This window comes from Girardinichthys multiradiatus, chromosome 13 (genome assembly GCF_021462225.1).
Source record: "Girardinichthys multiradiatus isolate DD_20200921_A chromosome 13, DD_fGirMul_XY1, whole genome shotgun sequence".
NCBI lineage: Eukaryota > Metazoa > Chordata > Actinopteri > Cyprinodontiformes > Goodeidae > Girardinichthys > Girardinichthys multiradiatus.
In genome coordinates, this window is record NC_061806.1 from 37,520,923 (window position 1) to 37,662,575 (window position 141,653).

Here is a 141,653-nt window from a genome sequence, read left to right on the forward strand (position 1 = left end):
GAATTGTCTTGCTATAAAAATTTTGCAGTAGGAGGAATAACTTCCGTTCTGGTTTTAAATGAAAGCATTAGATTGTTCTATACCTTATAATTAAACCTCTTCTGTAAACCGAGAGATTCAGTGAAACGGTGGTATTTTTAGTTAAGTCCATGCCTGGCTTCAATATTGCAGTTATTTCTGGTACGTTTCAGCCCCATGAAGGACCTTCCTGCTCGCTTTAAGCAGTTAATGTGGCTGTTTTGTGATGCATCCCATACAAATTGGGAAATGGTCTTCACAGTGGGCCATAGAAAGAGAATAGTAACTGGTGTGACCGATCAAGGGTCAGAGTTCACCGTGTGATGAAGTGGCACAGCCTCTATCATTCTGTCAGTCATTCTGTCACGGCAGTGGTCCCTGAATGCCACTCTGCCACTTAGGCCGCCGCTCTACCTCTGGGAAACGCTCACTCTTCCCCCTTCATGTTTTTTCACTCGCCATTTGATCATTTGTGGCCAGCTTTTATCTCAACTTTACAAACTGCCCCTTTCAGACTATTATTTCCTCACCTCGAACTCTGGTTCTCAGAGAAAGGATTGGGAAAGAGGGAAGCATGCTAAGAGGTGTGGAATTTTTTATCGTTCTTGGCACCAAGGTTCTTTGCCCTTTTTCTTCACACATTTTTTTTGCTCTCAGCCATTTCCCTTTAAGCTTCCTTCTTATACCTTCTCATCAAAAGCCACTTGAGTCTCTTTTTTGGACTCTTCCTTTTCACCTCCATGTTTATATGTGGGTGTCCCCTCTTGAGTCTTTCTGAACCACTGGAACCAGAAATCCACTGAAAATCAAGTATAATGTTTGGTAATAATGTTAGGCTTTGGTTCTGCTTCTGTATGTGTATTTGTGTGTTATTTAGAGATTACAGATAAGATTGGGTTTTCCCATTTGGCGAAGAAAGATGAAGTTTTCAATTCCGAGTAATTTGACCCAGAGTACCTTCCCTGGGAAAAAAAGCATCCAGGTTTTCCACCTCAGTTTCTGATCTGGCCCCATACCCTCCCCCCTTGCTGGTCAGCATTCTCTTCAGAAAATTCCTAAGTCGATCCATCTCTGTCTGCCCCCTCTCCCCCTCCTACTGCTCTTAATCTAGTTTTGTAATCTCTCTGGTAAACTCAATCTGGAGAAAATGCTCAGGGAAGTCGTCAAGTGGACAGTAATCATGTCTTCTGTTGTTCCTCCCTATCCTATTCCAACTCTTTCCTGCAGTGTCAGAGGTAGGAAGGACGAATTTTATTGACTGCACCACATAACTAATCAGGCCAAAGGGTTTAAACTTCCTGCAGGCGTGCTGTCGTGTCGCCACTGCCAGAGTCTGCACGTTGTCTCCTCTGTAGTGCTGAGCTTCCGGTTAATGTGTTTTCCCGGGAAAACTGTGTATCCTGTCTACACAATAAACAATACGTTTCTCACAAACCAACACACGCAACACAAAAGTCTGAATGCAGTTGGTTAAACTTCCCAGGCCTTTTCATGAGAAATGTCTCAAGGGTGAGAGTATTTAGATTAATGAGTTTAATTGTTTTATGTCAGATTTGTTCAACCACAGTGATTATCCTGATTACATTTTAGTTTCGATTCACCTGTGATCCGTAGTCTTACCGCCATAAACCCCTCCACTTGTTTTCTTGCACCCTTTCCTTTCCTGATTCCTCTTCCTTATCTACGCATAAGACTTTCCTTCTTCCTTAACCGCTTTGCATTGATTTTCAAGAATCCTGGAAGAAAAATCTCAGTTACAGCTGCATTTCTTTATGATTCATTTGGAATGAGGAACAGTTTGACAAAAAGAGTCAGATATCAGCGAAACATAACATTGTGTTTGTTTATTAGGTACATAAGGACTATTTTGTAACTTAAGCTTCTGTCTCACATTTATTTGGTCCTGTACAAGGACAGTCATAACCTTACTACAACCGTTACTACAACTGAATGCTGCCTGTAAGATGTAAAAAAATGTAAGACATTTTCTTAAAATTTATAAATACATCAATGAAATCATGGAAAAATATTTTTTCCCCAGTTCTTTAAACCTGTCAATACTGAAAACGTTTAAATGTCTGTAACTAACAAAAAGCATGTTCTGCTTTGGCTCAATTTGCATCACTTCGTACCCGCATATTGACATTTCATCCCAACCTACTTACATGTTGTAAAAACCATTTTGTAAAAATATACTTTACTCTTGCATATCAGTTTATTTCTACATTTGGTGAATTCACCCCTTTGCCATTTTGTATCTTCATTGACATTGTCAACATATGTACTCTGCTTTGCACATAAAACAGACATAATTGAAGAATATTTAAACATTTATTGATTAAAAGTTGTATGTTTATTGTATATAATTGACAAAATGTCTAAGGAAGCCTGTGATTGTAGAAATATAAATTGTAGATGATTATAGAAACATAATTAAAGTGTAATGAAACATTTTGTATTTTATTTTTATAATGTATAATGTGTTTGTTTTTTTTTCATGCTAAATAGTAGGCTAAATGAAAATTTCAGAAGTGGGTATGAATTGAGGTATGGTCACCACAAAATGTCCTGTGGGAGACAGTTTTTTTTTTTTTTCCCCTAGAAAATCTGGGTGCAAAACAAACTAATCTGCTAGATACCAAATTTCATGAATTGTTGAGATTGTTGTAAAATGGTCAAATCTCACCTATAATTTAACTTTATTATATATTATTTTCTAAAGACCTTGAATTACACCATGTTTCCTTTTTCTATTGTTTTGGATGCTCATGGGGCCGCTCTACACTTATGAAATATGACCCCTGATCAAGCCAAAACAACTCTGAGCAACCTCCTGCTGTTACAAATGATTTATAACCACAATTTAATGCACATAATGAGAGATTATGTGCCGGATTTTTGAAAATCACTTTAAATTGTCTGTTGTCAAAGGAGGTACAAAACGTTCCCTTGGGAAGGTACAAATTAGTGTATTGACTGTTTTGAAGCAGTCAAAAAACATAGCAAGAAAGTGGCGAAAGGGTGAAATTACCACGAAATGAGTAAAAAAATCTGATTATGGCAAACTAGCACCTCTATCCAAAAACCTGCTACACTGTCTTTTCTTTGTCAGCATTTAATTGGTGCATTAAAACAACTTTTACACAAATCAGAATCTGCAGATCAAACCTTGAAGGCCAGTAGCAGTTTGATTTGTGCATGTCTAATAAAAGATTCAAGCTGTATCAAGCTACCATCTTAGACTGTTTTTATAAGGAAAAACCTATAGAAAAAGGAAAAGATTTACATTGCAGACATCAATCCAACAATATGGTTGTATGGATATTTGCCTCCTGAGAGATGTTATGTCAGGACTGACCTTTCTGCTCTAGCCTTTTATAAAGTACAAATAGCATTGGGGTCAGATTGAGACAGTTGGAAAGAGCATGTGCATTTGTCTGAGCTGCCTCGGTACCAAAGAAGAGGCCAATCACTTCGAAGCTTTGTCATTTTACTGGGTGGCAAAAAGCAGCCTGGCCTGTTCAGCCAGAAATGCCGTTGGAATGACCAATGATGCAGTCAGCAGACAAAGGTTGAATGGCAGGCAGGCAGGAGAAAGCTGATTGAGATGGATGACAAAAAGTCACACAGGGCCACAAAGAGCAAAAAGATGGAATATTATGTTAAGGGGGAGGAGTTGGAAAAGCTCATTGGACGACATTTAAGCTCGGCATAAACTCTCTTCACACTGCAAACGGTGGGCCGCAGAGCCGCATACTTGGAATACCACCAGGACAGGTTGTGATTGGTTCAGTGGGTTTGAGGTGAGGGGGGGAGGGGACGGGGTTGACATGAGGATCTGGTTTGCTTATTGAGTGATGAAAGACGGACAGAGAGTGGGAGGGGATGGCCGGCAGTGATGGATGAATGGATAGACAAAAGTTACCAAAGGAAATCAAGCAGAAACACCAAACAGTCTGACTTCAATGCTCAATCCTTTTATCAGGCAACATATGGAAATATCCTGATGTGTCCATCTTTATTATTACTTCTGAATCACTGTTTTGCAACACCTAAACATCTTCAGTGTGTTTTCTTTCTGAACTCTGAAACTGTAGTGTATAGGAGTAATGCCTGCTTTCGATGTGAGGACAATAGAAATAGGAAAAAAAAAACTCCAGCCTGCCTGTCTCACACTTTACTTTGTCCCTGATTTGAGCCTCGTTGTCCACTCTAAGCCCCTGTATTAAGCAAAGTTTAGTGCTGATGAATGGACTGCAGCACAGACTCTGCTCCACCCAGTAATCCAGGCCTGGATGAGCCGATCAGACGGTCCCACACATTTCGGTTTACTCATCTCCGTCTTTGTTCAGGGATATCTTCATTCATTTGAACATAACCCTGGAGACCATCGTTTTATGTTCCCTTGTTAAGAGAAAATTTTGGAGTGTTTCCTTATGACTTTCCGTGTTTAAGATAGTTGGGTGCTAATTTGACAACTGTCCAACCTTTGATCCGCATCGTGGCCTCCTCGCCTCAGAGGTCCAGCATTCCAGAGGGTGATAGAGCAAAGAGATGGGAGGGTGATGGATGAATGGATAAAAGGAGGGGATTGAGGTTAGTAGAAAGCAAAAAGGCAGACCTGGGAGATTAAAGAAGAGAGACTCCTGCTCCTGGAGAACCTACCAATAAATCAAGAATTTCATAGCAGGAGAGGAGGAAGAGAGGCCGGATATGGTCTGTAGTGTATTTTTTACCAGATTCTTGACCACTTGACATTCTCTCTCCGCTATCATAGCTGTTCCTTATTGGCATTAATCCTCCACCTTATCGCAGCTGAAATGTACTCCCAGATTCCTTTGAGCTGCACAGAGGCAAAACACACACACACACACACACACACACACACACGCCCTCTCAGACATAAACATTCACACACTTAAATGTATCAGGCTGAGACAGACACGGATGCAAACAATACTTGCTGCATGCCTCAGTTCCACAAATCATCTGTAAAGAGGGAAAGCAGCCGCTCCTCCATGCTGCGACATTTACAGAAGCTCTGACGTGATTAATAGAAAGCATCCTGACTTAAACAATAGGAATGAATCAATACAGCCTATTAACAAAGCAACGGGAAGAGTCTAGAAGAGGAAAATAACAAGGGGCACCCACATTGCGTATGAAAGAAAAATTTCTCAGGTTGGAAAGTAAAGGTGGCAGGATTAGACTTTGTTAGCTTAACTTTTAAACACAGGAGCCAAACCCTTCTTTGAAGGGAGTTACACCAATCAGTTAATTAAGCTGATGATGCGTAAAGTTTCAATGCCGAGGCATTGGACAGGAACAAAAGGCAGTGGGCTAATTAAAACTGTTTGCCATTAATAAAAGACATTAGCCAGCCTCCCCTGGTGTGCATTCAGTCACTGTTCTCCCTGCTAAGTGAGCCGCTGCTGTCAGCGCCGTCAATAGGGGAGCCGCATGAAACGGTCGCATTGATAAAGCAAGAAACAGAAACACTTAGTGATGGGGAAACTTCAAAAGCCATTCCCAACTGGAGCCCTTTGACCCGCCTCGCCCACTCCTATTCATGTTCCCTGTCTCCCCCGCTCAGACTCACCCTAAATGGGCTTAGAAGTGGGGAGCAGGAGGGTATAATTACCCCCCTCCAAGGTGACTTTAATACCCCTTTTTGTGTTTTTAATTGCAGCCCCCTTCGAGCCCCTTTGGCTTTTGATGAACACATCGGGACCATACCACAAGCAGTTGGTAATCAAGGTGTGGGCAGGTTGTTTGTTGTGGGGATGATAACTCTGTCAGGATAATACGACAAACTTTGCTTGTTCAAATGTGTTATCGATTTAGCTGCAATTGAAAGTAACAGCAGGGAGCAAAACACTTAAGCACCGATCTGGTAAACAGAGTGCGGCAGGCAAACTGGAGATAAGCACTGAGCTTTTTGGACCATGGCAAAATTATAATTATTGTTCTCCCTCTCCACAAGTTGGCTGTTGCACATTGTTATCAGCACAGTTTGCTGAAACGTTTCACATTTATACTAAGGAAGCCTTGTATTCAAATGGTCCTGGTGGTTTATCTAGTCATCAGCAGCGATGGAATGCAGTCAGGCAGTGATTGGTAAACTGATTTAGGGGGGAAGGGGGAGCCAAAATGAGAGTTGGGGCCTGGCGCTTGGAGCCATAACGTCTATCCTGTTACCAGGGGGTATCAGGAGGACCTATGGCAACAAACAACCTCACTGACTAATGAGCGACTGGTGGATGTGCATAGGCCTGGGCACTTTGATCGTTAGTCACACATATGGACCCTGTCACAGAAACCCCACCAAATGCTACTTGTTACATCCAAGGGGGTTTATGAGAAAAGGCTGAATGTGCAGAGAAAGATATACCTCAGTTTAACGCCCTGAAGGCTTTTCAGAAGTCATAACCTGTAAGATTTGTAGATTTGCTGTCTTTTTTTCAGCTCTTGAAAACGTGACCCTACATACATTCACCGGCCACTTTATTAGTCTCGCCTGTTGGAGACAACATTCTGAACTTTAAACCGGGCATCAGAATGAGTAAAAAAGGGGATTTAAGTAACTTTGAATGTGTTGATGCCAGATGAGCTGGTCTGAGTATTTCAGAAACTGCTGGCCTGCTTAGGTTATCACACACAACCAGCTTTCTGATTTCTACAGAAGGGTTTGAAAAAGAAAACATATCCAGTGAGCTGCAGTCATGTGAAGAAAAATGCCTGGTTGATGTAAAGGGTCAGAGAAGAATAGTGCTGATTGGTACGAGAAGACCGAAAAGCAGCAGTAGCTTAAATAACAGAATACCATCTTTGAATGCACAACACGTTGAACCTTGAAGCACACGAGCTAAAAACTGAGAAATTCACTCAGCAAAGTTTAACAATAATGGGTTGGAAAAACAATGTCTTTTCCGATTAGCTTCAAATCTTTGCTGAAACATTCAGAACAACATAAAAGCGTGTCTTCATCATATCTATATATGATAGCATCTGCAGCAACTGCATGATGCTATGATCCTAATGTGTATCAAAAAGATTTCAGGAATGTTTTAGACACCTTGTTGCAGCAATGGCATAAAGAATTAAGACAGGTCTAGAAGCAAAAGGGGATCCAACCTGGAACTAGAACTCTGTACCTAAAGAAGTGGATTTCTGGGGAGGTACAGTATTTAAGAAGTCATAACTCAATAGATATATAGATAAAACATTTGGTAATGTAGTTTTTCCGTTTTTGAAAGCCCAAAATATCTATACTTGATGTCTTCATTGCAAAAGAAAGAAAACGCTTTATTCTGCCTAAAAGCTGTTAAAATATTTAGGTCTGTCAAATCCCATCTCTCCTTGGGGATTCCCTTGATACCTCAGAACAGTAAGAGACAACATTTCTGGGGGAATGGGGGAGGTAATCTACCAGAGGAGGAAAAGTGGCTCTGTGTGGGTTTGGTGGGTGTAAATAGTAGGTAGCTACAGCTTTACGTTGTTGATAGATGGGAATTAGTGTGAAGTGTGTGTTACGAGCGATCAGCTACTGCTTCTGGCTGGTGATAGATGGCTTTAGCTGGGAAGAGAGCATTAGCTGTGAGCTGCCCCTGGAGTACTCGCTCAGTCAGGAGACTGTAGTGAAATACCTTTGGTGGCAGTTCCCTGGAGATGAACTTATAATATTTCTGAAGGATGAACTCAATAGGGAGGGACAATCATAGATTATTGAGATAAATTGTACTTAAACTTTTGTGCTCAACTAGACTTTTCTGTATTTTTCCAGTGCGAAGCAGGCTAAACTTAATCTTTTTCTGCAAGGAAAAAAAAAACAGGTTTTGGTGAAGACTATCGTAAAGTGGGTGGAGGACTGAAGGGAGGGATTCATGGAGGGGGAAGAGACAGTCTGACTGTCTCTGTGTTTGTAATGAGAGGGAATGTGATGGAGGACAGTTAAAGCCTATCACCATGTTGCATGTCCGTTCATCTTGACTAATGAATGGGTTAAAACATAAGTTTCTATCTCATATGGTTTTGGTTTTTTACTGTGTTCTACACGTTTAGTCATAATATCAAACTCTAAATATAGTGGGGAAAATACTGAGTGCTACTTGTGTGTGGTGGTGTATCTTAGATATTCGTTGAGTATTCCTAATTTTGTATTGCATAAAAAATAACTACTAGGATTCCTGAGAACTAACCACTAAATCTGAGATGAACAGCATAATTTAGCTGATGCTTTATTTACTTTTTTTATGAAACACGCCTGTTTTATTTGACATATGCTCTCTGCATGCCTCCTAAATACATATTATTACATAAATCTGATTTTACTCATCAGATATATGTAATTTTACTGATGAAAAGCTGTCAATCTTATAGATAGTTTTAAATGGTAAATTTCAATGTATATTTGACATTTATTTTTAAAAATTTTGACAGTTTTAAAAATGATAGCAGTATACACTTTTGTTGCCTAGCCTCTTATCAATTTTAATTATATTGTATCGTACATGCCTATTGTTTACATTTCATCAAAATATGAGATCTGTCCACATTTATGTAGCCTAGCCATTAACTGGTGAGATGTTAGGGCAATTTTTGCTCTTGGGTATTATCAAAAGTATAAAAACCACAATAATGAGCTTTTAACATTAATGGTGGTATGAGTATAAAGTCATCATGCTACCTGCATACCTATTTGTATTCTGTACAATAAAGTTTACAGTGCATGTGAATTTGTACCCTAGCTACTTATCACTGCTCGTTTGTGAGTAATTGATTGGCTTTGGCAATTTCAACAAAACTGAAACTCTATAAATAGCTTTTGTCACTGGTGTTTGCATGCTATCGTAGCACTTGTCTTCTCGTCTTCCGCTTTATCCGGGACCAGGTTGCGGGGGCAGCAGACTTAGCAGAGACACCAAGATGTCCCTCTCCCCAGACACCTCCTCCAGCTCCTCCGGGGAGGAGCCCAAGGCGTTCCCAGGCCAGCCAAGAGACATAGTCCCTCCAGCGTGTCCTGGGCCGTCCCCTGGGCCTCCTCCCGGTGGAACGTGCCTGAAACACCTCCCGAGGAAGGTGTCCGGGAGGCATCTAATATAAATGCCCGAGCCACCTCAACTGGCTCCTCTCGATGTGGAGGAGCAGCGGCTCTACTCCGAGCCCCTCCCGGATGGCCGAGCTCCTCACCCTATCTCTAAGGGAGAGCCGGCCACCCTATGGAGGAAGCTCACTTCAGCCGCTTCTATCCGGGATCTTGTTCTTTGGTCATGACCTAAAGTTCATGGCCATAGGTGAGGGTAGGAACATAGACTGACCGGTAAATCGAGAGCTTCGCTTTTCGGCTCACCTCTCTCTTCACCACAACGGACCGGCACAGAGTCACCATTACTGCGGCAGCCGCACCGATCCGTCTGTCGATCTCCCGATCCATTCTTCTCTCACTCATGAACCAGACCCCGAAATACTTAAACTCCTCCACTTGAGGCAGGAACTCCCCGCCAACCTGAAGAGGACAAGCCACCCTTTTCTGGTCGAGAACCATGGCCTCGGACTTGGAGGAGCTGATCTTCATCCCAGCCGCTTCACACTCGGCTGCGAACCGCCACAGCGCATGCTGTAGGTCTTGGCTAGAGGGGGCCAGCAGGACCACGTCATCTGCAAAAAGAAAAGACAAAATCTACTGGTCCCCCTCCAGCCCTTGGCTCCGCCTAGAAATCCTGTCCATAAAAGTTATGAACAGGACCGATGACAAAAGGCAGCCCTGCCGGAGTCCAATATGCACCAGGAACAGGTCTGACTTGGTGCCGGCAATGTGAACCAAACTCCTGTTCCGCTTGTACAGAGACCGGATGGGCCCTAATAAAGGATAAAGGGCCCCCGATTCCATACTCCTGGAGCACCCCCCACAGGGCATCACGAGGGACACAGTCCCTTCTCCGGGTCCACAACACACATGTGGACCAGTTGGGCAAACTCCCATTAACCCTCGAGTACCCTGTAGAGGGTATAGAGCTGGTCCAGTGTTCCACGGCCGGGACGAAAACCACACTGCTCCTCCTGAAGTCGAGGTTCGACTATCGGCCAGACTCTCCTCTCCAATACTCTGGCATAGGCCTTACCAGGGAGGCTGAGGAGTGTGATCCCCCTGTAGTTGGAACACGCCCTCCGGTCCGGTCACCCTTCTTATGAAGCGGGACCACCACCCCAGTCTGCCAGTCCAGAGGCACTGTCCCCGACCGCATCGCGATGTTGAAGAGGCGTGTCAACCATAACAGCCCTACAACATCCAGAGACTTGAGGTACTCAGGGCGGATCTCATCCACCCCCGAAGCCATGCCACCACTGAGCTTTTTAATCACCTCGGTGATTTCAGCCTGGGTGATAGATTCTAACCCCGAGTCCCCAGCCTGTGTTTCTTCCAGGGAATGTATGATGGCAGGATTGAGAACATCCTCGAAGTACTCCTTCCACTGTCCGATAATGTCCCCAGTCAAGGTCAGCAGCCTCCCACCCCCACTGTAAACAGTGTTGGCGAAGCACAGCTTCCCCCTCCTGAGGTGCCAGACGGTTTGCCAGAATCGCTTCGAGGCCAACTGGGGATTCCACTTTCATCTGCCGCCCAATCCTCTTTGCACCGGTCCTTCCCGGTTCCCCCTGCAGGTGGTGGGCCCACTTGAGGATGGCCTCACGTCTCTCCTTCGGGCTTGGCCCGGTCGGGTCCCGCGAGGAGCAACCCAGCCACCAGGCGTTCTCTGACAGGTCCCGACCCCAGGCCTGACTCCAGGGTGGGACCCCGCCTCCGCGGTACCGGGCGACATCATGTGCCTCGTTTGTGTAGTCCTCATGAGGGTTTCTTGAACCGCTCTTTGCCTGATCCATCACCTAGAGCCTGTTTGCTATGGGAGACCCTACCAGGGGCATTTAAGCCCCAGACAACATAGCCTCTAGGATCATTCGGGGAATCAAACCCCTCCACCACGTTAAGGTGGCAGTTCAAGGAGGGGTATCGTAGCACTAACATGCTAATATAAGCATCAGGCTGCAGTGCATTTTGTTTTGACCGACGTCGAGTACACTATCTTTACCACGCATTTACGGTATGAAGGGATGAATATCTGGTAAATTATTTAGTGAGTGAAAAATTACGGGCGGCATGGTGGCGCAGTTGGTAGCACTGTTGCCTTTTAACAAGAAGGTCCTCAGTTTGACTCCCAGCCAGGGGGTCTTTATATATGGAGTTTGCATGTTCTCCCCGTGCATGCGTGGGTTCTCTCTGGGTACTCCGGCTTCCTCCCACAGTCCAAAAACATGACTGTTAGGTTAATTGGTCTCTCTATAATTGACCTTAGGTATGAATGGGTGTGTGCATGGTTGTTTGTCCTGTGTGTCTCTGTGTTACCCTGCGATGGACTGGTGACCTGTCCATGGTGTACCCCGCCTCCCGCCCATATATCGCTGGAGATAGGCACCAGCTTCCCCTGTGACCCTGTATGGAAGAAGTGGGTATAGAAAATGGATGGATGGGTGAAAAATTACAGTTAGAATTTTAAACAACACTATATAATGGCTTCTTATTTAGTTGACTATATAGTGAATAAGTGGTTTGAACACAGCTATTTTCTGTTTGTGTGCATTTTTCCACTATGCATTCTGATACTCTATCTATGAGGGTTTTTGTGTGTAGCCTTGCTGCTGTCGATACTCATCTCTTGTCTTGATGAGCTAACTGACTGCTAATGTTTCTTTGTAAACATCATTCAACTCCTGGGGGATGTGGGATCGATGTGCACTCTGTGTCAGCTCCTAATACAGCAGCTCACAGTAGCTACCTCACGTTCATCCATATTTATGAACAGGTTCTCAGCAGATTGCTTTTTCTTACTGTGTTTTCCCTTCTAATTCCACTTGAACACACTCATCCTCTCACTCAAACATTCCCTCTTTGTGCCACTCTCCATCTCTCATTCTCAGGCCGCTCAGTCTTTCCTCTGATTTCCCTGTTGTACATCTGGCGTGCAGCTGATCAATATATAATCTTCCTCTCTCTTCCAATTCCCCCCTACAGGTTTCAACGGGACGACTATGCCGTGGAAGTGAAGCTCAATGACTACCTGGACATTGTCTGTCCCCACTACCCTCAGGGCGAGGTGCCGCTGGTGGACGCCGAGCAGTATGTACTGTACATGGTGGAACGTGAAGATTACGAATCCTGCAAGCCCCAGTCGTACGACCAGAAGCGCTGGGAGTGCAGCCATCCGTTTGCCCCTCATGCTCCGGAGAAGTTCTCTGAAAAGTTCCAGCGTTTTACTCCATTCACCTTCGGGAAGGAGTTTCGTCAGGGACAAAGCTACTATTATATTTGTAAGTGTAATGGTTTTTTCATTTTTCTCTTTTTATCCAGAAATATGTTTCATAAGTTTGATTTTAGGCATGAGGTAAAGAAAATTCTTCTTCTCTTATTTCTTTCCCTTAATCTGTAGTAACAAATCATAACTTTTTTAGACATTGGTTTTCCTTGATACCAGTGACTGGCCTGTCACTATTTGGTATGTTACGTCTAAGCACATAGCCTCAGATGTTAAAAATATTGTCAGTTTTTGAAGGACTTGATCATAAATTTTTTATTTCCCCTAAAACTGAGTTATAAACGTACCCAAAACATTTTAAAACCTTCCCGAACTGCCTGCATTTTATTTGAAAGGTTCCTACACTGTCTGGAAAAACAGAGAATTTGATTTAAGCGTTTTCCAACACTGGATATGTAATGAATATTTGAATATATTAAATTTGAAAATATTAAATAAAATGTAGCAAATATTATAGAATATTGAAACATATTTGCATTTGCAGTCTATTCCTTGTCCTATTCTCTAAAATCTGCATCCGTCCATCCAGTCTGAAATTTTGACTAGTCTGCTATTTGTACATCACTGTAAACAGTTTTATCTGAAAACAGATTGTGCTGTATTTATTTTTGCACTGGATCATGTTGTAAATAGTTATAATTTAACCCTAAGGACACCCTAGGCGACTGTGGCTCAGTAGGATAGAGTAGTTGTCTTGCAATCAGAAGGTTGTGGGTTCAATTCCAGCTTCCTCCTGCCATATGTCGATGTGCCCCTGGGCAAGGCACTTAACCTCAAGTTGCCTACCGATCTGCGTATCGGTGTATGAATGTGTGAGCGTTAGTGAGTGCGATTGGGTGAATGTGGCTCTAATGTAAAGCACTTTGAGCGGTGTGTATGACTGGAAAAGCGCTATATAAGTACAGTCCATTTACCTTAAAATAACATATATTCTCATCTTTTTAAAATGTTAACACAAATGCTAATCTCAGGGTTGCTCTGAAAGAGGGTTAAATTAAAGGTAATGTAATTATTCTCAAACCAAAATCTTGCCCTGATAAAAAGCGTGACTGCAACAATCTCTGTGCACCAGCTGGAGTGTAGCGTTCAGCTCTTTGAAGCTTATCGTGTACAGCCTGTTGGCATAGTTAGTGCAGTGTTTGTCCTGCTAGACTGTGCACAGAGCTTGTGCAATTTTGTCACCCTGACCATGGTTGTAATTAGAGGAACGGCGGGACAAAACTCACTTTGCCCGGTCGCAGATGGCCTCCCAAGACTTTGTTGCCAAGATTTTAAACGTGTGTGTACGTGTTTGTATGGTTGCGAGCATGAAGGTGGATTAATCGGGAGGATAAGTGCATTAGTCTAGATGTTAATGCCTGTGTTGTTGTTTCCCCATCTTGCCTTCTCTGCAGCCAAACCTTTGCACCACCATGGCAAAGAGTGTCTCAAGCTCCGGGTAGACGTCATCGCAGCTGATGGTGAGTTCACCTAAATCTCTGATGAAAGGAGAATTGCTGACAGACCCAAGCGGGAGATCTAACTGTGTTTTTCTTTTCACGCAGGCTCCCAGGAGGCCAGAGTAGCCAACAAAGGTACAGCAGGGGATGGAGTTGGAGCAGGGGGTGGTGCTCACAACCCTTCCAACAGACCTGCAGGTACGTTTAGCCATCCTTTGGGATACAGGTTTGGCAACAATATTTTTTCACATTAAGTTAGTTTTCAACACTTTCTATAAATCAAAATCTGAAAAGTGTGGCATGAATTTGTCATCCTGCTAGAAGGTGAACCGCCACACCAGTCTCAAGCCTTTTGCAGCCTCTAACAAAGAAGACACAGATTCTTATCAACTCTGACAACCTCTTTCACCTCTGGTTAGCTTCTGTCCCTGGAGGAAAAACTGTGTCCTTGTTGCATGATGCCGCCAACACCTTGTCCATTTGCAAAGACTTTTTATGGCTTTCTCAGAACAACAAATTTTCTTTTTCCACTCTTTCCCGAAGATTTGTAGAGTATGCAACCAATAGACATTGTCTCAACGCATTCTCCCACCTGAGCTGGAGATCTCTACAGCTCCTTCAGAGATATCTGATAATTGCTTCAGTTTTACAACCTAATCCTGCTTTAAACTTCTCAAAAACGTTTTCCCTGACTTGTCTGCTGTGTTCCTTGGTCTTTATGATGCCGTTTGTTCACTAATGTTCTCCAACAAACCTCAGCTGTATTTATACTAAAATTAAATTAGAGGGTCTAAAAAGGGGATAAATACAAAACACGCCAAACTTTTCAGATTTTTGTGTGCAAATTAGTTTTTGAAAAGCCTTATATCTTTTTTTTATTTTTTCAAAATTATGCATGGCACTGTGTTTGTCTATCACATAAAATCCCAGGAGAATGTATTGAAGTTTGTGGTTGAAACTTGACAAAATGTAATAAAGCTCTAGAGATCTGAAAACACTTTAAACTCACTCTAATTCAGGCCAAATTTGATAATGAGGTGTAACTTAATGTCTTTTCTTTGTTCTCTATCTTCCAGCAGATGATCCAGTTGCAGTCCTGCCGAATGTCCAAAGCGTACACTCTGCAGCTGCAGCAACATTCATCTCAGTCCTCTCATTGCTAGTCCCTCTATTAATATTGTTACACTGAAAGAAAGTGAAAGAACTTACTTTTTTTCAGGGACTACAGTGAAGACAGTCCGTGGGGTTGGAAACCACTGACTTAAAATAAAAATATTATACCCAGTGCTGGCCACTGGAAGATACTTTCAGAACTTGTAAAGTGCAGATGGACCCTCATTAAGCATTTGAGACAAAGTTTTTGTGCTTTGTCTTATTTTCCAGACAATTACTGGGTTTGTTTTGCAAAACAAAGCCCTCGTTTAGTTGTATTTGTCTAGAGGGCTCTACAATAAAACTTTTTGGAGGATATCTTCCTTCTGAACTATGAAGACGAAGAAGAAGATATCATTGTGGATGAAGAACAATCAAGAGCACAAACACTAACTTGACCATCTAGGGATTGGATATCTGAACTCGAGCGAAAGATCAACCCTCTCTACAACTTGTACACTATTCCACTCTTGAGTATTGTGTACTGATATGTCATGTAATCGTTACTGAGTGATGTTAATGTCTCAAGTAATTACTTTTCTCTAAATGTAGCATTCACACACCCAGGAGCTGTTCTCGTCACCACCATCCCTTAGCGGACTCGTGCTTACACACTGTAGCACTAAAAAACATACATTCAGTGGCTCTTAGAAGGCTTCACACCACCTTTTTTAGGGCAAATCATTTTTCAAAACTTTTTCCATACAAGCTATGAGCTCACTCTTATACTAAAATGTTGTTGAAGCACCTTTTTCTTGAATTTCAGCATTTAGTGTTTTTTGATAGGAGTCTGTCAGGATGCCACATCTCGACTTGGAAAATATCCTGACTACCCCGTAAGGTTCCCCAGACCTATCAGATTGTGAAGACATCTTCTGTCCTCAGTCCTCTTCAGGTGACCTGCCCATATTTTCTGTTAAGTTTTGTTCTGGACTATGGCTAGGCCATTCCAAAACCTTAATTTTCATCCCATGAAGCCTGTCTTTTGTTGATTTGGATATAAGATTGAACTAACTGTAATACTAAAAGATAAAATCCAACATCACCGTCTGATTGCTAGCAGACCCCTGAATCTATTCATACCTCATCCACCTTGACAAAATCCCTTAGTCCAATTTCAAGAAAAGTACCAGCATTTTCAGTATGGCTATGGTGTACTTTTGATGATGCTGTGTATGTTTTTGTACGAAACATACCTTTTAGGATTGTGCCCCAAAAGTTGAAGTTTGGTTTTATCAGTTTATAAAAACTAACATTTTTCCCAAATAGGAGATTTTAACCAGACCTGGTTGTTTAATTTGGAAGAAAAAATGTCACACAACCCTATTCTTTAGTCCAGACATATGTAGAACCTAGGAGATTGTTGTCACATGTGGAAACCAACCAGTACTTGTTGGAAAGAACTGCAGCTCCTTCAGTGTTGCTACGGGCCTCCCTGACCAGTTTGTCTGTTTTGTTTTAAATAATTTTGTAGAACTTTTTAGTTTTTGTAATGTTCCTGTTGACTGCCTTCGCTGTTACATGGCGAATATATAATGCACCTGATTTATGTCTTTGTTCAAAAATATTCTTTTGATCCTTTTTACAAACTATGACTTTATCTAAATGACGTAAATGATCAAATGTCAAGAAAAATTCACTATTTTGTATCCAGATATTTGCGGCTATTATTAGAGTTTTCCACGAATCATGCAGGGTAAATGCCAGATTATTTGTGGAAAAAGTTTTACATGATTTATCCTGGTCTCATTTTAACAGCTGGTGGGTAGACCTTTTGAGAGCCACTGTAGTTTGAACACTGACGCACACTGCCACCTGATGCTGTGTGAACACACTCCGTTACACACTACATCATTTTACATGTACATCCTGTGAAAATAATTTATGACATGTTTTTGCAGTTCAGAAGTTTTACTGTACATACCTTGTGCTCACTAAATGTAATGTTTACTGATGGCAATGAGTACTGGAGGCGGTATTTGTGCGAAAGGGAATGTGTGTGTGTGTGTGTGTGTGTGTGTGCGTGTGTGTGTGTGTGTGTGTGTTGAACTGAAGAAAGGAGAATGTACTTAAGCTGTGGGGAGTTTTGATTTGAGTGTTGAGACAAAATGTTTCTTCTGCCAATAGCAAAAACACTGAGATGATGATGTCTATCGAGGAGAGGCTGGACTTCTCCGTTAGTTGGGTTAATCCACTGTACTGGTTAAACTCTCTAACAGGAAGGGCTGGTTGAAAATCTAACTAGGTGTTCAGTTTTCAATCACTTATTAGTCACCAGTTCCCAGCAGAACAGGACACAGCATCGAACAGAGTTGCTAAGCTCATCTTCACCTGACCAGAAACGACAAAGCACAACAGTGTATGACTACCATCTCTCTCGTTATTTTTTACCTAAACTCTTGTTGCCTAATTTTGTACATGTGTAAGTAAGAGAAGTGTATAAAATGTCCATATGTGTATATAAGTATAGATTATATAAAACACCAGTTTGTAAAAATGTGAAAGATTTTCATGTGAAATAAAAAAATATATTTTTGGAAAACCAGACACGTTGTTCTTGTGGTTGTCATGGCAATGCTGCTTCAGAGATTTGTCTGGATTACTTGATTCCTTTACAGCTATTAATTATTAATTAATTATGTCACCAAATTATTTTATAAGCACAGAGACAGTAACCACATACTTTATAGTTTTAATCCATCTAGTGGATCTCATTTAATTAGAACATTGAAAATTTAAAATATTTTGACAGCTGAAACTCATGTATCACCCTGATTCATTACTCAATGTGGCTTACAGCTAATCGAAATCCAGTTTGTGAAATAGAATAATAAATAAGACTAATTCTTACTAATTCTGAAATTTTGCACTACTGAAAACTGCCCATATGCAGTACGGTATATGCAGTAAGTACTTGGTCAGGGCTCCTTTTGCATGGATTACTGCATCAGTGCAGTCAGTCTGTGGTCCTGCTGAAATGTTAGGAAAGCCTAGGTTGCTTGAATAGTGGCTTTCAGCAACTTCTCTGGTGTCTCATCTTCTTTGTGACAAAAAACATATTCTCTATGGGGTTAAGGTCAGGGGAGTTTGCTTGCAAACATGCACAGTGATACCAGGGTAATTAAAGCAGGTATTGGAACGTTTGGCTCTTTCAACAGGTGACAAACTCTGCTGGAAAATTAAATTAGTATTTAAATGAAGTCTGTCTGCAGAGGAAAGCCTGAAGTGCTTTCTAATGTCCTGATAAATGGTTTGATAAAACACAGTGGGCCATTTCTTTTTAACCTCCACCAAACTAATGAACTTTGTTTTACAATTCTCTCAAGGCTTTTCTGTCAGTGTTTCCTTCCACTCAACTTTTCATTAATATGTTTCGATGTAAGATTCAATGAACAGGTCTTTTAGCATTGGCCTTTAGAGGCTTCTCCTGTTTCAATTCAATTCAGTTTATTTACATAGTGCCAATTCACAACACATGTCTCAAGGCACTTCACAAAGTCAGGTACAAACATTCCAATTAATCGTAACCATTGAACAGTGCAGTCAGATTCAGTTATTCATTCAAATTGGATAAAAGGTTTTTCTGTCTAAGGAAACCCAGCAGATTGCATCCAATCAGTGACTTGCAGCATTCACTCCTCCTGGATGAGCATGAAGAGACAGTGGACAGTCACTGGCGTTGACTTTGCAGCAATCCTTCATACTGAACATGCATGTAGCAACAGTGGAGAGGAAAACTTCCTTTTAACAGGAATTCAATTCAGTTCAATTCAATTTATTTATATAGCGCCAATTCACAACACATGTTGTCTCAAGGCACTTCACAAAAGTCAGGTACATTTATTCCAATTAATCCTAATCAGTGAACAGTGCAATCAGATTCAGTTATTTATTAAAATTGGATAAAAAGTTTTTCTCTCTAAGGAAACCCAGCAGATTGCATCGAGGAAGAAACCTCCAGCAGAACCAGGCTCAGTGTGAGCGGCCATCTGCCACGACTGACTGGGAGTTTTAGAGAACAGAGCAGAGACACAAAAAGAACACAGAAGCACTGATCCAGGAGTACTTTCTATGGGAAGGAAAAGTAAATGCTAATGGATGTAGCTCATTTAGGCATTTCATCTAGAAAGAAGGAACAGATAAACTCTGACCCAGTTTTCAAGGTCAGAGTCTGAAAGAGAGCACATAGAGTTAGTCACAGTAAAAGCTCAGTCAGTAGCTATGTCTAGGAGAGAGAAAGGGTTAAACACTGAAAGACAGGGCCAAGTGCATCATCTGTAGAGGGTGAGCATTAAGTTGTTGCCAGAAGAAGCTTGGACGATGCCCCTCTCCAGAAAGGTGTCACAGGTAGACACAAAGTCAGGCCAGGTGTAGCTTCTAGGAAGAGAAAAGAGAGAAAACCTAAAGTTAGAAGCCGAAACAACAGTAAATAATGCAAAATTGGAGAGTAGTGTGAGAATGTAGCAAAGAAGGTGAAAGTGGTCATTATGTCCTCCAGCAGCCTAAGCCTATAGCAGCATAACTACAGAGATAGCTCAGGATAACCTAAGCCACTGTAACTACAAGCTTTATCAAAAAGGAAAGTTTTAAGCCTAGACTTAAAAGTAGACAGGGTGTCTGCCTCACGGACTAAAACTGGGAGCTGATTCCACAGGAGAGGAGCCTGATAACTAAAGGATCTGCCTCCCATTCTACTTCTAGAGACTCTAGGAACCACCAGTAAACCTGCAATCTGAGAACGAAGTGCTCTGTTAGGAACATATGGACCAATCAGATCTCTGATGTATGATGGAGCTAGATCATTAAGGGCTTTATATGTGAGGAGGAGAATTTTAAATGCTATTCTGGATTTAACAGGGAGCCAATGAAGGGAAGCTAAAGTAGGAGAAATATGATCTCTCTTTCTGATTTTCATCAGAACTTTTGCTGCAGAATTTTGAATCAGCTGAAGGCTTTTAACTGCATTTTGTGAACATCCTGATAGTAAAGAATTACAATAGTCCAGCCTTGAAGTAACCAATGCATGAACTAGTTTTTCAACGTCACTCCTGGATAGGATATTTCTAATTTTGGCAATGTTCCAGAGGTGAAAGAAGGAAATCCTAGAAACCTGTTTAATATGGGATTTAAATGACATGTCCTGGTCAAAACACCAAGGTTTTTTACTTTATTACCGGAGGTCAATTTAATGCCTTCCAGGTTAAGTGATTGACTGAGCAGTTTCTTTTTTAAAGACTCCGGTCCAAAGACGACAACTTCTGTCTTGTCTGAATTTAGAAGCAAAAAATTTAAAGTCATCCAAGTTTTTATATCTTCAAGACATGCTTGTAGTCTATCTAACTGGTTGGGTTCATCAGGATTTATGGATAAGTAAAGCTGAGTATCATCAGCGTAACAGTGAAAATTTATCCTATGCTGCCTGATAATTTGACCTATTGGAAGCATATATATAGTAAAGAGAATTGGCCCAAGTACTGAACCCTGTGGTACTCCACAGTTAACCCTGGAGTTTAAAGATGATTTATCATTCATACGTGAACAAACTGGAATCTGTCAGACAGATAAGATTTAAACCAGCCTAGCGCTGTTCCCCTGATCCCTACAGCAAATTCCAGCCTTTTTAAGAGAATATTATGGTCGACTGTATCAAATGCAGCACTGAGATCTAACAGAACCAGAACAGACACAAGTCCATTATCTGAGGCCATAAGAATATCATTAGTGACTTTCAGCAGAGCTGTTTCAGTGCTATGATGAGCTCTGAAGCCTGACTGAAACTCTTCAAACAGGTCATTGCTGTGTAAATGTTCACACATTTGATTAGCAACTATTTTCTCAAGAATTTTAGATATGAATGGAAGATTGGATGTAGGTCTGTAATTTGTTAAGTCATCTCGATCAAGCAAAGGTTTCTTAAGTAAAGGTTTAATTACAGCTACCTTAAAAGCTTGTGGTACATATCCATTCTCTAAGTGTCAGGATGTAACATTTTGGACTTTGTTTGTGGTTCTGTTTTGCTAGATGTTTCTTGTTTTGAGGTTTTGTATTCATATTTATTGCTTTCTGTTTTCTGACAGTTCTGGTTTCATTTTGCCCCCCAATGTGTTCTCCTCTCGCCCTTGGTTCCCTTGATGTTTCTTTCCTATTTATGTACTTAGAATGGTTTCATTTGTATTATTATTATTATTATTATAGTCCTCTGGTTTCTTAGCTTTGCTCTCGTTTTAGGTTCATGGTTTGTATTGGTTCCTTTGTACTCTCCTATTTATTAGTTTCTTTTCTGTTACTCCTCTCGTCATTAGTTTTTTCTCTTTTAGTTATTAATTTCTCGGTTTTAGTCACCTTTACATTCATTGTCCCTCTTAGCTTTGTTTCCTCTAGTTTATCTTTATTCTCCAGTCCCTCCTTTATAGGTTAGCTTTAGTTATTGTTTACTTTTATTCTTGTCCTCGTTGCCTCTGCTTTATTCTCAGTTTGTTCTATCAGTGTTGATTTAGGTTTGTTTACTTTTGTAGTCAGGGTTTCCTTATGGTTTCTATTTTGCTAAGTTCTTAGGTTGTTGTGTTCCCTTCAGTTCAAGACTATTCTTGATTCTTATGCTTTAATTTATCTTGGTCTATAGTTTTATTTAGGTCTGCTCACTGCCTTTTCATTTAGTCCCTTTCCTCATGCTTTAGTTTAATTAGGTTCACCTGTTCCTTCTGCCTCTTGTCACACCTGTTCCCTGTTCCTTTGATTACCTGTCCTTTGTATATTAGTTAGTCTGGTTCATGCGTTCTTTGCTGGTTCCTTTGTTCACTACCCTTGTCCATGCCTTGAGTTCCGCATGTTCCTGCAGTGTCTCTGTAAGTTGTAGATCGCTACTCTGGTCAGTACCTGCAGTGTTTTTTGTTACGCTTTGAACCCTTTTTGAATAAAGCTGAAGACTGCTCTGAATGCTGCTGTCTAGCTCTTGTCTGCGCTTCGGTCCACCCCAAAACCACACCATGACACTAAGGATAGATTAATCATATCTAAAATGGGGCTGGTAATCAGAGGGAACACTTCCTTAAATAATTTGGTTGGGATTGGGTCTAACATACAAGTTGAAGGTTTAGATGAAGCTAACATTTCTGATAACTCAGGAAGCTCCTCAGGATCAAAACAGTCCAAACACAGATCAGGTTCTACAGTTATTTCCAATGTTGTCTCACTTGCTGAGGATGAAGTAATCATCTTTGGGAGTATGTCTAAGATTTTATTTTTAATAGAAATAAATTTTGTTTAAGAAGAATCCCATAAAGTCATGACTACTGAGAGCTAAGGGAATGGATGGCTCAACAGAGCTATGATTCTGTGTAGGTTTAGCAACTGTACTAAAGAGCAACCTAGGATTATTCTTGTTCCCTTCTATTAATGATGAGAAATAAGCTGTTCTAGCTTGGCGACGTGTCTTTTTATACAACAGTAGGCTATATTTCCATATTAAGTAGGAATTCTCTAAGTGTGTAGAGCGCCATTTTCTCTCCAATTTTTCAACATTGTGCTTTAAAGTATGCAGCTCTGAATTAAACCAGGGAGCTAACCTCCTATTAATGATTATCTTCTTTTTCAAGGGGGCTGCATTGTCTAATGCACCACGCAATGATGAAGTAACAATTTGTGAAGGGTAAGAAACAAAATTATTGCCCTCCACTGTGCTTTTCTGTGATAATGAGGAAATAAAAAGTGTAACAGATTCTTTAAAGGTTGTTACAACATCGCCTGATAATGATCTACTGTAATGAAATTTTTTTTCAGGTGTGGAGTACTCGGTTAAATTAAACTCAAAGGTTATTAAAAAATGGTCAGACAGGACTGGTTATGAGAGAATATTGTTATGTCTTTACACTCAGTGCCATATGTCAGCACAAGGTCCAGAGAATGAAGACAAAGGTGGGTAGGTTTGTTAATGTTTTGAACAAAGCCAATTGAGTCTAAGATAGCATTAAACGCTATATTTAAGCTATCACTTTCAGTGTCAACATGAATGTTGAAATCCCCAACAATAATAACCTTATCTGTACTCAACACTAAATCAGATAAAAGGTCTGAAAACTGATCTAGAAATTGAGAGTAAGGGCCTGGTGGACGGTACAAAACAACAAACAGAAGTGGTTTTAGAGCTTTGCAATTTGGATGAGGAAAACTAAGGATTAAATATTCAAAGAATGAAAAAACTAATTTAAAAGTAACGAACTTGGCTGAAAGTGTGTGGAAAGCAGCCAAAGTGAAATAAAAAACAAACTGAAAAACATTAAGAAAGTATGAGTGCATGCCTAAATCTGAGGTGATAGACAGCATGATTTTGATATTTGTGGGTGAAGGCACATCATAATCATTGTCTGTCTTCACAACACAAGAAAATGTGGGTTCTGGAAAACAAAATATAAAGAAATCAGCATTGACTGAAGAACTTGATAGTGTAATCCATACTGTGTAATGGAGTCCCCAAGCAACTAGTTGCTGAATAAGCATTAACCTCAGGATTTAATCTCTTTTGATGGAGAGGTAAAGCCTTTAGATGCAGATGAAGTGATCAAAATACACCTGTTTACCTTATGTACTACCGCAGGTATACAAAAAATTGATCCTCAAAGTCTACACACTGCTGTTAAAATGTCAGGTTTAGGAGATTTGGAAAGTCATTTGGAAACTTTTTCCACCTAGAATATTTTGGGGGAAAATAAAAAAAATGTAAAAGGTACTATTACCTGAATGCGTAAGTGTGCACAGCCTTTAAGTATTCCTAAAGCATATTTTGATTCACACATAGTGAATCATGGCAGTGGCAGCATCATGTTGTGAGGCTGTTTTTTCTTCAGATGAACTGGGGTTTTGGTTAAGGTGAAGGAAGTTACCTATAGTTTCAAATACCAGTCAAGTGTCTGCTAGAGCTAAAGGTAAAGAGTGATTTAATTAAGCATCTCAATAAATCCATGCATACTTCCAAACTTCCAGAATTTACCTGAAGAAATAACATTTTTGAATAGCCTAGCCACAGTCCAGCACTAAATCGGACAGAGGGTTCCGTGGATAAGAGATATCCTCACAGTCTGACAAATTTGGAGAACATCTGCAAGGTAGAGTGGGGCAAATATTCAATTAATGATGCTGATAGACTCCTTCCAAAGAAACCTGACACAGAGACTGAATCAAAACGTGGTTCAATAAAATAGTAGGTTAGGAGTATACACATGTATTCAAACAGGTTATTAAATTGTTGTAATCTTTGAACATTTTCCTTCAACTGATTTGTCTGTTGTTCAGTTCAATTGTACAGGATATACTGTATATCATTTTAAACGTGATTTATCAGTTTCATATTTTAGATCACAGTTTATTGGTCACTGAAACTTTTTTTCACACACAAAATAAGAAGTGTTATGCCACTTGTAACAATGTGGTATTTCAGCATTTACTTGTTCTTACACTGTATATATGTGGATATAGATATGGGGCATTTAAATGCAATAAATTGTACACGTCACAGTCAGGAAAATAAGTGAGGCACACCTGTGCATGCAGAATGGCTGGGGACAGCATATCAATATAACCTCTGTTAGAAAAGCCTTAAAAGACTCGTGAGATTACATCAAGGAGCAAAAGGAGAACAGCCAAGTGTGTGGGAACTTCTCAGACTGAAGTTATGTCTTCCATCTGTGCATGAGAAAAGGCTGGAATGATGTAAAGCAAGCTTTGGTGTTTATCTCAAAGCAAAGCCTTCCTAGTGCCGAAAACATGGCTTTAGACTCTTAGGGCAACACTTGAAAACACAGGAACAAATTTGAGAAAGCGGTAGTGACACTTAGTTTTCTCCTTGGCTGAGTCCTTCTCGCAGTGTTATTGGAGCACTTGACCTTTTCCGATAACTTTACAAAACCGTGAGGAGCAAATGGATTACCATGCTTCTGTAGCATCGGTATAATAGGGCCGTGCAGGATTACAGTGCCTTGTAGAGCACATTTTTATCAACATCCAGCCATGGCACATCGCCCTTGGTTAAACTCCTAATGGCTAGTGGAGTAAATATTCATGACAAGGAAGAAAAACCTAAACTTCTCGGCTTCATCCTAAATCAAATAAAATCTAATTTTCTTTAAGACTGAGCTGATTTTGGGTTAAAAAGCTTTCAGGAAACCAAACCCATTCTTCCTTCTGATTAGAGAGGAAAGATTTCCAGAGGAGCCAACATCAGAGATAATGGCTCCAACAAACTGAAGTGACAGGAGGCAAATAGGATGAAGGCTAATGCCGGCTGAGACAGGAAAAGCTACAGAAATAGGATGAAACTGAGAGATCCAACATGTAAATGCACAGATGCAATCCCTCTTCACTTCTCTCCAAACATGCTTCGCCTTTAGGGGCCAAACACTTTGCTTTTTCTGTGAGCTACGTGTAAAATCATTGTTCTCCTCCCCTTCCCAAGGGAGCTTTATGGCCATGACAGTAAAACCAGCTGTAGCACCAAAAAACACCAGTGCCACAGTTTAACAACTCCCCCATGTTTTCAAAGAGGTGCCTATAAATTGTGACAGTCGGACAGGCCTCCTTAACTGCCCGACCCCTAGAGGAAGCTCTGCTCAGTAGACGATCATCAGGAGGTAGCCACTCTTTTTATTTACGTCCTCGGTTGGTCTGTGTAAATGTGGACAGCAAGTGTGAAATCTTTTAACACTGCAGTACATTTTAGGAGGCTGTTGGGATCAGAACATGAGCAAACGTAGGAGACGAGAAGCTATATCATTTAAAAAGGAAGAACCAAGACTTGTTTGTATGTTGAGAATATTAACAAAAGTTTGGGAATGGCTAGAACAAAGAAAGTACACCCTTTTCAATTTTACAGGTTTACTTTTTAGCATTTCTGAGTATTGGGACTGTGTATTTATTACACAAGGAAACTATAATGGAGAAGCTTTGTGTGAAAAAACTAAGTACACCCTTGTTGCTTTCATAGGATTTATTAGGGAAAGTAGCAACTGAACAACTGATCACCCGTGGAAAAGCAGAGGTTTGGGTAGAGTGCTCATCTGGACCATACTGGTGTGTGTTTACAAAATGCCAATGCCAAGAGAGGGCTGTTACCTTTCTCCAATGGTCATTGGCAAGATCTAGGGTGCACCATAAACATGTTGAGATACGCAGGACAAACAACCAGGCACACACACATTTTTCTCCGAATTTTCTGTATCAAACCCTTTTTTCCATTATTGTATTTATTTCGGTAAGGTTTGACCTGATCGTTCATTTCTTGTGGCTCGTGACTGATTTTCACCTTTTGGGGAAGCCTCTGTATTTTTTCCTCTTGTCTTCTCCTCATGGTTGGACAATAATGTATCAGTCTCTCGATAAATGCCCTTCACACAGCTAGATGTTCAGAAGGTGTTTTCCTTTGCATCAGACAGGATCCTGCAACTATCCATCGCCAGTTGTCTGCTGTGGATGTTTAAGCCTCTTTTTTTGTTCCTTTTGTTCTCATGAAAAAACTGTTGGTTTGGCTTCTTCAGCCATACTCAAGCACAACACTTTACTTGAAGCTCTGTCTTGTTCCCACAGAGCCTACAGTGAAGCCTAAGTATGTAAACTTTTACATTCTGAGCCCTTATATATTATTATTATTATTATTATTATTATTATTATTATTATGCAGCTGCTTTAGACAAAAATGACTGAAATAGAATTCAAATATGCATATAAAGGATTTTGAATTTTTATATTGAAATATTGCAATGCAATGTGTAAGCTTCACATCTGAGTTACATCCCAGCGTTACCACGGTGGTGGTAGCATCATGCTGGGGGATGCTGATTGGGCTTGTGGTATTTTGCAAAAAAATATTAGTAAACATTCCAGTCTCTAGATGTATAAAGCTGACAGAGACAAAAGACTTGCAGCTTTTTAGATTTTTATTTGTAAAACGCTATTGCAAACCACATATCTTATTTCTTCCATTTTACAACTGGACCACTTTGTTGGTCTGTTACATAAAATCCAAACCAAACATGTATTTTGTTTTGTATTTTATGTAAGAGACCAAAAAAGTGGTCCAAAGTTGGTGGTTGTATCAGGACATGATGTGAAAAAGTTCCAGCGATATGAACACCTTTGCAAGGACCTGTAAGAGTTGAGATTAATTCAAGCACACTACAGCTGCAGATAAAGGTTTCTACTTGTATTTACACCTTTAATGCAATAACTGACAGAGAAAAAAACTAACCAGATTCCTCTGTGTATCGTTTAGGTTGTAACAGAGCCAGAGTTGTGAGCCAGGGGTGTGTGTGACACAAAAACCTGGGAGGCAGCCATCGAAGTTACGTTTTCCAAAACCAGCTGGTCCACCTCTGCCTCTCTGAGCTGAGTCAAATCCCCTATCAGCAGGACACATGACAAGCGGTCCCTGTCCGCCTGCCAGTGAAGGGTTGATCTCACAAAAGCAAAGGTCCGTCTGCCTCAGAGGACCTCTGACAGGTCATCTAATGCCTTTGTAACTTTTTGGAGCATTTATAAGCAGCCATGCTGGCCTGAACAGAAACCCAGCATCATGTAAGTATCACAGCAGCTGTTCACAATAGCCTGACCCTGAGGTGACTTTTTTTCAGCCTCGTTTGCGTTGTTTTTATGTGCTGATGATGTTCTGCTCGTTAGGATTAAAGAATAAAAGTGCCTCTCTACCCTTTCTGTCGCAGCATGTTAAAGCGTTGGATGACGGCAGGGTCAGATGAGGCTGCTGGGAAACGGAGCACACTGGTTTTTGCAGAATAAGCTGGAACCTTTGGGCTAGTGAGGGCAAATGTTGGCCCACTGCCACATTTTGGGTGTGGTCTTCCCTTCCCGAAAAAAGTCCTGTCACACACTGTCCCCACAGCCAAGGTCATCTGTGTCACTTAGACTCATAGTATGGTTTCCTGTCTGTCTTAGTCACTTGCCCTGTTTTTTTTAATACTATTTTCTGTGCACTTCACCTCATCTGTGTCTAAATCATGGAAATATCTTGTCATGCTCAGTTTCTGTAGCAAATAAATCAAAATTTTGATCTCTTTCAGCTCAAGGCCTTGATTACTGACTTTTCCTGCCCTGCCGTCCTGTCCTTCTCGAGATGGGTTTGAGGTTTTGCTGTGAAATGTGTGGGTGGGGAAAAGGAGTCTTTTCAGAGGACAAAAATGATAACCTATCATTTTTTAGTCATGTTGAGATGAATTTGCTCCCTGGCGCTGTCACTGAGTGTCTCTAGGACTGCTTTTTAAGGTCTCAGAGGGGCCATGCAGCGGGCATCAACCAAAGTGCTTCTGCTCTCACCGTCAAAATCCCCTTTAGGTTTGGGTGGAGGTTGACGACCGGTATGTTTTTGCCTTTTTCTGCCAGCTATATAAACTACAAATCAAATCTAGATGAAGAATGATGAGCCATCTTATCACCTACACAAAACATCAATAAGTTAAACTTTATCACATAAGCACAATAAACCTTAGAAATCTCAAATAATGTTGCAGCTTTATCAGCTAAATGTTGTAGAACAAGGCTGTATTGTCGGCATTATCATCAGTTCTATGATTTATTTTTAAGAAACACTAAATACTGAGAAACTTGTCTTGATCAACTAATAAAATAAATCTAAATAATCAAACTAATGCATATTTACACATATATACTGAATATAAATAATGAAGTAATGAAGCAAACTAAGAACAAATATAAAAATCCTCCTGACAGTTTTGGGACATCTGGATCGTCCAGAGAAGCAAAGATGAGTACTGCGATGAGTCCTGGGTAGCGCCCTCAGTAGGGCGGCCCAGTCACACGAAATGTTGTTGTTCCTCATCTGAGGGAGTGGGAATACTCCCAATTCTGCTCAACAACGCCACCATGAATAAAGAGTGGAATAAAAACATCCTCCCAGGAGTAACTTCTTCCAACAATCCAGGCACACTTTAGTGATGATCGATAGATTTTCCAGCCTGTGTCACAAGTAAAAATGATTACAAAGTGGCTTAGAGATCAGGACATTGAAATTTGCCTCTGATCCAGATTGGATGGATAAGCAGAAGTCAACAAACTGTGGTCAACTCCAAGGAGTTAAAAAGACAGGACTAAGTCACCAGCAAACAGAATTTGGATCACAATTCAACAACTACAAAAGCCAGATTTCTTTCCTTGAAATCTTTTACATAATATTCCATAATAACAAAGGGAAAAATATTTGTGTGAACGTTTTGCTGATTTATTACAAACAAAAAAATGACACGAACAATAATATTTACAGCACTGTGGTATTAATCACAAGTCTTCTTGGGTATGCCTCTACAAGCCTGTCATACCTTTTATTCTGGTGTTCCTTCCTATTTTACTTTTCTGCAGATCCCATCAAGCTCAATCAGGTTTGATGGGTGAGAACAGGACTTGATGTTTCACAAAATCCTTTCATTTCCATAGTATTTTTTACTATGCTGTCATATATGGCTAAATATGAATATTGTGGCTGTGGCTTTAAGAAGAAAATTAAACTAAAGGGGCAGGTTTCAGATGCTTTCGAGCAGATTTCTCTCACAAAGAGCAAACCTCTCACCTCCAGGTAACAGGTGTTTCCTCTTTTTTAAATGTTGTAACTTATGGGTGAGGGAGGTCACTTCATGTTTGCCGCAGATCAAACACCCTGAAATTTATGGGAAAAGGCTGCAACTTCTGAGGTCATTTCGTGTGGCTTTAACAAATGTTTCTGTATCCGATTCCATCTACTTCGACCTGATGTTATGAAAATGCTAAATCTGGTTTATGTCTTATTGGTTTCTAACAATGGAACAAAAGGAAAAGGCACCAAAATGCCATTTTAAGCGGTATGCTCTGAATATGACGACTGTAAAATGTTTAGTCAAAAATCATAAATCCTTTTACATTTAAAGGGAGAATGAGGACAATGTAAAGTGACCTACAACTTTATACGTAGCTACAAGTGAGAACATATCTGACTAACAAGAGAACCCTTCAGTGCATTTGCCAGATTAGAAGATTTTCCAGTTCGTAACTGGTTGCCTTTCATCCAGTCTGCTCAAGCAACAGCTTGCACAGATTCATGGGGGGATGAGAGAACATTACGAGGCATGATGGGGCTGCAGCCAAACAGCACAACAGGCAGAGCTGCCAATTCTTTTGCATTTGTTCTGAAGTTATTGGCTCTTTTGAAGCTCCGTAATGATGCCTTTAGACAAGCGAAGCTTTGTTTTTACACAGCAGGGACTCAGTAAAAATGAGCAAAAGCAGCCTGTTAGGGCTCACAACATCGATTACTTCCCGAGTTTCATACTTGGATTCAGTAAACTATGTGATCTCTATTTGAAAATGGGATAGAGGACATCCGCCCTCAGAGGAGTTAAAGCCTTAAGACTAAATGAATTATCTTATAAGAAAACTTTTGTATTCCCCACACATGCAGTGCCTTGCAAACGTACTGATGTCCTTTCAACATTTCCACATTTCAACACATAACCAAATACCTCACCGTACACTGTTGGGATTTTATGTAATAAATTAACAGTAGCACATACAACAGGAAATAAAATTGTCAAACAGTAGCAAAAAGTGTGCCCAATTTAGCAAAACAAAGCAGTGGTTTATCCAGTCCTGCCCCTAAAACTGACACTGCACATCACCCTGAACTATAGAACATGACAGTGGTAGCATCATGCTGAAGGGATAATTTTCTCCAGTAGGGCAGGAAAGGCTGGTCAAAGTTGATGGAAACATGGATGGAGTTAAAAACAGGGCAATCTTTGAGAAAAAAACTGTAAAAGGCTGCAAAAGACTTGAGACTGGGGCAGCGGGTCATTTTCAAGCAGGTCAACGACAATAAACACACAGTCAGGCCTGCAATGAAGATACAAAAGACTTGCAGCTGTAATTGCAGCGACAGGCGGTTCTAAAAGAATTTAGTTTGGACAGCTGAATACAAACATATGATATACTTTTCATCGGAACCATAAGTCCTCTTCCTTTCACTTCACAATTATGTGCCTCTTGGTGTTGGTCTTGAACATAAAAACCTAATAAAATACACTGAAAATTGTGGTTGTAACATAATAAAATGTGGAAAAGTTCAAGGGGCGTTCATGCTTTGGCTAGGCACAGTTAACACAGAACAAACTACCAGATACCAGAACCCACAAAGAGACACCAACTGAGAAAATAAACTTCCATTTAATGCACAGCAACATCTCAAGGGCACATTTCTGATACTGAATAGAGGAATGTACACATGTACAGGTAATATCTAAGTCCATTTGCTCTGACAAGCACTCAGCTCTTAAATACAGAGAAAAACTAAATTCCACCTTTAAATAGGACGGTTTAATTTAATTAAAAATAAATTTGATTACCGGAATTTCAGTAATATGTTAGAAGTTTTAAATGATGTATTTCGTATACGGGCAACAAGACCCAAACAAAAGTATCCTTAAGAAGATATGAACAACAATCACATTATTAATATATGCAATATCGCAATAGCAACACAGAAATCTATTCATTAAATGTATCAAAACTAAGAGCATGCTGTGGGTTGGGTCGTCTCTAAGCTTACCCAGCAGCATGTGCGTTAAATTTCTTATTTGGTTTTAGTCCATAAAAAAAAAAAATCTCATTAACATCAGGGACATAAGCTTCGATGTGTAAATGGAGGTACCATGTAGTTCCTTTGCCTTAAAAACTCTTACACACTCTTTATGTTTAAAGTCCTCAGAAAGAAAGAACTGACTAGTATATGGTGCTCTTTTAAAGTTCTAAAAAAGTACAAAAAAGGAAAAGAATATATTTTTTCTCTTTTAAGTGTTTAAGTCTACAAAAATAAAGTAAATAACCAAATCTGATCAGAATGTTTCTCTTTTGTGAGAAAGAGTAAATCAGACCACAGTGTACATTTTCTTTTTGATTATTATTATAGAAAACATTAACCAAAACATTGTTTTTGTTTCCACTTATGTGTTATAATTTGTAAGGGGAAACAAAAGGGGAAAAAATAGGTCAGGAAAACACTAATCAGTGCATCTCTAAAACGGACATATTCAAAAGAACCCTGATTGGTTTCTTTATGCCTTATGTGATGTCATCAGAAGCAAGTGTGCAGGGTCACTTGTTCTCAGGAGGATAGGTTTTACCTTAATAAAATAAATATTTAAAACCATACAGATGCAAAAAATTACCATGACATGTCATAAAATAGGCGACAAACAATATTGAAAGGGAATTTGATTTTACAGAAAGGTCTTGCTTTAATTTGACTGTATTTATGGATCTCTATTCAACACAAAATACTCGTTTGGTCACTTTAAGCCAACGTTCTGGCAGGAAAAACCTGACAATGACCAGAACCGGTTACAGTCTGTAATTTATGTTCAGATCGCACCTGCTGACTACAAAGAAGCTCCAAGATCATCCAAAAGCAACAGATTTTATATACATCCCGCTTTGTAACTGTTGTCTCTCAGAGAAAAAAAAACAACAAAAAAACGCTTCAGTCTCCACAGTTTCTACAGTTCCTTATAATTATCTTACATCCTTAACCCCTTTTTCTTCAGGTCATCTTTGGCTTCCTTGATCTGCTCCTGCAGTTCTCTGGCCGCCTCGTCGCAGTCGTTGAAGGTGGCCACCCGGTAGCCCACCGTGGCCAGGGAGTAGCAGCCGAACGAAACCAGCAGGTAGAGAGGCATGGGCCAGGCCACCTCCCTGTAGGTCCGGGGGAGGCCGAGCTCCAGCAGGTCGAAAGCGACCACAGTCCATATAGCGCCTAGTAGCGAGACCCCGAGCAGCCACTGCAGAAGTTTAGTCATGATGGAAGTCTCAACAACGAAGAGACCTGACGGAGAGACAAACTGTTAGCACCGTAACGTAGCAATGGGTCCGCTTATGGAGATAAAATACGTTTTTAAGACGAGTGGGCACTTAAAACATGCTCAGCAAAGAAATAAACGCAATGAAATAAAGTTAGAGTTTCAATATCACTTCCATTCATTTATGTTTTAAACAAAAAGTCCTGTGTGTTTACCTCCCAACAAATGCCACCTCAGCTCTGCGCAGAATAATGACGTCGCCTTCCGCGACGTCTTATGGGAAATGTGGTGACAGATGCGTTGTTCTAAACGGAGCGCAAATGGTGTAAGATTTTTTAATGTAATAAAAAAATTATTTTAAATATTATATCATCATAAAATTATAATATAAGTAATAATATAGTAATAAAATATTAGATTATATATTAGAATAGATTTGATATATTTACACATTAATTTTCCTATTTGAGTCACGTCTTATGAGACTCCTTTGGTTTAATTATAATTCTTTTATATGCAAATTAGACTGGATTGAAACTTTTTGCTGTTGACGTGTCTATAGACTCCTGGGAGAACTTTTGTTGGTGCATTATAAGGAAATTGTATTAGATTATTTCTTGATGTATTAAATTTATAATACATTTTTTTAAACCCTTTTCTTGTATAATAACCATCAGAGATACCTTAAGAGTAGATGTCAGACAGATCTTGCAGCTGCGTGTAATTTTAGTACTGATGTAGCATCAACAGCCACATACAGCCAGCTGTGAGGGAGACGACAGCTTATTTTGACCGTGTCTTTAGCAAGGCTCCCCACGTAAGACCTTTATCTCATTCTCAGCATCATCTTCTTCATTTACAAAATTAGGTACTATTACCAAATTGTAAAAGCTCTCTGTGAAGGCTAATGTTTTGTTCCAAAGAGAGGAATCCAAATACAATTTAATTAGGGGTCTGCAGGAGGCTCTCTGCACTTTGATCTGAGTCTCTGCCTGTTTATTCAGGGTGGTGAACTGTCCAGGTGCAGAGGGCACAGATTTCTCCAGGGTGGAATTAGGACATGGAGGAGATATAAACATCATTCAGTGAGCCGGGCAGAGCGACACGCTTAGCAGCCACTGAGAAATAAACATCATTCTCTGGGGAGAAAATGGAGAGTTATTCTTAGGACTGGGGTGTTTATGTTTTTCTGCATTAATGTTAATAGTGTGAGGGACATTCTGAGCCTCTGCAAGAAGGGTAGAGCCTATTTCTTCTGTTTACTCAGACTCTATAGGCTAGACTAAAAAAACAGGCTATAGTACTGCATAAAATCTCTAAAAACACATAAGTTGACATTACTAAGAATTTATTATTTGTGTGTGTCAGAATTCAACAAAACTAATACAATATGAAATTACCCTGTTTAATGATTTATAGGCCTTTAATTAAACTAATCAGATTTGTAGCAGTCAAAAGAAATTTTTAAAAATAAAGCAAAAAAAATCCCAAAACACAAGAAACAATTAATAAAAGACACATGACATAAAGCAAAGGGAAAAGAAACACAAAAGCAAAGTGAAAACAAAGTGCAACATTAACACACATATAATCAAATGCAAATAAGAATGATGGATTTTCTTGAATTTAAATTGGTATGAGCAAAAACTAATTTCCTAAAAAACTGCTGCAACACCTTGATCAGCAATTCCTGTCCAACAGCCTGCTTTCTGTTTCCATGGTAACTGACTGCTATGTGGGCCAATGAGAGGATGTATCCATTACATCTATGGGTACTTTGGGTTTTAAATCAGATGTGAACCACAGCATCTAGATGTAGGTTTTGCACTTCTCCCCAGTGTCCAAGATGTAACACCACAGGTCTGATGAACTGGTTGAAAAATCGATCATCCATCTTTGGCCCTAGTTGGCCCGACACCGAGTACACTTATGGACCATCTAATGCTCGAACCTGGTGTTTGTTATTGACAAGCCATGTCTACCACAGAAGTCCAATAGCAAAATCAATTGGATTTTGCTATTCTGAAAATAATCTGAAAATAACTGTCCTACTATAATATATTTTACGGTTTGGGGGTTTTACAAGGCTGTGCTACGGACTAAAATTATTATGCCTAATTTTTGAAGTGGGAATACCTAAAGACATTATCAGGCTTTATTATTGGAGCTACAGGCAGATGCAATGTTGTGAGTCATCATGCACAAACCAAAGTAAAGACATAAGTTAGAGCCCCACAGCCTCGACAATCCTGTGGCTCCAAATCTCTTTACCCAGAGATATCTGACAACCTCACAGAGAAAATTAGGCCCTGCTTTAAGAATGCAGACAAGTTACTTTAAAGGAATCAGCAGTTGGTGATTTTTTACATTCCCAAACAATAATTTCATTGAGAAGTTTGAAACTCAATTTTATTGTTGAATAAGAACAGAAATAAAGTTTGGGATTATCAACGTGCACTCTGATGCACTCCAGTAGGATAAAGTTTTCAGTTTCAGACTCCAGTACTTAGTGAGAATATAGAAATGCCTGTAACTTGATGTCGCAGACAGATCGATGTCGGACTCCAGTAAACCACCTGCATGAACATTTTTCCTTCATTCTCTAGCTTAGGAAAATCACAATGATGTCCTTTGCAGTTAAGAAACTGAGCCCTAGCTATTTCACTTAAGTCAATTTAAATAGAATCTAAACTATTCAGAGAGTTTTAATATGTATGGAATGTTTTTTGTTTGGTTATTCCTTTAATTGTTTTACATTAATAATATTAATACCCAATTTTGCAACTGAAGTGGGACAAGATGGAAAATTGATGTGTTGTTACACAATGTTACACAATTGCTCTATCTAATTAGATGAGATATGGCACATATCACACTGTCAAGGTTAGCCTCCTCTGCTGCCCTGACAAGATAAATTGGATCCAGGTGGGATCACCCATGACACACAGCATCATCACACCCATCACTATATCTGCTGGGTCCAGCTCGGGCGGCGCCGATATGAACAGCAGCCTGAGCGTGTGTGACGCTCAGTGGGAACGGCCGAGCTGGCTTTTCTCAGTGTGTCTCCCTGCCAGCTCCTGTTCCGTTACAGTACTCAGGAAACCTTCGCTCCGGCCGAGAAGGCCTGGCAGACACAACACGACAGCCTGCAAGCAGGAGGGGCCCGAAACTGAGAAAATGAGACAAAGAGAGAGACAATGAGACACGGAGAGGGAGGCATACAGGAGTAAAACAAAACAGGAGGGAATGGGGGTGGAGTTGTAGAATAAAGAGGCTGATGCAGTGGCAGCTGATATTTTATTATTAAAACATAGAAAGCAGAAACAGGAGGGGAGGGAGGAAAGGTTTATGGCTGACAGGACAAGAGAGGGAAAGCTGAGAAGAGCAGGAATGAAAAGAAAGGGTGACTGAGTACATGGACGTAAGAGGAGAGGGCAGCGGAGCAGACAGAGGAGAAGGTTAGATATGGGGGGTGAAATCAGGGAATTTGCAGATGCAGCCTGAACAACAGATGACCTTAATGGTGCATTAATCCAGCTGTTGCTTACCCAGACTTCAATCCCATCCAACACCTTTAGCAGCACCGCAGTGTGCACGTTCCACCTTTGGTCCCCACAGAAATAGCTGAATCTGAAAAAAAAAAATGAAATGGCAGGAGGTCCACTACCTCTATCATCCAAACGCTTTGGGGTCCGAACATTTTGAATCAACTGACAAAAATATTTTCTTTAAATCTCTATTTAACACTTAATTAACACTAGAGTTTTTGTTTTTTAACTACTGATCAATTATTCATATGCCCATGAAATTATATGTTGAACAGAAAAGTGCCATCCAATTTAAGTAACAATATTAAACGCACTTTGAATGGCACAGTTGAGCTGGGTCTGTATATCTTGGTATTACAGTTCTGCTCTTCTTGTGCTTGTGGTAGGCATGGCAATTTGCTTAACCTTTTCCTTAAGCTGTTGTCCTTCACCATTTTAAAGAGTTTCTGCTACTGCTTCCATGCACTCTTCACTTGTCAGTGAAAGGCTTTTTGTGTTCTCCGAAAATCCTCAGTACTCGCAGTGAACACTCGTATGATCGCTGTTGTGCCGTAAGAGACTGTGTCATCAGCCGTGTTTCTCGCTCATATTGTCCTATCAGTTCATTTATTGTACTTGTCCTACCGTCAGACCCAGGCTGATAGCTTTGGTTGAAGCTATGTTTGGTTTCATAATGTCTCTTTAGGTTTTCACTCTTTATAAGTCCAACTGATTCAGAACATATAAGGCAGACTGGCCTTACAGCCGACAGAGGTTAAAAATGCATAACTTCCTCTTTGTCATTTTCTGGTGGTTGGCATACAAAGTGCATTACCACCACCAGCTGGCTTGGAGTGTGGACCAGAATGTCACTGATCCACATAGCTGCCCATTGCGCCTGTTCAAAACGCAGACGTGGCAGCCGGTGGGAATAAGATGTCTATATCTACATAGTAAATGAGAAAATGCTTTGCTGTAGGGACAAAATTCTCCCTGGGCAAGGATTTGGACCCAAGTCCGGGGTTTGGGGACCCCTGGTCTATATAATGTGTTTTATTAAGTGAATTGAGTATATATACAGGTCCTTCTCAAAATATTAGCATATTGTGATAAAGTTCTTTATTTTCCATAATGTCATGATGAAAATTTAACATTCATATATTTTAGATTCATTGCACACCAACTGAAATATTTCAGGTCTTTTATTGTCTTAATACGGATGATTTTGGCATACAGCTCATAAAAACCCAACATTCCTATCTCACAAAATTAGCATATCATTAAAAGGGTCTCTAAACGAGCTATGAACCTAATCATCTGAATCAACGAGTTAACTCTAAACACCTGCAAAAGATTCCTGAGGCCTTTAAAACTCCCAGCCTGGTTCATCACTCAAAACCCCAATCATGGGTAAGACTGCCGACCTGACTGCTGTCCAGAAGGCCACTATTGACACCCTCAAGCAAGAGGGTAAGACACAAAAAGAAATTTCTGAACGAATAGGCTGTTCCCAGAGTGCTGTATCAAGGCACCTCAGTGGGAAGTCTGTGGGAAGGAAAAAATGTGGCAGAAAACGCTGCACAACGAGAAGAGGTGACCGGACCCTGAGGAAGATTGTGGAGAAGGGCCGATTCCAGACCTTGGGGGACCTGCTGAAGCAGTGGACTGAGTCTGGACTAGAAACATCCAGAGCCACCGTGCACAGGCGTGTGCAGGAAATGGGCTACAGGTGCCGCATTCCCCAAGTCAAGCCACTTTTGAACCAGAAACAGCGGCAGAAGCGCCTGACCTGGGCTACATAGAAGCAGCACTGGACTGTTGCTCAGTGGTCCAAAGTACTTTTTTCGGATGAAAGCAAATTCTGCATGTCATTCGGAAATCAAGGTGCCAGAGACTGCAGGAAGACTGGGGAGAAGGAAATGCCAAAATGCCAGAAGTCCAGTGTCAAGTACCCACAGTCAGTGATGGTCTGGGGTGCCGTGTCAGCTGCTGGTGTTGGTCCACTGTGTTTTATCAAGGGCAGGGTCAATGCAGCTAGCTATCAGGAGATTTTGGAGCACTTCATGCTTCCATCTGCTGAAAAGCTTTATGGAGATGAAGATTTCATTTTTCAGCACGACCTGGCACCTGCTCACAATGCCAAAACCACTGGTAAATGGTTTACTGACCATGGTATCACTGTGCTCGATTGGCCTGCCAACTCTCCTGACCTGAACCCCATAGAGAATCTGTGGGATATTGTGAAGAGAACGTTGAGAGACTCAAGACCCAACACTCTGGATGAGCTAAAGGCCGCTATCGAAGCATCCTGGGCCTCCATAAGACCTCAGCAGTGCCACAGGCTGATTGCCTCCATGCCACGCCGCATTGAAGCAGTCATTTCTGCAAAAGGATTCCCGACCAAATATTGAGTGCATAACTGTACATGATTATTTGAAGGTTGACGTTTTTTGTATTAAAAACACTTTTCTTTTATTGGTCGGATAAAATATGCTAATTTTGTGAGATAGGAATTTTGGGTTTTCATGAGCTGTATGCCAAAATCATCCGTATTAAGACAATAAAAGACCTGAAATATTTCAGTTAGTGTGCAATGAATCTAAAATATATGAATGTTAAATTTTCATCATTACATTATGGAAAATAATGAACTTTATCACAATATGCTAATATTTTGAGAAGGACCTGTATATACACACATATATATGGTTATGAAGTCAAATTATATATATATATATATATATATATTGTTAGGAATTAAAATTATGTTTTGTGTGAACACATGGTGATAATAAAGGATTCTTCTTGAGGTGATTTATGATTCCTATGAGCAGAAATAGAGTAGACAGAGTGTTTCCATGCAGAGAAAACAGATAAGAACAGGAAAAACAGGAAAAGTGCTCATGGAGACTTCTGTTGACTTTATTTCTCTAGATTTGTCAATATTAGGAAAGTGAAAGATCTCGATAAGAAGGTGGTTCTTAGGGATCAAGATGTGAGTAAACAATAACTGTTTAATACGTGAAATGTATGAAGCGAGAACTGGTGAGGCACAAAAAGAGAGCGAGAGCTTACTGTGCTGTTTAGGATAACAATAGAGCTTGGACTGAAAAACAGGAACCCTCTGTTTCCTGAGCTGGAAACCAAAGCTGTGTGTTGTCATTGGATCTGAGATAAAGGGATCGAGTGTGTTTTTTCTACTTCTTTTAAAGAGCCAAGAATCAGTGAAACTCTGAATGAAAATGCCATTTCAGAGGCTTTTGTAGATTTAAGTGTAAATCTAAGTTTAAAACATGAGTAAATAATGAAGTTGAAACGGTTGCCAGTTCTACTGCTTGGCGCAGGAACCTTGTTGTCCATCGTCTCATCAAGGCCTGTAAAAGCCCTCACACAGCTGATAAATATCCTCAGCCCGGGATCGTTTAGTGACAGTCAGAGTCAGTATTAAGTTGCTGTGATAATAGCTGTGGGACACATTTGCTACTTAGGACCTACTTATCAAAATCTTGGGTTATTCAAAGGTCAGAATGTGGTCAAGTGTGACCAGCCTAGACCACATTAGAACAGCACTTGTGTTCCTCCTGTTGCCCTCTTTAAAGAAACACACCTGTTTCGGTTGGGAAACAGTGAAGGAATTTGTCCCCTCATCCTCTTCCAGTCAGCTCCTGCTGCTGTCCTAATGAATCTCATCACATAGCCTGTGTTTTCACCCACTGTTTTGTTTGTTGACCTTTATAAGACGTCATTACTCATTATCGTCACAGGCCATGCAGTTTTGCCCCATGACACAAACCCTTCAACGACAATCTTGGCCCACAATAAGTGTACATCTGTGTCTGATCAAATCCTTTTTGTCAGTGTAACGGCCTTTAACAATGAGGCATACACTTCACCATGTCTCTGTCCTTCCTCTATCTGTTCTCTCCTCTCACCCCGAAACACAATGTCCTTCAGCATTACTGTTATTGACAGTGAAATTAATTGGTGCTTGGACATGAAAGTTTCCCCCTGGAGCATTTTAAAGTGGACTGCACAATTTCCTCCAACATCTAAATATGCATTCAAGACCAGAAGACATATTGATTATAAATGTATTAATATGGGTCATTGCAGATTGCACAACACGGGGCGGATGATGAAGGGCTACATGTCTAGACTTAATAAATTGACCTCATCACCGGTTTGCATAATGTGTGATAATAGGACAAAGGAGGGAAATCTGGTTAGCAGTCAGAAATGCTCATCAAAACAATGGAAATGATTCACAATATTCTTACAGATACGAGTGAATTAAATGTGAAGTAAATGTCACGATTCCCCTGTGTTTGGTGTGTGAGTTTGAGTTTATTTTGTGATCTGTTTCCTCCGTGTTGTTTATGTTCTTCAGTTGCTGTTATTTTAGTTTTATTCATCGTAGTTTAGGTTCATGATTCATTCTTGTTTCTAGATGTTTCAGTAACTTCCCTGGACTCCCTGCTCATCTGTGTTAATTAGCCTCCCTTCTTCAGTTGCCCTGCATTCTCCCTGTCACCAGCTGCTCCATATTTCTCCTGAGTAACCCCTCTAGTTCATTAGTCTATTCTCCACCCTCTGTATTTAAACTTTCTGACTTTCATTTTCCAGCACTGGATCATGCAGTTTTTCATTTCCAGCCGAATTACCGCCTGCTCCATGTTTGCAGTCCTGTCTGTGTCACTACCTATAAGTTTCCAGTTTTTGTTATTATTAAAAGATACTCTGCTACTCACCATGCAGCTCCCTCGCTCCTGTTCGCATGATGGTTCTTCTAAACTCCAGCATTGTATGATAGAAAATGTTCCAGACCAACAAAGCTAACTAAATTATTATTGGTTATGATTACTGAATAATTATTGATACAGACAGAATTAAACTGTTTTTTAAGACACCCAGTACATGTTTAAAATAAGGCTTGCTTATAGCCTGTTTTATGGTATTGGCACATAGAGTAAACTCTGCTCTAAAGGTGCCGTTTCGTAGCTTGCCAAGAATACTGGGGTATTGAAAAAAAGCATTTTAATTGGGTCTAAAAATGAGGGAAATAAGCTAATTTTTTGAAACATCAAGTCCTATCATCTTTTTGAAGGACATGTGTTGCTTTTGGTTCACATCTATTCTGAATATTTCTGCGACTGGATTTGGTATGTAACTTTTCATGCGACAAAAGTAACTCACCTATTACATTTCAGTACCCCAAGTGGTTAGATGAATTATTGCTGAATTTATCAAAATAGGTCAGTAGCTTCTGTTTAAGATTACTGCATGTTGAGGTAAGTGATTCTTCATCAGCGCAGACTGAGGGTTTCCATAGTGTTGCTTGAGATTTAGTAATGTTCTTATGTGGTCAGAACTGTAATATTGAGTATCATTTGTAGAAATGCAGTACCAGTGCCATACATATAACACACATAGGGTGGCACCAATGCGGTAAAATTGTTTGACACATGCTGTCGAAAGCTGTCAGTCTGGCTTTTCTGATGAATAAATGATGTTTTCTACAGCTTTAGTAAGATGAAATCGGGGCATTATTTACCAAAAGCACCATTTCTGTCATTGAAATCCAGATTTTTGAAATGCAAAGATCTGAAATCAAAATGACATATCAGAATGTATCATCTTTATCATTATTAGAGGCAACTAAAAAATATCATCAGTTGTATCTTGAATGCCTTGAATGCTAGTTGTGACAGAATGCTACTACCAACAATCCTAACACCAACTACATGATTAAAAACCGGTCTGTTGTGGATTTATTATGCAGACTAAACACTGAGTTACTTCACATTATATTATTATAAAAAAATGTATATGACCTTCATTGGATTGATTCTCATGTGTTAAAGGCAAAGGATTCAAGGATTATGGATTTTTGGTGGCAAGTAGGTAATGCCATAAAAGCAGATTTTGGCCAACCCAGACAGCCGTTCATTGCTGTGATGATCAGGTTGGATTTATGATGTGTGGTCCTGTCTGTGTGGATGCTAAGCATACTGCATCTACATTAGGCTTGCTCCACCCAAACACAGCAACTGCTCTACATCTTAGTAATTTGACTCTGTGGTTTTTTTGCTGGCTTTTTGAGGCACCTGGTGACCTTTCACCTCTTTACAGGGAGAGCATCTGGAAGGTGAGGAAGGACAGATGAAGCAGCCATGGTGAGCTGCTGAGAGCTATTGACATGGTAACAGATCCACTTATCGAATCAGTAGACTTTAGAAACACCATCCAACTTTCTTTTCAACCTCCCATCCACCACTTTATGTGCAACACACAGTGCCTCTCAAATATGTTCACAAGCATGGGCAGTTTTCATTTTCTGCTACGTCACAGCCACAAATTTTATAGCTTTTGTAGTGCATAATTGTGAAGTGAAAGAAAAAGGATATAAACATTTTTAAAATATTTTTTCATATCAAAATATGAATGCGTTTGCATTAAACTCCTCTGAGTCAATACTTTGTAAAACCACCTTTCACTGCAATTACAGCTGCGAGTGTTTTGTGGTAACCCTCTTCTATCTTTTTACATCTAGAGTCTGGCTTTTTTCCATATTCTTCTTTACAAAATAGCTCAGGCTTAGTCAGATTGGGTGGAGATCATCTGTGAACATAAATGTTAGAGTTTTGCTATGGATTCTCAATTGCATTTAGGTCAGGAATTTGACTGGACCATTCTAGCCCATTAATATGCTTTCATCTAAACCATTCCATTGTATGTCTGACTGTATGTTCAGGGCTGCAGTCCGCTTGGAAGGTGAACCTTTGCCCAGTTTTAACTCTTTTGCAGCCTCTAACAGGTTTTCTTCTAGAATCACTTTGTATTTAGCTCAACCCATCATCCCATCAACTCTGACCAGCTTCATTGTTCTTGTCTCTGCAGAAGAAAAGTGTTACCACAGCATGATGCAACCACAACCATGCTTCACTGTAGGGATGTCTTCAGGATGATGTTACAGTTTGGGTGGATGACCGTGTTTTGGAGGGTTGGAACTTTTGATGGTGGGTTAAACAGTGCTCCATAAGATGTTTAAAGCTTGGGATGTTGCATTTAAACTAGCCCTACTTTAACATTCTCCATAACTTTATCCCTGACCTGTCTTTGTGAGATGGTGTGGGGAGAATCAATTGCAGCTAAATGTGGAGAAGACCAAGGAAATGGTGGTCAATTTCAGGGGCGGATGTGGAGCGAGTAACATCAAACAAATATCTCGGTGTTACCCTCAATGGTAAGCTGCAGCAGACCACAAACACTGAGGTACTGTACAAAAAGGGCATGCGCAGACTCTATTTTCTCTGCAGGCTCAGGTCCATTAATATCTGCAGTAGGATGCTCCATGTATGTTTTATCAATCCTCGGTGGCTAGTGCCATCTTCTTTGCGGTGGGGTGCCGAGGTGCCGGAATAAAGGTGACGGACTCAAAAACAATAAATAAACTCATAAAAAAGGCTGAGTCAATTGTTGGGTCCAGGCTGGCTCAATTGGATGAGGTGGTTAGAGACAGAATGTTGAGGAAGATTAGAGCCATTATGAACAATGTGTCTCACCCTCCTTACAGCACAGTAGGAGTAGCCACAGCCAAAGATCACTGCAGCCCCAATGTGTTGAGGAGCACTACAACCGTCTTTTCTGCCTGAGGCTGTCAGACTTTTTAACCTACAGGTAGCATCCAGAACTGTATGTCCTGGATAACTGCAATTTTATTTACGTGTATGTCTTTAAGACTTCTATTGATTTAAATTGTTGTGTTTTATGCTAGGACAAATGAATTTCCCTATTGGGGATTAATAAAGTCAAAGTCAAGTCAAGTCTACTGTGTTCCTTGCTAATCATGATGCTGTTTGTTCAATAAATGTTCTCTTAAAAACCTCTGAGGTTGCTTACAGAACTGCTGGTATTTAGATACTAAATTACACACATGGACTCTACTTACTAATTAGGTGACTCCTGAAGGCAACTTGTGGCACTGGGTTTTATTTAAAGATATCCAGACAAAACAGGCTGATTTTCAGATTAAAAAAATAAAATTTTATTTCATTTTAGAATTATGCAAGACTTTGTAATGCAATCCAAATAAAATACACTAAACATTGTGACAAAATGTGAAAAAGGTCATATGGTATGAATACTTTACCACATCTCTGTGTCTTTGTGTTCCCACTGTCTTCACCAGTGCACACACATCATTCAGCTTTTGATGTATGCACAGCTGGTCTGGACAGAGCTCTCCAGGAAACCTGTGGTTTAAAGATCCCTTAATGACACAAAGATTTGACTTTTCTTGTTACTTACAGAGGATTTTAACCGTGAAATGGAATATTGAGGTTCAACTCAGCGTGTTTGACCAGAGTGGGAAATCGCTCAACATGTGGTCCATCCTGACAGACTGAATGGATGTGTCATTTAGTACATGAAGCCCAATACAGAATTATAGTTTCTAATCATTGCAGGCAATGGCCCCCACACCTGCTCTCACCATTTGTCACAAAGAATTTTAGGTTGTTAGTCTTCCTAAAATGCTTTTCCACACCTCGGTTTTATGGGAACCATTCCATTGAACACGAAGTCACCGAGCAGACATGTCTGTGGTGTTAAAACTTCAGGACCAAAAGGCATTTAGCTCGGCCCACCTCAAACACGGTTGAGACAAAAACATAGGGACTTATAATGCAAACAGGCGGACAGTTGTTAAAGTCATCTGTATTTTGAGTTATTGAACAATGCTGCACACATTCTCCAACTCAGCCATCAAACCAAATCAGAATTACGTTAAATAATTTTCCAGCTGCATGCTTTGAGACTCATAGGAAAGCAGTACCTCATGTTAATGTGGAAACCATATAATCACATTGATTACTTCAATTAAAATGGTGGTTATGTCCACAAACTTCCAGCCTCAAAAAGACAAGTTGCACCTACCTATCCTCCCGCCCTGCCAAACCCCACACCTTAGGTAGTTTAAGTGATTGGCTTTAGTGCAAACAAGTGCACTCTGTGCTTAGATTCATTAGATTAAAAAATGTATGCATGGAAATTTAAGGGACAAAAAACATTTAAACACACAAAGAAACAAAAACTGAAAAATAAATGGGCGAAAAAGAAAACTGCTGTCATCCTGGGCTTATGTTGTAATTTTAAAGATCATAGTGATGCTTAAAATGAGGATCTGTAAGTAACCAAGCAACAAGGTAGTGAAAAGTTGGAAACTTAACACAAACCGAGTGTGAGATCACACCCGAACATTATTTTTAATTCCTCATTTCCTTGTACTCAGATTTTACTTTATATTATTTATTGTTTCACTCACTGTTTGCTCTGATTTAGCCACCATAGTTGCTCAACTGGAGCAAGACAAGACCTGAAACTACTTTATTATGTTTAGGAAAATCAACATTGTACCACGTCAGGGAATATGTCCAGTGCATTAGATTGTGAGTTATTCTGTGAATAAAAATTTATGACTTTTTCTACTCGACATATGGAAAACTGTTGGAAAACCGTATCTCATTTCATTCAGTTGCTACATGAAGATGATCTAATAAGACAAAAGATATGTCACCTCTAGATATGTTAGATCTGAATCATAAATAGAGGCCAAGAGTACAAAGTGTCAAATAATCAGAAACAACCACTGAATAATCTCCCAACATGAAGAAGGGATTAGGATAAGAAATGTCTTGTTTGTGGTTTGTAATGGATCCAAGTGCAGAGACAGAATGTGGAAAACAGAGTTCTTTAATGATGAACAGAGGATAACTTACAGGGGGAATGAAAAGAAGAGTAGGTCACAGAGAACAGGCAGGAATAACGGAGAGAATAACAGAGAGAGTAAAGGGCAGTCTAATGTAAGAATCTAGCAATGAACAATGAAAAAACAGGTGTTTAAATACTGAGGCATGGGTGGAAAATGATTTAGTAACAAGAAGAGCAAATCAGATAAAAGGTGTAAGAGTTGTGGCAGAATGAAGGCAGGGAAGCTGAGGGAGGGACACTAATTGACGCAGCGGGGGCTAAATTAAGACACAGAAAAACTACTAACCAAGGGCAAAGGACTAACACTAATTTAAGGGAAATAAACTAACTTTTGGCAAGACTTTTTAGACACAAATGAACACAAAGGAATGAACTAAATACGGCAAGACCCCATAGAGCTTAAACAACAAGGAAAGAGCAAAACAAAAAAACATCTAAGGATCGTAACAAGGAATACTTAACAGAGCCCATGCACATTATGTGATTGCTTACATCTTACAATTGAATTGTTGCTAGGGGCCGCGCAAAATCAATTCAGGGGCCACAAATGGCCACCAGGCTGCAGCTTAAACACCCCTTCATTAGACTGTACTTTATGATTCAGCAAAAAAACAAAGCTGTCTTTTCACATATTTTGAAAAAACAAGAGAGAGGTGAACCCAAGAAATCCTTCCAGCTCATAAAGAAAGCTTTTATGTAAAACTGAGTGAACAATTCTTTGTTCTGTTAGTTTATAGACTGTTTTGAAATATTTTTTTTTATCTATAAACAGACTCTGTATTAACACTAATTTATACTCTATGCAACTGCTGCATTTTTGGTCACAGATTTTTTCTCTGCTATAAACATCAGTTGATTTGTTTTCCTTAACATTCAATTGGCATGTTCTTCGATTAAGACCTAAAAGGCAATTAACTTTACTTTTTTTTTTATTTTGTGGCACAAGTGACCTTTCAGAGTATCAGACAGGAAAAACACAGAGAAAAAGGGGGAAGACATGTAGCAAAGGTCAGGAAACAGATCCTGAATGGCTGTTGAGGAGTAATAGCCTCTGAATATGGGGTGCAGGCTACCCACTGCTCCAGAAACTTGACTTTTACCAGTTGCTTTATATCCACTCTCAAATATTTTATCTTAATGTGGATATTAACTAACTAGCCACTTTATTAGGTGCACATTTCTAGTACCAGGTTGGACCCCCTTTTTGCCTTCTTAATAGCCTTACATCTTTGTGGGCAAGATTCAACAAGGTGTCAGAAGTATTACTCAAAGGGTTTGGTCCATATCGGCATAACATCAAACTATTGCTGCAGAGTCAACTGCATATATGTTCACAGTCGACTGCACATCTCCAGAATATGGGTACACTGTGTTTATAAAGGCGTAGTGTTGGTCAGCAGCAATACCTAGGGTAGGCTGTGGCATTGAAACAATGTTTCTTGCTTAATTCGTACTTCGGTTCCTGAAGTGTGGCAAGAAAATATCCCATAAACCAAAACACCACCAGCAGCCTGAACCATTGATACAAGGCAAGCAGTTGCAACTTTAGCAAGTCATCTTTACCACATCTGTGCCTAAGGGGATTGAGATGGTGCCATGTAATTGGTTAATTCGCTATTTGAGCTGATGACTTGTCAAATAGATATGCCTACTAAAGTAGCTGGTGAGTGTACAATTGATGACTTCATCCATGCACAAATTATCAGGAGGGAAAAGACAGTTTGTACTAACCTACTGATTTACAACCAGACTGTTCACTCCGGTTCTTGCTACCTGAGATTTCTTGATTCATCTTGCTTGATTTTAAAGGCAGCCATGCAGGCTTTAAAATGTCTTCAGATGTTGTTTTATAATTTTTTGGTCCAGATGCAAGGCAGATACAAATATCTGGAAACAATGATTTCTGATCTTGGAGTCCATAGTCCAAATATTTTTAGTGGATTGCAAGTATCTCCATTGACATCAATAACCTGTAATTTCTTGTGCAATTAGTTTGTTATACTTTACATCTACTAATTTCCAGTAGAAGCCATGTTGAAAGCTCTGCCACTGCAGGGAGCATTTATAGAAATTGTGTGACCCCTTATATTCAGGCAAATATACAGTAAGGGAGGAGGCTGGGGCGCAATCACTGATGTCAGGGTGGATGCTTTTATTCAACTAATACTTTTTTAAGGCATGGTGCAGGGCAAAAAAATTATTTAGTGATATTATATTTATGCAGAGTAATGCTCCATCACATGCACACTTAACTGCTCGGAATAGCTGCAAAGACCTCAAAAATGAAAACCCGATGACCTGACCTGAAGGAAATCCTATTAAAACTGGGATGTTTGTTATTAAATGTAAAATTAACAGTGCAAGAAAAAAAAAAAAAGTATTTGAACTGCATTTACAAGACCTTATGCTGTCTATTCAGCAACTGGTAATTGTTAGCATTTGAAAAAACTGGCAGATTAAATGGATGGAAAGCAAGCCCTAAAATATGCCTGGATGTATTGGGGACTCACTGGTTTAAAAGAAAAGATGAAAATGTTGTGTTCTGGTTTAGATGTTGGTCACGCAGACGTACAGCTTTCTAGTGTGGTAGAATCTGGTATAACTATTCTTCTGAGTGAAAAATATTATTTTATGTCTTACCTTTACACAGGTGTCAAATGTTTGCATGTAGACCTTATTACTGTGGAGCTATACTTGATTTATTTCAGGTATGTAATTTCTGGTGGAAATTGCTTCTAAAACCCTTAGGGCTTAACAGGTTCATTTCTGCCAGACTTGTAGAATCAAAATATCTCTTAAATAGAACTTGTCTGACAACATGAAGTAGGGTAAAACATTTCTAACGCAATAATCAAGAGCTGATGAGAAACAACCTATCATCCTACCAAAATCGCTTTTGGTAAGATGGGCATCAGTGGCTCATATAGCTTTGGAGGGAAATTACTTTTTCACATAGGGCCAAGTGGGTTTAAATAGATTTTTTCTCAGTCATCATTTGAAAACTGCTTTTTTATTTTCTTAGTTAATCTAGGCAGATAAGGGGGGCAAATAATTTTTCATGGCACTTAGCACCATCAGGTTGAATTCTAGATGGGTCAGCTCCTTGCAGATCTTTCTAATGTCCACATCCAAATTGGAACATCGCTTCTGGTGGAGTTTCTTTTAATTTAACTATCATCAAACAAACAACAGTCCTAGATGTGCTTACTCCAGATAACATTAGCTCTAGACCTGGTGAGCTACACTACTTTAAAAGACAAACATGTCAGTGGTACCAATCTATTATACAACGCTTTATTTGAAAACCTTTAGCAGACCCACTAGATGTTCTTACAAAATATTATTGCATAACATATGTTGCATCATTAAATGGAGAAAATAAAATGCACAAATCCAACACAGTAGGCAACACCACTGACGAGTAAATGTTGCACTCAGTCTGGTTTGAGTCCTTACACTCTACTGCAGAGCACTTTGTTACACTGTGTGTCCATATGGGCACTGACGCAGATTATTGTCACCCCTCATTTATTACAGCGAGGGAAGATGGCCACCATTCTGCCACTCAAATCCTCTTGGCCACCATTTAGCTGATTGATTTTTCCCTTTGTACTTCCATTCAGATTATCAATGGGATAAAAGCAGGAGCTTGTAAAATATTGATTTCTCCAGGGTTAAAGGATGGCAGAGAAAAAGACACATAAAAGTTTATAGCATCTAGAAGAAGAAAATCCGGATAATATTGTATAGTGAGGCGAACCAAACCACTGAAAGAAATGTATGTGCATACATGGATTGATATTTCATTTGCAGTGCTGTGAGAAAGTATTTGACTTTACAAGTTTATTCAGTGTTTTTGTCTCACCTATATGTTTCAGATAATCAAACAAATTTTAATATCAGACAAAGACAGCCAGTTTTAAAATGATGATTTTGTTTATTAGCAGAAAAGGCTTTGGCTGTTCAACCCCATCCCAAAAAGCTTCATGACCGGTTGTGCCCCCAATTGGCAGCAATACCTGCCAACAGGTATTTGTGATTGATGGCCAAGTTTTTTTCACATCTCTGTGAGAAATATTGGACAACTTTATTTTGCAAAAATGTATTAAAAACATGTGTTTTCAATTTTGTTTTTGCCATGGACTTGCTGGTGTGCTTTGGATTATAATAATAATAATAATTTATTTGTATAGCCATTTACAATAACTGCTAGGTTGACCAAATTGCTTTACATTGAGTAAAATAAAATAAAACACATAAAACTCAAGCAATAAAACAGCATTAAGATAAAATAAAGAGACAAAAACATACAAAACACTAGAAAAATAGATGTAAAAAGTGTCACACTACCAGGTATTAAAAGCCTTCTTAAATAGAAATGTCTTAAGTCTTGAAGAGACCCAGGTCAGAGATAGGTCTTAATTCAGTCTGGAGATTATTACAAGGTCTAGGAGGCTTCATTGCCCCAGTGCTTATATTTATTTTCAACAGGCGCTGATTTGAGGCCCTTAAGACTCGGCCATGCCCTCAAACAGTTAAATATCACACAAATACAATTGAGCCAAACCATTTAGAGCTTTAAAAACAAGCATTAAAGCTTTAAAATCAGTCCTAAACCTAATGGGGAGCCAGTGAAGAGATTTAAATATCGATGTGGTGTGATCGGGTGGTGAGACAGGCAGCAGCATTCTGTATGGTTTGGAGGCAACTAAATACAGACTGCTTTATACCAAACTACAAGGAGTTACAGTAGTCACTGTCATAAGAGTGCTTAAGCTTCAGGTCACAAATTGATGGTCATAAATTCTCCTTCAGGATTTTCTGCTAGCAGAGCAGAATTTGTGGTTCATCAGTCATGGCAACTTAGGAAGGTCCTGAAAAGCAAAGGAGCCCACACCATCACGATACTTTGATATGCTGTGTTAGTTTTACACAACATGATAATGTTTCAAAATGTTCCAGTTTCCTCCAAACGTCTTGGGGATCATCAAGATGTTTCATGGGAAATGTAAAGAGAGCCTTCATCTTGCTAGCAGTGGTTTCAGGATTCAAACTCCCATGTTGCTGCGGTTTTTGCCCAGTCTCTTTCTTATTATTAAATCATGAACTCTGACCTTAACTGAGGCAAGTAAAGCCTGCAGCACTTTAGATTTGTTCTAGGTTCTTTTGTGAACTCCTGTATGAGTTGTTGATTCACTCATGGAGTGATTTTGGTTGCCTGGCATCTCCTGGGAAGGTTCACCCCCGTTCTATGTTTCCTCAGTATGTAGATAATACCTCTCTCTATGATTTGCTGTAGTTAGGTCTGCAGAGAGGCTCATCGGGACTCACCTTTCCTCCATCCAGAACTTGTACAGGTCTAGGGTCAGGAAAAAGGCAGTTTACATTTCTGCAGACACTACACATCCTGGACCTGAACATATAAGACCTGCCTTCAGGTCAGTGCTACAGAGCGCTATTTACAAAAACAGGTCATCACAGAGGCAATTTCTTTCCCAAAGCTGCTTCTCTCATAAACACAATGAACACCTTACAGCCCAAGTAGTCAGCTACTCTGTCATGAAACAAAATTATCATATTTCATATGAATCCCTACCTTCTTTTTTTCTTTCCTTCACATGCAAAATGGTTTTCATCCTCATTTTTATTTCCTCCAAAGTTTATGTATTATCTGTATACCATGAGTGCTTGAAGCTTAAGTCAGATTCCTTGTTTATGCACACAATCTTGGTCAATAAAGCTGATTCTGGTTCCGTATCTCCAAGGCTTACAAATTGTGTTGTAAGCCTTTCCAGACTGATGGATTTAAATGACTTTGTTTCTCATCTGTTCTTAATCACTTTATATTGGGGTATGATGACTTGCTTTTTGACATCTTTTAGCCTACTTCATGTTGTCAGACAGGCTGTATTAAGGTCATTTCTTATCACTTAAATAAAGCAAATAGAGAAATAGCAGAACTTTAAAATAAGTGGTTAAACAGTAATTTATTTGATCTTAAATATTAAAGATGAACAGAAATTCCAAAACAGAATAAATCTATAGGGGTGGGGGTATATTGTTCTGTCGACACTACTATTTACACGAAAATAGAAGTTAAGGCAGCGTCTGTCAAACCAAGCTTGCCTCACAAGCATGCAGTAATAACTTCTTCTTTTTAGTTCACTGACTGTTTATACTCCAGGCCTTTTATCACAGAGATCCATGATGATGGTTTTGAGTCAGCACAACCCCCCATAAACAATGTATTCCACGTAGAGGCTATAGAAACCGCATACTTCATTCAGCAACCAGATCAGGTCTTTGGAACATGTGGTTTAGCTTTATGTTGTTTAAGACAGTTGGGTTAGCAGATTCCATCGGTTTGCCCTGTGTGTTCACCAGATGGCACTGCTCACTGTCCTGCACAGTTTCCTACAAGCTTCAGATGAATCCCCCCAAGCCCCTTCAAATGACTACTTTAAAAAATAAACGAAATGATGATCATGGAGATTATGTGTTGGTAGATACTGAAAGGTCTTTAAAGGAATGCTCACGCTGTGAGCTTTAATACCCAGCAGAGGGGATTATGGAGACCCCTACATGTGGTGTTGTGGCTGCATACCTCCAGTCAGACTAAACCCAATCTGTTACACATTTGGACTAAAGAAAAGAGGTGCAGCAATCGCATGGGGTGTGGATGGGAGGGTTTATGCGGTACAGTATTCATGCCTTATAGTACATTCCAGTTCTTCTATATCATAGGGGATCCGAGTTGAGACCCCCTTTTGCAAACTGTATTTTTATCTGTGTGTGTAAGAACATTAAAGACGAACCTTGGCTTGTGTTGAGGCTTGCTTTATATTTTTTCTCATAGTTTTTATCCTCCCTTTGTGGGTCAGGCAAACCCCAATTCCCCCTGCAGCTTTCTCCTGAATGTGGGTCCAATTAGGGACACATGTGCATTTTCATATTGAAGCTCATAAAAGGTAAACTCCTGCGATTTACAATACATTTACATAAGGAATGCTAAGTGCATGCATATGTGAGGAGTGCTAATATCTCTATCGAAAGCAGATTGACCTTCACTCTTCATCACTCTTCACTGAGGTTGTTTCATTCAGCAACAGTCTCATTCATGGGATTGTTGTTTTTTGATATCTGGAGAATTCCTTTCATTTCCCGTCAGGAGAGACCAAACATTTCAACATTTGAAGGAATCTGAAGTATGTTTAAATTCTTTGCTCTGTTTTATACCAGTGAATAGCCAAAAAGGGACATGCTTTGAACCTGAAACTAAGATCAAACAGTTCTAGTTCTGTTAGGTTAGAGTTTTACAAGTTTTAGATGTGTTACTGCTCAAACTGCATGAGCCTTCTAATTACACGTTCATTTGAATCAAGTATTTTACAGCTAAATCATCTGTATCATTCAGGAAATTGTGTTGTTCAGTGAATCGGAGGCCTTGTCAGACCAAATAGTTGAGTTCTCGTCACCTCATTTCTTTATTTTTTGCTGTCAAGCAGCCAGACTAGATCTTTTACAATTTTCCTTTCAAACGTTTACTCAGGGCTTTGGCTCTCATCTTATACACTCATTAGTACCTTTATGAAAAACATCAATTCAACTGCTTGTTAACAGCGATGGCAACCCATTCAACCACACTACACCAAAGGCATTTAGAAGTGGAGAACTAGCTGATGTTCAAATAGAGCATCAGAATGAGGAAGAAAGGGGATGTAACCTGACAGACTGGTCTGAGTGTTTTAGAAACTGTTGATCTACTGGATTTTTCACAAAAATGTTTTATACTGAAACAGGGGAACTATGCAGTGAGAAGCAGTTGTGTGAATAAAATGATTTTTTTTATTGCGACAGGTCAGCGGAAAAGAGACCAATTGTGTAACATAGGTACTGTATATGGAAAACCACCTAGAACAGCAGAAGACCACAAAAGTGTCACTCCTGTCAGCCAAACTAAAGCTGGAATTTACACTGGCTCACCAAAATTGGACAATAACAGATTGGAAAAAAGTTGTTTGGTCCAATGAGTCTTGATTTCAGTTGCATCATTTAGATGGTCAGGTCAAACTTTGGTGCAAACCACATGAAAGCATGGATCCATCATGTCTTGTATGAAAGGTTCAGGCTAGTGGTTGTATTATGGTGTAGGGAATATTTTGTTGGCATACTTTGGTCCACTTAGTTCTGATTAAGCTTAAATGTCACAGCCTACCTCTGTATTGTTGCTAACCATACCCATCTGTCATAGGACGCTGGGGTCTTACAGGACCAAAGTACAAACAGGAGCTTGTAAGACACATGGTGAGTAGAACAACATTTAATGACAACCAAACTTGTAAACTACATGGAGACATTATTAGGACACGGAACATGAGCAGATTTATTGGCATGGAGCAGGCAGGCACATAATCCAGAGACAAACAATAAAAACCAAACAGCTTATAAACAGAGACAGGGCAGAGAAATGACCACTGAACCAGAACACCAAATCAGATTAAATGTGGAGCAGCTGTGGCAAGGACAATGCAGAGCAACTGAATGAGGGAGGCTGTGTGCAGCCAACATATCTACTGCATCTGGGTGTTAAATTCATGTCAAATAGAACAACATCTCTGAAGAATGTTTTAGACATCTTGTTAAAAGTGTACCACAACAAATTAAGGTAATTCTGAAGGGAGAAGGAGGCCCAACCCAGTATCAGGTAGGAACAAGGTACTGTGCTCCCAATAAGGTTGTTGGTGAGTATATTTCTTCAAACCAATTAGTAATCTAACTTTTGTACATGACAAATAACACAGCTTGCTGTTACTACAAAGTTTAAACACACAAAAGGAAGGAGAAGGCTGGTGAAAAATTAAAGCAAATCCAACATGTGGCTTTAATACTGAAACAGCACAAGTTGCCAGAATAGACTAATGTCTTGGCATTCACTCTACAAATCTCAGGCTCTCTGCTTCCTTAAAATATGCCCTAATTTGGTTCCTTGGTTCTCTGTCTAACAAGCTGGTTCAAACCTGCAGTTGCTGTTCATGGCATTTGGAATTTTTTATTTACAAGTCCATTCAGTTGCACCGTCATTTTTCTGGAAAAAAACAGGTCTTCTCAGGACAGAAAGTGTTGCATAACAGAATAAAGATGATCATTTAGATGAGGTTCATAGATTTACTGTGAGGACACCAGCTACGGCCTACCTAAAGCACTTTGTCCCCTCAGCGCATGGTTCAGTGGTTTAGGAGTGGATTGCTCGCTTGTCACAAATACTGAGAAAATATCGAGGGATGACTGATCTGAACATATTGTGTAGACTAATGGCTTTTGTATTTTCCATCACTGATGTGCCTAATGTGTCATCGCCTGCCTTTGTAGCTAAGGCTCAGGTACTGCAGCCATGCATACTTTTGTCATTGAACTGTTCACATTTAAACAGCCAGATGACAGTGGAAGGCACTCCAGAAAATGAAATTAGAATCAGTATCAAATGTATTTGTCAAGTTCCTGCGCACAAACAAGGTATATGACTTCGGTTTCACTTTGCTCTCAATTAAGACTATTTAAAATATAAATGTATAAAAAAGGATGACAATGATTTTTCTTTCTTATAAATATGTATATATATATATATATATACAGAGTATTAACAATAGGGGAAAACAAAGTTAAATTAGTGAAAGTATTCATGGTATTGATCTGCGCACTCTGACTGTTAAGTGTTCATCAGAGCGATGCCTCGGGAGAGAAACTTTCCTGTGCTAACTGGTTTTTACAAACAGAGCAAATACAAGCAGCCATTTTCCTGACCCTAGACCTGTACAAATCCTGGATGAAGGAAAAGTCAGCCCTGATGATCCTCTCTGCAGACCTAATTGTTTGTTGTCCATTGTCATTTCCTTGAGCAGGTTGAGCTCCAGGTAGTACTGACCACACCAATGGACCAGCTGACCTACCTCCTGTCCGTATTTAGGCTTGTCATTGTCCTGGATCAGACCGATAACAGGGGTGTCATCTGCTAACTTCACGAGTTTCACAGAGGGGTCTGCTGAGGCGCAGTCATTTGTGTACAAAGAGAAGGGAGTGGAGAGAGAACCCACCGTTGGGGGATGCCAGTGCTGAGGCTTCTTGTGCTTGAGAAAATGTGCTCCAGCCTCATATGCTGCTGCAGGTCAGTTAGAAAGCTGGTCATGCACTGATAGGTGGAGGTTAGCTCTTGTCCTAAAACATTTTATGAGGTTTAAGTATATAAAGAGAGGGATCATTGACCTTTCGTCTTTGCAAAATCTTCCCAGAACGCCCAGAGTCCTGGATTTGATGTTATGCTCTCATCTCTTTAGCTTACTCTGAGTTTTCTTTGTCTATTTTTGTCTTTAAACCTGGGAACTGATATAGCCATTGAAGAAGGTTGATATGTTGTATGTTGAACTATTTCTGTCTTGATTTGACCACAAATGTTCAATCATTATCCTTCTGAAAGACACAGTGACGATCCATTTCATAATTTCAAGTTAGCGTCCACCATGTTTTTATCCATAATTTCTGGTATTTCAGAGATCATGTCATGAATTCTAAGATGATTCCATGTCACTTTTGCTGCTGTTCTCCAACAGTAATTTCCGCAGATTCCTTAACGTCCTAAACCTTTTGTGAAAACGTGATAAACCTGTCTTCTGTTTCTGTTGTTTTAAACCTTGAATTATTAGTCTGACTGTTAATCTGGGCGAGTTTAGGCAAGCAGATTTTTTTCTTGTAGCCATTCTTTATTTTGAAGGTGCCCTACTGGACTGGTAGGTGATGTTGCTTTCCCAATTTTGAAGACCTCAAGGTTCGGTTTTCATATCCAAAAAACTGAAACTACAATATGTTTTTTCAGCACAGAGCATTACAGGTATGTAAGTGAGGGTGAACCTTTTCTGTACCTAAATCACAGAACGTGAAGCAGTTCTTCATCTCTAGGCTTATTATGTTGGAAGGCGAGCCTTAAAACAATTGTGCTGCATTTTGTTCTGACACAGACCTATCCTACTGGGTGCACTAAGAAATCAAGATACAGTCATCCCAGAAAGGTGGAGTTGGTTTTGCTGTGAGATGACATCATCACCATGCAATACAGATCTTGTTTACTCTGTAGCTTGGCATATACATTTCTCTCCATCTTAAGGTTATTAAAGTTGCAGCTTTTTTCCCTAATTCATCAGAAATAAGTTTACCTTAAAATATTAAACCAAGACACACAAACAAAACTTAATTGCCTTGTTGATATCTTATGGAATATTTTTCTGATGATGAGCATGGCTGTCAAATATTATCACACCATGTTTATGTTTTTGCAAGTATAATAAAAATATTTCCCCAGATCTGAATGCAGAATGTTGCCTCCAATTGAACCCCCATTCAGTGAAGAGGATTCAGATTATACTCGGCTGGATTTGATAGGTATTTTTATAGAACTCATAGAGAACAACTGATGTTAAAGGCTTCCCTGCACAGTCTATTGCACCTTTGTGTAGCTTTTGCATTTATTTTACTTAAATTCATTTATTCAGGATTTTGTTTCAGTTTGAATTGATTGATTGAAGGAGAAAATCTGGAACATGCTCTGCTGGATTTGAATAATGCTTGTCAAAAATTTTGTTTGCCAAATACTCATTTCCAATTATCAATCTTTCCAAATATGAATCCTTTTACCATCCATTTAGGTGCAGGCCATATTGGCATGTATTTCTCGCTGGTGCTTTGCTGGCCCCCAGTGGTGAAATGCTTGCACATTCTCACGTTAAAGAAGTTGATTGTAATCCGTTAAGAAAACACACACACACAAACAAGAGGAAACAAAGTATAATTTAAACAATTTCACTTTATTCCGTGTTAATTTCTTTCGTTATACTTTAGCAAACACTCTCCCAGCAGGTGAAAATTCCTCTTAGTTAATCTGCTACTCTTTTAATCACAAGTGTTGCTCATTCATTTACAATCAAGCAAAAAAAGGTTTACTTGTCAGCCTATTGTTTTTGTTATCTGTGAAACCAGACTCTTCTACACACACACTCTAACATCAGACAGATGTGTTTGAAATACGAAACAGCAATGCACAAACAAAACTTTGAAAACTAGTGATTAGCTGTGCTGCAGAGGTATAATTTGAGCCTCTAATTGGCACAGTGCATTATTGTTACGCTGCACCTCTAATTTAACACATTTACATCCCATAAAACAATAACTTTGGCTGAGATCATAATGGCTAACAGTAGCTGTGGTGAAAAACAGATATACTTATAGAAGCAATAAAATATTTTAGGCTTTTTCTGTAATGCACTTACACAGCCCCTCTCACATTCAGTGTCATCTCTGACAGATATGAGTAAAAAGCCTTAAAATAAATTCATCTTTTGTCTCAGAAACATAATCTCACACTGAACATTTCAGAAAAATCCAGCCTTTAATTCGAGCACATTAATCCAATAGGGGAATAAAATCATATTAAGAGAGTTTTTACTGGTGTCAGCAATTACTATGAAATAAATTCATGCTGAAAGCTATACTTGACATGATTTGTTTTTGGCTAAGCAAGCAGAGTGCCTCGATCCAGACATCCCACCTCATATGCTGTTAAGTATGGTGGAGGACCTATTATGATGTGGGAGTGTTTCTCTCCTAAAGGCATTAGAATGTATAGCATTGTGAACGCCTTGAAATACCAGGAGATTTTAGATAAATAAATCTGAGGAACACTATCAAAAAGTAAAAAATGGGTCATTGGGTCTTTCAACAGAATAGTGATTCAAAACATGCGAGCAAATCAACAGAGAAATTTTTCAGCAGACCTAAATATTAGAAAATCAGACACATTCTGTTGGGTTAGCTGAAAAGAAGTGAGCATAAGATGGGGCCCAAGACTCTGGATGATCTAGTGAGTTTGTGCAATGAGGAAAGAGGAAAGGTCAAAGATCCTTCTTTGCCACGAATAGCATCCTAAGTGACCTCCTCCTTCTGCCATCCTATAATCAGTCAAATGCAGGAAATCATCCAAAGTCTGGTGCGGGATAAAATGCAGTACAGTGCATAAAGCACATAAAATAGTGCCTACCTTCAGCAGCAACTGCCCATTAACTGAACATACAAAGAAGCAAAAGAAAACTTACAGTGCAAATCAACTCCCTCCTTTCAATGCCACCCTGGGCAACTGCCCATATGTACCATGTTAAAAGCCAACACTGACAAAGTTCTGTCCAAATACCAAAAGGGTGTTGCAGACAGTATTGACTGCATTGTTTCCAGTAATTGGACTAGTGCTGACATGTTAAGAATAGATAAGCTCAAACTAAAGTTTGGATTTTTAAATATTTTTCATTCTGAGGTTATGCTCAAAAGTTGAACATATTTGACTTTTCATGCAACTTTCCCAGGGGTGTCAATAAACGTGGAGGGTCCTGAATACGTAACAAAGGCAGACATTAAGGACATAGATGACAAAAGCCTATACATTATAGAGAAAACTGTGTTGCGCTTTTTTTTATATAAGCTTTATAGATGTATATGCAACATAGGCTGGCTACAAGTGCAAGCACTGAATATATAATTACATACTGAGTGCTGGATTTACCAGACACTACTTAAGCAATAACTGTTGCAAAACTGCATGTAACAAACTGTAAGAAACATAATTACATTGCATATTTGTTGCTATAGAAACATCTTGTTTTTTTAAATAAAATGAAATACAAAACAAAGAAATCGCTGAGATGTCTACCTTTTTGCTGTAGCTGAGTAAATACTTGCCAAATACATTCCAGATTACCGTTAGCATGTCTGATCCGGGATCAGTTGTTGTTGTTGTTGTTTAAATTAGAGACACGGGGTTGGATGGTTACCCTCCTGACCGGTGTCTGATCTGCATTGCGATTGGCCACCAGCTCCTGCAGCTGCAGGGCGCCTCCACCGATGAAACAGAAAGCAGGGCAAACAGGCCCGGAGCAATCGACATGACCCTCCCAGAGGGGCCGCAGGGAGTGGGCGTCGTAGAACGTGACACGCCCTTTCTCAAAGTCAAGGCACACGCCAAGTCTGGGTGGCAGCGGGTAGGTGAGGCCCGTGGGTGAAGAGGGGACGTTGTTGTTGGTGAGGGGGTCTCGATTGTTATTACCGTGGTTGTTGTGGTGATGGTAGCTGTGCTGGGGCAGGTATATCTTACCCATGCCCATAGTGAGGAAGCAGAAGGGTGGAGCAGCATCTAGCGCATCCTCTGCTCCACTGTCGTGGCCGCTGTCTGGGTCATAGCTTTAAAATAAAAACACAATGATGAATATTTTTGTATCTGCATTACTCAGCCACATCTGCAGTGCCATGAAAAAGAAACTGCCCCCTAAACCTACAAACTGGTTGTGCCACCCTTGGCAGCAACAACTGCCATCAAACCTTTGTGATAACTGACAGGGAGTTTTTTTGCATCACTGTGGAGGAATTTTGGCCTACTCTTCTTTACAGAATTGTTTCAATTCAGCCACACCGGAGGATTCTCAAGCACGAACGGCCGGTTTTAGGTCATGGCACAGTATCTCAATTGGATTTAAGTCCAGACTTTGACACGTTGGATATGGCCACTCCAAAGTAATTTTTTTTTTTTTTAATAAGCCACGTACGAGGGAATTGCGGGTGTCCTTTGGATCACAATCCTCTTGTATAACTCAGGTGTATTTGATCTTAAGGTCATGAATCGATGGCCCGACCTTCTCCTTCTGGATTTACTGGTACAGAGCAGAATTTACCATTCCATCAATTAAATCAAATTCCTCAGGTACTGATGAAGCAAAGTAGCTCCCTACCATCACATTATCACCACCAAGTTGGATGGATTTATTGGGTGGATATAATGCTTTTTTCTGTAATGCTATTTGTTTTTAGGCCAATGTCTTCGGGATCATCAATATGATTTTTTGGTGGTTGATAGAAACGTTTGCTTTCTAGGAGCAGGTTTACCAGTAGATTCAGGTCAGTGAAATGTGTTTTAAAATATAAAGAGATTAAAAACTTTAGGCAGTTTTTCTATATACTTGCATCTACATGAGAATTCCTTGACAGAATGATATTAATGACACTGGGAATCTTTTTTGAGTAGTTTAGAGCAAATTATTTAGACTTTCTGTCCATGCAAATGCAGAGATTGTAGGTTTTGTGGTTTGATACAAAGTCTATTTAGTTGGAGCAAAGGCAGAAGTGACTCTTTGGGTTTTAAATGTTAGTGACCCCTGGTTTAGGTTGTGAAATATTCTGTAGAAAAACACTCGGTGTCACACATGAGCAGCAGCTACTCAGCTTAAAACATCTTTCTATCCATCGTCTACATTATAATTGCCCCCTGCAACTCTACCTTGCAGGGTTGCAGGGGGCTGGTTCCTATGTGCAGCCAGGGTACACCTTGGACAGCTCATCAGTCTATCACAGGACAACACAGAGACACTGTGGACAAACAACTATGCACACACACCCTAAACATTAAGAAAAAATTAGACTGATCAATCTTGCATACATGTTTTTGGTTTTCGGGAGGAAGCAGGAGTAGCTTAAAACATACCAAACTAAAACTAAAAGATACATATAAAAGTTAGCTCTTTAATCACCCTATCATTCTCAAATCAAAGGATGTAAAATACCTACATTGGCTTGTTTATGCCCTACTGAGGTTTAAAATATCTGTGTTGAAATCACAAAGGGTCAACCCAATCATTCCTCCTCACAGCAACACTCCCAAATATGTTTTACTCAGACCAGAAAAAATAAATTAGGTCCGGCCCTGGGGTTTCCTCCCACTTTGATGTGGAAAGGCTTTAACTGCATCTGATTGGTTGGTCTCGATGTGCCTGAAAACTCTGAGTTACCCCCAAATGGCCAAGCAACTCAAATTATATTATTGTGTATTTATACCCCTTAAACTCAAATTCCTTATGTTACAACCATAGACGTAAGTGTATTTAATTAAGCCCCATAAAATACATACAAATTATGCTTCACTTGATCTATTGGAGACCAAAGAATACTTGGGTTTCAATAAACTTCATTCAGTCAACCTAAGACAATACTTTCAAGAATAAACTCTTTTAAGGTACATCTCTACAAAATTTGCACATCTACAGACTGACATTTCTGCCAATTCTCTGCAATCTAGCTCAAGCTCAGTCGTATTGGAAAGTGTCTTTAGCATCTCCATCCAGTCTGAGCTTCTTCCTATTAACCCTGACCAGCCTTACTGTTCCTACCAAAACAACAAAGAAAAACCACAGCATGATGCTGCCACGCCTATGTTTCATAGTCTAGATGGTGAGTTTGCTTTACTCACCGCGGACTGGCCATGTCCTGTGGGAGGTGAAACCACTCCTGCAGTTTGGATTCCAACCCAACTCCTACCTGTTTACCAAAAACAAAATGCAACAAATGAGACATAACCAATCAGCCTGCTTCCTGCACCTCATGAGAGGTTGAGCCACCAATCATTTCAGAAGCAATCTAAAAAAAGAATTTTAAAAATGCAACGTTTACTTATTTCTATATTTATTTTTGCTGAATGTTACTGATGTGACTAAATATATATAGAAAATCTCTGTCTTTCCTTGGAAACAGTTTTCCCTCCAACAAAAACAGAACAGTTTCATTCAATCTAAGCAAGGCAGGAAGGACAAATTAATGAAAGAGAGGATAGACCAACTTTCTGCACTTTAATCTTATCTAATCTTTATTTTTAAAGGTAGCTGCTGTTTACCACAGGCTATAATATCACTTAAAGGCAGTAACAGTTCTTCAATGGTCTTATAAGCTTTAACTGATGCAACAAAGAGTACAACTAGAATAAACTCGCCTTTACAAGGTAGGATCCAGGCTCAACTGAGCATGCCCAGTAGTGCCTTCCTTGTGTAATGGCTACATCTCCCACCAGGAGGTCAGACGTTAGGTGGCAAGAAGTGAGGGCGTGGTCGGCGGCCTGCAGCAGGGAGAGACCGGGGACGCTTCGAGCCCCACGCTGCTCTTTGCTGACCACCAGCCGGTCAGCATGGAGACCCCAACGAGAGTCAAGGTAGAAGTTAAGCACTAATAGAGAGGAAAAGGCAGAGAAAGGAGGAAGACATGGAGGGATCAGACCAAGAGGCATGAATGAAAACAGGAAGAAACATAAGATTTAGGTTTAGAAAGTGACAGGAGATGTTTGTGGGATAACAGAAGCAAAGTTGTGCAGATTTACTGCCAGAAAGCAGCAAGAAGAAGAGAGTAGACATGCACCTCCTCCCATCAGCACTGCAAGAGAAAAACTCATTGATCTTTACACTGATGACTCAGGAAGCCAAATAAACAACAGTTACAACCACGCAGCTGTCACACAAGGAAGCCTCGTTGTTGGAAGGATAGCGGGAAAGGAAAACAGCCAACAGGGGGCACAGGGAATTCACCAGGCAGACAAATCTACCCTTATAAAGCCCCGGATCTGAATCCGATCCATTTTGTTAAGCCTCAGGTCTTAACAAAGTGCAAAACTCATCAGCGTTCGGATAGATCTTGGTATGGGAGTTAAAATGGGATAGTCTTGTGACAGAGGATGGTATGAGGGTGCAGAGAGGAGGAACAGCAATGAATGCACTTCTTACGTTCTGTGGAAGGCATGTAGGCTGGCAGCGTGGATGTAGCACAGCTCAAGATGACAAGTACAAAGCTGTGAAATGGAAATAAGTGAGGAAATAAAGAGCAAGACAGTGAGGATGTGTCGGTAGTGAGAAGATCATTGCAGAAAAAAGAGGGTTGAAATGGATAAAGAAAACAAATGACAATGATTTTGTTTGTATTTCACATTTTACTGCTGTCTTAACTGTAAATGCACGTCGTTGTGGCATAATAAGTTGCAATAAATAAAAAATACTGTTATGATATTAATAAAATTAAAATTTTAACCCCCTAATCTCACACTGAGGCTTTAACAAGAAGGGACACATATAAAGTTGAAGCCACATATTTACATACACTGTAAATAAATGCTAAATGGCTGAATAATGACATTTTTTAAACTCAAAAGTTTATTATAAAGTGTTATTATCCACAGTGAAATGAGCCATGTATCGACATGGGCTGAAAGAAGTCATTACTCCAGAAGCAACTTAAAAAGCCACAGTTTGCTAATACAGAAAGGGACAAAGACCTTCATTTGGGAGAGATGTCCTGAGTTCTTCAGAAAGTAAAACTAAAGTTTGGCCATAATGATCATTGGTACATTTGGAAGAAATGGGGTACGCTTCCAAGCCTGAGAACAGCCTGGTGGTATTTTACCGCAGGAGGGGTTTAAAGTTAAAGCAAGAGCACAAGCATATTACCAAATTATTTAGAAAGAGGCTTAAGGAAAACAGTCATTGTTTTAAAGTAGGCATCATAAAGCCCTAGAAAATCTGTAGTCAGAGCAGAAAAGGTGTGTGTGAGCAATGGGGCTGACATATTTTTCATGAACATCTCTGCATCTCTGCAGAATAAGCCAATAGGAGGTGCAGACATAAGCGTTTTCCCACCTGGGGCAGGCGGGGTGTGCAGGTACACCTCCTCACTGTACTCCCCGTAACCTGCCTTGTTGCAGCCCCTCACGCGCAGCACGTACACGCTGTCCATCTCCAACCTGTCGATCACAGCGCTGGTTCCGCTCACTTCATCTAGCCGCTGCCAGCCCCATCTGGCAGCAGCGAGCCCCCCTCTGATCCCACCTCTGGAAGCTCCGCCGGGCACCACGCCTCGGCGGCGATACTCCACAGAAAAGTGCCAGGCGGGCGCAGACTCCTGAGGCAGCCGCCAGCACAGGAAGAGCTGGTCGTACGCCATAGAGCGCTGGGTGTCGATCACAGGAGCCAGAGGAGCTGCAACAAGAGCATGTTCAGTGTCCAGTTTTGTTCATTTTCACTCAAACTCTTTGTCTCCTTTATTTTCCTATCCATTCATCTTCACCCTCATCCTCTCACATCTCCTCTCCTCACCCTGGATGAAGTTCAGCTCTGTCAAGAGTTTGAGCTCTTTGGAGACATCCAGCTGGAAGTGTCTGAAGGATGGATCAGCAGCCAAAGTGAAATGCTGGAGATTCTCAATTGCTTTGCTCAGCCTGGTTCAGTTAAAAAGGAAAAAAAAAAAACAATGTAAGAGGAGGAACCATGTTTATACAATGCTTTCAACAGGAGAGATTAAAGGGAGACACACAATGTGGGAGAGATGTTTGGAGAAGATTTAATAAATGACAAGGCCAGGGCCAGTCTAGATTTTTACTACTCCTATCAAACATGGTAACCAGAGCCAAAAATAACAGCTCATTAGTTCCCTGCTGGGTTGGTGCAACCTACGAGTTCATTCATTCATGCTGAAGACAAACGTGGTCTTCTGGTCACAAATAGTCCATTAGATCACTGAGCTATATTTATAAGAACGTATGACTCAACCTTAGATGAAATAAATATTATGAAACATTTAGAGTTGGAGATTTATGCAGATTTTACTCAGCAATAAACATCTGTAGCTTGTTTATAAAGAGGAAACACATCACTTACGGCAACAGTGAATTTTAATCAATCATACCTGCAAGTAAACACTTATATCAAATGAAATAAAAACAAAAAAATGTATACAAATAGAAAGAACATAACTCTTTTTTCTAAATAGAAGTAAGAAAAAAGCCACATTTAAAAATAAAATACCACAGCAATCTTTGTCCTAGAAATTTACTTTGCTCTTTTTTGTTTGTGTCTAAGCCACAGGATTATTAAGTCAAATCCATAGAAATTACAAAAAACAATGCCACTGAAAAAGAGTGTGTGCTTTAGAGGAACATGAATTATTCATAACCCTGGTGGATTTAGATCTTAGAAGTTTATATCTGAAAGGAAATGAGAGAAGCATCCCTCAAAAGATAAATAAAATAATGTCAAATGATTATCAATTTTGAAATAAATTATTTGTTTTTATTTACATTTTTAACGAAAACTGGTTTATACCCTTCTCAATAATCAGAGAGGTTGCAGCAATCAAACTCTTTTTATAACTGCTGATCAGTTTTTTCCATGTATCCGGTGTCATTTCAGGGATTTATGTTCTGGTCATGAGCTCCAAGTCTTGAGGTGGATAGCCTCCTTGCCATCTCCCTAATCTTTAGCTCCCTTCACAGATTCAAAGATTACATAATTATGGCCTTATGGTGTTTTATGTATTGTATGTCACTTTTTGACTTAAAACCACTATCACAAATGTTTTAATGAGCCCTTCAAAGCAAAAACAATCAACCAATTACTCTTCTCATTTTATGCTCTTTACTTTTCACTTTACTTTTCATCTAAACAGTAAAAGTGTTGAGGTCTTAACTCTCGCCGGCACAAATAAGCTGTTTAAAAGTGTTAAAAGATTTTTCTTGTGCCTGATAGTGATACGAATGACTTAAAATTAGGCATTTGTCAATACTAACAGCAGCAGATTTCTTACCCTAACCTCAGTTTCAGGTTTTAATGTGATACCTAAAACATTAGCTTTCCCATTTATTCCAGTAGATATACAGGTCCTTCTAAAAAAATTAGCATATTGTGATAAAGTTCATTATTTTCCATAATGTCATGATGAAAATTTAACATTCATATATTTTAGATTCATTGCACACTAACTGAAATATTTCAGGTCTTTTATTGTCTTAATACGGATGATTTTGGCATACAGCTCATGAAAACCCAAAATTCCTATCTCACAAAATTAGCATATCATTAAAAGGGTCTCTAAACGAGCTATGAACCTAATCATCTGAATCAACAAGTTAACTCTAAACACCTGAAAAAGATTCCTGAGGCCTTTAAAACTCCCAGCCTGGTTCATCACTCAAAACCCCAATCATGGGTAAGACTGCCGACCTGACTGCTGTCCAGAAGGCCACTATTGACACCCTCAAGCAAGAGGGTAAGACACAGAAAGACATTTCAGAACGAATAGGCTGTTCCCAGAGTGCTGTATCAAGGCACCTCAGTGGGAAGTCTGTAGGAAGGAAAAAGTGTGGCAGAAAACGCTGCACAACGAGAAGAGGTGACCGGACCCTGAGGAAGATTGTGGAGAAGGGCCGATTCCAGACCTTGGGGGACCTGCGGAAGCAGTGGACTGAGTCTGGAGTAGAAACATCCAGAGCCACCGTGCACAGGCGTGTGCAGGAAATGGGCTACAGGTGCCGCATTCCACAGACCTGGGCTACAGAGAAGCAGCACTGGACTGTTGCTCAGTGGTCCAAAGTACTTTTTTCGGATGAAAGCAAATTCTGCATGTCATTCGGAAATCAAGGTGCCAGAGTCTGGAGGAAGACTGGGGAGAAGAAAATGCCAAAATGCCAGAAGTCCAGTGTCAAGTACCCACAGTCAGTGATGGTCTGGGGTGCCGTGTCAGCTGCTGGTGTTGGTCCACTGTGTTTTATCAAGGGCAGGGTCAATGCAGCTAGCTATCAGGAGATTTTGGAGCACTTCATGCTTCCATCTGCTGAAAAGCTTTATGGAGATGAAGATTTCATTTTTCAGCACGACCTGGCACCTGCTCACAGTGCCAAAACCACTGGTAAATGGTTTACTGACCATGGTATCACTGTGCTCAATTGGCCTGCCAACTCTCCTGACCTGAACCCCATAGAGAATCTGTGGGATATTGTGAAGAGAACGTTGAGAGACTCAAGACCCAACACTCTGGATGAGCTAAAGGCCGCTATCGAAGCATCCTGGGCCTCCATAAGATCTCAGCAGTGCCACAGGCTGATTGCCTCCATGCCACGCCGCATTGAAGCAGTCATTTCTGCCTAAGGATTCCCGACCAAGTATTGAGTGCATAACTGTACATGATTATTTGAAGGTTGACGTTTTTTGTATTAAAAACACTTTTCTTTTATTGGTCGGATGAAATATGCTAATTTTGTGAGATAGGAATTTTGGGTTTTCATGAGCTGTATGCCACAATCATCCGTATTAAGACAATAAAAGACCTGGAATATTTCAGTTAGTGTGCAATGAATCTAAAATATATGAATGTTAAATTTTCATCATTACATTATGGAAAATAATGAACTTTATCACAATATGCTAATATTTTGAGAAGGACCTGTATATGAGCCAACACATACAGCCTTCTATGAACTCTCACCATGCCCCAGTGATGATGTTTGTATATGGTGCAGCTTGCTGAAGTGCTAGGCTAACGTTAGCGTATTTTCTCTCAGTTTTTTATATATTTTACTTTCATAACATATTTTAGTGTGGTTCCAGTTAATTTTGTGTGGATGAAACTTACAGAAAACGTTTTCCAGTTTTATAAATGCTGCAACATAGTCAAATTTAATGGAAATAAGAAAGGGATCATTAAAAAATTGGCCACATGAAAGATGCCAGGGGACAGCTGACATAAAATCACAGACAGTGGACCAACAACGGGTATCAGAAGTTGAGTTTAGTTGTGGAATTTGACACTTATTATGTAAAAATGCGTTGATGAGGAACCTGGTCCAAAATCAGTTAAAACATCACTAGTTTGCACTGTTTTTGGTTTTCTCCAGGTTTTATTCTGTCTGTTAAGGCTAAATCTCTTTATTTTAGTCTCATCTGCCCAAAGAACATTGTTCCAGAAGTCCTACGGTTCATTTAGATGTAACTTTGTAATCCTTTTTCTTGAGATGAGACTTTCTCCTGACATGCCTCCAAAATAAGTCACACATGTTCAGTTTTTTCCCACTGTTCTGTCTCAGACTTTAACATTTACCATGCTAGCAGAGATCTGTCGCGTCTGAGATGAATCTGTTAGGTTTTTGTCATTCTTCTGGCACTGCATGGTCTGGTCTTAAAAAGATCCTGCTGGGATTCATTCCTGAAAAGCTGGGCAGCTGTCGTAATTATTTAGAGTAACCCATTTTTACTCTGAAATGATGTGATCCAAATAATTTAGCAATAGTCTTTTAACACTTCTGAGATTGATGGTAAGCAATAGATACACTTTGTAGCAAATTTCTGATGTCTTTCCAGCTTGACATTGGGGTATAATATTTTTGCTCATGTGACACTGTATTTACTCTAAATGAAGACAAAAAGACCAGATGAATTTTTAAACATCAGGAAAGCCAAGACCCATCTGAATATATTTATATATATATATATATATATATATATATATATATATATATATATATATATATATGTATATATACAACCAGGGTTGGAGCAAAATATGCTGCTATTCAAACTGTCTCCAAAACCGATTTAACTGCTGTAATGACCTAGAAAATGTGAACTCAGATATGTTTAATAACGTCAGAAATTAACACCAAAGGTAAAGAAAAGAGAAAACCTGTTGTGAGTTTGGCGAGCGGCCTGCACGAAGCAGGGCTGGTCTGTTTCTTTCAGCAGCTCCTGGGTGAAAGCCATGAGCCCCGCGTGTTCCATGAGGCCGCGTCTCTCTGCCACCTGAGCGGACAGCGCCTCGCCTCGTTTTTGCCGTGCCGCTTCCAGAGCCTGGGTGAGCGAGGCGTGACGCTCGGCAAGAGCAGCCGTCAGATCCCTGATGCTCTGGGCCAGCTGCTCCCTGGCTGAAACGCTGTTAACCTGGTTATAGAAACCATAGAGGAGTTAAATGATCTAAAGCGGCTCTTCTCTTCTTCCATTAGAAATGTGCTTAAAAACAGAAGTTTAAATATAAACAAATTGATTAAATTACTTTTAAAGAGACTGGATGCAACACAGGTAATGGAAAGAATATTTTAAAACATAATTAACAAATTGATCTGAATAACAATAGGACTAGGTAGACAACAGCATTACATCGAATGGTTTTTTACGAAGGCTTTGTCTGCAAAGACAAAACATTGAACGGTTTCAGATTTATATAGCGACAGTTGAAATGACAAGTCTTAAAATATAGCAATTAAACTTGAAGTTCATTGTTCAGGTGAACTGAGATTTTCCCTCGTTCCCCTTGTAAACGCTCACAAATATTTCATGCTTCTGGCCCCCCAGATCTCTCCTCATATATCCATCAACTCAAATAAAATTGAGAACAACTTAATGTTTTTTGCAATGAAAACATTTATTTGATCAAAATTAATTTCTGATTTAACAAAATGTGTTTTCCAATAGGGGCAGGATGGTTTGGGTAGCATTTTTCCCTAATTAAACAAAATTATCATTTATTCTAAATTTCATTGGATAATCTGAAAAGACAAACAGAAAATCCTTGAGGAGGCAAATACATTTTTACTGAACCATAGCTTAATATCTTATATTTCTGCTGTAGAACTCATAAGAAGAAATGAAGTGACTGATGCTTTTGCTGCCTGACTGTCTGCACCAGAAAAATACTTGTACTGTTACACCCCCATAGAATAAAAACATGGTGTCACTAATTTAAAGAGGAATATAATATTAGAAGGCAGCAAAATAACAAGCTGGATAACACAGAAAACCCATATAAACAGTTCAAAAAGATAAAAGTAGCTGATAATCAGAATCAGAATCAGAATCAGAAAAGCTTTATTGCCAAGTACATTTTTGGACATACAAGGAATTTGTTTTGGCGTAGTCGGTGCAATACAGTACAAATTAAACAGTATAAACATATCTACAATATAATATAAATATATGTGCACAGTTTTAAGTGAGTGAGAGTAAGTATAGAGCAGTATAAGATGCAAGAGCAATACAACAGTGCAGATGAACATTGTGCAAGTATGGCAGTGCAAGTAAAGCAGGAGTCCAAGCTGAGCGTTAATGTAACGCATAGAGTTGCAGGTTACAAGTGTCCTGTCAGCAAAAAAAAGGGGGGGAAGGGAGAGTGTCAGGGTGGTTTCCGGGCTTTGTTAACCAGGCTGGTGGCAGATGGGAAAAAACTGTTCTTGTGGCGTGAGGTTTTGGTCCGGATGGACCGCAGCCTCCTGCCAGAGGGGAGAGTCTCAAAGAGTCTGTGACCAGGGTGGGAGGGATCAGCCAGAATCTTCCCTGCCCGCTTCAGGGTCCTGGAGGTGTATAGTTCCTGGAGCGACAGTAGACTGCAGCCAATCACCTTCTCAGCAGACCGAATGACACGCTGCAGCCTGCCCTTATCCTTGGCTGTAGCAGCGGCGTACCAGATGGTGATGGAGGAGGTGAGGATGGACTCAATGATGGCTGTGTAGAAGTGCACCATCATAGTCTTTGGCAGGTTGAATTTCTTCAGCTGCCGCAGGAAGAACATCCTCTGTTGGGCTTTCTTGATGAGGGAGCTGATGTTTGGCTCCCACTTGAGATCCTGGGAGATGATGGTTCCCAGGAAGCGGAAAGATTCCACAGTGTCAATTGTGGAGTCACAGAGGGTGATGGGGGCAGGTGTGGCTGGGTTCTGCCTGAAGTCCACAACCATCTCCACTGTCTTTAGAGCGTTGAGCTCAAGGTTGTTCTGGCTGCACCAGTCCAACAGATGGTCCACCTCCCATCTGTACGCAGACTCGTCACCATCAGAGATGAGTCCGATCAGGGTGGTGTCGTCCGCAAACTTCAGAAGCTTGACAGACTGGTGACTGGAGGTGCAGCTGTTGGTGTACAGGGAGAAAAGCAGAGGAGAGAGAACACAGCCTTGGGGGGAACCGGTGCTGATGGTCAGGGACTCAGAGACGTGCTTCCCCAGCCTCACGCGCTGCTTCCTGTCAGACAGGATGTCAGTGATCCACCTGCAGGTGGAGTCAGGCACACTCAGCTGGGAGAGTTTCTCCTGGAGCAGAGCTGGGACGATGGTGTTGAAGGCAGAGCTGAAATCCACAAACAGGATCCTGGCGTAGGTTCCTGTGGAGTCTAGGTGCCTGAGGATGAAGTGAAGGGCTAGGTTGACTGCATCATCTACAGACCTGTTGGCTCTATAGGCAAATTGCAGGGGGTCCAGGAGGGGGTCGGTGATGTCTTTTAGGTGTGAACACAAGGCGCTCAAAGGACTTCATCACCACAGAGGTCAGGGCGACGGGTCTGAAGTCATTAAGCCCTGTGGTCCTTGGCTTCTTGGGAACAGGGATGATGATGGAGGACTTGAAGCAGGCTGGCACATGACATGTCTCCAGTGAGGTGTTAAAAATGTCTGTGAAGACTGGAGACAGCTGATCAGCGCAGTGCTTCAGGCTGGCTGGTGAGACAGAATCCAGTCCAGCAGCTTTCCGGGGGTTCTGTCTCCTGAAGAGTTTGTTGACGTCCCTCTCCTGGATGGAAAGAGCCGTCCTCGGCGTGGGTAGTGGGCTGGTGGGGGGGAACTTCAGGGTGGGGGTTGGAGGTGCCAAGGCCCCTCTTGAGGTTGGGGAGGTGGATTGTGGCTGCAACTGTTGGGGGGTGTCGTGGGGGATGGTTGCAGGACTGTCCCTTTGTCTTTCAAAGCGGCAGTAGAACTCGTTCAGGTCGTTGGCGAGGCGTCGGTCGTTGATGGAGTGGGGGGCTTTCGGCTTGTAGTTGGTGATTTGCTTGAGCCCTTTCCAGACAGACGCAGAGTCGTTGGCTGAGAACTGGTTTTGGAGCTTCTCAGAGTACAGTCGTTTGGCCTCTTTCACTGCCTTGCCAAACTTGTACTTGGCCTCTCTGTATATGTCTTTGTCCCCACTCCTGAAGGCCTTTTCCTTATCCAGTCTTAACCTTCTGAGTTTAGCTGTGAACCAGGGTTTGTCGTTGTTGTAACTCACCCTGGTGCATGATGGTACACAGCTGTCCTCACAGAAGCTGATGTAGGATGTCACAGCCTCTGTGTACTCGTCCAGACTGATATATATAATGACCTATATATGGTGTGTCTTGGAAATGTGTAATAATATAGCGCCAGAGCAACATTGAATACAGCTTTATCAGCTCAGTGACAATAGAAAAGGGAGATATTTAAGTTCATTTAGTCAACTTTATGACAACTGATGTCTACATTATATAAACCTCAAAGTTAAACCAAAATATGTCACGAGAGAAAAACACAGCGGATTTAGCAATTCAATGTGTTTAACTGTTATGTGTTTTAATTACCTCAGTCTGAGTGATGGCGCTCTCCAGCTGGGTGATCTGAGCCAGAACTGTGTCCTGGCTGGACAGGATGTAGTTCATCTCTTTAGTTATCTTCTCCTTTAGACATAAACAAGGAACACAACACACACACACATTAGGTTACAGTTAAATGCATGTGTTTGATTCTGTTTGTCTTTAAGATACCAAACTTACTCTCATGTAAACCTAGGGCTCTATTTATATTTAACAATTATACACTTATCCAGACCAAAGGCTGGCAGACTTGTCTGTCCTTTTCAGTCATTTTAGAGAAAATACAAACATTCACTGTGAATTTATGGCAGATAGGTGTACAGTAGGTAGGATTTCATTTGGTACCAGCAAAAAACAAAAACTGAAAGGATGGGACACAAGGAAGCAATAAAGGTAGGATACAAGAAAATAAGGAAGTTCAGATGGAGGAGAGGACAGGAAGGACACAAGGAAGCAAATATGGAATGACAAAAGAAAGGAGGGAGCCAAAAAAGAAAAGAGCTAGAACACAAGGAAAAGAGGACAGACTGAATGGAAGAAGAAAGAACCCAAGAAGAAATAGAAGAACAAGACACAGAGCGAATAGAGAACTGACGAAATTGAAGAAGGAAGACAACAAAGACAGAAGAAACGGATACAAGTATGCAAGATTACAAGGAATGAAAGACATAATGAAGGGAAGGAGGAAAGACAGAAGGAAGGAAGGATGATATAAGGGCAGAGTGGAAGCAGGACCAGAGGAATATAGGAAGGGAGAAAGGACACAAGAAAGAAGGAAGGAAGCACACAAGGAGGGAGGAAGTGAAGGAAGGAATTTAGGGAGGCAGAAAATAAGGACATAACTAAGGAAAGAAGAAAGGACATAAGGTAGGGAGGAGGGATGGTGGAAAGAAGGGTGGACACAAACAAGAAGAAAATACTAAAATGGAAGGGCTTAACTTTTATACAATGGAAAAGGGAATCATATAAAAGACGTTAATGGAAGTACAAGCTTGAATAATAGAAAGATAACTTCCTTGTTTGTAATCTTTTAAAGTGGTTGTGATCAATAGGTCAGCTATCCTTTTGAAGGCCTTAAAAAAGTTTTATGCTGATCTTCTGACATTGAATTTTTATTATTTTTTTTTAGTCTAGTTCCCTGTATGTAGTAATCAAGACCACTTTACAAAATCAAAAGAAAGTCTGTCTCATTGGAAGCAAAATATAAATAAAATGAGCTGCAGTCAAAGTTTTCACTAAGTGTTGTATATTGGCACAAAACCTTGAGAGCTTGGTAAGCCTGTGCCACCGGGAGGATTTTGTGTCCAGTGTGGATGCGCCGTAGTTTGCAGAGCGGGCAGAGCAGCCGCTGGCAGGACCTGCAATAAAACTGCAGCTTCTCCTGCTCGTGCTCCGTGCAGGTCAGGACCTGAGGAAAAAACACCAAATAAATCTGGTCTAATACCAGTTTATACAACTATACAGTCATAAATTAAATGTTATTTTATATTTTACTTCTATTTTCTTCTCTCACTGTTATTATAATGTTTATAAGCCACAGTTTTGTGTTTACACAAAGTATTTTTACTTTTCTTTCTTATGCTACTTAATGTTCTGAAAAGTTCTGTGCCTCACTGATTCTGTCTGCAGTTCAAGAATGAACACACGTTTAAAGGAAACGATGCACATTTTTGTATTTTGAAATGCATATAAGAAATATTTATTACATTATAAAATAGGGCCTACACGGTATATCTTTGGATGTTTTACAAAAAAAGGTGACTATGCATGCATTCTTTATTATATTGTTATAAAGTTGTTATACTGTTTAACTATGCAGGTTAAAAAATATATATTGTGCTTTACAAAAGTGTTCCTACTTTTGGGAGGAGCTCATTAAATGGGAATCCTGAAAGAAACCAAGTTAAGAGACTGCAAAACACTTGAAACTTTAGTTTCCAAGACACAGTATGCAGTTAAGCATCACTGATAACCGTGTCTGACCTTTGGTCTGAAGTTGAGCGTTGGCTGGATGTGCTCATGTTGTGCTCGTGGTGTTCCCCATGGGTGGTACAGCTTAAAACACTCGTTGCAGAAATTAGAACGGCAGTCAGCACAGCCCTTCGTGGCCTCCAGAGTTTGAGGAGGCTTACAGAACTGGCACATCACAGCAACACTGCCCAGGCTCACTGTGTGTCTGTATCTGGGGGAAGAGTGAAAAGAACGCAATACATAAAATAGGAGGATTTTGTAAGCCTCTCATTAATGTGTGACTGTACCCCTCGATCAACTGAGATAAATTATGTAACTCTTATAAAACAAAACAGCTTAATCAGAGAATGCTACATGGCTGTTAAAAAGGTGTAGGGACAAAGAATAAAACCAGCAGCACCAATCATGGGAGAAAGTGAACAGTAAGCTGCTAGACTGTGGAAAGACACAGTCATTAAGTGTAGCGACTGTACAGTATGTTGTAGTGCACACTGTGCAGGATTTTTCACAGTTCAGCTGCAGCTGAACAATTAGATCTGGACATGATCTCGCACCTCCACGTCATTTCATGCACACTTAGTAGTAAACCATGTAGGGAATAAAATCGGTATCATTTTGAGAATTTGCTCGTTTTCCAAACTCACATTTTCACAGCTTTCAATGACTTATTTTCCAGTTTTGGACAAACAGATGGATGGATTCCATACAGTGTTTTCTTTTTTCACACCTATCTTGACCTGGAAAGGAAATTTCAGACTTTTCCAGACTGTGTAGGACCCCTGTGAAAACTACCTTTCCACGATACGTTCCAATGTGAGGTTGCGGAGGCAATCAGTCAGCCCCTTCTCCCCCAGCTCAACATCCTGGCCGCAGGGGATGCAAGGGAACATCATCACCAGAGGAGGACCCTCCTTACGGCGTCGCCCTGGATATGTCCCATGTCCAGGAGAACGAGGCATGGATGGTGAAGGCGGATGGGGACCTCAAGCCAAGACAGAGAACCAGTAATCACTACTTAAGCAAAAGTAGAAAATTAAAGCAAGTATTTTTCTTGAAATGGAAGTGTGCTACCTGATCGTAGCACGCGGTCAATGGGCCGCTGCTCATGTTTGGGAGTGGGCCTACGTGCTTGTCGAGGAGAGCGAGTGTTGGGTGTAGAGGCTGGAGAATTTGGCTCCGGGGGGAGCTCAGGGGGAGGGTAGCCGTTAGCCACCAAGACCTCAGAGGCACACATCAGGCAAACGCTGTGCTGGCACGGCAGGACCACAGGCTGCTTGACAATCTCCTTACACACATGGCAATGCAACTCGTGCTCCAAACTCTTCATGTTAGACTGCAGGGAGAGAACAGAAGTTAACGGGATATTTAAAAATCCAAGAGACAAAATGAGAAACTTGCACAGTGGAAAAAAAGGAAATATTTCGAACATCCTTTAAACTTAGTGCTTTCACCTCAATAGTCAGATTAAGATCTAACCAATAAGTATTAAGGTTAGAGAATGAAACAGATGTGTAAAGATGTCCTAGACAGGTGACAGAGGCCACCCATCTTAATTATGGATAAAGACCAAACATAAAATATTCATCCTTTGCATTCCTTATTAAGCAGCAGCCTGCATGGACATGACCTGCTTAGCCAAAAGTCAGAATATGCTTAATAACACTGTGAAATGAGCCTTATATTTATATTGCTATATATGTAAATGTGGTGCATTAATTACACCAAGATGCTGCTAATGCAGGATGCTGGGAGTTTAAATTGTTCAGAAGTATGAACTGCAGCTGCACAATTGCAGCAATGTGCTGTAAATCCCTATGCAGGACACAGATAGAGTGGGCCTTTGTTCTTGAACCAACATGTTCGGTCTATGAAATCAAGGTGATAGGAGCTCTGGAGCGAGAATGCACCTCTGCTGAAGTACAGGAGTTTGACAAAAATGGGCTAAATGAATTGACTTAGGCTAAAAAGCAGGGCCCCGCCTCAAAGACACTTCAAATTACCCAGCGGTCCAGTCATATTTAGCTCAGCTGTCCAGAACTGTTACTGATGTTCTTTCATCCTCCAACCTTCATCCCTACCTTCCTCATCTATCATCGCTACTTCCCTCATCCTTCATCCCTAATCCTTAATCTCTCGTCCCTATTCTCCCTTATTCTCTTCTTTTCATCTCTTCTCCTTCATCCCTACCTCCCTCAACCCTCCATCTCTCATTCTTCATCTCTTATTCCTAAATCCTTCATTCCTCATCCTTATATGCCTCATTATTCATTCCTCTGGACCCAACTCCTTTTTCCCTTCTCCCTACTTTTCTTGTCCCCCATCCCTCAACCCTACCTTCTTAATTCCTTTTCTCTAGCTCCCTCATTTCATTTGTCTCCCTCACTTTACATGTTTGTTTCTGACCTATCACTATGACCTACCTCATGACTATTTCCATCTTCCTTCATTTTTCATCCCGATCCTTCATCTCTACCTCTCTCATCCTTCATTCCTCATCTCTACCTCCATCATCCCCCCAAATTTATTTATTTCATCCCCTTCATTCCCTCCCCTCTCCTATCACCCCTTAGCCCTAACTCATTGTCACCCTCACCACTGCTTCCTTCATCTCTTATCGCTCACCTCACCTTCATCATTCCTTATCCCTAAATCCTTCATTCGTAATCTCGTATCACTATCTCCTTCATCTTCATCATGCATTAATACCTCCCTCCTCCCTACCTGCATCACTCTCCTCACCATCACATCTGTTTAACTTGTTTCATAATGACCTTTCACTTCCTAGCTTACCTCATTCCTACAGGTATCATTAAGACCTTCCTCTTCATTATCCCAAATCTGTTCATCCTAAATTCCTATATTCCTAACTCATTCATCCCTTTTCCCCACCTACTTCACCCTTCATCCTCACATCCATTTGACCTTTTAGTTCTCTCCTGGTTAGCATCTCTGGGGTCTTTATCTGGCTCAGAGAACCGATGGTCTGAGACAGAACCCCCAGTCTGAGTCTCAGTCCAAGACACCTTCATTTCTCTTCAATAAATGATCGAAACTGTCATTGTCGATTTTGTGGTCCTGAAATCATGACTTCACACTTGCAGCGTTTATCCTATTGCTGGAGATTGTTCAGGATTACTTTCAGTCAGCAGTTGTCGGACACTATAACATGTTTTTTCATCTTTCTGCATGTCAGAGAGACCATCTTTCTCTCTCTAACATGCTTCATTGGATGCCCTTGACACACAACCTCAACCCAAAAGCAAAACTGTTGCAGGTCTCGCTGCAGCCATCTCACTCAATATGAATTAACTTCAAGCAGAGGACAAGACTGTCTGCATGTGCTGCACAGGGGAATTTGGTAATTTTGTCACTGCTGTATGACGTGATGGGGAAAAGCAGGACAGCTCATCTCAGCACACAGAACTGGTCATAGGAAGCAATGCACAATATACGAGGGCAGCAAAAACTAGCCGTGCATGCGGCCTGATGAAACCAGCATCTTTCTAGAAATAAAATAATAGAGCTGCAGACATATTGGTTGAGACTGAATTAGCCTCTGCACCTGCAATGGAAACAATTAAGCTAAACACATACATTAAAACACAGTTGGAATCAATAAAGGAATTGGAATAACCAACTTTATCCTCCAGCCATTATTGTTTGCCATTATCCAATGTCAACTCCAGCCTGTCTGTCACATGCTCCAGCATACACATTTCAGGCCACTGCCATGTTTTCCTGCAGGCTACAGAAACCATCGCAAGCTGGTACCTCTCTGCGTCTTTCTCAAAATGGTCAGTGCGCATTGCTGCTGTGAGGGCGTTCAAAAGCAGGCGCATCCTTACCTTCAAGTGAAATCTGGGCGCCATGACGGCAGGACTATACGTGCATATAGTCAGTGCATCTCCCCGCAAGAAGAGAGCGATGCCTCTCTTGGAGAGGAGGGGAGGGGTCTGAGGCGTTACATTGCCAGGGAGGAGGTGTGAAAAAGCACCATGCAATCACATAAATTCAGGTCTGCCTGATCTATTTCTATTTTTCGCTCTGACCATCGCTGCTGAACCTGGCCGCTTCTGGGAAAAGCCTCCCAGCACACCGTTCGCAGTAGTCCTGCATCCCGTCTCCATGGAAACAAACATTCAAGGAGCCCCCAAAAAACAAACGTGTGGTCTCAGTCACCGTTTGAAATGTGCAAATTTTTGAAAATATTTATCTGATCTCCATTAATCATGCACTTCCAGAAAACGCTTTGGAAATAAGCTCGGATTGCAAAACAGGCATTGATCCTCGATTGCAAATGAATTGTTACTCTAAAATCCTTCAATCTATCCCATTGAAGCAGTTCTCACCTTGCAATCACTATGAAAAAACAAAAACAAAATCCGATTCCCAATGTACACCCAGGGACAAATCCAAGTAAGACCTTAAAGATACTCACGCTGATCCGAGCCAAGGCTTCCATCGCTGATGAAGCTGTTTTCCCATCCATCTCTGCAACATGAAGAAAATAGCTGCCCCCTGCTTTCATCATCTGGATACAATTCGACACGTATCCAAACCGCAGATCTTATAGTGCATGTTAATAACACGAATATATTTTAAAATTATTCCTTCAGAGAGAAGAAGCAGCTAATCAACCCTTCCTAAAAGACAATCTTGCGTGTTATATCTTTTTACCAGACACTCGATGTAGATGCGCATATATAAAAATAAGCATGACATAACGTCACAACATGATGCGTTTAGACGAAAATAAAAATATATATATATATTTACTGTCAATGTAATATATCCACGCTGAGTATTAGCAGATGCCTGTAGCTTTATTCCTCACCCAGACAACCCGCCCTCATCCGACCCCTCCCGCACCGGATGCCTTCAAATGATGTGCCACACAGCGGGGAGAGAGCTTGTTGTTACTGGAAGAGTGAAAAATGCCCTGGTTCGTTAATTTGGCTCTTACGCATGTGGTTTATATCCCCACTGGTATAGGGGTTTTTTTCTTGACTACTGAAGCGCTAATAATAATAACCATTTTATTTCAGTTGTTGGTGAATATCTGACCTGAAGAAGTGAAGGTTACATTAATAACCTTTAAAGTTGTCAGCCTTGGAAACTCTCTGTGGAATAGAAGTGTAAAAAAAGGGAAAGGACCAACATTGGCAGGAAATAGGTTGAATTATCTCCCCCCAAAAGTTCAGGGTTGTTGTCCTACATGGGGGTCAACCTCCACTCCAAGCTGAGGTCTTTTGCAGCCTTCAATAGGGTTTATGTCAAACACTCGCTCAAAAGCACAGTCAATGGCTAGTTTCAGGATTTAATGGAAGCCAAGTATACAAGTGATGATTGCTGCTGTATCTAATGTAAGATGAATTGGTTGCAGCTGGGCTTGAGAGTAGGCAGAACTGGATCTAAAGACAGAGAACACTTGATGGGTAAAGCAACTTTAGATTTTCACTGAGTCAGAAGATGTGGATGTAAAAACTGGGCATTCATGGAGATGTTGTGATTGGAGGCAGCTGCTTCGTGGCCCAGCCCATCAGATGGTGCATCTGTAGTCAGGGAAGACACTGCCAAGCCAGTTTCTTCCTGTATTATCTTGTATTTTGCTCTGTCCATCTTTTCATCATCTCTGACAAGCTTCACTGTACCTGATAAAGGAAAAAAAACACAGCATGGTGTTGCCACCACCATGTTTTTTCCATGGAGATGATGTGTTAATGGTGGTGTGCCAATGTTAGTTGTCCTCCAAACGTAGCCTCTTGCATTTGACCAGAGCACCTTGCACACGTTTGCTGTGTCTCCTTCATGGTTCTGCAACTGTTCTGTAAACAGGATCTCCCACATGAGATTTCTCTGCAGCTCGTTGAGAGTTTCCACGGGCCACTTAGCTGTACCTCAGTAAAAATGTACTTGATCATCAGAAAAATATTACTTATTTACTTTTAGAAATAAAACAAACACAAAAAAAACTAATACAAGTATCACCGGGGCAATTAAGGCTTTTTACATAATAATGGTCAGGTAGCTCAGATAAAGAACCAACTACAGAGCAAGCGCTAAATCTAGGCTGCCCCATTACCTTTCCATGTAAAAAATATAATGGGGCGCTGTGGGATGGCGAATAAGCCACATGTAAATCAGAGTCATAGGTTGCAGAGCCTGGGTTTAAGTGGATGACCATGTCTTGGTAGGATATGCAGCTGTGCATTACTTTTCAGATGTTCTTCATAGATTGTTGCATAACAATGCTTGGTGGTCTTCATGATGCAGTTCTTCACTAATGTTCTGAAAAAAAAACCCAGAGGGCTACACCGAACACCTGGATTTACCAATTGGGTGACTCCTGAATGCAAGTGGTTGCTCCATTTTTTATTTAGTGGTATCAGAGTAAAGAGGGTTAAATACAAATGAATGTCAGAGTTATAGCCCACCCATTTAATGGATATGCCTGTCAAATAAAATCCCTAAAAAATACATTAAGTTCAAGGGATACGAATACTTCTGCAAGGCACTGTATTTTCAATTATTAACCTCTGTTTTGAGTTGGTGTCACTGATTGTGAGTTCTTAAATGAGCGTCAGAAATAACTTGTTATACAATACATGTGGAAAAGGGTTTGTTGCAGTTGAGACCCAGCTAAGACCTGAATATAGCAACTGCAAGCCCACACCCATTTATTACCCATCCAGCCTGTTAAGAATCCATGTAGGGCCAACACACACATTCTGGTTGGAGATACAGTATACCTACACACACTACCCGTCATATTGTAGACAACCTTCGTTATTCAGTGGCTTTTCTTTATTTATATTACTTCCTACATTCTAGATACATACTGAAGATATCATCAAAACTATGAAGCAAATTATATGAATGTATGTAGCAGACAGAAAATTGTGAAATAACTCAAAATATTATTTTATTTTATATTTCTCAAAATAGCCCCCCTTTGCTTTGATCACTGCTTTGCACACACTTGGTATCCTGTCATTGTATTTCATATATATACTGTATATGTATGTATATTTTACATTGATTTATTCTCTTTATGCTCTAATTAATATTTTCATGAAGGATTGGAACAAATGGAACAAAATCCTATTTCAGCAACATATTTATTATATTATTTTATTGAAGCTATATGACATAAGTCCAGGTTATTTGATGATATACTGAGCTTGGACAATGAAACTGAAACACCTGGTTTTAGACCACAATAATTTATTAGTATGGTGTAGGGCCTCCTTTTGCGGCCAATACAGCATCAATTCGTCTTGGGAATGACATATACAAGTCCTGCACAGTGGTCAGAGGGATTTTAAGCCATTCTTCTTGCAGGATAGTGGCCAGGTCACTACGTGATACTGGTGGAGGAAAACGTTTCCTGACTCGCTCCTCCAAAACAACCCAAAGTGTTTCAATAATATTTAGATCTGGTGACTGTGCAGGCCATGGGAGATGTTCAACTTCACTTTCATGTTCATCAAATCAATCTTTCACCAGTCTTGCTGTGTGTATTGGTGCATTGTCATCCTGATACACGGCACTGCCTTCAGGAAACAATGTTTGAACCATTGGATGCACATGGTCCTCAAGAATGGTTCGGTAGTCCTTGGCAGTGACGCCCCCATCTAGCACAAGTATTGGGCCAAGGGAATGCCATGATATGGCAGCCCAAACCATCACTGATCCACCCCCATGCTTCACTCTGGGCATGCAACAGTCTGGGTGGTACGCTTCTTTGGGGCTTCTCCACACCGTAACTCTCCCGGATGTGGGGAAAACAGTAAAGGTGGACTCATCAGAGAACAATACACATTGTCCACAGCCCAAGATTTGCGCTCCTTGCACCATTGAAACCGACGTTTGGCATTGGCATGAGTGACCAAAGGTTTGGCTATAGCAGCCCGGCCGTGTATATTGACCCCGTGGAGCTCCCGACGGACAGTTCTGGTGGAAACAGGAGAGTTGAGGTGCACATTTAATTCTGCAGTGATTTGGGCAGCTGTGGTTTTATGTTTTTTGGATACAATCCAGGTTAGCACCCGAACATCCCTTTCAGACAGCTTCCTCTTGCGTCCACAGTTAATCTTGTTGGATGTGGTTCGTCCTTCTTGGTGGTACGCTGACATTACCCTGGATACCGTGACTCTTGATACATCACAAAGACTTGCTGTCTTGGTCACAGATGCGCCAGCAAGACATGCACCAACAATTTGTCCTCTTTTGAACTCTGGTATGTCACCCATAATGTTGTGTGCATTTCAATATTTTGAACAAAACTGTGCTCTTACCCTGCTAATTGAACCTTCACACTCTGTTCTTACTGGTGCAATGTGCAATCAATGAAGACTGGCTACCAGGCTGGTCCAATTTAGCCATGAAACCTCCCACACTAAAATGACAGGTGTTTCAGTTTCATTGTCCAACCTCTGTAAGTTCAGGTTGTATTTATTTCTGCCATTTTGAATCACCAACCCTAAACATGCAAACTGAGCTACAATGGGATGGTTGATGTGTTAAAATTGTTCAGTCCTGTTAAACAACCTGTTAAACAGGACATGTTGAAAAAGGTTTGTTGCAGGTAAGGTGGTTGTACCACTCGCTCTATTTAAACCCTCCCAAACAGCCCTGAGATCTCACTGTAGGCTCACCTCTGAATCCAGGTAAGATCAGGATAAAATGCTGTATTTTATGTTGTTACCAGTAGTTTCTGCAATTTTGCTTAACAAATAACACATGTGGCTGGATTCCAATAATTTTGCCTAATGGACATTAATTGTATGCTTCCAAATTTTTTTAGAAACTTGCTCTACTTTTTGTTAAGTATGTAAAAAAAAAAACTGGAGGCAGTTATAATGTTATTCTGACTGCTGTGTTTTGTGTCCAAATCTGTATCCTGCCTAAAAATGAACCAGGACCTGAGCGGTTTGGAGATTGCACTGGGTTCCATGTTTGGCGTTTACATGTCGAAGCAAGGGGAGGATGGAAAGCTGAGCAAACAGGCCTTTTTGGAGCTGCTTAATGAGCCGCTGCCCTCATTCAAGAAGGTGAGGCACACCCGTGCACAGCGTCATTGTAAAATAATTACCAAATCTGTCCATATATATATATATATATATATATATATGGACAGATTTGGTAATTGGAATATATATATATATGACCAAATCTGTCTATATATATATATATATATATATATATATATATATATATATATATATATATATATATATATATATATATATATATATATATATATATATATATATATATATATATATGTGAAATATTGACAAATTTAATTTCTTATGTGAAGGGGGATGGCAGAAACATTGGAGAGGAAATATTCCAAGGTGTAGACCTGAACCAGGATGGATCCATCGAATTCAAAGAGTTTGCTCTGATAATTGCCGGATACGCGGCTGGGAGCTATGAAACCCTTCAAAAACTCATGAAGGAATGGACAAATAAGACTGAGCAGCTTACAAGCCATTACCAAATTGAAATACTTGGTTTGACATCAAATAAATAAAAACATTTGCTGCCAAATGTTTTTGCATGTCTGTTATTTTTGTTATAGGAGTCATAGAAAAACTGAAAATGCAAGTAAAACTAGTTAGGTGGATGTTTAGTAAGCATGCCTCCTGTAAGAACCCACTAAAATGACTAATTCACCTTGCATTCAGCCAACTCAGAGTGAAAATATGCAGCATTTTCAGACTATTTCATTTTGCATAAAATATGCTTTACATTAGCATTAGGCCACTAAATGAAAAATTGAAGCTACGTGCTGCCAGAAAACAGTAACTGCAACACAGCCTAAATGGAGAATATGCTAACAAATTAAGCCATTTGCAGGTGCATTTTCATTGCATTTAATTTTTGTTGCAAAGATGATGTTACAGATACTACTAATGTTCAGCAAGAAATAAATATAAACCCTAATATGGTAGAAAGGATTACTAAAAGAAAAAGCAGTCTCAGAAATTTGCCAATTAAAAATGTACACAATGGCAAGAAGGGGACTTCAATTAATGTTCTTTAAATGTGAATAAACCTTCATAATTTAACATGTATGACATTGTGCTGAGGAAAATAAAATAAAATGATTGTGTCATGACAGAAGTGGCTCCTTTTGTGGTTAAACTGGCTGAGTAGGAAGCCAGTTTGTGTGCTGTCTTGATCTGCACTCCCCACCAGTTGGAGGCAGCACTGCACCATCACGTTGTTACACAATTTTCACCCTGGAAGCTCAAAGCCATGTGTATGCTTCAAGACCAAAACTGTGTTGGATAATGTCTAATACTATAAAATCTGGGCCGTGTGATCAAAAAGTACCTGAGTGTACCCTTTAACTCATGTTAGTTGTAGCATTTGTGTTCTTATTTATTCTACAGATGTCTGTTAAGACATAGTTTGTAATATGGTATTTAAACTGTATTTACTGAACTAAAACACTCATCTAAGCTACTTTGTGTTCATATTGGATTGAACAGGGAAAACCCAATTTTTAAAGAGAAACTGGGAACCATTCTTACTGGAAGATATCTGTGTGGTAGTCAATTCTCCACTCTGTGTTGCATTGGAAGTTTGCAGTACCTTACCTTTGCCACAAGATGGCGCTAATTGAACAATGCAATGAAACAGAATAGGACAGGGACATGCACTTTAAAAGGTCAGCAAAAAATCCTCAAGCCTTCTTTTAATATTTGTTTTTACTAAAACCTAATTTAATTGTTTTCCAGTTTTGTATTTTTACTTGTGCACACTATTTTAAAATCTGTTGAAGACCTCATTGTTTTAGATGCTCTACGTTCTCTCACGAATTTTTCTTTTCCCTACATTTGACTTTATAGCAAATCACCTGATGTTGCTGAAGTCATCAGTGCAACCTTTCCAACATTTCTGCGTCCAAATGTGGGGGCAAACGCATAACAGAAATCCAGATCTGCTCATGCAAGGCTCTCGCTAATGTGACAAAATAAATAAAAGAGGTAAAGGTTCTCACCAAAATATAAAACATACAGTCCCTTGCAAAAGTACTTGCTCATGTTATTTAAAGGTGTATAATTTTTATGGGTTGTCAAAAGTGTAACCATACTAACTGGAGGGAATGAGTATTCCAAAATTCAGCTAGAGGCAGCTGCATAGGTTTAACTCTATATATATGTTTTCCCTTATATTAATTTAATTTGTGGCAAACATAAAATAAAATAATAATATTTACCAAAAATTACAATTTACATGCTATAGGATGTAATGAACCAGCAGACTGGTTTGCTCTTTAGGGAATTTAGATCCTCAAAGTAAAAAAAAAAACAAATTTTCCAAAGGCACACACTCTATAGGTAATTATTACTAATATTCCAATCCTTTACCTTTAAGAGATGTCGCAGAAATGCTACATGTAATACCATATTTTCGACAAAAGGGTCCACTGAACTCAGATTTTGATTTTACTCAATAGAATTGCAGAGATTGTTTTCTCATGATTGTGGTTTGGGCATACATGTTGTCAAAGTGGGTGAATAGATGAGTTATTTTGTACTTTTTTATTCCTGAATGTCTTTGCTTCATATTTATTCATCAACTTGGTGGTGTCAGTTTATCCATGCAGAACCAAGTCACAATAATGTCAATCTTAGACACTTTACAAAACAAACTGTTCATATTCAAATACAATATGAATCTACACAATTTATTGCAGTCCAATTCACTTATATAGTTTGACCAAAATCCTGTTAGACAGTGTGCCCATCTACTGATTGTTATTTCCATTAGAATATTGCACCATGTCACAAACAGTGGGAGTTCTTGCATGAATGACTTCTTAGGCGATTACCTCCTTCTGTCATTGCCACAATCAAATTGCATGAAATCATCTAAATTCTTCGGTGAGATAAAATGCAGTGTAGTTTCTCACAAAGCCCTTAAAATAAGTTCCAAGTCCCTATTGCATAAAAGTAAAGATACTTTGTTCAAGGCACACCTGACAATTAAGTTGTATCTTTTTCTCTGGTGCTTGAGCCATCCTTCTTTCCTGCAGCCCTGGTCAAGTGCCCAAATTGACCATATTAGAAAACCACCACTGGTCATCTCGAACTGCTTTCTTGGACCTGTCAATGACCTTCAAAGTCACCAAATCTCAATCCATTAGAGCATCTTGGGGATGTTGCAGACCTTGAGACTTGCATCATTAATGTACAGCCAACAAATCAGTAAAAATAATTATTAGAATACAGGTCCTTCTCAAAATATTAGCATATTGTGATAAAGTTCATTATTTTCCATAATGTCATGATGAAAATTTAACATTCATATATTTTAGATTCATTGCACACTAACTGAAATATTTCAGGTCTTTTATTGTCTTAATACGGATGATTTTGGCATACAGCTCATGAAAACCCAAAATTCCTATCTCACAAAATTAGCATATTTCATCCGACCAATAAAAGAAAAGTGTTTTTAATACAAAAAACGTCAACCTTCAAATAATCATGTACAGTTATGCACTCAATACTTGGTCGGGAATCCTTTTGCAGAAATGACTGCTTCAATGCGGCGTGGCATGGAGGCAATCAGCCTGTGGCACTGCTGAGGTCTTATGGAGGCCCAGGATGCTTCGATAGCGGCCTTTAGCTCATCCAGAGTGTTGGGTCTTGAGTCTCTCAACGTTCTCTTCACAATATCCCACAGATTCTCTATGGGGTTCAGGTCAGGAGAGTTGGCAGGCCAATTGAGCACAGTGATACCATGGTCAGTAAACCATTTACCAGTGGTTTTGACACTGTGAGCAGGTGCCAGGTTGTGCTGAAAAATGAAATCTTCATCTCCATAAAGCTTTTCAGCAGATGGAAGCATGAAGTGCTCCAAAATCTCCTGATAGCTAGCTGCATTGACCCTGCCCTTGATAAAACACAGTGGACCAACACCAGCAGCTGACACGGCACCCCGGACCATCACTGACTGTGGGTACTTGACACTGGACTTCTGGCATTTTGGCATTTCCTTCTCCCCAGTCTTCCTCCAGACTCTGGCACATTGATTTCCGAATGACATGCAGAATTTGCTTTCATCCGAAAAAAGTACTTTGGACCACTGAGCAACAGTCCAGTGCTGCTTCTCTGTAGCCCAGGTCAGGCGCTTCTGCTGCTGTTTCTGGTTCAAAAGTGGCTTGACCTGGGGAATGTGGCACCTGTAGACCATTTCCTGCACACGCCTGTGCACGGTGGCTCTGGATGTTTCTACTCCAGACTCAGTCCACTGCTTCCGCAGGTCCCCCAAGGTCTGGAATCGGCCCTTCTCCACAATCTTCCTCAGGGTCCGGTCACCTCTTCTCGTTGTGCAGCGTTTTCTGCCAGACTTTTTCCTTCCCACAGACTTCCCACTGAGGTGCCTTGATACAGCACTCTGGGAACAGCCTATCCGTTCAGAAATTTCTTTCTGTGTCTTACCCTCTTGCTTGAGGGTGTCAATAGTGGCCTTCTGGACAGCAGTCAGGTCGGCAGTCTTACCCATGATTGGGGTTTTGAGTGATGAACCAGGCTGGGAGTTTTAAAGGCCTCAGGAATCTTTTGCAGGTGTTTAGAGTTAACTCGTTGATTCAGATGATTAGGTTCATAGCTCGTTTAGAGACCCTTCTAATGATATGCTAATTTTGTGAGATAAGAATTTTGGGTTTTCATGAGCTGTATGCCAAAATCATCCGTATTAAGACAATAAAAGACCTGAAATATTTCAGTTAGTGTGCAATGAATCTAAAATATATGAATGTTAAATTTTCATCATGACATTATGGAAAATAATGAACTTTATCACAATATGCTAATATTTTGAGAAGGACCTGTATATTGATACAAGGAACCTTCAGGCTTTACTGTAAAAGGTTTTAGGAAAACAAAAAGATAAAACTGAACCTTTAGGCAGATAAAGTTCACATAGTAGATTTTGCAGATTTTTCTTACTGTCAGATTTAACACAAAGTGCTTTAACATTAAATCACTGGGCAACCACACAATGAAATGATCAAAATGATCAAATCAAGTAATCATGTAGATTAAATAAATAACTATTGATAATAACGCAATGAAGATTCAATATAATGAAATCATTAATCGATCATTAACTGGTGAATGAAGTAGGAGGTATCAGTCAATAGAACCCAGACCCAAAGACAATGATTAAAGGATCTATGGGTTACTGCTGAACTACAGACTGTATGGTTCCCGCCCATTTGCAGTCCAATACGGTTACAGTGGACAGAAGAGTCTGACTCACAGCAGGCTGGGTGGTGCCTGAGTATAAAACCTCTGCTGCGTTTCTTAAAGTCCCCTGCACATTTTCTGCCCTCTCCACTGCCGGAGCCTCCTCATACTTTCCACGGTAAGACCAAACTGACCTACTAACAATGTTGCCTTCTTACAGGTGGGACCCTGCCAGCGTTGTCAGGGGATTAATAATACTTTTTTATTTGTGTATGGATGTCTTTCAGCGCGAAATCTAAAATATTCTAGTTTATAGAAATAATCTGGGCTCCTCTCAACTTTTAACAACTTTTTTACACAACTTTTGGAACTTTAGGCTTATAAAATAAACCCTTAGGGAGTTTTTTGTGTTGCCTGTAAAGGTGCATTGTTGGGTAAAATAAGGGTGTGGTTGTGACCGTTGGAATGTTGCTACAGTGTCCTCTCTCATTACTTGAATTCTACCAGTCCTCTCATATGTGATCTAAGTCAACTTTTCCACTCAGCCTCCTACGCCAATGACTTCCCCTTTTTTTTCAAACTGTTGCTACAACAAAGCATCTTCAGGTTTTATTATGAAGTGTTTTTTTCTGTCAAAATGAGGCAGTAGATCCTATCTAGCTGACTAACAACTTAATAACACACCGTGCATAATAACTGCTGGTGAACTTTACTCATTTCTTTATTGAGTGCAGGGAGACACATCCTCTTAAAATCCATTAGAGCAATTATTTTAGGACAAGCGTTTAGATTTAAAGTGATCAAATCAGTTTCTGGGTATTTTACTTCTCTTTACCAAATAAAAAATGCAGTTCAGATCTGTATGGAGTTTGTTCTGGTCAGAGATTCTCTTGATGAGGTTTGCTTTGAGTAAGACTGATTTTCCACTGTGCTGTCTGTATCTTCCAGTCCGCACACATTCAGAGCAGCTATGCCTTCCGACTTGGAAACAGCGATGGAGATGCTCATCTTGGTGTTCCACCGTTATGCCTCTAAGGACGGCCTCCCTGGGACTCTGAGCCGGCGAGAGCTCAGAGAGCTGATGGAGAACGAGCTGGCTAACTTCCTCAAGGTGCGGGATAGAGTTTAGAAAATCTTTAGTACTTCTAATGAAGTGCAAAAATCTTACAGATTTTCACCTTTGATTTCTTTGTGTGTGTCTGCACAGTCTCAGAAGGACCCTGGTGCCATTGATAAGATCATGAAGGACCTGGACGCCAACGGGGATGGCCAGGTGGACTTTGAGGAGTTTGTTTCCCTGGTTGTTGGACTGTCTGTTGCCTGTGAGCAGTGCTATAAGATGCACAAAGGGTTGAAGACAGGAAAAAAATAAAAGAGAGAAATAAAAAAAAAGTTTAATGGACCAAAACACATTTTTTGTAAAGATTGCTTAATCAAATAAATACACTGAATGATTTTAAACTCCCAGAGTCTACTCCTTGCTCCAAACATGTGTAATGTGATTATCTCCTGTAAACTATGAGTATTTTTCTTTTTTTTTTTTTTTACATAATTTCATTCATTTGCTTTTTTAAAGCACTGGTAATACCATTATGTTACACATCAAAATGTTTTATGCTATATTGGAGTGCCAGTCTTTCCTTTTACAGCGATGCACTCGACATTCAAACACTTTTATCAGACAGACATATATAATCATAGAGGAATGAATAAAAATATCAGGAAATATTGATTATGATGTGGTGGCATGTCACTCATACTCATATGTTTCTAAGATTCTTTCTCATTGAGTCTCCAGACTGAGCACACTCAGCTGTTGGGGTGGGAGACATCAAAAGAGGCTGATCACCCAATCAGAGGCGGATCTGAAGAAATGACAAAGATAAAAGCCAATAAGATTAATACTCTTTGTTTTTCTAAACTACATTCTTTAGGCTAAGAGAGACCAAAATGTCAACAATTGATGACCCTAAATTTAATACTACCTATTTCTTGAATAAGGTTTTTTTTTTCCATTAAAGACACACACATTTCAGGTTTACCATTAACAAACAAAATCTATTGTTACAACAAATCATAGATATCTTTAAATACTTTCTACATTTCTAGCTTAATGAAATAATACCATTTCTGTAACAAAACCAAATCGTACCAATCTAATATAAACAATAACTATGAGGAAGGTAAGAAATTCAACATATATCACCTGCAGGAGTCAGAGGTTATATTTGCCAGACCCATGGTCCAGCAACATGGATGTTTTAAATGACCTGGGGCAAAGCAGTTATTTCAGTTGAAAGGTCAAATCTGAGGGGTTTGTATGTAGTGCATCTGTAATCCGCTCAAACTGCCTTTAAGTTTTTAACTTCAATAGAAATCAAATTCAAAAAGTAATTTTTACACCTTTTACTTCCTTGTAAAACTCATTATGTTCATCACTTTCTTGGCAAAAGCACCATTGAAAGTAGGTGTGATAATGTGATTCCCACCTGTATTTTATGCCTCCCTGAGTCTGAGAGAAGAGGCGAACTTTGCCTCCTCCTTTCATAAAGTCGTGCTTATCATTGCCCAGAGGAATGTGCAGAATGTTCCAGGCACAGCACACCCTGTTGTGAAGTAAGCCCGTTCAGTGGATGTTGCAACTTTCAACATGATGATGCAAAGGACGGACATAAGTTAACTGGGAAAGTGGGTTGCTTTGATTAATATCGAGGAAACCTTTAGGCAGAGTGTAGAACTGCAGAGGGATAGAGTCACATGCATTTAATCCAGTAAAGAAGTGTTTTCATTGTGACTCATATCTGGTGAAAGAGAGGAAAAGGGCAGCTATTCCATTCCCCTCCCCTTTCTGGTTCACTCTTGAACAATCAGCCATCCAGCACTTCTTTTAAGGCATAATTCATCAATAAAATTGTTACCCCACAGAATTGTACAATTTCATGTTAAATAACAAGTTACAGGACTTATGGTAGGGAATTTGCTCCAGTGTTGAAAGTGGAACCTCATCTCCCTGCCTACAAGATTAAACCCAGGGGAAAATATCCATAGCCTCATGGGAAGGGCCTCCAGGTTTTGCAGTCTTCATGGTAACGGGGCAAACACTGCAGTTGCTATATTACAGTTTCTGACTGTGCATGTCTGTATGCGCATGTGTTTAGAGAAGCACCACACCCACGTTACCCAGAGCTTAGTTTAGAGTCGGGATTTCCAGCTTTGTTCACTGTTTTTACACCAATCTGTGCTGCCGTGTGGAGGTCTTTTACTATCTTTCATGAAGTTCCCATAGGTTTTGGCATTAACAGATTGTAGTGGTGCTGAATTCAGACGTACAGACTTTGTTCAATTCAAATTCAAATTCAAAAATACTTTATTCATCCCAAAGGGAAATTAAATGTTGTTGTAGCTCATATTATGAAGGTTTCTTCAAAGAGTCGTTGTAGATGCTGATGTCTGTGGGCAGGAAGGATCTCCTGTAGCGCTCCGTCTTACAGCAGATCTGAAGAAGCCTCTGACTGAAGACACTCTGTTGTTGTAGGACAGTCTCATGAAGAGAATGCTCAGGGTTCTCCATAATGTTCTTCATTTTATGAAGAATCCGTCTTTTGCCTTAACATAGACAACCTTTCTCCACCTGCTTTGTACCTTTTATGGGATACTATATATTGTCTAAAAAGTGTGTCAAGGACTTAATATAATGCGAGCACTGCACCAATTACTCATGTTGTTTTATGCTCCTGTGCATTGCCTGTTGTATTTTATTGCAAAGTCCTAAAACAAAGCAAAAGCGAAACAGCTCTGTAAGTAAAGTAAGACATCAACAGAAGATTAAAAATAAGCCTAAAAGTTACCTGATCAACCAAAAGTGTTTGAGAAAATAATTAAATGCTTTGTTTTGTATTTATGAGTTTTAGTATTTACAAAATAATATTGCTTCTTTCATATTTAATCTTTCAAATATCTCAATGATAACAGTAAAATATATGATTAAATAATAAAACATGTTTTATCAACATATTGTATTAATTAATTAATACAATTACAAAAGGTACAAATTAATAAGAAACAAATAATAATAATAATTACATCAATTAGTATTGAAACGTAAAACAAATACAATTGATCCTATTAAACGTTTACAAAGAAATATTTGAATGCTGGTAAAAGTTTTATTAAACTAAAGAATTTTAGAATATTTTTTTATTATATTTATTTATTATAATATTTTTAATGCTATTATTTTTGGTTACCAAATAATTTTTACATTTTATAAACCCATATTTAAATTCTATTCATTATTCAGTTTTATTTATATAGCGCCAATTCACAACACATGTCTTCTCAAGGCACTTCACAAAGGGTTTGGAATGGTGCAGGGTTGTTGGGGAGGTTAGATTAAACTACTGAGTATTAGAGTTTGGCCATTTTAGAATAGGCTATGTGTAGGGGTACTAAGTAAAATAATAAACTGATGAAGTTTGTCCATCTAGAGCCCACTGATGGTCATTGTTATACTAAAAACCACAAGTATTGGGATACCTCTCTCTGTCAGACTGATTATAACCATTGGAAAAGAGAAGGAGTCGCACAGGTAGCAGAAATGGAGGGTGTGTTTGCACCTCAACCATAACTGAACAGGTTTAGGCTAAACCTGACTCACCCTTACTCCATCCAATAGGGAGGGAGGAAGGCAGAGGTAAAAATAATTGGCAAGTGTTGTTTTCTGTTGCATTGTGTGAAAGGTGGGTAACTTTAAAATGGACTAAGTCAATTCAATCAAATCATACAGATTTCAAGTCGGGTACATACATTCCAATTAGTCCTAACCATTGAACAGTTCAGTCAGATTCAGTTATTTATTCAAATTGGATACAAAGTTTTTCTATCTAAGGAAACCCAGCAGATTGCATCCAGTCAGTGACTTGCAGCATTCACTCCTCCTGGATGAGCATGTAGAGACAGTGGACAGTGACTGGCGTTGACTTTACAAGGGTTTACGAGCAGAGAAGGAAAAAGAACACAAAAGCACTGATGCAGGAGTACTTTCTATGGGAAGGAAAAGTAAATGTTAATGGATGTAGCTCCTTTAGTCGTTTCATCTAGAAAGAAAGAACAGATAAACTCTGAGCCAGTTTTCAAGGTTAGAGTCTGAAAGAGAGCACATAGAGTTTGTTACAGTAGAAGCTCAGTCAATTGCCATGTCTAGGAGAGAGAAAGGGTTAAACACTGAAAGACAGGGCCATGTGGATCATCAGTAGAGGGTAAATTGTTGCCAGCAGAAGCTCGGACGATGCCCCTCTCCAGAAAGGTGTCACAGGTAGACACAGAGTCAGGCCAGGTGTAGCTTCTAGGAAGAGAAAAGAGAGAAAACATAAAGTTAAAAGCTGAAATAACAGCAAATAATGCCAAATTGGAGAGTAGTATGAGAATGTATGAAAGTGGTCATTAAGTCCTCCAGCAGCCTAAGCCTATAGCAGCATAACTACACAGATAGCTCAGGATAAACTAAGCCACTCTAACTATAAGCTTTATCAAAAAGGAAAGTTTTAAGCCTAGCCTTAAAAGTAGACAGGGTGTCTGCCTCACGGACTAAAACTGGGAGCTGGTTCCACAGGAGAGGAGCCTGATAACTAAAGGATCTGCCTCCCATTCTACTTCTAGAGACTCTAGGAACCACCAGTAAACCTGCAGTCTGAGAACGAAGTGCTCTGTTAGGAACATATGGACCAATCAGATCTCTGATGTATGATGGAGCTAGATCATTAAGGGCTTTATATGTGAGGAGGAGAATTTTTAATTCTATTCTGCATTTAACAGGGAGCCAATGAAGGGAAGCTAAAATAGGAGAAATATGATCTCTCTTTTTAATTTTCATCAGAACTCTTGCTGCAGCATTTTGAACTCATAATCATTAAATCATATGAACTATAAATAAATAAACTGTTATTTAACAACAACAAATAAAGACATAACTAGAAAATTGGTAATATTTTGATGATAGGGAACTTTAATTAAAATTAACTATAAATCAGAAGGAATTTGTTCAAATAAATGTATTAAAAGTTAGAAGAAATGCACTTGTTTAATCATTGTTTTCATATTTTTAAATAAATTGCTGCTAAAAATATAAGTTATGGGGCTACCTCTCTGTGACATAAGCAGTTAATATTTTGAATAAATATTGACATCCTGAAGTGAATTAACTTTGGCTTTTTAATGAATGACCTGATGCTGCAAGATTATTTTTCTAAAGTACATGTTTCAGCCACTAGATGGCAGACTTCAGTTACTGGATACACAGGAAGCCATTTATACAGGTCCTTCTCAAAATATTAGCATATTGTGATAAAGTTCATTATTTTCCATAATGTCATGATGAAAATTTAACATTCATATATTTTAGATTCATTGCACACTAACTGAAATATTTCAGGTATTTTATTGTCTTAATACGGATGATTGTGGCATACAGCTCATGAAAACCCAAAATTCCTATCTCACAAAATTAGCATATCATTAAAAGGGTCTCTAAACGAGCTATGAACCTAATCATCTGAATCAACGAGTTAACTCTAAACACCTGCAAAAGATTCCTGAGGCCTTTAAAACTCCCAGCCTGGTTCATCACTCAAAACCCCAATCATGGGTAAGACTGCCGACCTGACTGCTGTCCAGAAGGCCACTATTGGCACCCTCAACCAAAAGACATTTCTGAACGAATAGGCTGTTCCCAGAGTGCTGTATCAAGGCACCTCAGTGGGAAGTCTGTGGGAAGGAAAAAGTGTGGCAGAAAACGCTGCACAACGAGAAGAGATGACCGGACCCTGAGGAAGATTGTGGAGAAGGGCCGATTCCAGACCTTGGGGGACCTGCGGAAGCAGTGGACTGAGTCTGGAGTAGAAACATCCAGAGCTACCGTGCACAGGCGTGTGCAGGAAATGGGCTACAGGTGCCGCATTCCCCAGGTCAAGCCACGTTTGGACCAGAAACAGCGGCAGAAGCGCCTGACCTGGGCTACAGAGAAGCAGCACTGGACTGTTGCTCAGTGGTCCAAAGTACTTTTTTCGGATGAAAGCAAATTCTGCATGTCATTCGGAAATTAAGGTGCCAGAGTCTGGAGGAAGACTGGGGAGAAGGAAATGCCAAAATGCCAGAAGTCCAGTGTCAAGTACCCACAGTCAGTGATGGTCTGGGGTGCCGTGTCAGCTGCTGGTGTTGATCCACTGTGTTTTATCAAGGGCAGGGTCAATGCAGCTAGCTATCAGGAGATTTTGGAGCACTTCATGCTTCCATCTGCTGAAAAGCTTTATGGAGATGAAGATTTCATTTTTCAGCACGACCTGGCACCTGCTCACAGTGCCAAAACCACTGGTAAATGGTTTACTGACCATGGTATCACTGTGCTCAATTGGCCTGCCAACTCTCCTGACCTGAACCCCATAGAGAATCTGTGGGATATTGTGAAGAGAACGTTGAGAGACTCAAGACCCAACACTCTGGATGAGCTAAAGGCCGCTATCGAAGCATCCTGGGCCTCCATAAGACCTCAGCAGTGCCACAGGCTGATTGCCTCCATGCCACGCCGCATTGAAGCAGTCATTTCTGCAAAAGGATTCCCAACCAAGTATTGAGTGCATAACTGTACATGATTATTTGAAGGTTGACGTTTTTTGTATTAAAAACACTTTTCTTTTATTGGTCGGATGAAATATGCTAATTTTGTGAGATAGGAATTTTGGGTTTTCATGAGCTGTATGCCACAATCATCCATATTAAGACAATAAAAGACCTGAAATATTTCAGTTAGTGTGCAATGAATCTAAAATATATGAATGTTAAATTTTCATCATGACATTATGGAAAATAATGAACTTTATCACAATATGCTAATATTTTGAGAAGGACCTGTATGTTCTCACAAATATGTTTATGGGGATGAAATGTGTTTGTAATACATATTTCAGTGTCTATGGATGCTCCTTTCCAACTCTGGTAAATTAAAGCCAGTAAAACAAAAACAGATGAAGATAAAGCTTTTATTATTTCTGCATGGAAAAGATATTGGAGCATTAACTGATGATTTAAACTTATATTCTGTTTTTAACTGGAATTTATAAAAAACAAAAGTGGTCACAAGGGCAAGCTTACTCTAATGAACGATGCAAAATGAAAACAGAGCACACACACACACACACACACAGTGTGCAAACAGAGTTGCTACGGTGTTGATTTGTTTATTTCTTTTTTGCCTCTCCGGTTTGAGCTTTTGAGACATGACTGTGAGTCCCAACCTCACTAATTTGTAAAGAAGAGTGGAGCCCCATGGAACCTGAACAGTCAGCTTACAGTGAGTCAATGTGCCCAGTGTTTTCAGTTTAGAGTCACGCGCCTCTACAAACCAGCAAATAAAATCAGAAACAGCCTTCTGCTCACACAGAACACCAGGAACGATCTGTTACCATTCACAGTTAAAGTGTTATTATGTGACAGTGCTATGCACAAGTATTTATTCCCCCTGAACGTTTTTACATTTTGTCACATCACAACCACAAACATCAGTATATTGTATTGGGACTTTATGTGCAGACTGGAAAGGTCCGGAAAAGTCTGGAATTCAGTTTCAGTGTTTTCTAGGTCTAGATTGGTCTGGAAAAAAAACAAAATAAGAGTTTGGGAAATTCTTTGTATGTCCAGACTTTATTCACTATTCCTTTGTTTAAATGTTGTGTCCTTCTGTCATTTCCTACTTTGACTCCACCGTTGCCTTCTTTCTTTTCTTCCTCGTATTCTTGCTTCCTTGTTTTTCTTCTGTGCTTCCCATTTCTTTCCTTCTTTTTGTCCTTCCTTACTTCCATGTGCCATTTCTTTTATTGTTTCTTTCATTCAGCTGTGGCTAAGGCTGAATGTTCAGGGTTATGTCCTGCTGGAAAGTGAACCTCACCCAAGTCTCAAGTCCTCTGTAGCTTCTAAATGGTTTTCTGTCAGTATTGCCATATACAGTATTTAGCTCCATCCATCTTCCCATCAACTTTGACCAACTTTCCTATCCATGCTGAAGAAAAGCATCCCCACAGCATAATGCTACCACCACCGATTTTCAGTTACAGTACACATTTTAGATTTTTATTTGTAGAAAAAGAATTAATTTCAGAACTACGCAACAGTTTTGTCGGTCTCTTACATACAATCCCAATGAAATCTACTTAGTGAAGTTTGTGGTTGTAGCATGAAAAACTGTAAAACACCAGGGATTTGAATTTTTTTTTGCCAGGCAACGTATCCAAAAGCAGATAAGGGAAAACCATATATGGAGTTTAACGGATCATCAAAATTCTTTGACACATAATGTTTACCATGAAAGTTATTGCAAGTCCTCAAAATTGGTGATAATCTTGCAAAACCGCTATTGTATCGGTTATGCTGTATTTAATTAGAGAACAGGAACATCATTAGCAAATCCTAATATGATGTTGTGATTTATTATGCACAGAAAATAATTTCTAATGGGGAAAGAATTTTATTTAAGGATTAAAATTAAAATTTTTATGAGAGTTGTGTTTTTAGATGACTTCAAAAATAGGCCGCAAATCCTGAATTTTCTTACAGAAAAGTGGACTCCAGTAGAAGGAGCTGCATTTAATTCTACTTTAAATACTTTTATCCCTCCTCGATAAACTTACATGCAGAGTATACACTAATAGAGTCATATTACATTGTTTTTCTGAACTTGCATTCCTTATTTAGGAGGAGAGAAGGAGAGAAGGAGGAGTGGCTGGAAAGGAGGGAGTGTTCACACAGGCAAGGGTTCAGGGTGTGGTGATGTATAAAGCATCATTCAGAGTCGTTTCCTCATCCTCTCAGCTCTTCAAACACAGACTGTCACCTTCAGATCTCCTAACATCTCAACCTGGGTGAGTAGAAAGACAAGCTAAAATATTGGGGGGTTTTTTATTGTGAAATTTAACATTATACAATTTCCCAGATTGCTGCAGTTTTTTTTTTAGGTTGGGTTAGAAATGGTATTGACACAGTCTAATCTGTAAGATTTGTGCTATATCTTCCTTTTTTCCCCAAATTCGAATAAAACTAAAAATTGCATGCCATCAAAAAACTGAGATCTTTAGTCTTGTTTATGCTCTACAAGCTGCATTTATCATATTATGCAACCATTACGGGAAAACTTTTATTTTTTTGTTCCATATGTTCACAGATAACAGACAAAAGGTGGGGGGAAATGGAAACATCTGAGCTGCTTTTGTGTTCTTTTCCTTCACAATTCCCATCTGCTTACAAACCCTCTGATGGCAGAGTTTTCTCTAACCATGCTCCAGGGAGGAGTCACAGTGCTACCACTACTGGTCCTGCAAACCTTTACTGACCTGCCGTGGTACACAAATTAAGCATTAAAAACATGTTCTTAAAACATGAATGATATGTAAGGATCTTGATTTTGAGATCATGTTCAGGTGAGGTTTTCTGCAGCATTAGAGCTGTTACCATAACAACGACCCATGTCACTCCGTTGTGTTAGAGACCAGAGTGACATAAGAGCAAAGGGGCCCAGGTGGAATCCCAGGGTGTATTTTTATCCAACTCCATGGAAAGCAAAAAGGAAAAACACAGGAAGTGAAGAACATAATATTATCCAGCACCAGCTCAGCTGCTAATGAATGAATATCACAGTATGTGAATTTCATTATTTTACAGATGATATAGATTTTTGCCTTGTGATCTAAAAAGATGCAGTGCTTATTCCTTTTACTCCCTTTTGTAATGACTACCAACTTGTGATTATTAATAACGTTCTTGTTATGATCCCAAATTTGTTCAAATGATTAATCTGCACCAGTTCATTTTACCAGAGTTAAATAAGATCCTAACAAAACATCATTGTTTGATCAACACATCCTGCATTATTTTTCTATGTCTTTATATTCTCTCCTGTCTTTTATCGTAAACTAGCTGCCATCATGTCTGACATCCAGAAGGCTATGGCCCTCCTCATCACAACCTTCACTAAATACGCCAGCAAGGAGGGAGACAAGGACACCCTGAATAAGGACGAGCTGAAGGAGCTCCTGCAGAATGAATTTGGAGACCTGCTGTGTGTAAGTGACCTCAGAGCTATCCATCCACAATGATGCTCAGTGCCTTGAAAAAATATTTATACCTTTTGAACGTTTCCATATTTCGTCACTTTATAATCACAACTTCAGTGTATTTTATGTACTTAGGGTAAGGGTAGCTGGACAGAGTTGATGCGAAGATGGATGGAGATAAATTCAGGCTTCTGGCTGTAAACCTACAGCTAGATGTACAATGGCATGGGTTTAGATCAAAGCATAGTCATATTCATGCAAAATGTTTAGTGGATTTTTATAGAGGCTCTTTATCAAATCTCACTGAGCCTGAGCAATGAATGACTAAATGAACTTTATTTGTCATTTTTATGCATCACATAAAAACAACACCACTAAACGGTCAATGCATAATAAAATGTAGAGAACAGGCAAAACGTCAGTTTAAAGATGTGCAAAGCTAATATACCAAAAAAGACGTGAGGATCTAACTGTAGTAAAAGGTGGTTCTATAAACTATTGATTCAGGAAGAGATGAATGCAGATTTCTGTTTAGCCAACAATTGATTTTCTTCAGCTTCACAATTATGCACTACCATGTTTTGGCCTGTCACAGAAAATTACAAAAAATACACTGAAGTTTGTGATTTTCACCTCACAAAGTCTGTAAAGGTTTGGAGTGTGTGCAAACTTTAGAACATTCGATTATTACAAGAGATTTTGTATTCTGAAAAAAACTCACACTTTTTGTTTTTTGGCTGCAGAAAGCCAATGACCAGACAGCAGTCGACCGCATCTTCAAGGACTTGGACACAAACCAGAGCAACAGTGTGGACTTCAGTGAGTTTGTCAACCTGGTCAGCTGCCTCACTCAGATGTGCCATGAGCACTTCATTGGGAAAAAAATAGGAACCCAAGCGCCCCCTTGAGGGTGACTAAAAGATCCGCCATTTGGAAAAAAAAAGACTACACCCTGAATTCACATGATTTTGTCATGCAAACATAAATAAAGATTTTTTTTTCCCCTGTCAAACAATGTATCTGGTTATTTTGCACTTTAAGCCATAACTATGAGAACTGCAGTGGTATTTGTGCCATTGTATTTCTGTTTAATCTGGAGTACTTCTGCATGGACTGAGGGAGTAAGTCGGAGTATGCACTCATGCAGAACATGCAAGATCATGCAAGCATGCAGAAAGACCTTCTTGTTGCAAGTTAACAGCACTAACAGCTGCTCCACTGTGCAGCTTACTGCTTGATTCACAGGCAATAATACAGGACAGTTTGGAATTGGTTATAGTTGCTAAAAGCAATTTTAATTATCCAGAATTCTGTAATCCCACATTAAAATGAGGAATAAGATAGTCTGCTGTAAAGAGAAGATTTATTTTAGTTTAATGGAAAAAAATGCATAAAATACAAATACAAATACAAATTTGGGACTACAGTGGCTTATTAAAGGCTATGTTTCCAGTAAAAAGCTCCAAGGGTTAACTCAGAGCTCTTGGTTCTTTTCCAGTGGATGCCCTTAGATTTCCTTTAAGATATAATATAGCTTGTAATTTTTGCTGTTTGCAAAATAATTCATGTATTTTTGTAAGTATTTAATGTCAACTCACTTAAAAGTACTAAATACTGATAATTTGGCAAACTGGATTAAGTTGAAGGAAGCACAGCGATCAATAATTCATATGAAGCAATTACCTTTACCAGAAAGACAACAGAATACAGTAAAATCATCAGAGATTCTGTTGCTTCATTAACTTTAAACACAGGACTCTCACAGTTTAAAATGGTACGATGTAATTTGATACTGAACCCTATTATGGCTTTATTCTTTAGGCCTAATTGTGATATTAATAAAATAGATGGAAATGTGCTGTTCGAACAAAGTCAAGTCGATTTTAACAATAAAGAAACTGCTCAAGTTGGAAATCTAAGTTAAAAAGTCTGAGATTTTTCTTCAACCCCATCATCAAATACAACATGGCTGTCATCCATTATAAAGGTTGCGATAGCAGCAGCTTTAACTTCTTTATGTGTTCATTCGATCAGGTAATAATGTAGAACCTTCACTAGTGCTGCAGTGTTTGTGTATTTTTATTGTCCAAATGAGGTAAGATCTTTCCATGTAATCCATGCAACATTTATTAACTGCTCACAGTTAAATCCATGAAAAGTGAAAATAGGTATCTTTTTGTGTAATCCATGCAACGATTATTAAATACACAGTTGAAGCAATAAAGAGTGAAACAAGCATATTCTCACATTCTGGAACTGAGAGACTGGAGAGGCCTGTGTGGAGTCACATATTAACTGTCTTATCTTTTGCAGAAGTATAAACTACAAGTGTAACCAAAGAAATGATGTATGATGATGTTCTATTTACACAAAAAAGATACCTATTTTTACTTTTTATTGCTGAAATATTGATATTGGCTTGTTATGCAAATGCTAGTTTGCCTGTTGACTGAGTCCAAAAACCATGCATTTCAGATTATTTTGTTTATCCAAATTACCATTTGGAGTGAGTGTGAATGGTTGTTTGCCCCATGTGTCTCTGTGTTAGTGTACAGTAACACTGTACAGTGTCTATTTTATATTTAGTAATATTGCTTATGGATCTGAGTGCGTTCCATTTTACACCCACTTTGCTGCTGATACACTTGAATGTGCTTATTGAGGGACAAATCAAGGATTATTCTACTCTATTCCCTTGTTCTGCTTTTAGAAATTGAGAGGTATAGAGGTGGTGCTGGTTAACATGTCAGATGTTAGGCTATATTTGACAAACCACAGTTACAGATTAAATTATTTTATGGGGCAAAAACAAACCAAAAAAAATACGGGTTTTGCACAAAATGGATTCAGTATTTAAGAGTTTTTATTTCATCAGTTTATATATTTCATGAACCAACATATTTCAATAATATATATTTTTTATTTAGACATTTTTTTTGAAATATAAAAAATATATGTAATGATTTATTTAGGTTTTGGATGGTAGAAGGTTTTAAATCCCTTGTTTTATATTCTCGCAGATCTTCCAACTCGCACAGAAAAGAGGAGCGCGGCATGCAAGGACGCTTCCGGTCGGTCACGTGTCGCTGTGTGACTCGTGACGTCGCTGAGGGGCGTGTCCACACCAACAGAGTCGGTCTGTTTGGAGCTCATGTAACTGAGGGGGACAGAGCTCAAGTGTTGTTTTGGAAATCACCGACTGCAAAAAGAGAGGAGATTTCAGCACCCGTTAAAGAAGAAGATGGCGGATGTTGGAGGCGATGAAATTCACCCCACCGCGTCCCGCTACAACGGTCCAGTCGTCGGTTCGTCCGCGGGCCAGAACGCAGCAACGGTAACGTCTGGTCCTCGGATAGTGCGGATCGTCAAGTCGGAGTCTGGCTACGGTTTCAATGTTCGCGGTCAGGTTAGCGAAGGAGGGCAGCTCCGGAGCATCAACGGGGAACTGTACGCTCCCCTTCAGCACGTCAGCGCTGTTCTACCCGGAGGTGCAGCAGACCGAGCGGGGATAGCGAAGGGGGACAGGATCCTTGAGGTGTAAGTCAGCGTCAATCCTTCCAGTAAAAGCTACTGAGGCTAGCTCCTCAGCGTAGCCTGTTTGGATCCAGCATGTTTAACATTTTTATTCGGTTATACTTGTAGCCATGCAACAAAACCGGCGAGATATCCGCTAATTGGGGATTCGAGTTAAACATGTTGTGAAGAAGTTCAAATGACCTAGCTGGAGAGTAAAACAGAAAGCTAACCAGCTTACATAAGTTGGACAACAGCCTGTGCATGTTGATTAGCTGGAGCTAACTAGCAAGCCAGGTAGCTTCTGTTCTTAGCTGAACTGGCTGTTCACTGGCTGTTCCAGCGGGTTAGGAGGGTTTTAATTAAAACAACAACCCTGTTGATTTAATATTTACCTGAATGATGGAAGGATTGTGTTTGGAAGCCAGTGTTGTTCATCATCATCGTGGTTTAGAGGTTAGCTTCTGACATTACGAGAAACCTTCAACAGCCGTGTTTACATCTTTGGACAGTTGAAATGTAACCTGCTAGTTTCAGTTTTCACTTTTAGGAATCTTGGGGTACAGTTAGACTCCAAAATATTCATTCCCCTGGGAGATACAGGTTTAAAGTTATTTTCATTTAACTTAGAGGTTTATTTTAGAGTGGAGATGGCGGAAGACAATAAGACTGCGCTTAAGAGGCTTCATTTTGGAGATACATTTGTTTTTTACATTTAAACAAAATGTGGCATGGCAAAAATTGTTTGTACCGTTATCAATAATCGTTTAATCAATACAGTCTTAGCACTGCATTAATTAAAGGCTTCTTATCATTGCTGCTAAGCTTTTTCTATGTCTCCACTGGTATTTGTCACTTTTCATCGAAGTTTGAAGTACTTCTTGCCAATTTTTAGTTCCCTCCAAAGTATTAAAATGATTTTCAGTGAGATGAAGGATGTTAAATTAAAAGATAACTTTAAATCTAAATCATTTTCAGCCTAACCTTAGTGTTTACCTCAATAGCTGGACTCATTGATTAAAGATGAAAATCAAAGTGTAAACCAGTATTAGTAATTTCTTTTCTTCTCCAAAACCTTAAAGAAATTAAGTAAAGTACTTATCTAATTTTATTTTTTTACAATTGTAATTAAAAATAGTTTTTTTTTGTCTTTTATAAGGCTTAAGAAATATAAACACTTTGTAACATTATTTTGTGATTACTTTGCAAAGTTTTATTAAAATTTAACCATATTTCTTTTGAAGTAGTAAGTATTACAAGTTGATATTTACTATGAGTTGGGCTCTGCATGTGTAGCTCTGCAGTTGGCACCTGAACAGACACGTTGCTTTTAGCTCGCTAACCTAAGCAAGTAAAAAACTACGGATGGTGCTGCTTTAGTTTGCATACATGACATGTCTATGTTTTTTTGCTGCTGGAAATATCTCCAGACAGCTGAATGTGTCTTTCTTGTAAGTGGGGGGAAAAGTGTAAAAGACCTCTTTCAGTCAGCTGAATGGCAGTGTGCAGCAACAGGTCAGGGCTTTATGCTCCTTACAGCCGGAGAAAACTCCAGTCATCAATCCACTTTCTCTGGGATCACAATAAAATCACAGTAAACATTGGGAATGATATAACGTAACATTTTTGTGGTTTTGAAACAGATTTTTTTCTTTAACTTTTCTAAATCTTTATACTGGCGTCCAAGCCTGTTGACAGGGAGACCCATAATTTTGCGAGATTCAAAAACAGAAGAACAGAAAACAAGGAACACTGGCCTGCTTCAACTTGCTGAGACATCAGTTTGGTTTTTAACATAGCCTTTCTGTTTTCTTTCGTCCATTTAATCACTGAATGTCTCAGGTCACATGACAGGACCAATACTTATCATGTGATATGTTAACCAGTTGGACCGTTTTGGAAATCTGACAAGGATCAGCTGATTAGGAATGACTAATGACAGCATTGTTAACAAACAAGGAAACAAACTAACCTTCAGAAACATTGTGCAGTTTTTTTCTGCTTGAGTGTGACTTTGCTTTCCTCCTGGCTTTGTAGAAGTAAAAATGGCCATACTTTCTCTGCATGTTATGTGAAGATCCTGATGAAAAGCAACTACTGTATAAATTATCTATTAATCTCAGAGTGTTACTTGTTTAGTTATTGTTGTTTCTTTCTTTTTAAAGTATTTTCATGACCTTAAAGATCTTGCGAACAAGCATAACAATGCAGTGGATAAACTTGTACAATCTAAGCTTATACTGAGCTTAAAATTAGCTGCACTCCACCACAGGATGTGTGAACTATATGTAGAAAAACGAACAAACCCATGCCATGATTTCCAGGACTCCTTGTTCATCTTTACACTGAAGATTTAATGACCTTGGCTGGATGATTGGGGTTGTTGTCCTGCTGCTGATAAAAATTTAACCTGATGGTATTGCATGGTGGAAAATATTGCATGTTTGTATTTTTTTTTTTACTATGAGGACACCATTAAACCTGACCATATCGCCACCCCCATTTGCAGAAATGAAACCCCAAAGTTGCAATGAACCTCCACCGTGTTTCACGGTGCCTGCAGACACTCATTATTGTACTTCTCTCCAGCTCTTCGGCAAACAAACTGCCTGCTGCCATTTTTCTGCAACCCAGTTCTACGTTTCCGTGCATAGTTATGTTGCTTGGCCTTGTTTCCATGCCACAGTTGTGGCTTTTCGGCTGCAACCTTTGCATGAAGAACACTGATGGCCAGACTTCTCCAGACAGTAGATGGGTGTATCTGGGTCCTCAACATTGCCCCTTTCTTTGTGCTTTTTCTAAAGAGCTTAAGCAGCACATCTTGAAACATCACTGCTCTGAAATACTGGTCTGGCAGAGACCTGGCTGATGCAGTATAACTACCTTTTGTCGTGCCATTAGTGTGCATAAAAACTTCCACAACTTCACCTTGACGGCTGTTTCTGTTCCAGTTAATGACTGTTTCACCCTGCATGTCACCCTGATGGATATTAGCACCTGTTTGGTATAACTGGTTGATCATACACTAGATTGCAGTCCTACAAAATCCCTGAAAGAAATCCTATTTTTAAATTGTACCAATAAGAATTGAGGCTGGTTTGAAGGCAAAGCGTGGTACCACCAGACATTGATGTGATTTAGATTTTCCTTTTTGTTTTCTCACTTAGCATTGTGTAAATTGATGAAAAAAAATAAACAGTGTTTATTTATATTTCTGAAAGCATTCTTAGTTTACAGATTATTTTCACAACTTATGTTATACTTATGTTATGTTATACTTGTGTAATATACAATATTTGCTACAGGAAATAGTTTTGCTGACTTATCCTTTACTTCATATTACTTCATATATTGTTTTCTTTGTTAAATTGTTAAAAATATAAAAAATTCAGTTTTTTTCTAGGCTGAAAACTTCAGTGAGACATCCCTAATAGCTTTAATCTTGCTAAATATCATTTAAAACGTCATTTATGTTTTTGAATTAGTCTTTGAGACCCTGCCTATTATATATCATTGCCTTTTGTGTTTGAGTAAATGGTTGGTGGGGCTAGAAAAGAAGTAACACCAAATTAATCACGATTGTTAATTTCATGTTGAGAGCATCATCATTTATCACTAATGGGTTGCTGGGAGGGAACTAGTAAATATTTGTTGTGTCATAATGTTCTTGAATTCTCAGTTGATCCCTCGCTGATTATTAGAAACAGATATGTAATAAATGTTTTGATAAAAACTAAAACTATTCATTTTTATTTAACATTTCTTTGAACCTTAGACCAGGTTATATCTAAAAATCATTTTAAAGCTGAATGTGAAGATAGTCAGCACACAGGCTCATCTGCAGAAACCTTGTTGCATCTTTTTTTCTCCTCTGGATCAGTTTAGTTGAGCAACGTCTCTTTGTGGGTTTTTTTTTTTTGCCACAAACTAAATAAACGTTTATCAGTTTAGTTGGGGTGTGAAGTCTTTCTGTAGGCTCTCATAATGTGGGATTTGAAAGTGTTGATAAATGGCATGAATAAATCATCAGGGTTTTTGGCTTTGTTGCATCTAATTGTAGATTTACAGACGCAATCATTGCTCCAAGAATAAAACACTATCTTATCCCCAGTTAGAATGTGTCAATTGTTACACACTGACCAGTATTACCATTTGATAGTTCCTGTTCAGTCCTGAAAAGTCTTTAAGAGCATTTAAATGTTTTCCACGTCTCGATTAGTAGACATTGTAGAAATTGTAATAAGAAATATTTCTGCTTCCAGGTTGCATTTCCTGTCCCACTCTTTATGAGAAACATCTGGGTTTTTTTTTTTTCAACGAAGTCCCTTCAACTAGTGCATTTTTATAGATTATTTTTGCAATAAAGGATGCACATATAAGTCTTTTATTCATCCGTCTATCAATCAGTCCACAGAACAACAGCCATGAATTCACTCCACTGCAGGTTACATGTAGGCCTGTGCAATTAATGGAGCATGTGTTTCAACTTCAGCTCAAAAATAATGAATAAATAATCTAATTGACAAAAAAAAACTATTATTATAGAATATTATTTTCTCTTGTTCCAGTCTGTACGTATATTTTGTTCTTTAAAAATCATAAATGCAATATGCTTTGAAAGATTTGATCTAAATTGGATCAGAAATCAAGATAATTCCAGTTAGAGAGTCAGAAATCAGTATAAACCCTTGCAGGTTTGAAATCTATTCATTTAATATCGTCCTGTTATCTGCACAAAGAGACCAACTGTGTCCAGTTCTATTAGATGGATGAAACCCTACATCGTGGTAACAGATGCCCCGAATTGGTTGGTTGTCAGTTGTGGTTAATGGTTGACCAGTATGTTAGTCAGCCATTACTTCATCGTTAATATAACTGTATTTTCTCTCCCATTGATGTAATTCTTGTGGCTTCTGAGTCCATCAGTCCGACACAATGAAACGTGTTTAAACGGTAACAGAAGCCTGCTGTGAAAGATCGGTGCACATGCCTTTGCCATTTTTTGGTTTTTATTCCCTCCCTGTATGTGTCCTGCTGTTTCTTACTGGAAGATTAACAGAGACACCTGATGCTGTCGCCATCTGGTCTCATCAAAGCCCAGAAGAGGGAGGCGTCTTTCAGTACCAAAGGAAAGGGAAACAATAGCGCTGACCTGGTTCGCTCCCATCTCTGTGTTAACCAGTGAAAGACAATGCCCTGATATTACCCCAAAATGTAACTGTACAATGTCCAGGAAGCATATTCACAGTGCTCCCATGCATATTTATTAATTGTGCTTTTTTCAGCCAAAAATAGACTTGAGTGGGATCATCAATATATTCATACATGCAGAGTTTCACCAATAATGCAGAGAATATCGGCTGTAGCATGTGATCTTATTTAGTTGCATTACTTCTCTCAAACTGAGCCACATTCAGGCTTCAGGTCACATGAATAAAACTCTGGGTTTGTCTGAAATGTATGGGAAACGTCAGCCATCATCAGTTTGATGTATTATGGTCTGTATCATGGCACAAATGGGTGTTTTCTCCTTATTTTCATTTGTCTTTCTCTTGCTTTCCTCCAGGAATGGGGTGAACGTGGAAGGTGCGACCCATAAGCAGGTGGTGGACCTGATCCGTGCAGCGGAGAAGGAGCTGGTTCTGGCCGTGCTGTCTGTTCCACCTCAGGAAGCTGATGGATTAGAAGGAGGGGAGGATGTTCAGCCTAACTATGACTACAGCGACAAGCAGGCTGTGCCCATTTCCATTCCCACGTACAAACATGTGGAGCAGCACTCGGAGAGGTTTGTGGTGAGTAGTTCTGACCCGTTATCTCAATTGTTACCTAAAACATACAAATAAAGGAACGATCATTTTAGAAAACGCCTACCCTTTGAATGTTTTCTCTGATGCTAGTTTGCCTGTGTTTCAATGTCCGACAGGTGTACAACGTGTACATGTCGGGCAAACAGCTGTGCTCGAAGCGCTATCGAGAGTTTTCCATCCTGCACCAGAACCTAAAGAGGGAATTCTCCAACTTCAACTTCCCAAAGCTTCCTGGTAAATGGCCCTTCTCTCTCTCCGAACAGCAGCTGGATGCTCGGCGTAGAGGTCTGGAGGAGTATCTGGAGCGAGGTAGGAACATATGAAGTTGACTAAATGTTTGATCTGTTTTCACTGTCTATGTTGGGTTCAGTTTTAAAGCTTTTGATCAAAAGATTAAGAACACCATGTAGTTGATATTTACCTGCTTTAGAGTCATTTGCTTCACGCTGATCCTTTTCCCTCTGGTTTTGTGTCTAGTGTGTTCTGTGCGGGTGATAGGGGAGAGTGACATCATGCAGGAGTTTCTCTCTGAATCAGACGAGGTAGGCATTGTATTTATTAGCATTCATCTTAAATCATCGGTATTCTATCTTCTTTTAAAATTGGCTTTATTTTCACAATTATTTGACTTAGTCAAATGTAAAAACTGCAAAGAAATGCACGTATGGTGGTCACTTTCAATGATTTCATTTTCATTGTCAACAGTTATATAGACATCAGTCAGACGTGTCTACAGCTGACGTTTTCAGAACAAAGCTCATTAAATCCCACAAATAGAGGAAAACATTTCTTCTTGCATTTATGCTTCACATGGGTTTTAATGCAGTCTTGAACTAAAAGCCTGGAACTTTTTGTTATCATTTTCCAGCTCTGAATGTAAGGTGGGAAGAAAACAAAATCACCTCCATTTCTACAAATCTATGGCTTATTTTCCTTTGATTTGTATTTAAATGACATCATTGATCTTTTAATTTGCTAGTCACAAGTTGACTTTAACATTTGAGCCATCGGTGTGGGTTTCCAGCTGAGACCCCACACATATGCTCTCATTTAAAAATCAAAGAGGAAGCCTTTCAGTGTGTTATTAGCTGTGTCTACCTACCTTTACTTTTTATCTTGCCCACTTTAAATCACAGGTTAAACTGAACCTGTGGTTTCCAAACTGCCCACAATCAAAGGTGGTTCAGATGCCAGACAAAGCATTAAAGCAGCTATGATTTTCACACACACAGAATAAACGTATCAAAGTTCTCAAACTGCTTGTTAAAGAATCCATCCTGACTCAGGAAGTACGAGCATCATAAACTTCAAGTAAAACTGATCTCAAACAAACAATCCAAAACTAAACAGGGAAACAGCCCTTTTAAGACGCTGTCAGTAACAAGAAAACGTCAGTCTCATCTTATTCCAGGAATATTTTGTACTAAAATATCCAGAGAGTCAAATCTTGAAATGTGGGTCAGGAAAAGAATGCGATTTCTAAACTAAGGATGTGTCGGATCCCTTCTATCGGCCACTGAATTAAAAAATGTTAAACAGCAGCCATGTTTTTGTCGTACTGTAACATACAAACTTTGGTTCCACGTTGTTTGTGCTTCTGTGTGCAGAACTACAATGGAGTCACAGATGTGGAGCTGCGGATAGTGCTGCCCGACAAAACCACCATCTCTGTCAGAGTGCGTAAAAACAGCACAACGGACACAGTGTACCAGGTAAGACCTGGTGTCCAGAGGTTGGGCTGCTGTGTTTTACTGGTGTACCTTCTGCACCAGGCTGTGCAGTCCATGCTTAAAATAAATGATGTGTTGGACACTGTCTGCTGGCTACTAACTGGGTTCATATTGCTTATTTTTAGGCGTTAGTCCTCAAGGTTGGAATGGACAGTATTATGGCAAGCTACTTTGCTCTTTTTGAAGTCATCAACCATTCTTTTGGTGAGAAACTTCTGTTTATTGTAAAGCTTTCTCAGTCAGTTCATTACATGCATGCCAGACGGCTGTAGAAGTGTTACCAGAGGGCATGTGTGTAATTATGAATCATGAAGACCCGTGTTGTTTCTCCTTTTTGTTATTTAAGCACACAGCGACTCTCATTCTATTCCCTTCTTCTCGGTTTGCTTGCAGTGAGGAAGCTCGCCCCAAATGAGTTCCCCCACAAACTTTATGTGCAGAACTACACATCAGCTGTTCCTGGAACATGCTTAGCGCTCCGCAAATGGTTGTTCAGCATCCGAGAGGAAGAGTTGCTCAGAGATAACCCGCTGGCACTGCACTACTGCTTCCACCAGGTATATAGTAACACTTCAACAAAGCTGTTTAGTTGGAAATGGATCAAGTGTTCTGACCAGAAAATGAGCTTACTATTTTACCGTAAACCACTCAAGCCAGGCCCTGGCAGCTTACAGTTTGTCTCTGCTTATATACATAGGAACTATAACATAGTGTAGCATATCACAAATGCAGAAGTTTATATCTGAATGCAAATGGCGGCCAGAAACACTCACTATGGCTTTACAGAGCATATTAACAACAAGCATCCTGTTAGGACCTGCTTACAGCTGTCTGCTGACTGGTAAGGTCAGTCATCACCTGAGGTCTGTGAGATTCAGCTCTGACCCACTAAAAGCTAGCATGAAGCCACCAAAACAAACCTTTCTAGGTCATGCAGCCACTTTTGGGTAAAGTTGTGAGCAGATGCGGAAACTTCTCTAAGTTTGGGCTGCTTACTGGTGTCAAAGCATACAGAGGTATACAAATATTTTGTCATAAAGTTTCTATAGTTTCATGTCTTCTTTTTTATTATAATGCAGAGAAAGTGCTAAAGTGACAGGAGTTCTTCCAGGTGTATTGTGCAAGAGTAACACAATGCTGCTCCACCCTGTCAGATTGCTGACAGAAGACTGCGACATTTATCGCTTGTTTAAAAGAAATACAAAATTTAGCAGTTAGGAAAAAATTGTGGTCACAGAAATCCTGGACCAGTGATGGCTTAGAAACTAAAGTGATGCTATTAATTACTCTTATTTTTTTAAGGTTATGCTGTTTTGGAATTGCAGTTCTGTAAAGCAACCAACAGCAGGATGACAAATCCACCAGCCAATATCAGTGCCGCAACTTATGATTATTTCGCTAATGGATTCATCTCTTGACTATTTTTTTCATTCGTTCGTTCGTCGTCTTCCGCTTTATTCCGGACCGGGTCGCGGGGGCAGCAGACTCAGCAGAGACGCCCAGACGTCCCTCTCTCCAGGCACCTCCTCCAGGGGGAGCCCAAGGCGTTCCCAGGCCAGCCGAGAGACATAGTCCCTCCAGCGTGTCCTGGGCCGTCCCCTGGGCCTCCTCCCGGTGGGACGTGCCTGGAACACCTCCCGAGGAAGGCGTCCAGGAGGCATCCGGTATAGATGCCCGAGCCACCTCAACTGGCTCCTCTCGATGTGGAGGAGCAGCGGCTCTACTCCGAGCTCCTCGCGGATGGCCGAGCTCCTCACCCTATCTCTAAGGGAGTGCCTGGCCACCCTACGGAGGAAGCTCATTTCAGCCGCTTGTATCCGGGATCTCGTTCTTTCGGTCATGACCCAACGTTCATGGCCATAGGTGAGGGTAGGAACGTAGACCAACCAGTAAATTGAGAGCTTTGCTTTTCGGCTCAGCTCTCTCTTCACCACAATGGACCAGCTCAGCGCCCCCATTACTGTGGCAGCCGCAATGATCCGTCTGTCGATCTCCCGCTCCATTCTTCCCTCACTCGTGAACAAGACCCCGAGATACTTAAACTCCTCCACTTGAGGCAGGAACTCCCCTCCAACCTGAAGAGGACAAGCCACCCTTTTCCGGTCGAGAACCATGGCCTCGGACTTGGAGGAGCTGATCCTCATCCCAGCCGCTTCACACTCGGCTGCGAACCGCCACAGCGCATGCTGTAGGTGTTGGCTAGAGGGGGCCAGCAGGACCACGTCATCTGCAAAAAGAAGAGATGAAATCCACTGGTCCCCAAACCAGACCCCCTCTGGTCCTTGGCTGCGTCTAGAAATCCTGTCCATAAAAGTTATGAACAGGACCGGCGACAAAGGGCAGCCCTGCCGGACTCCAACATGCACTGGGAACAGGTCCGACTTAGTGCCAGCAATGCGGACCAAACTCCTGCTCCGCTTGTACAGGGGCCGGATGGCCCCTAATAAAGGACCCCCGATTCCATACTCCTGGAGCACCCCCCACAGGGCATCATGAGGGACACAGTCGAATGCCTTCTCCAGGTCCACAAAACACATGTGAACCGGTTGGGCAAACTCCCATGAACCCTCGAGCACCCTGTAGAGGGTATAGAGCTGGTCCAGTGTTCCACGGCTGGGACGAAAACCACACTGTTCCTCCTGAAGCCGAGGTTCGACTATCGGTCCTCTCCAATACCCTGGCGTAGGCCTTACCAGGGAGGCTGAGGAGTGTGATCCCCCTGTGGTTGGAACACACCCTCCGATTAATTGTTTCAGTCCTAAATATCAACCTGTTATACAGGTATGCATAAAAACAAGATGGGATTTTAGTGAATTAACAATTTTTCAGAAAATTTGAAAATCACATGAGACCTATTAAAAAAGGGCTTTTTAAAATGGAAATTTGGTGTTGTGGGGTACACCGTCACGCTACAGTCACTGATATCCTCCATAAAAAAGGTCTGCCACAAAACATTATTGGTCAAGAAGCTGACTTGTTTATGGAGTGCTGTATCCAAGCATGAAAGTTGAGTGGAAGGAAGAAGTTTGGGAGAAAAGGCTGCCCAAACAACAGGTATAACTGCAATCTTGAGAGGATTCTGATATGTATTCAAGTCTTTGAGGAAGATTCACATGGTGTTTACTGGGACTGGATTCAGTGCCTCAAGAGCCACAGCACACAGACGTGTCCAGGAAATGGACTACAGTTGTCACAATATCTTTGTTAAGCCACTCCTAAACCAGAGATGTCAGAAAAATGACTGGACTGCTGCTCAGTGGTCCAATGTTCTCTTCAGATAAAAGCAAACTTTGAGTTTCATTTGGAAATAAAGGTCCCAGAGTCTGGAGGAAGAGTGGAGAGGCACATAATCCAGGATGCTTCAAGCCCAGTGTTGTGTTGAGGAGCCATGTCATCTGCTGGTGTTGGTCCACTGTGTTTTATCCAGTCTGCATCCATCTACCAGGGGATTTTAGAGAACTTCATGCTTCCATGTGCTGACAAGTTTAATGGAGGTCCTGATTTCATTTTTCAGCAGAACTTCAAAAGGGCCAAAGGTTCCAATAGCTGCTTTAATGACCTGGGCATCACTGTGCTTGAGGGGCCAGCAAACTCTCCTGATGTAAACCTAGTAGAGAATCTGTGGAGCATTGTAAGAGGAAGAGGAGACACCTGAGCCAACAATGCAGAAAAGATAAAGGCAGCTATCAAAGCAACGTCTTAAACCTCTTAGCAGAGCCACAGGCTGATCGCCTCCATGCAACGCGGCGTTGATGCAGTAATTTTTACAGAAGGGGCTCCGACCCAAACCCGGGTGGATATATTGGACATACTTCTCACTAGGCTGACATTATTAGTTTTAAAAATGTTTTTTTTTGGTTAATCCTAAGAAATTGTGATATTTCTACTCAAGAATGCCCTAACATGAGAAATTGAAACTAATTACAGCAACAAAATAGTCACTCTGATTGTTTGCTGATTTTTGCTGACTTTGTGCTGGGCGGTGAGTGTTTTTCCTCTTGAACATGAAATAATTTGTTCTCTCCATCTCTTTGGGCCACTCCTACCCCCCTCCCCTTCATTGCGGCCCCCTGTCCGTTTAGGCACTGGACGATGTGAAGAAGGGATTCATAAAAACGGAGGACAAATCCTACCAGCTGCAGAAACTGGCAGAGCAGCGCAAGATGGCCACAGTCAGTACCACAAGCCAGTCTTTGTTTATTGGGAGGGTTGCACGACAAAACACTTCCAACACAGGCAGAAATGGTCTTTTCATGGTTTAGATAACAGCCCTCAGTGGTTTGCTCAGACACTGAGCAATGATTCACAAAACTCAACTACTAAGCTTGAGTTTTGTGAATCATTAACTGAAGTTGGTGTTTGTGTCAAAAGTCTTTAAAACCGTTTCCACATTTTGTCACCCATGTCTTTCAATGGGAGTTTATGTGATAGACCAAAGAGGTAAATAATTGTAAAGTGAAAGGAAATTATACATTTTCTTACAATTAACCATTTAAAACTTGCTGCTTGCATTTGTACTTCACAGTGGTACCTCTAAATAAAACCTCGTATCACCGCCTTAGCTCTTCACAGTCACATAAAAACGACTTCAGCTGATGCTTTTTGTGTCTTTGTAGCATAAATTCTGATTTGCTCCTTTCATTTCTGTTCAAAATCTGTCATTCATCACATTTAATTGAGTCTGTTGCTTAGAATAATATTGACTCCTGTCTGCTGTGATGCTTGTTAGTACCTCAGCCTGCTGCGGACATGTGAGGGCTATAATGAGGTGGTCTTCCCACACTGCTCCTGTGACTCCAGGAGGAAGGGCCATGTCATCACAGCCATCAGCATCCATCACTTCAAGCTGCACGCGTGCACCGAGGACGGCACCCTGGAGGTGACGACATTCTGATGCCATTTTAAATGCAGAACAGCAAAGCAGATTGGGTTCATAGCTATTTATGTTTCCTTTCTGTGTCTTTCAGCAAGAATATTGCTGTTCTTGCTTTTTGATGTAGGAATCTTTTCATTTATGTCAGAATATGGCTTCAACCTGTTCACCCCTGGAATTCCCATAAGGATATTCTCTCGATTATTGAATCAAAACGTTCAGATAAATGGTTGTTTTTTCTCTCATTCTGCCTCTTTCTCAGAACCAGGTAATAGCTTTTGAGTGGGCAGAGATGCAGCGCTGGGACACTGATGAGGAAGGCATGGCTTTCTGCTTTGAGTACGCCAGAGGAGAAAAGAAACCTCGCTGGGTTAAGATTTTCACTCCATATGTAAGTTTGGTTTAATACCTTCTCTGGTTTGGTTATATTTTTTTAATTGAAAATTGATAAAACACAACATTTACAGGCACATTCCTGAGTAGTGTAAATGTCTAGATACTCGCTGATAGAGCTGATGGATGGATAAATGTTTTGGCATTTATGATAGAAATAGCCTCTTAATCTGGGCATTCTTGAATTTTTGGTAATAAGCGAATACTATTGCTGACGTTTTACACCAGGCCTAATGTCTTCATGCCGGTATAAATTAGACGGAGCTCAACTTGCATTTCCTCACTAGAATGTAGCTCCTATCAGGCACTCAGGTGACCCCAAACCAAAGGGTTGCTAACAAGTCCTGTCACCTTTTATATGCGGGGCAAAAATAAAACCTTTTTCCTAATATGCAATAATAAGCAAATGGAAGTAATGTGACCAGAAGACAAGGTCAATAACAGTTTTCTCTCCTCCCAGTTCAACTACATGCATGAATGCTTCGAGCGTGTCTTTTGTGAGCTGAAGTGGAGGAAGCAGGTAAAGGACCCCTCCTTTCCTCTTTTGGGAAGTGAGCGCATGCCAGCTTTGTGTGTCTAAACTTAGCATATTCTTACATTCTTCTTTTCAGTCTCACATGTTTTCTTTGGATTTTTGCTTAAAGCGTCAGCTTTTGATTCCCATGTGTATTGTGTTTATCTGTTTCAGGTGGAGGAAGAGGCTTCTGATAAAGACAACAAAAACTGCAGCAACAGCGGTGAGCAGTTTTCATTTCTTCATGCATTTTCAAAGTGAAGTTCATTAGATTACAGTCTTTAGCTTGTTAAAAACACCACCCCAAAACAAGAGGCTACATTGTTAGAGACAGGAATACGCAGTCTGAGAGCTGCTTTGATCGATAGCAGCCATCTGGGAACATGAATAATGCAGAATCCTATCGGATCAAACCTAGAATGTCAAGGGAAGGGAAAGCATTTCAATCAGTTATTCTTAATTTATATGAAACAAATATGTGGGAACAAATTAGTACTGTCTAAAATTTGGCTAATTAATTAATTAAAGAATGAAGATGTGCTTTTATATGTGCAAGGCTTATTGAGCACCATATATGGTGCCTTGCCAAAGCATTCAAACTAAGAGGCTTATTAATGCTTTAACCACAGACTTCATTGTGTATTATTGGGATTTTATGTTACAGACAAACAGAAAGTAGTGCATAAATATGTGGAAGTGGAAGAAAAACAATACATGTTTTTTAAAAATTCTTTGCAAATAAACATCGGAAAAATGCGGCATACATTTGTGTGCAGCCCCCTTCACATTTAATAGATTATCCAGTTGCCTTCAGATGTTATTTAATTAGCAAATAAAGCTGACTTGTGTGTAATATGTGTGTGTTAATCTCAACATAAATCCAGGTGATCTGTGAAGGACTGAGGGCTTTGCTACTTTATTAACCATTTTTGTGTCTCCATCACAATAAATATTTCTAAATGTAATGCCTATATAATGCCCATCCCTACCCTGAAGACACAACCCCATTGTGAAGTATGTTTAATGACAGCGTCATGCTGTGGGAAGCAGGTCAGAGTTGACACAAATGCATGCAACATATAATTTTCCTTTTACTTCACAGTGATGCGCTACCTTGTGTTGGTCTACCCTATAAAATCCCAGTAAAAAACACTAAAGTTTGTGGTTGTAGCAATACAAAAGTTAGGAAAAGTTCAGATTTAAGAATAATTAAAGACAATGTATCAAATAAAGTTAAGGAAAATGTTTATTTTATCATTTATTTCTAGAAAAAATAAAAAGCTGCACAACTGAGCTGAGGTTAAAGTGTCCTGCAGCACCCTAATAGTACTATGTGGAGAATTCATGCATTAAGGACAGCAGAGATTTGTGCCTTGCCATCAAGCGCCTGTTATCTAGGAGATCTACATGATGCAAGTTAACACTATTCAGCCAGTGTAAAACTGCTTGCAGTTATCATCATGAGTATGTGGACAAGACACTACAGAACTATGAATGATAAGAGTGGACCTGCTTTCTGTTGTGTTACTGCAGCATGTTTATGAGTTACATGACTTTTAAAATAGGATGATCACTGAGACTCGTTGCCTTCCAGAGTATCTGCCTCCTCTGGAGACGCAACAGAAGGGATGGCGCCACCTAGGGGGGGAAATCGCAACGTCCTAATAAAAGGTTAATCTTCACTCGAACTAGAACTGATCCACTCATCACAGCCACCCACAGAGAGTGTCCATTGACAAACAGAAGAAGTGAGAGTCTGAGGCGATCCCTGCCCCAGAACAGGAGGAAGTCCCTCTTTGGAAAAAAGTCACTCCCAAAATAAATCCAAGGATGGGCGGAGTGAAAAGAGAAGAGAAGCAAAGGAGAATCAGCATCAGCCAGTTTTCATGTCATTTACTAGATCTCCAACTTGTGTCTATTTTTTTCTCTCCATGCATCTACCCTGTGATGTTTGGCTCAACAGTAGAAAAGTCTCACCATTGGACAGTTCAAGGTGTGTCAGCTCAACTTAGGTTGGCCACAGCACATTCTCGCAACGGGGGGGCACCGCAGTGAAAGAGATGACTTCTGGGATGAAAATTTGGCCCAGAAATCCTGCAACATGGGTCTCGGAACAGCAAACTGAGCTGAGAGTAAGGGAAAAAAGAGGAGAGATACAACAGAAATGAAAATCAGTGATTAAAAACAAGCAAAGTCATGCTCTACACTACACTGATGCTGGACAATAACAGAAACATGTTTTCTTTTCTGTTTCTGGGGTCCTGTCTTTGTTGGAGAATATAAACAGCACAAATGTAACAATGGAAATGGACTGTTCGTAATTATTTGTATGTTAACAATCATGCTTCTGATATAAAAATATAGATTAATATAAGAGCAAGTAAAATGTGTTTCTTTGATCTGAAATAATGAAACGCTGAACTGCAGTCAGGAAGCTCTTACTAATCTCCATCTTTCACCCACAATGCAGAGAGCGACATCTGTTGGCGCTCAGCCATTAATCTCAGCGTACGGATATTTATCCTCATTCCAAGTAATTTTCTTTTTTTTTTGTGGCAGTTTGACAGAGCTGAATAGTTCAGAGGAGGCGGCGTTGACATTGTCAGCTCCTGAACAAAATATATTGAGCCAAAGCTTTAATGTTATTGAAATGTCTCACTTTATGCAATGTCAGATTGTGAATATAAACTCAACAGGATTTATGAGTTTATTTGCCGAGCCGCAGTTTTATTATGCAGCCACCAGGGAGCAGCAGTGGCTAAGATGGGGACCTGAGATGGAAATTTTCTCAGTGTGATCCCTCTGGGTCTGTAAGCCACCCAAAAGTATCAGTCTCCTGCAGTTTGTCCATTAAGCAAGTCAGGAGGAAAGAAGTGTGTGTGTGTGTGTGTGTGAAGGTGTGTGATTGCAACCATCCACATACAGAGTGATGCGCCGAGGATTTGCCTCTTACATGGATACGGTATTAGATGTCTACACTTGCACAACATAACATTTTAAATTGAACAAAAACCATTATGAATTTTTAAAAAGAAAGGAGCGTTTGTTCATGTTTTTCTGTGTTGTCTGGCCAGAGCTGCAGAGAACAGGTGTACATGTCAACAGTAGCTTCTTCATGAGTGGAAACAAAGTGCGTCAATGTGTTGATTTCATTTTCAGTGCTATTGTTCTCGTCATCCAATCAAGGGCTGGCAGCTTATCTCAATTAGACATGGGCCGGTTAGCAGTGTCAGGGCACGCTGAGGTTTTAGAAAGTTAACATTTCAAAGCTGTTAAAAGTCTTCAATGTGAAACCCTTTAGGTGTGATGTTAGAGAAAGCTCCAGAGGGATCCAGTTTTCTCCAGCTGTAAGGAACTGTTGCTGTGCACTGCCAGTCAGCTGGCTTAAAGAAGGCTACTACACCTTTTTCATTTGTCATTTAGTACAGTATTCTGCAATTGAAAGGTATAACATAATGTAAGCTGTGTTTATTTTGTATTTTTCCTTAAGTATATGCACGAGAATCAAAAATAACAAAAAACGTGTTAGTCGTAGCAATATATCTTTAATGGTCAATATGTTGTCTCATTTTAACAAGTTAGATTAATTGTTGCTTTTCTGTTTTTGAAATGAGAAAATTAGACCTTGTTCCATTATTTATTTTTTTTTTTTTTTCATTCAAAGAGCTTTTCTTTAATAAGGAAAAACCCACAAACGTTTAAGGATCGCATTTAATGAAAGCAAATAAACTGCTGCCAGGTCCTGACAGTACAGTAAGAATACAAAATGTAGCCAAAATATGTTAAGTAAACATGTATGCAATACATGAGGAAGGCAATGCTTGTAGAAAACGGAAAACTCTGCAACAGTGTCCAGAAAAATACGTTTGTATTTTGTACCTCTGAAAACTGAACAGCAGTGTCTGTTTAAAGAGAAAAAAGCAAAGGATCAATCGATGCTTGAAAAACAATTATATCAAAGTAAAAGTTGAGAAAAAAGTAAGCAATGGTAATACAAAGGTACATTTCCAAACAGCACAATTACAAAACAAAACAGAAAATACATCAAAATTTTATAAAGTTATTCCAGATTTGAGTTTAAAGTAATCTCTTAATTTTACCAACATGTTTCCTCTAGATCGAAATTATACAAATGATTTTAACTGAAAGTCCTAACTTGAACTTTATAGAGTCTGTAGAGGGAGGTAAAGATTAGGGTGATGGCAAGGAGGTCTTCCAGCCTTAAAGACCAAAAACATATAATCAAAATACCAGAGGAAACCTGCAAGAAGCTGATCAGTAATTATAAGAAAGGTTGAATTACAGTAAAGCCAATTAAGAGTCAATAGAATACTCTAGAAGGGTATTAATACCTTTTAGCTCTCCAGTTGCCTGCATAATTTCTTGTCAGAAAAAAATGTCTTGGTCAAATGGAAATAAATTTTAAATCTTAGTCTGCCAGGACCATGAATAATCTTGGGTTTAACAGTACAGTGGGAATCTCAGACCGGCCCATGCCTAATCTCAACTAATCATTCCTGAGTCACTCCTGTGCTTCGCTCACAAATTGGCAGCAACCAAATACTTGAAATGAATGTTTTTGTTCCCAGTAAATTTTAGAGCACGAATAACTTCAGCGGACTTTTCTTTCTTTATTTTCAGTTTATCATAATGGGCTTTCAGTCAGTCCGTTACGTCTGCGTGTGCTCATGTGCCGGGTCCTCCGTGTTTGCTGTTGACAATGCTGATAAGGCCGGAGGCTCTGATTGGATGTGGCTGATGAGCTGTTGGCTTGAGAGCCACAGAATGAAAATGAGGTTTTAAATTGAAGACAGCAGAGATGTTGGACAGATTTAGACTAATGGTGTTCATCTCCTGTTGTTTGACTAACATGGCTTAACACCCCCACCCACACACACACACACACACACATCCTTGCATTTCTGCTACACGTGAGCAGCATTAAGTGAAGCACGAGATATTTGTCATGTAGTAGTTGCCTTTGGGTTAAAAAAAACAGCTAATGGGCAGGTATGTTGTAGCATGTTGTATTACACCCATCACGGGTCTTTGATTGAGAAGCTGCAGATGTGCAGATTGCTGGACCACCAAAGTAATGGCCCATTTGAAGCTAGAAGATATAAGAACAGCAGCTGCTCAGCCATGGTGATGTTATTTATTTTTTTCTCCCCCTCTGTGTGATAAAGAGAAGAGACAGTCTGAGGTCTGTGATTGTGCACTGCCTTGTTTGTCCTCTGCTCCCTCGCTCTCTCCAGGTTTAGGCTCCCATCTTCGCAGGGGGATGCGGTTGCCGTGGCAGCAACACGTTGGCTCTACACGCTCAGTGCAGCTTCTGTTCCCTTTATTCCCGTCAGCCAACCAACTCGCTCCTCCTGATAATGTATTCGGAGCTGTGTTGTGGTTTTTTTTTTTTTTGTTTGTTTGTTCTCTGTCCCCGTGGCTTGTGCTGCTGTGAATAGATTTATAGAAAGCTGCTTTTTGTTGCTTTAGAAAAATACGTTTGTGGTTTGTTTTTTCTCGTCTGTATCAGATATCATTTTAGACTCATTCATCGACAGGTGTGTGTTGATGCTGTCAGTTGTTGTCTAATCTGTGAACTAAGTGTTATAATGAAAATGAGAGCAGGAATGTAAAGAAGCACGTTTTATAGACAGTTGATTTGTTGTGTCTGAGATGCTGGATAGATACTAGAAGCTTTTAATTAGGCTGTTATTTATCAAGTCATTTTAAATAGGAGTTAATTGGCATAAATGTTGGTGCAGCAACTGTAGTGATAATGAAGTAAAATGAAGGACAAATGAGTTTTTTCCTCACTAACTCCAGTCTTGTCTGGGTTTTTGTGTTAAATAAGTATAGTGGGCCTTTTTGTTTGAGATGTGCAGCATAAACGAAGCTTACGCTCCGCTTTTTATCTGGATGTTTTTGGGAATTGTGTTTTTTTTTTTTAATGGTTCAATCTCATCACCAGCACTAATGCGAACGTCAGAGATGCACCGAAAAGAGTTTGGTGGCCCATCTCCGGTTGTGTAATGGCGGTACCAATTTTATCCAATTTCCCTCTGTTTTATTGAGCGCTCCATGTTTATTACCCTTTCCCCAGTTTATTTCCCTGTTGCCGAGCCATGTGTTGCCATCCGGTCCCAACCGACAGCCATTTTCTTTTCTGAAAACAAACCCTTTTGTACCAATATCGTTGCAAAGTCAGAAACCTTCCAGAAACTTTCCAGTAAAAGTTAAGATAGGAAATTGTTGGAGTATTCCAAATTTGAAACTTTCCGTGGGAATTAACTGGAATTTGGAAGTAAATTAAACAAATATACCCTAATTTAAATATAACTATTTTGTTTTGTCAGACTTCCATGTGATGTTTACAGGTTAAACCCCATTAGCATACATCAAACACAGTTAGAAATAATATGCGCCTGTGATGGAGGAATTCACAGTGCACTATGCACACATGACCAGCATAAATATACTCAGATGCACTTGTAAGAAATCAAGTTGTGCAGTGAAAATTATGCTAAAATTAGAGCATCACAATTTCAAGAAGATATTAAATTGCAATAATATTACTGAAAATTGCAATGACAATATCGATTTTGATTAATCCACATTTTATTTCCCTATACCATCACTTTGCAGGAACTTTAAAATCTCAGCCAATAAATGTATACATCTGGGTTGGTGTCAAGGGAAGTTAGAACCCATCCAACTGGCGATTGCAGTTTGATATATTGTTCTGTTTTAGCTGAAACGTGTATATCTTTCCCCAACTATATTTCAAATCCTATTAAGGGCCAACCTTCAATATTTAAAATTCCAGGTTTATAATCAGAAATTCTTGCTTATTCCCATAAATTGCAAATGTAGAATTTTCAACTTTGACAGTTTCCTGAATTATGCAACCTTATGCACAAATATGACCTTAACTACTGCGTACCAGTTAGTTTCTCTTGACAGTTTTGGGTTATGTGTATAAATCATTGTAAATGATCAAATCTCACTTATTAAGTTACTTGTACTTGTCGTATTCCGCTTCATCTGGGACCGGGTCGTGGGGCCAGCAGACTCCCAGGCTTTCCTTTCCCCAGACACCTCCTCCAGGGAGAGCCCAAGGCGTTCCCAGGCTAGCTGAGAGACATAGTTCCTCTAGCGTGTCCTGGGCCGTCCCAGGACACCTCCCCGGGGGGAGGCATCCGATACAGATGCCCGAGGCACCTCAACTGACTCCTCTCGATGTGGAGGAACAGAGGCTCTACTCTGAGCTCCTCACCCTATCTCTAAGGGAGTTAATTTAATTACATAATATTGCATATTATTTTTTAAGATTTAATGTTTGGCATTGTTTCCATGGGTTGTGATTAGGATCCCCTTTTGGAACACTCATGACATAGAATGAAATATGAGAGATTTTAGCCCCTGATCAGAACCTAATAAGCATTAACAAAATCCTGCTAGTAGTTAATTATTATTATCAGTCAGATTTTGAATAAAATCACCAGTTCTCAATGCAGGTATGAAGCACCCCAAACTGGGTATAAATTGACATGTTTGGTACAAAGCATCCTGAGACACATGTCTCCTTTTTGTACCTGCCTTCTTCCGGTACAAAAAGATCAAAACCGCATAAGGACAAAATGACGAAGAAACGAACTGACCAGTACCAATTCTTACCCATGCAGCAGGGCAAGAATTGGTACGGAGGACCCTTTAAATAGCTTCTTACACCATGTGCGATTCCGCTGACATGTCATTAATGAAAATGACTTTAAGTCTTTCTTCATCAGTAACAGCATCCACAACGAAGAGTGTTGTGGTTAGACGACTTGTACTCAGTTACAAGAACAAAAAAATGAAATAAGAAGGTGTTGGTCTGTAACCATGGTAACAGTGTATTTCAGTGGAAACATTAATGTGTTTAAAACCTCAGTTAAAGCTCATTTCCTACTATAATGTCAGTGTGTGCAATTAAATAATTAGCTAAAGGATCTTAAAGTTCATTAAGTGGAAAGAAAAAATATATAAGATTTTTGAGTCTTGTCCAGTTCTGGGAACAAGCCAACTTCTCGGTGCATCTCTAGTGTTAAGTCGGTATTCGTTGAGGGTTTAGGTGGCTTCGATCACATCAGTGTTTGCATCTTTTAACAGGGGTCTCCTACCTTTAACTAACATGACAGGTGGATGTGTTTAGAAAGTGTTTGCCTAATTAAAATGATCTGTTAACTGCTTTGAAATGTTTTCCAAAGCAGGAAGACGGTGACACAATAAAGAAAAATAAAAACTCTAAAATGTTGTTTTGAAAGAGTCCTAACCAAACCTGGACTCTTCTTTCTCCAACTTAGAGCCTTTATTTATTTAAGCAGATATTGTAAGGACTGATTCATAGTGTTTAACCATTGAGTCACTATTCATATGGGGAACAGCTACACAGACGACTACCTAAACACAAAAAGTGTTTAAAAGACATAGTTTCTCATTTAATGAGTGTTTAAAGACTACAATTAACACAAGCTAAAAAAAGAATAAGGTTTTATATCTAAAAGGTCTTTGAAGGTTTACTAACCAGTATAAATAAATAAAAAATAAGAAAAATGTTTTAAAAAATGTTGTGTAGAGTAATAAATTGTAACAATATTTTAAATAAAGTTATATATTGAGAAAAAAACACTGATGGTCTGCATTTGTTTATTTTGCCTTGGACATTTTTAATCCTTGTTGACAGTATTTCTTTCTTTCAGTGGGATTTATTTCTCTCAGATTGTATTTACTGTTAGATAAATTCTCTTCCTCTTCCACTAGACTCAAAACTACCCATTATAAAATAATGATGCAGCAGCGCTCATCTGGGACATATTACCTTCCTAAAGGAAAAGAACAAGAAGTGAATATGTTTTTAATTTCTTTAGTGCATCAAATAAGTAACTCTTTAAGTGTCTTTGAGTTGCCAGTCATCCTGATGTTGCTTTAATACACATGATTTCTGTAATTTGTCCATGTGTGGGTGGCTTTTATGCAAAACAGTTTATACTGAAAGTCGGTGTTAAGCTTGGCACAGAAAGACCAAGTTGAAGGCAGCTAACGGCTTTGACAGCATAATTTCTGTCGTCTCAACACCTTTTCGCCTGGTAAATAAGAAATGAAACAGGGCTGATCATGACGAGGAATAGATATGACAGCTTGTTGGCAAGATGGATTTCATTTTTAAAAGGTTATGAGATGAAGAGAAAGTTGACCATCGTTTTTTAACGAAGCAAACAGCAGACTCTGTGGCTGTGCTTCTCTCTTATTGTCTTACTGTCCACCTGGCATGATAGATTCACGTTTCCCGCCTGCAAAAAGCCCCAGGTTGATCTGGAAGGGAGAAGTGCTTTGCAGTAGATTACAGGTCCAGAGGCCATGCATTATGGTGTGCAGACCTGCAGGCACATTATCCTGGCAGGCAGGGGCAGTGACATTTTGAACTGAAGAAATGGGAGACTGAGATGAGGCATTTTTTAAAATAAATACTCAGAGGCTGTTAGTGCATGCAAGCCAAAAATGTTCTGTATACAGCTGAGGTTAAATAGTTCTTTCATTAGAGCTGTTTCACATGCTGATGGTATTCAGCCACCTCAGTTCAAACAACTTTTGAAGCTTTTTTTTTATTGTTTATTTTTTGTATCTCTCTCTTTATATTATATTATTTATTACTGATTCTATAAATGCAGAAATTACAATTATGAGTCTAATTTAAACACATCAACTGAGCACTACTTTATTTTTACTCAAAGATCAAAAAATATATATATATTTTCAAATTACACACAAACCCTAATTTTGGGTTGAATTTTGCCCCTCTCTTCTTTTACACAGTTGTTTTTTATCTCAGCCACATTGGAGGGTTAGTCTGTTCCTGGTCCAGACTTTGACTAGGCTCCTCCAAACATTCAGAGATTTAATTACAAGAGATTTTTGGATTATAGTCTTGATTGTAGGGCATTATCCTTTTGGGTTTCTGTGCAGAGAGCAGAATTTATGGTTCTGTCTTTTATGGTAAACCATTCTGCTACTGCCGTGTTTGACTGTAGCCATAATGTTCTTCATCTGAAATGCTGTGTTCGTTGTACTGCAGATCTAAAGGGATGTACACCTTTCAGGAAGTTTCATCAGTCCACAATAGATGTCTTGGGGAAGGTCAACATATTTTTTGGCAAATAAGAGATGGACCACCTTTGTGTTCATTTTTTGGTCAGCAGTGGTTTTGGCCTTGGATCTATCCCACGAATGCCATTTTTCTTCAGTCTCTTTCTTATTGTTGAATCATGAACACAGGCAAGTGAGGCCTGCAGGGCTTCACATAGTATTCTGGGTTTTCTGTGACCTCCTAGATGAATCTTGGAGGTTTCTTGGATTTATGTTAGACCAGCCACTCCTGGGAAGGTTCTCCACTGTTCCACGTTTTCTCCATTTGTAGATAATGTCTTTCACTGTGGTTCACTGGAGTCCCAAAGCTTTAGAAATGATTTAGTAACTCTTTCTCATTTGTTTCTCATTTGTACTTGAAATGCTTTAGATCAGGGTACGATGTGTTGCTTTTGGAGATCTTTCAGCCTACTTCATGTTGTGAAACAGGTTGTATTTAATGGATTTCTATTCTATAAGTGTGGTAATAAGGCTTTATTATGGTTAAGGTTATTGATCCAAATAATGTGGGTAAATACAGTTAATTTTTGATTTAGCAAGGGGGATGGTTATACTTACACATAGGACCAGGTTGTTTTAGGTAGTTTCTCTCCTTTAAATAAAATCATCTTTTTTCAATATTAGACTTTGTTTGATAGTCTGAAACCATTACGTGAGGCAAAAAACTGAAGAAATCAGTTTACTTTTAAGGGCAAAGCATACAGATGTGCATCTGATTCAGAGTGGATTTGTGGTCTGGCTTGTTTGCATGTTTGTTGTTAATTACTTCCACAGAAAGAAAGGCAGCCATGTTGGAAAGAGCGTACCCAGGAGAGTAATGAGCCTTTCTGTCTGTGAGTGTTGTAAGCCTTTCTCTGAAGCATACTGCAGTCTCTCCAAATGGGAATTAATCTGATAAAGCGAGAAAAGAAAATGAACGTGGTTGTGACTAAAAATTAATAGCTCAAATCAGTAGAGAGTACAAGACCTCTATTCTGTAGCATTTAGATTCTGATTTTATTTAACTGAAGTTATTAAACTATATTTGTTCAGTTTTATATTTTTAAACAGTCAAGAGTCAACTTTTTATTGCAGTTTTAAATGAAATTGTGATCCCATAACTTCTTTCTACCACTGTTCACTGACACCCTCCAGCACTAAGTTAGGTGTCTGCACTGAATAATGTAAAGTCGGGCAGAAGTTAAGGCTTAATGGGGATCTCCAGCTACTGTTTGAAGAGTGAAGCGTAATTGGGGAGGAGGAGAAAGCGAATCCTCCTTGTCTTACAACAGGAACACTTCTCCCCTGAAGAGCCCACTAATTTTCCCTGTCAGACTGGAATAATGACCTCAGAGCTGCAGAGTAGCTGTTTATCTACTGGGCAGACCTGAGGAAAAATGTGTCAAGTCCACTTATTGTCCACTTGTGTTAAAGCTCCAGTGTAGGAGGTTCTCCGAAACGTCTTACCTCCGGCATTCTTCTTCTTCTGTTGGACTCAATTATTCTTTCTTTCCTGTATGTTCGCTCGGAGTGCTGAATCTGGAATCTTAAATAACATTATGTAACCCACCCCACCCCCACCCCCCACCCCTCCTCCTCCTCCAAGTTTGCATAATCACATGCTCAGCCCTGAACCAGAAGACTGGGATTATCCCTGTTTATTTTGGCTGTTTGAGAAAACCCATAACACTTACACAGAATTACACCATTTCCCCAGGAGGAGCACTGAGCTTGAATATTCCCTCTAACTAAAGCGTGTATCACAAGATTTTAAATGCAAAGTTATGCTTGTTACTTAAACATGATTTCTAGAGCGGCGTCAAAAAAAGAGCACTTTGCCGACATGCTTCACGCCACATCAGACTGCCTTCCTTTTTCTGCATCATTTATCATCAGCAACTCCATAAAACAGGCTGTATGGATGATCCACCTTCACTGAATTTTATCAGGCAGATCCATCACACGATATTAAAGCCTATTACATCTCAACTGAATGTCAGGCAGATTCCCCCAGGAGCATTATGTCCCACTACCACTTTTACCCATCAGGTTCGTTGAGCTCGTCTCTTCAGTGCTTCTCTGCTGTTTGTTTATGTTGTCTTTGACCTTCTGTAGCATGAAGAAGAATCCAGGAGGATACCTGAGTGTGAGTGGAGGCTGTATTTTAACATAAAGTATAAATAACAAGAATCCCTCATGAGGACGAAAATAGGTCGAGGCATGTGACGTCGCCCGGTACGGCGGAGCCGGGGTCCCACCCTGGAGCCAGGCCTGGGGTCGGGACTCGCCGGAGAGTGCCTGGTGGCCGGGTTGCTCCTTGCGGGACCCGGCCGGGCCAATCCAGAACGAGAGACGTGAGGCCATCCCCCAGTGGGCCCACCACCTGCAGGCGGAACCGTGAGGGACCGGTGCAAAGAGGATTGGGTGGCGGACGAAGGTGGAGACCTCAGCGGCCCGATCCCCGGATGCTTAGGCTGGCTCTAGGGACGTGGAATGTCACCTCGCTGGGGGGGAAGGAGCCTGAGCTTGTGCGGGAGGTCAAGAGATATCGACTAGAAATAGTCGGGCTCGCCTCCATCTCCTTGAAAGGGGTTGGACTCTCTTCTACTCTGGAGTGGCCCACGGGGAGAGGCGGCGGGCTGGTGTGGGTTTGTTTGTTGCCCCCCAGCTCAGCCGTCTCGTGTTGGGGTTTACCCCAGTGGATGAGAGGGTCGTATCCCTGCGCCTTCGAGTTGGGGACAGGTCTCTGACTGTCGTCTCGGCCTACGGGCCGAGCGGTAGTGCAGAGTACCCGGCCTTCTTGGTGTCCCTGTTGGGGATGCTGGATAGTGCCCCTCCCGGGAACTCCATTATTCTGCAGGGGGACTTCAACGACCACATGGGAAACTACAGTGACACCTGGAGAGGCGTGATCGGGAAGAATGGCCTCCCCGATCTGAATCCGAGTGGTGTTTTGTTATTGGACTTCTGTGCTAGTCACGGATTGTCCATAATGGATCCACTGGAGGAGGAGAAAGCCGGACAGACTTGGCAGGCCCAAGCGCATAGTGAGGGTCTGCTGGGAATGCCTGGCGGAGCCCTCGGCCAGGGATGTATTCAACTCCCACCTCCGGGAGAGCTTTGACCAGATCACGGGGGATGTTGGAGACATAGAGTACGAGTGGACCATGTTCTCCGCATCTATTGTCGATGCTGCTGCCTGTAGCTGCGGGTGTAAGGTGTGCGGTGCCTGTCGCGGCGGCAATCCCAGAACCTGGTGGTGGACACCAGCAGTAAGGGACGCTGTCAAGCTGAAGAAGGAGTCCTATTGGCTGTGGTTGGCTTGTGGGACTCCTGAGGCGGCTGACGGGTACCGTGAGGCCAAGCGTGCCACGGCCCGGGCTGTGGCAGAGGCAAAAACTCGGGCCTGGGAGGAGTTCGGTGAGGCCATGGAGAAGGACTACCGGTTGACCTCGAAGCGATTCTGGCAAACCGTCCGGTGCCTCAGGAGGGGGAAGCAGTGCTTTGCCAACACTGTTTACAGTGGGGGTGGGGAGCTGCTGACCTCGACTGGGGACATTATCGGGCGGTGGAAGGAGTACTTCGAGGATGTCCTCAATCCTGCCATCAAGCATTCCGTGGTGGAAACACAGACTGGGGACTCGGGGTTGGACTCTTTCATCACCCAGGCTGAAGTCACCGAGGTGGTTAAAAAGTTTCGCGGTGGCAAGGCTTCGGGGTTGGATGAGATCCGCCCTGAGTACCTCAAATCTCTGGATGTTGTAGGGCTGTCATGGTTGACACGCCTCTTCAACATTACGTGGCGGTCGGGGACAGTGCCTCTGGACTGGCAGATTGGGGTGGTGGTCCCCCTACATAAGAAGGGTGACCGGAGGGTGTGTTCCAACCACAGGGGGATCACACTCCTCAGCCTCCCTGGTAAGGCCTACGCCAGGGTATTGGAGAGGAGAGTTCGGCCGATAGTCGAACCTCGGCTTCAGGAGGAGCAGTGTGGTTTTCGTCCCGGCCGTGGAACACTGGAGCAGCTCTATACCCTCTACAAGGTGCTCGAGGGTTCATGGGAGTTTGCCCAACCAGTCCACATGTGTTTTGTGGACCTGGAGAAGGCATTCGACTGTGTCCCTCGTGATGCCCTGTGTGGGGTGCTCCAGGAGTATGGAATCGGGGGCCCTTTATTAGGGGCCATCCGGTCCCTGTACAAGTGGAGCAGGAGTTTGGTCCGCATTGCCGGCACTAAGTCGGACCTGTTCCCGGTGCATGTTGGACTCCGGTAGGGCTGCCCTTTGTCACCGGTCCTGTTCATAACTTTTATGGACAGGATTTCTAGACGCAGCCAAGGGCCGGAGGGGGTCTGGTTTGGGGACCAGTGGATTTCGTCTCTTCTTTTTGCAGATGACGTGGTCCTGCTGGCCCCCTCTAGCCAAGACCTACAGCATGCGCTGTGGCGGTTCGCAGCCGAGTGTGAAACGGCTGGGATGAAGATCAGCTCCTCCAAGTCCGAGGCCATGGTACTCGACCGGAAAAGGGTGGCTTGTCCTCTTCAGGTTGCAGGGGAGTTCCTGCCTCAAGTGGAGGAGTTTAAGTATCTCGGGGTCTTGTTCACGAGTGAGGGAAGAATGGAGCGGGAGATCGACAGACGGATCGGTGCGGCTGCCGCAGTAATGGGGGCGCTGTGCCGGTCCGTTGTGGTGAAGAGAGAGCTGAGCCGAAAAGCAAAGCTCTCAATTTACCGGTCGGTCTACGTTCCTACCCTCACCTATGGCCATAAACTTTGGGTCATGACCGAAAGAACAAGATCCCGGATCACTCAACTTTCAACTTTTTTATTCACTGCAATGGCTTTCTCTCCTTGTGGAGGGTGTCAGTAAATATCTGCTGTACAACTGTCAAGTCAACATTCTTCACCTTGTTGTGTAGACCATAACATAACTCTTCTGTATTAAAAGTTTTTTTTATTGTTTTTATGGAATTTTCTATAAAAAAAAACAATTTATTTGGCTTAACTTGATCAAATATTTTCATTGCATGGTATCAAAATCAATTTATTACTCAGCAATAACTACGTTTTAAATCGTCTTTAAACACAAGATATCAAAGATAGCAGAGTTTGACAAACATAAAAAATCATTTTACCACCGAAAAAGTAATTTGTAAAGAGCTATTAGTTAAAAATCTGGCATGCAGTAAGTAGACTAGTGTATCTCTCAGGTCTCATGTTAGGTCTTTCCTTGAGGTTTTTCCCTCTTCCTAGAAATGTAACTTTCAGATGCTGCTCATTTACTATAGATATTTTGTTTTTATTCAGGTGAGTTATTTGGCAGTGTTTTTAAGGAAGGTGAAGCTTTAGAAAGAGAAAATCTTTTTTTTTAAAAGCACAGTGCAATAGGAAGTCATAGTCAGATACAAGGACTGGACTGAAAATAAGAGAACAAAAAACCTCTAAAGACCTGGTTTATTTCGTTTCCTGCTGTGGGATGGTTATGCAGACCTGATGGTCTGTTTTGCTACCAGTTGTACTGGTGCATTGCACAAAGTGGAGGGTATAATGAAGAAGGACCACTACCTGAAAATTCTTCAACAATACTTTATCAAATGCTGATTTATCCAGAAAATATGTTTAATTTCAATGATTTTTTTTCCTGGTTGTATAAAGGCTAAATAAAATCGAAATGCATGATTGAAAATTGGACAAAGTTCAAAACGGATTTTGAAAAGGAAAAATTAATCTAATATAAAGCTTCCTAAATTTTCTTCACATCAACTTTATTAAAATGCATAGGCTTAGAGCTGGGTCAGTGCTGGAAAATCACCAAATTAATTAGACTTGAATTAGTCCAGGTTTAGTTATATAAGGGAAATTTGTCCATACATTAGTGTGGGTATATACTGTATGTGTTGCTCACAGAAAATCTACTATAAATTCAGTCTTGTGTGCACAGTTTTTGTTTTGAAAATCATTGAAGTTACATTTTATATTGTCATTTCACCTCAAAAACGAACAGTTCAAAAAAATGATCGAAATCCCAACATTATTATGACATCCATGCTGGTAATTAAATCATACATACTTCTGATTGGAAATGTAGGAGGACCCCTGTATAAATGTGCTGAGAGGAAGCTCCATTACCGTAGATGTTTGCGTTCACATGTTCCATATATTTCAGTATCTTCCCCGTCAATAAAATGGAGTCCGGATGGTACGGTACCTTTTTTTTTTGCCACATTGAAATGTTTAAGACCATTAAACAAATTTTAATACAGGACAATGATATTCTGCATAAATACAAAATTGTTTTTTCAAATGAGTTAATTCATTAAGGGAAAGAAAGCTATCCAAAACCACCACTGAACAAAAAGACTACAAAAAACCTTCTCATATGTATCAAGAAACATCTTGATGGTCCCAAGGATGTTTGATAAAATATTCAGTGGACTAACAAAACAGAAGAGGAACTTTTTTTTGTTTCTATGTAACTATCACAGCATTTCAGAAATACAACTTTATATTAATAGTTGAACATGGTGGTGGTAGTGTGATGGTCTGTGGCTGCTTTGCTTCTTCAGGACCTTAACAAACTGCCATAGTTGATGGAACCATGAATTCTACTCTTTAGTAGAAAATCCTCAAGGAGAATGCTGAAGCACATTTGGGTTATGCAGCAGGACAATGATCCAAAGTTTGACAAATAAATAAAAAAATCAGAAATAAATAAAGGAAGATTTTGCTTTCGCCATGGCAAAATCTGGGCTTAAATCCATTTGGAAAGCCTGATCTCAAACAGGTCATTCACATTCAAAAACCCTCCATTGTGGCTGCGATAAAACAAGTCTGCAAACAAGAGTGGACCTAAATTCCTCCAATGATGTAAAGTAATGGCAGTTGATGCTGCCAAGGGAAGCACTAAAAACTCCATGTTGCTTCTTTTTCACTTAATAAACAAATTCATCATTTAAAAATAGTTTTTGTATTTACTAAGGTTATTTATGTGTAACATTAAATTGATTTGAAGATCTGAAACATTTGTTCGACAAAAAATAGCACAAACAGAAGGGGGCAAATACTTTTTTCAGGGTTCTGTAAATGACAGGCAGTCACTACTGACTTATTGGCTGTAACAGGCCTGTGTCCCTCTGGGTAAACACCTCATACCCACCTAACCCTGTGACCACAGCAGGCCGAGCAGGCTAAACGACAGTCTGTAAAACGAGTGAATACAGCCCGGCAGGATTAATCAAGCCTAACGACACATCTGTAGGTAGTAGGATCTCTGGGAGCAGCGCGCATCAATCAACGTCTGGAGAATCTCCCTCTCTCTGCTTCTCGTCAGCTCTATCGACCAGCGCTTTGGACCTCTGGTAATTAAAAGGCATTGATCGAACCTCAGATGCAAGGTTTTTGGTATGCATGCCTGCAGGCGTAGCACGCAATATTGGGACTTTTAGAGGGAACAGGTGTGTTTAAGTAAAGGTGGCTGCTTTAGCATTGTACAATTAACTGTGGACTGATTGTATGCAAGGTGTCTTAGTGAAAAGTTTTCCTCCCTATTCTGGCTCTTATTTGTAAACTGCAGTGATAAAATCCTTTAAGCTTGCTTCTGCTCTGTTGTCTTCCAGCTGCAAGAGGCTGATTAACCTCTTTAGGTCAGCGCTCCCTCATTAAATAATAGTAGGGGGAGTTGAAAAAATGGCAAGACCCGCTTGAGTCTGTGCGTACGGCGAACCCATAGGTTCATCTTCCCCACGGACACCCATATCCTCCCTCTCCTTTTTTATTCCATCTGAGTGAACACAGTAAATCTCAGTGCTGCCAGATTGCTAGCGCTGCACATTTTTCCACCGTCGAGTTAGCTCATCAGGCAGGGAGCCTTGGCCAGCATGAATGAGGACCAGTGCACTACTATAAATACACCGGTGACTCTTTACTCATCCTGGCACACTGACTGAGTGACACAGTGAAGGCCGCGCATAAACTTCATTCCCCTCAATGGGCGGGTAGACGTACAGAGATATGTCTCTAATTTCTGTTTATTTCTGTAGTATATATTTCTCCCTCTGTGTAGAATAAAGTGCTGTGACCTTTAATTTGATGCCAGTGACTGAGTTATACTTGTCTGGGTGCACATGTCCGCTGCCACCGTCCCCCCATAAATCCAATGGATTACCCAGGATGCCACTCTTTCCTCCATTAACCCTCCCTTCCTTCCTCTTTCCAGCATATTCCCCCTCCACCACCACTCTTCCTTCCTGAACGAGTATTCAGTTAAGGCCCTGTCCAGCTCCCATCAGCACTTTCTATCTCCCCTCCTATCCCCTTACTGTCATTTCTTTCTTCTTTTTGGCTGTCAGGACAGTCACAAGGCAGGAATAAGAGCAATGCAAGACATAAGAGAAAAGAGAATATTTTATTCTCACTGTACAGCCAGGAATTGGTATACAGCTCTTGCTTTGGGTATACAAGAACCAGGTTACCCTTAAAAGTATCAGCGTGTGCTCACAGGAGAATAACCTTTTACAATCCTTCAGGCAGGAAGTGTACTTTCCCCCTGCTTGGAGAATTGAATTAAAAGAGGAAGAGACAGAAAGAGGCACAAAGAAGGACTAACTTTGAACTGAGACAGAACGACCGGCAGGAATGTAGTTAATGATTAGCCTTAAAGGTAAGAACCAGTGTTAATCCATCTATCTATATTGTCCACAAGATTGGGTAGTCAAGGTCACCAACTCATACTGGGGGATCCCAAGGTGTTTACTGGCCAGAGGGGTATAGTCCAATGAGTTCTGGATCTGTCTCTCCAACACCTCCAAAGTGAGATGCCCAGGAGGAATCCTGATCATTTGCCTGAACCACCTCAGTGGACTCCTTTCGATGATGCATAGCAGTGGCTGTACTCTGCACTCCTTACCTTACCTCTGAAACGGAGTCATGCCACCCTACAAAGGAAATTCATTTGAGCCACTTGAATCTGGGATGAAATTAGGTGACGGTTAGAACGGTTGTCGGAACACAGACAGACGGATAAATAAATAGCTTTGCTTTTTGGCTCAGCTCTACCTTCACCTTGACAGACTGGAGCAGTGCTCACAATACTGCAGACTTGGCTGCTTCATCCTGCCTTCACTCGTGAACAGGACACCAAGATACTTGATCTCCTTCGCTTGAGGCAGACCGACCTCCATCTTGGAGCTAGCCAACACCAAAAACAGGAGCAGGGACAACGAGCAGCCCCGGCGAAGTAAAGCCCGCACTGGGGAGGAGCTTGGCTTTGAGACAGGAATGGGAATACCATACTTGCTCTGGGTATATAAGAACTACAGTGCCTTGCGAAAGTATTTGGCCCCTTGAACTTTTCAACCTTTTGCCACATTTCAGGCTTCAAACATAAAGATATAAAATTCACATTTTTTGTGAAGAATCCACAACAAGTGGGACACAATCATGAAGTGGAATGAAATTTATTGGATGTGTCAAACTTTTTTAACAAATAAAAAACTGAAAAGAGGGGCGTGCAATATTATTTGGCCCCCTTGCGTTAATACAACCGCTATACTTTGTAGCGCCACCTTTTGCTGCAATTACAGCTGCAAGTCTCTTGGGGTTTGTCTCTATCAGTTTTGCATATCAAGAGACTGAAATTCTTGCCCATTCTTCCTTGCAAAACAGCTGGAGCTCAGTGAGGTTGGATGGAGAGCGTTCGTGAACAGCAGTCTTCAGCTCTTTCCCCAGATTCTCGATTGGATTCAGGTCTGGGCTTTGACTTGGCCATTCCAACACCTGGATACGTTTATTTGTGAACCATTCCATTGTAGATTTGGGTTTATGTTTTGGATCATTGTCTTGTTGGAAGATAAATCTCCGTCCCAGTCTCAGGTCTCTTGCAGACTCCAACAGGTTTTCTTCCAGAATGGTCCTGTATTTGACCCCATCCATCTTCCCATCAATTTTGACCATCTTCCTTGTCCCTGCTGACGAAAAGCAGGCCCCAACCATGATGCTGCCACCACCATGTTTGACAGTGGGGATGGTGTGTTCAGGGTGATGAGCTGTGTTGCGTTTACACCAAACATATCGTTTTGCATTGTGGCCAAACAGTTTGATTTTGGTTTCATCTGACCAGAGCACCTTCTTCCACATGTTTGGTGTGTCTCCCAGGTGGCTTGTGGCAAACTTTAAACGAGACTTTTTATGGATATCTTTGAGAAATGGCTTTTTTCTTGCCACTCTTCCATAAAGGCCAGATTTGTGCAGTGTACGACTGATTGTTGTCCTATGGACAGACTCTTCCACCTCAGCTGTAGATCTCTGCAGTTCATCCAGAGTGATGATGGGCCTCTTGGCTGCATTTCTGATCAGTCTTCTCCTTGTTCGAGGTGAGAGTTAAGAGGGACGGCCTGGTCTTGGTAGCTTTGCATTGGTCTGATACTCCTTCCATTTCAATATGATTGCTTGCACATGTGCTCCTTGGGATGTTTAAAGCCTTGGAAATCTTTTTGTATCCAAATCCAGCTTTAAACTTGTCCACAACAGTATCTCGGACCTGCCTGGTGTGTTGCTTGGTCTTCATGATGCTCTCTGCACTTTGAACAGAACCCTGAGACTATCACAGAGCAGGTGCATTTATACGGAGACTTTATTACACACAGGTGGATTCTATTTATCATCATCAGTCATTTGGGACAACATTGGATCATTCAGAGATCCTCACTGAACCTCTGGAGTGAGTTTGCTGCACTGAAAGTAAAGGGGCCGAATAATATTACACGCCCCACTTTTCAGTTTTTTATTTGTTAAAAAAGTTTGACACATCCAATAAATTTCCACTTCACGATTGTGTCCCATTTGTTGATTCTTCACAAAAAATGTGAATTTTATATCTTTATGTTTGAAGCCTGAAATGTGGCAAGAGGTTGAAAAGTGTACCCGGCAACCCCCACAGAATGTCTCCAGTGGACGTAGTTGTATGTTTTCTCCAGGTTCACAAAAGTCATGTGGATTAGACTACAAACTCGAAATACCCCTTCAGCAAATACACGTGAGTAAAGATCCGATCCACTGTTCCTCAGCCTGGACTAAAGACATACTCCTCCTAAGTACGAGCTTACACAATCATCCACAGACTTCCTTTCAGTAACGACTGGAGTAAACATTCCCAGGGAGACTACAAAATGTTTTTTTAAGAAACAAAAGAGGCAATAAATTTGTTTTTATGTCATCAAGTCCAATGAAAAACCCAAACAGCAAATCTATCCCTTAACAGTAAACAGCTTGTCTGGCTCAACACTAAGATTTATTTTCCTTCTGATTAGAAGTTCATTAATAAGCCACACATTGCACTGGTCATGTTTTCCCATTAGGATAAATGTTTTTTATTCTTGTTTTATTCCCACTCAGTCCCGTATACATCATTCAGCTGCTGTAAAAACCCTCCAGAGCATCAGATGTGAATTAATCTGCAGCTGAACATTGTTAGATATTTGCTGAAACAGCAATGCCCAGCATTTTTAGTACACTATGTAATGAAATGAAATTCTATACTTTAATTGGGATTTATTGACGTAACAAAAGCATCCAACATTATGCCAGTCTCTAATTTGAAGGGCTTTTTTTGTTTCTTATAAAGCAATCAGACTTTGTGTCTTTGCTGACAGTTTGAATGTAGTTTTTTTTGGTCATTTGTACACTTTGGGAATTAAAATATTAGTTTTTTTGCAAACAAAAAAGATGTAAAGATCAACTGTCCAGTTCTCCATAATGCAGCAGTGCCACAATAGACAGGAATTATGGGGATGGCAGCATATTGATAGAAAGTTTTTTTTTTTTTTTTAGAGCAGCGTCTTTTTGATCTTATTGGAAAAAAATATTCAGTATTAAAATGTGAAACTCTTAACATTCTATAATCCCAACTACATACAAGTTAGGTTTTTGTGACACATCATACATGTAAAGTCACTGTAAAACAATGAGGTTCAACCTCTCATTTCTAATGCTTTATATTTCAGGACAAAATAAAAATGGTCTGGTCTTTGCCAGTTTTCAAAAGAGTCCAAATCATTTAAGTGGGGAATAAACAAGTGTGTGGCCAATAAAATCCATCCGTCTTCCTCTTATCTGAGATCGAGACACAGAAGTAAGATCCAGGAGGGAAATCCCAACAACCCTGTCCGCATTCTAGCTCGGTGGTCCGCAACTCTGGTTCTCAGGACCCGCTGTCCTGCATGTTTTAGATGTCTCCCTGCTACCGCACTCTTGATATAAATGAATGACAGATTAACAGGCTTCTGCAGCACTTAATGACATGCTGAGGAGGTAATGCAATCATTTGAATCAGTTGTGCTGAACCAGGGACACGTCTAAACCATGCAGGATGGTGGGCCCTCAGGACCAGCATTGGGAACCACAGCTCTAGCCTATTCTAGGGGATCTGAAAGCATTCAAAGGCCAGAGAGAATGTACGCTCACCAGGCCCGGCATTTTATACAGCTCATCAGTTGAATGTGGTATGCTTGTTACTGTCAGATGGGCTGGTCTGACCATTTCAAAAATTGCTGATCTACTGGGATTTTTAAAGCAAAACCAAGTTTTTCTCAAGTTTACAGAGAACCTAAAATAGATCCTGGTAAACCCCCGCAGAACACTCCACAAAATACCACAAAGGACATGGTCATAAACCTTCTACAGATTCACAAAACCCATGTGGACTGGATGACCAGACTTCCATCATCCGCTCAGCAATCCCTCGAGGGTAAAGATGTGGTCCACACAAAGCCAGAAAAAGGCACATTTATCTTAATTAAATTTTAAGCGCTTAGTTGGGAGAAATTGTTTTTGCCCATTAATCTAAGAGGCAATGAGAAAATTACTCACTTTGTGAAATATTTAAGGCAGCTGATAATCTTCCTAGGAGTACACGTTCCAGAAAATGTACTCAAAGATCCAACTGAGCAATGCTCAAAGAAAATGCGATAAACCAAAGAGCTCCATCACAGACTCTTCAGGCCTCGGTTAGCATAATGCATGATAAAATGAATAACAAGTGTAGCACTCACAATGTGTTACAGTTAATGGAACAGACACTAGGACTAGTGCTAGGCTCGACTACGGGAGTAGAAAGATGCGTAAGTGTATTAATGACCACAGACCCAAAAATAAGTTTGAACTGCCAGCTTCTTATTTGTTGAGAAAACAATATTACAACAATGGACGTACAATGACACAAAGTTCAATCCAAAATAATCCCCTATTTCTTCCCTTTTTTTTGGGATACCTTATTCAATACCTGACTGATTTTAAATCTGACCGATTTTAAACCTGACTGATTTTAAACCTGACTGATTTTAAACCTAACTGATTTTAAACCTGACGTCAGGTATTAAAGGGATACTATTTATTCAAACCTAGGTTATAACTCTATTTAAGCTCAAGTTGATACTGTTAATCTATTTGATTTACAGTTAGTAAGTTTAATCTGTTCAAATCTATTTTTGTTTAGTGTTCCTTTCAAAGACGTTAAGGGCTTTTCTGTTTCCTGTTTTAACCATTCCTTGTACCTATTTTACCCAAATCGACAATTTTACATTCCACATACTAACAATCAATATTGAATATTGTTCAAGAAGAAAGTAAAACAATACGACACAACAGAAAACAATCAAACAACTGAATAACTTGTACTTCAATTCAATGTCTTTCCTCTCTGATACTCCTGAGAGTTAATCCCTTTCCTCCGAATCCAACGTTCTTTCCCTTTAGGAAAACATGGGCAGATCATACCAGTTTGGATGATTTGAAATGTCCAGCAGATGTGTAGCTCCTGCTAAACGGCGGTTACAGGGTTCCTGGGTTATGGCTCGCCATCTTGTTTCTTGCTAGCGGAATCCAACTCCGCAATCCACTCAGAATTTCTCGGTCCAATTTCCAGCAAAACCTTAAAAAGGCCAAGTCCAGTTCTGTAGCATATAACACTCCAAACGCAGTCAAAAGAAAAAATACGGAAAACTCCTCCAGAAAATGGAAATAATTCCCAGACAGCAGGTAGACTTTCAATCATCAACTTTCTCTTATCTTTCTCTCTTTCACAGCACAACTCTTTTAGCTTCTTCTTTCTCTCTGCTTCTTCTTCTAGGCCAGATGAACGTAGCAACCCAGTTGGCTGGAGTTAGTCACATGGCTACAAATCAATGTGACCCTTCAGAATAAGAGATTTTTCACACTTGACTGTTCTACCTGCTGACAAAATAAAACTCTGTTTTATACAG

The 141,653-nt window shown here is 40.2% G+C and overlaps 7 protein-coding genes and 1 long non-coding RNA gene across 11 annotated transcripts in view; 6 read left to right on the forward strand and 2 right to left on the reverse strand.

The window, feature by feature from the left end:
• The window catches only part of LOC124879961 (ephrin-A1-like), a 22,883-nt gene extending 5,359 nt beyond the window's left edge, over positions 1–17,524 (forward strand). The window contains exons 2-5 of one of the 2 annotated variants that reach the window (XM_047384822.1): positions 12,086–12,381; positions 13,781–13,846; positions 13,931–14,023; positions 14,902–17,524. In XM_047384822.1, coding sequence (XP_047240778.1) covers positions 12,086–12,381; positions 13,781–13,846; positions 13,931–14,023; positions 14,902–15,014 — 568 coding nt within the window. In that variant the 3' untranslated portion in view covers positions 15,015–17,524. The remainder of the gene's footprint in view (positions 1–12,085; positions 12,382–13,780; positions 13,847–13,930; positions 14,024–14,901) is intronic. The other variant, XM_047384823.1, reaches the window with a different exon arrangement.
• A 9,473-nt stretch (positions 17,525–26,997) lies between these two features.
• LOC124878737 lies at positions 26,998–28,035 on the forward strand. Its single transcript, XR_007040843.1, has 2 exons — positions 26,998–27,538; positions 27,682–28,035. It is a non-coding gene; the product is annotated as an uncharacterized LOC124878737 (long non-coding RNA).
• A 3,129-nt stretch (positions 28,036–31,164) lies between these two features.
• On the reverse strand, positions 31,165–33,111 carry dpm3 (dolichyl-phosphate mannosyltransferase subunit 3, regulatory). Its single transcript, XM_047382869.1, has 2 exons — positions 33,027–33,111; positions 31,165–32,837 (listed from the first exon to the last, which is right to left on the reverse strand). The coding sequence occupies exon 2, from the start codon at positions 32,809–32,811 to the stop codon at positions 32,533–32,535; it is 279 nt and encodes a 92-aa protein (XP_047238825.1). The 5' UTR covers positions 32,812–32,837; positions 33,027–33,111; the 3' UTR covers positions 31,165–32,532.
• A 24,831-nt stretch (positions 33,112–57,942) lies between these two features.
• trim46b (tripartite motif containing 46b) lies at positions 57,943–79,942 on the reverse strand. Of its 2 annotated transcripts, none has more exons than XM_047384486.1 (12): positions 79,539–79,942; positions 76,172–76,433; positions 75,893–76,082; positions 75,113–75,311; positions 74,391–74,537; positions 73,118–73,213; positions 69,453–69,706; positions 65,096–65,217; positions 64,640–64,978; positions 62,953–63,182; positions 62,437–62,504; positions 57,943–60,380 (listed from the first exon to the last, which is right to left on the reverse strand). In XM_047384486.1, the coding sequence occupies exons 1-12, from the start codon at positions 79,629–79,631 to the stop codon at positions 59,924–59,926; spliced, it is 2,457 nt and encodes an 818-aa protein (XP_047240442.1). In that variant the 5' UTR covers positions 79,632–79,942; the 3' UTR covers positions 57,943–59,923. The 2 variants fall into 2 exon arrangements, with proteins under 2 accessions (XP_047240442.1, XP_047240443.1); XM_047384487.1 differs by lacking the exon at positions 79,539–79,942 and adding an exon at positions 78,946–79,204.
• A 4,070-nt stretch (positions 79,943–84,012) lies between these two features.
• LOC124879821 (protein S100-A11-like) lies at positions 84,013–84,655 on the forward strand. Its single transcript, XM_047384574.1, has 2 exons — positions 84,013–84,153; positions 84,423–84,655. Exons 1-2 carry the CDS (start codon positions 84,013–84,015, stop codon positions 84,636–84,638), a joined length of 357 nt encoding a protein of 118 aa, XP_047240530.1. The 3' UTR covers positions 84,639–84,655.
• A 4,700-nt stretch (positions 84,656–89,355) lies between these two features.
• On the forward strand, positions 89,356–90,774 carry s100a10a (S100 calcium binding protein A10a). Its single transcript, XM_047383041.1, has 3 exons — positions 89,356–89,491; positions 90,262–90,424; positions 90,521–90,774. Exons 2-3 carry the CDS (start codon positions 90,284–90,286, stop codon positions 90,683–90,685), a joined length of 306 nt encoding a protein of 101 aa, XP_047238997.1. The 5' UTR covers positions 89,356–89,491; positions 90,262–90,283; the 3' UTR covers positions 90,686–90,774.
• Positions 90,775–99,079: 8,305 nt separating this feature from the next.
• On the forward strand, positions 99,080–101,421 carry LOC124878870 (ictacalcin-like). Of its 2 annotated transcripts, none has more exons than XM_047383040.1 (3): positions 99,080–99,221; positions 100,273–100,418; positions 101,153–101,421. In XM_047383040.1, exons 2-3 carry the CDS (start codon positions 100,281–100,283, stop codon positions 101,315–101,317), a joined length of 303 nt encoding a protein of 100 aa, XP_047238996.1. In that variant the 5' UTR covers positions 99,080–99,221; positions 100,273–100,280; the 3' UTR covers positions 101,318–101,421. The 2 variants fall into 2 exon arrangements, with proteins under 2 accessions (XP_047238996.1, XP_047238995.1); XM_047383039.1 differs by lacking the exon at positions 99,080–99,221 and adding an exon at positions 99,854–99,992.
• A 2,083-nt stretch (positions 101,422–103,504) lies between these two features.
• Positions 103,505–119,613, forward strand: snx27a (sorting nexin 27a). The gene is made up of 13 exons (XM_047383038.1): positions 103,505–103,946; positions 109,489–109,714; positions 109,846–110,038; positions 110,207–110,271; positions 111,337–111,441; positions 111,585–111,663; positions 111,853–112,016; positions 115,542–115,631; positions 116,189–116,338; positions 116,595–116,723; positions 117,186–117,245; positions 117,414–117,462; positions 118,834–119,613. The coding sequence occupies exons 1-13, from the start codon at positions 103,651–103,653 to the stop codon at positions 118,902–118,904; spliced, it is 1,677 nt and encodes a 558-aa protein (XP_047238994.1). The 5' UTR covers positions 103,505–103,650; the 3' UTR covers positions 118,905–119,613.
• Positions 119,614–141,653: the final 22,040 nt, after the last annotated feature.

What these genes read in the sequence shown, in the direction of transcription:
- dpm3 (XM_047382869.1), bottom strand. Translation starts at nt 32,811, where the DNA reads ATGACTAAACTTCTGCAGTGGCTGCTCGGGGTCTCGCTACTAGGCGCT.
- LOC124879821 (XM_047384574.1), top strand. Translation starts at nt 84,013, where the DNA reads ATGAACCAGGACCTGAGCGGTTTGGAGATTGCACTGGGTTCCATGTTT. An exon ending in CGCTGCCCTCATTCAAGAAG is followed by an intron (nt 84,154 to 84,422) that starts GTGAGGCACACC and finishes TCTTATGTGAAG; the next exon opens with GGGGATGGCAGAAACATTGG.
- s100a10a (XM_047383041.1), top strand. Translation starts at nt 90,284, where the DNA reads ATGCCTTCCGACTTGGAAACAGCGATGGAGATGCTCATCTTGGTGTTC. An exon ending in AGCTGGCTAACTTCCTCAAG is followed by an intron (nt 90,425 to 90,520) that starts GTGCGGGATAGA and finishes GTGTCTGCACAG; the next exon opens with TCTCAGAAGGACCCTGGTGC.
- trim46b (XM_047384486.1), bottom strand. Translation starts at nt 79,631, where the DNA reads ATGATGAAAGCAGGGGGCAGCTATTTTCTTCATGTTGCAGAGATGGAT. An exon ending in TGACCGCGTGCTACGATCAG is followed by an intron (nt 76,083 to 76,171) that starts GTAGCACACTTC and finishes TCTTGGCTTGAG; the next exon opens with GTCCCCATCCGCCTTCACCA. An exon ending in GCTCGCCAAACTCACAACAG is followed by an intron (nt 65,218 to 69,452) that starts GTTTTCTCTTTT and finishes TAACTGAACCAG; the next exon opens with GCTGAGCAAAGCAATTGAGA.
- LOC124878870 (XM_047383039.1), top strand. An exon ending in AATTTGGAGACCTGCTGTGT is followed by an intron (nt 100,419 to 101,152) that starts GTAAGTGACCTC and finishes TTTTGGCTGCAG; the next exon opens with AAAGCCAATGACCAGACAGC.
- snx27a (XM_047383038.1), top strand. Translation starts at nt 103,651, where the DNA reads ATGGCGGATGTTGGAGGCGATGAAATTCACCCCACCGCGTCCCGCTAC. An exon ending in AGTCATCAACCATTCTTTTG is followed by an intron (nt 111,664 to 111,852) that starts GTGAGAAACTTC and finishes GTTTGCTTGCAG; the next exon opens with TGAGGAAGCTCGCCCCAAAT. An exon ending in CAAAAACTGCAGCAACAGCG is followed by an intron (nt 117,463 to 118,833) that starts GTGAGCAGTTTT and finishes GTTGCCTTCCAG; the next exon opens with AGTATCTGCCTCCTCTGGAG.